The sequence below is a fragment of the Monodon monoceros genome, unplaced genomic scaffold (assembly GCF_005190385.1).
Source record: "Monodon monoceros isolate NGI ecotype Baffin Bay Population unplaced genomic scaffold, NGI_Narwhal_1 Super_Scaffold_15, whole genome shotgun sequence".
NCBI lineage: Eukaryota > Metazoa > Chordata > Mammalia > Artiodactyla > Monodontidae > Monodon > Monodon monoceros.
In genome coordinates, this window is record NW_021703771.1 from 54112845 (window position 1) to 54233085 (window position 120241).

Consider the following 120241-nt stretch of genomic DNA (forward strand, 5'->3'; position numbering starts at 1 on the left):
TTTCAACTAAATACTTCTTCAGAAACCACTGGAAGCTCTTCGACTTGTGCTACTGGAGAAAAGAGGTGGGAAGCTACCACCGACTAATAAGAGCCAGGGTGTACCCCGCTCTGAAGGGCCGGCCCTCGGCCTTCCCACCCCGGGGTGGACCAACGAACCTTATTTTTCGCTGCCAAGGGCCCCTGGACCCTCTCCTCTCCTCCCCAAGCCAGGAAAAATCTTTCCAAATCTCATTCCCAGTCCCCCAGGTGAGAAACCAAATTGCACAAGAGATCTCGAGAAGATTTGAGAGACGGAGAGTGAGAGAGAGAGAGAGCGGCGCTGGGCGAGGGCAAGCAAACTGCGGAGGGAACTGCCTGAGGGGAGGAGGAATCTTCCAGAGCCTCAGCAAAGACTCCGTTTGGGAGAAAGTCTCAGCACAGTTGGATTTCCAAAGGTGTGTGAGCGCACACACCTCTGAGTCCTACCCGCTCCGGGCAGGTAACGGGCGGCCGACCTGACCACCAGTGCCCACTGAGCTTCCCCAGGACCACCCGCCCGGCGCCCAGCTGCAGCTACTTCTACTGAAAGAAAGAAAGGAAAGGAGAAAAGCAACAGAGGAGGGGCTCAAGAAAGCTGGGAAGGAGTCCGCAGCCAGAAACCCTGCAACGATCTGCCAAGGGGGCGAGAAGCGAGTTGCCCTGGGGCAGTGGTTGCGCGCCGGCGCCGGGAGTGGAGGCGCAAGGGAGCCGGGACGCGGGCCCCCGGGAGCGGGGTGCGCCCAGCCTGAGGCGGTTGAGACCGGCCGGAGTCGGGGGCGGGGAGGGGGGCGTCCCGCGGCCGCTGGACCGTCCACCTCCACGGTCCCAGCCCGAGCGCGCCTGCCTCTCCCCGCTACCGCGACCGTTCTGAAGAGGGGCTCTTCTGGGCACGCTGTGCCTCCCCCCACCCCCTCCGGCTCCCGTTCTCCCGCCTTCTTTGCAGTGTCCAGAGATGCTCCGCCGCAGACCCGGGACCCCTTAGGCGCCTCTTCCCGTCCCTCTGCCAAATCGCGACGCCTGTACTTTTCCAGCTCCCTCTTTCCCTCTTGAAATTGAAAGTTATTGAGGTCGCTCAGGGTTGTTGCTCCAGCAGTTTCCTTCCCCGCCCCCGAGCTCCCCCCGCCCCCAGCAGCCATCCCCCTTCCCTCCCCCCTCCCTCGCCCTGTCCCTCCCTCCCTCCCTCCCACCCACCCTCTCGCCCTCCCTCCACCACTGGAGCGGCTCCTGCTCGCGAACAGCAGAAGCAGCTCGGGGTCTCTCCGCCGCCCCTTGGCCATGGCCGCGGTGCTGACGGCGCCCGCTCCCCTCCGCTCCCGGGGCCCCCGCCGCTGCCGCAGCAACCTCTAAGCCCAAGGGGCCGCCACCGTCGCCACCGCCCACCCGGATCCCGCCCGCGGCCGCCGCCGCCGCGCACCATGCTACCTGCGGCCGCCCTGGCGAGGCCGCTCGCTGCTTCTGGAACCCTCACTTGCGGCACTGACAGCCACCGTACAGGAGCCCCCGCAGCTCAGGGCTCGGACAGTTTGAAAGTACAGTAGTTGGTTTCCCTGACCACCCGACCCGCTTCGTTTGCCATCCCAGCTCGCCTATCGGATCTGAGTGGAGGAGTCCGCTGCTTGGATTCTCTCTTGCTCTCCATATACGCCTAACACCTACGTGTATTTCTAAAACATTCAATATTAATTAACAATCAAAAGAAAAAGGAGAAAAGGAAGGGAAATATTACTGGGTTACTATGCACTTGCGACTGATTTCTTGTTTTTTTATCATTTTGAACTTTTTGGAATACATCGGCAGCCAAAACGCCTCCCGGGGAAGGCGCCAGCGAAGAAGTAAGTGCAGGCTTTTTTACGCATTTGCTCCCTCCCGCCGCGTTCACCTGTCGGGTCGCTTTGCCTGTCCTGAGTCGGCTCCCAGAGGCAGCGGTCCTCCCACCCAGCACCCCACGCCTCGAGAGGAGGTAACCGTTTAGGCGCCTGTGTTGGCGTCTTTCACGCCTTCCTCTCCGCGCCCCTCTCTTCCCCCGCATCCTTCTGGGTGCCAGGGTCCGGCGGACCCGGCGCTAAGGTGGCTCCCGCACCCTCATAATTTCAGGTTCGCGGAAAAGTTCGGCCCTTCGTTAGACTAGCTCGAGGGATTTGTGCTTTCCCCCCGAGACGTGGACGGGTGCCTCGAGCCCCCAGGCATCACGGACTCCCGGCCGGCTGGATGCCCCTGACCACTGAGTTCCCGCCGGGGAAGGCGCGGCCGCGGCGCCCGCTCACCTTGCGTCGCCGCCTTGCTTGGGGAGACCTCGCAGGGTCCTCCCGCGGCGCTGGGGTCGCGAGGAACTCTCCCGCCCCTCGGGAAATGGCGAGCGAGCGCCTGCGCGGCCGCTATACCCCCAGCCACGCACGAGTGGAACCGAAGGGCGCGCGGGGCGCTCGGGGTTCGCGTGCCTGCGCGCTTAAGGAGACGCTCTGCGTCCCAGTACGAGGGATGTGAGGGCTGCCGAACCGGCCGCTGGGAGCTGGAGGTGCCAGGTTTCCAGTTACAATCTTGCCTGTCACGCGTGAGCGCTTTTACCGTCTCAGGCCCTTTAAAGTGGGTCCCCTGGGGAAAACACACACTGAGGGTGGGGTTCCCCTAAAGACTCAGGCTCGCCTCCTCGCTGCCCCTTTTCCCGATTCCAGTTACTTGGAAGGTTGGCTTGTGAAGACTTCCTAGGACAGTGCCCTAGCTGGGATGAAACGGGCACCGCCCCCCCACCAGGGCACCCTCAACCCGGGTTGGTCTGTTTCAAGGTGGCATCTTCCATAGATGAGGAGACAGACCCGAGAGAGGCACCTCTCCCTGCCCGTGGGTAGCCCAGCGCGCTGGCCGCTCCGCTCCGGCGTAGGTGCAGGCGTGTGGAGTTCCTTCGCAGATAGAACCGAGGGCGACCCTGGCTCCAGCGTGGGGGGCGCTGGCGGGGACTGGGAGGGAGAAAACTTCCCGGGGCGCAGAGAGCGATGCTATTGCTTTCACCAACTCGGACCTCCGCCGCCCAGGAGCCAATGACGCTTGGCGGCGCCTGGTCCCGTGCGCAGAGCCACCTCGGATCGCTGGCCCGCGAAGCCCCTGGGGGCAAGCTCGGGTACAGCGCAGAGGACACAGCACAGTCTTGTGTGAGATGGAGATTTTAGTAATCGCTTCTCCGCCACTGTTTGTGCCCTGCCTCTGGACGTGAGTGACCGCTGAAAGCTCCCTTTGTGCCGCTTGCCTAGGGCAGACAAGGTTTGATTCACCTGAAAATTGCCTCTAAGAAACGCTGTACCAAAGCGCCAGGGGCTCCCGCCCGGCCTCAGCGCCTCTAGGATTGCGTAGCCGGGGGGCAGGAGGGCCTAATCTAAGCACGTCGGGGCATCCGATTTATTATGCTTGGCCTCTGGATGGTTGTATTCTTCGAAACTCCTCCACTCACCCTTTCACTCGAGACTTGCGGCCGCCTCCCAAAAGAAGTGGCTTGGAGCTCGAGTCTTGCCCTCGTTTCTGGCGGTCCCCAGGTCCCCTTCTCGCAGAGTCCGGCCAGGGGAACTGAATCGCAGGTCGGTGGGGAGAGAGAGGGATGCTGGGCACAAGCGCCAGTGCCCTCTTCCAGCCAGTGCCCACCCGGCGCCCATGGCCCACACCCTCCTTCACCCCACTGAGGACCCCAGGGCCAGGAGCCACACAATCGCAGGGGAGGGACGGGGTCCTGAGTGTCAGAGTGGTCTCCGATTGCAGTTTGGGGGCCCCTGTTTCTGATGGAAGACACCGGAAAGAAAGCTGGCCATCCATTCGTTCTCACTTCCCCCCAGCAAGGACAGCGGTGCAGGAAGCTGCCCAGTGGTGCTGCCCGAAGTCTTCTGGGAGCAGAGGGGGGACGGAGCACCCCTAGGCTCCGATTAGAAAGGATTTACAGAGTCCAAAGGCGAGCTGCTTTTTGATCTGCCTTAATCTTCCCAATGCCAAGTCAAAGGCGCCCTCTTGTTGTGTAGTGGGGATGAGAAAGGGAGTGGGTGGAATTGTGTTGAAATTCCGATTGTTCTGTGGGTGTGGGGCCGGGAGAGAGCTCCCCTAACAGGGGATGCTCCTTGCTCCTTCACACTTGAGTCTGCCTTTGCTCCTGGGGTTTCCTGATGCAATCCTGGAAGAGGGGCGACCCCTTGCGTTCTCCGAGGAGACAGAGGAGACTCTTGGCAGGTGCAGCATGGGGTTTGTTGTTGTTGTTTGTTTGTTAGTTTTTTTTAGAATGGGGAAGGAGTAGAGGGTAAGGTCCAGAAAATCAAGGTCAAATTGCAGGTGTACAAACTCGTTTCTTTGGAAATCTCTGAAAAAAACGTTTTCTCAAATAGGGACTGGGAAAAAGTTGTTTAAATGAAAAATAAGGTAGTAGTCAAAGGTATTCTAGAAAGAAACCGTCTTTCCTATTTTTGCTTCAAGAGACAATTAAGGTATTTAACCTTTTGGCCTATAGTTAAATAGCTTCACTCTCCTAAACTTTTAAATCTTAACTAATGATAGAAATTTGGGGTGTAAGAACTATTTTTCAGAGTTTTTAAAGTGGTCTCTTGAATGTTTTGGTAGAAAAGTTTCTTGCAAAAACACGTTCATTTGCAGTGTTAAATATGATCAATTCTAAGGAACCATGGCTTATCCGCAGATAAAGCAGATAAAGCTATCTATATCAGCAATCTCCTGTTTCCCTAAAGGAACTGCTATATTTATCTCTACTTTGTTGCAAACTAGTGATCCTGTTTCCTCTTATAGAAAAAATAACATTTTAAACAGGAATTTTGTACTTTAAAAAAAATCTATTATGTTATGGATAAATAAATACTCAATAACTTTTTTACCTGCTTGGATTCATATACAGCTCCTAGAGTTGACTAAGTTGAATTTACTCAAGATAAAAATGAAATGCAATCCTTATTCAAAAATCCTGAACCAGAAATGTTTTCAGAGGATGTTAAATAAAGAATCCTGAACGGAGTTTTAAACTCGTTTCCAGCTCAGCCTTTACTGCTTGGTACCGTCAGCTTCTGAATTCTAGCTTATCTGCTAATAAAAGTAAAGGTTATATGTGCCATAATAACCACAGTACCTTACAATTGCACCACACTTTCACTTGAGTTATTCACTTGGATCCCTAAATAGCCACTTGAAGTATAGAGGCAGGTATTAATATCCCCATTTTACAGGGAAAGAACCCAAAAAACAGAGGCTAAGTAACCTATACAAAGCCATACAGCTACTAAATGGAACTTATCTCCTGCTATTTATGCTATATGTTGGCCCATGTCAGAGAGAAGATGTCAGGCGTGTTAAATAATAAATCTGATGGTCTCAAAACCATCATTTATCCTATGTTTGTAGAATAAGCTGTTCTAATTGACTGGAAATTTTTGAACTGGTATTTATATGTATTATACATTAATGACCAATGTCAAAGAGTTAAATACCTGATAATGATAATGAAGCTTGCTAAATATAATATTATTTAGTTATTAAGAAAACATTGTACGATCATATTATGCCAGAAGACTATTGTGAGAAACATCAGATGCCATTGTAGTACCCTTTTAATTTGATGCCATCTATTAATTGGTTTTTAAATGCTTAGATTCCAGATAGATCCAACTTTTGAAAAGCCATTGTAGGCATAATAATTACCAAGCACTCACTGCACAATCTATAAAACTTTTAAAAATCTTTCGTAAAGATGTTTGAAATAAAGGAGTAAGAACATAAGAGAAATCATTTTAATGGTGATAAAATGAAAATCGATTTATTGGAATACAGTGGCCATTGCTCATGATACCGTTTTGGATGTTAAGCCATTCTTTGAGATTCTGATACACTCTTTTTTTTTTTTTAATTATTTTGTTTATTTATTTTTGGTTGCATTGGGTCTTTGCTGCTGTGCGCGGGCTTTCTCTAGTGTGGCGAGCGTGGGCTACTCTTCGTTGTGGTGCGCGGGCTTCTCATCACAGTGGCTTCTCTTGTTGCGGAGCACGGGCTCTAGGCGCGCGGGCTCAGTAGTTGTGGCTTGAGGGCTCTAGAGTGCAGGCTCAGCAGTTGTGGTGCATGGGCTTAGTTGCTCCACGGCATGTGGGATCTTCCCGGAGCAGGGATGGAACCTGTGACCCCTGCATTGGCAGGCGGACTCTCAACCACTGCGCCACCAGGGAAGCCCCTGATACACTCTTACACAGCTAACCTGGAAAATAATAGGTTAACTACAAGACAGAAAAATCTTTCATTCTATTATGCATTTTGTCATATTAATTTTGAATGGAAGTGTCTAGTTTGGATATTGGCTACAACGCATTTTTTCACCTGTCTACTTTTGTCACCAGTCTACCTTGTTTTTGAGTGAAACACTGTTTAATAGATGAAGATATGAGTAAAATTTGCTAGAGTAAGTATATTCTGCAACATATTATGTGATATCTGTATGAATCCAAGCCCCAAATTCAAACTCTTAGGCATTGATGGCAACATCTAAATATAAACAAAAGACATTTATTTTTGTGAATTCTAATTTAATCATCATTGCACTATCAAAATTGTTTCTTAAAATATCTCTTTGTTATACTATTTTAATTCTTTATTACTTCAATAAAAGGATTTTATTAAAAACATTAAGAATGATAATTTTTGAATATTATCTTTTTAGTCCCAAGTTATTCTATGTAAAGTAATTGAGAATATAATAATCATAAAATTGATTTAATGGCATTACTTCAAATTTTTTTTTTTTTTTTGTGGTACACGGGCCTCTCACTGTTGTGGCCTCTCCCGTTGCGGAGCACAGGCTCCGGACTCGCAGGCTCAGCGGCCACGGCTCACGGGCCCAGCCACTCCGCGGCATGTGAGATCTTCCCGGACCGGGGCATGAACCCGTGTCCCCTGCATCGGCAGGCGGACTCTCAACCACTGTGCCACCAGGGAAGCCCTACTTCAATATTTTTAAGCATGAAATATGAACGGTATTTTAACTTGCAAGTAGATAAGTTTTGTTGAATCATTTCTCCATTAAATATTTCCTGGAATTTAATATTCTACAAATTAGGTCCCCAGAAAGTGATGAATGGGAAATTACAGCATGTAGTTAAATTTGATTTTCAAGTTATTATGGGGAAACTCTTGCCACACTACTACAAAACAACTTTATTAGTCATCTGATCATTTTAGTCTATTTTAATCTGGACAGGGATCTCCAGATTGCTACTGAGTATCTCAAATATTTTCTAGTTAAATGGTTAATCTTTTTTTAAAAATGCAATAGTTCTTTTGAATTTTATATATTATTGATAGAATACTGTGTGTTGTCAGAAACCTTTGTAGAGTTAAGACCACATGATCTCTTTGCAATTATAAGAATGAACTATCAAAAAATAAAACTATTCCACATACAGCAATTTTCTAAATCGTCTTTCCCCCCTTTATCTCTATCCAAATGTTTCATTTTGGACGTTGTCCTAACCTCTCTTCCCACTTCCTCACTATTCACTCTCCCCAGCCCCCAAAACATCCTTTTCCAAGCAGTGAATTCTTGAAATGCCATCAGAGTGGGTATTATGTTTCATGAAATGTAAGAATCAACTTTGGTTACCATTAGGAAAACATCATTCAGTTTTGAGACCATGGTAAGGATCATGTAAGACAGTGTGTTGAAATTATATGTTTTACTTGGTTAAGACTATTTCTTCTCTGAACCGTGCATCATACACTGGCAATCTTTTGAGAATGATCATTTGAAAAAGTGTCACATCATAAGTTATATAGATATTTTTTGCCTTGCTTTTGATTTTGAGGAAAAACGTGGGCTGCTTTCTTGATTGTGAATTTTTTCTTAAGGTTTAAAATGATTTGATTATCTTAAAATTTACCATTTGTTGGCCAACCTAGTAAGTTCGAAATGCTTTGCAGTTATACCTTAACAAAACATATAAAGTATAAAATACACATCTGTAAAAGACGTTGCCCATTTTTTCTGTTTGTTTAATTCTGTCCATCAGATCTTTCCATTCAGGACTATTACTAGCATTACGACTAAAGTACTTAACCCAGCAATGATGAAAAGAATGGAATGGTCCATTCTCAAGGATTGTCGGGGTACTGAGGATGCCATTGAGTGCTAAGAAATCCCATTTTCTGCTCCGAAGATGTTTCAACAACATGCAGCTTTTAGGCAAAATACCTGAATTATTTTTACATATAAAAAGTTTGAATAATTTCAAAAACTCATTTAAAAAAATGGCTGCAGGTGCCTCTTCTCTGATAATATTTCTGCCTTATTTATATTCTTGGCGAGGTAACTAGGTAACTGGGTAACCTAGGTAACTAGGTCTAGTTACCATCTGCTGTCACTAAAACTGTTCTGGAAGTTTTTAGGGAAAATTCAATGGTACTGAAGGAGATGATTGCCCAATTAAATACATATTTAATGGCCTTTAACTGCTTTTATGCTTTATGCCTTATGCAAGTATCTAACCCAGTCTTCAAAATACTACCTTATTAGGTTTCCATCTGACCTTTAAGAATTTGATGGATAGCAGCAAACATCATAAATTCATGGTACGGACTGAGACCTAAGAAGTCATTGAAGGAGAATTCCCAGTGTATGTTGAGAAAAGTAGGCTAAGAAGTAGAAGACCTGGGTTCTACGTCTAGCACTGCTAGTAATATCTGAATAACCCAGACAAGCCCCTTTAGCACACTAAGCTGCAGTTCCTCATCTGTGAAATAAGGCGGTTGGTTAAAAATTTAGATCTGAGCAATTCTTATAGGTTCTTCAACTTTTAATCTTTTGGTATAAGAACATGAACCAGGAGCAGCGAGTTAGTTCTTCTAAACTTAGTTGTTTTATTCAACCAAGTTTAGTGGATGAAGATTAAGAATACAAACAGGGACTTCCCTGGTGGTCCAGTGGTGAAGAATCCACCTTCCAATGCAGGGGATGCCAGTTCAATCCCTGGTCGGGGAACTAAGATCCCACATGCCGCAGGGCAACTAAGCCCTCAGTCCGCAGCTAGAGAAGCCCGCGCGCCACAGTGAAGAGCCCGCGTGCAGCAATGAAAGATCCCATGTGCAGCAAATAAGACACGATGCAGCCATGAAAGAAAGAAAGAAAGAAAGAAAGAAAGAAAGAAAGAAAGAAAGAAAGACAGACTCAGAGGAGGAAAGAGGTCATCTTAAAAAAAAAAAGAATACAAATATAAGTATTCACTTATTATAAGTAAATCCATCATATAAAGATTAATAAGTAACTTATCAACATAGAGACTGAATTAATTATGATATTCCTCACCCATCACAATATCTAGTGCCTGAAAACCATAGCCATAGCGTCAATCCACATACTCCATTTTTGGCAAGGCTGTTTTGTCCTTGGGCTTAGAGTCACAGGGAGCTGTTTTGGAATCCCAGCTAGAGAGATGCATCAGAACTCCCCTACCATGACAGGATTTTAGAAGTGGCCCTGTAATGGGATGGAAGCGGCAATTACAAAGGCCCAGGTTTAAGCTTATAAGACCCTGTGCTATGGCAATGACTGATTGAGCACGAGAGGGCATATGAAGGGAAAAGAGGAAGAGAGCCATATTTGGCACTAAACTTTGGCTTATAAGGACTCATGTCTGGGTGAAAAACAATTATCTCTATCTTTTTGATTAGAGATAATCAAAAAGAACAGGAAAGTAAGACAAGCAGATTTGTTAGGAAACTTATTTTCCTTTTGCGCTGCCTTTGAGGGCCAGCAGGGCATTTAGTAACACTGAATCAAAGTTGCAGAGAGATTCCGGAGCTGAAAATAGCATTTTTGAGTCACTCCCATAGAAGGGATAGTTGAATACATGAGATAAAAATCTGGCAGTGTCTTGTTTATTGTTATTAAAATGTTTGCTGTGCTGACATTGAGACTCACTCTTACTGGTAGTATCAAAATAAGATTAATTACATTAAGGTACTTTGTCTATAGAATCGAATATATCATTTTCAACTGTGGTTTCTCATGTTTATAGCCCTTTTTGTGCTACGTAAGAAAATGGTCACTGGTATCAGGAGCGGTAATTTTACGTTGCCAAGTCTTCCACTTGAAGATCATACTTGGAAGTCTCATCACCTGTGGAACGATATTCCTTTGCCACAGGATCTTAGGAGACCTGAAAAACTTTATAGTAAGGAAAGATTAGTTTCCTTAAGGTGTAAAAATGATTTTTTATATCATTCCACTTGGATCTACCATCTACTCATAGCATTCTACTTTCAAGCAGATTTCTCAACAAAGTGTGCTCTCTTAAAATAAGAAATTCTCGGGCTTCCCTGGTGGCACAGTGGTTGAGAGTCCTCCTGCCGATGCAGAGGACGCGGGTTCGTGCCCCGGTCCGGGGGGATCCCACATGCCGCGGAGCAGCTGGGCCCGTGAGCCATGGCCGCTGAGCCTGCGCGTCCGGAGCCTGTGCTCCGCAGCGGGGGAGGCCACAGCAGTGAGAGGCCCACATACCACAAAAAAAAAAAAAAAAAAAAAGAAAGAAATTCTCAGGATGGAATGAAACTTGAAGGAATTCAGTCCATCTATATGATACGTGAACTACTTCTGCAACATCCCCACAGAGTAATTGTCTAGCCTCAGTAACAGCCAGGTTCCACGCCCTCGCTTGCTGCTTCTAGACAAGTTGGGTCTTCCGAATCAGGAAGCAGGTTATATTTTCTAGTGGTCTGTTCTCCTACTTCTCTTCTGAGCACTTGGCTGGGGCATGGGATTACATTTAGTTACCTTAAAACATCTTTCTAAAATGAATACACAATAATTCAATGCACTATATTCACTCCCAAAAATTGTCCTTAGAAAACTAGCTGGTAAGCATATTTATAATTATACCCCAATACAAAGCACATTCCTGAGAGTAAGTGGTAAAGCAGCCCCCATTTTATAACCACATAATACAAACCACCACCACACAATATAAAATAACAGAATTTGTGAAATGCTTATTTTAGAACACTGTTTTCTTAACATATGCTTGATAAGCTGGTAAGAAAAAGTGCCCCTGGTTTCTCATTGTTAGGTACCCTCATACAATGGGACCTCACATATGTGAACACACAGTCATCTCGACCAAAGCTGTCATATAAGAAGAGACAGTATCAGCCACATTTAGATGAAAAGAAAGAGGTACCATAGTTCTCAGAGCCACTGTTATATTCACATACATTCTACCTTAATATGCATTTATATTTATATGTTAAAGTGAGTATTGTGATAATGATTGTTGAAATAGCTGCCGTGTTTTAGTCACCCGTGAGTGCCAGACTCTGTCCTTGATGTTTTTGCAAATATTATCTCAATTAGTCCTCCCACTTACCTTGTAAGGCAGGTGCCAGTAGTCCCATATCAGTGGCCTGAGGTCATTCAACAAAGATATGGTGGACCTGGGATCCCAGCCGAGGACTGACGCCAAAGCCCATATCCTTCCTTGATTTTTTCATGTCACTTCAACTATTGGGATTGGTACTTGAAGCAATCATGGGAGTGTTTTCTCAAACGCTACCCCACTTTTTCTTTCCTTTACTCTCTGCTCATTATCTCTTCCTCCTCATTTAACAAACCACAAGTCTTCTTCAAACATTTACTCTAGAGGTTGCTTCTGGTATTCTAATACTCCTTCCCACATCTCTTTCTTTTCTCTCTCCTTTTTCCTCTTTCCTTAAACCTACCTTATTGATGGTTTTTAAACATAGAAAGTTGCTGATTTTTTTTTCATTAGAAGCAATAGAGTAGCACAGTTTATATGAAATAATCTAAGATTATTCTTCCCATCTGTGGTGCATAATTCCAAGAGAAGACTAACTAAGGCATGAGAATGTGGGCAAAGTCTATAATTTTGCAGTTAAATATCAAAATCCTTCTCTGTAATTTATAACCACAATAGATATTTCACTGGCTAGTTTTTGCTGTCCAGAAAAGTTATCTTTATGGTACTTCATAAAATCTCTTATTTATATAACTTTTACTATGAGCATTAACAGTAACCTCCACTCTGAATTCTTGCTTTATGGGCCTTGGTACAGTGATTTTTCAACCCTGATTTCCAATTAGAATCACCTCGGGATCTTAAAAAAAACAAAGCCAGACTCTATCTTAGACCAAATGAAGCAATCTCTGGGAATGGGGCCTGGACATCTGCATTTTAAAAGTAGTCCTGGTGATTCTAAGGTACAGCCAAGACTGAGAAGTACCATTGGACCCTTAATTCAAGGATAACTCTTACAGCTAAGCAACTGTTGAAAACAATGACAGTTTCATGAGAGTTCGACAAAAAAAATAGACTTGTGTGGAGTATGATAAGAGATGAGATATGTGTCGTTCGAACAGATAGTGGTTTAAAATATGAAGCAGTCTGATAGACCCAGATTGTTTATCAGTTGAGTACTGTTTAACTTGTGGCACTGACTGGTGCAGACAAGACCATCTGATTGAGAACTGTCTCAGCCAGAGGGTCTAAGAAGACATAGCAGAGTGCACACAGTAGAACATGATGGTGAGTTTAACAGCTACTGCTGCTGTTTTCACAGATAAGACCCCTGCTGCTAGGAGAGGTGCGATCAGGAATGAGGGTGCTTGCTGCTGAACTATACCAGGGGTTAGGGAGGCAGTGAATAGAAGATGAGGTATCAGCCATACCCCCAATTTTTTTTCAAAGCTACATAATCATAAACAACTGTTTTCATGTCTTACCAGATGACTGTGCCCTAGAGTCCTCTTTGTTTTCAGGAAAAATGAAATGGTTAGAAAATGGCCTCTAATAAGAAATAAACATCCTTTTCTTTTATGGTTTCTACAATTACTGACTAACTTTATATTGACTACTGGTGATCAGTAAAACTACTATAAATAGCATAGTTGTAACTCTATCTTAATGGGTTAAGTTTTGCAGTAGGTTGTTTATTCTTGAACTTACTGTTCTTACTTCTCTCCTAATGTGCTCTTCTTTAAGTGGTTATCTTCATTAAATCTTGTTTATTATTCTTTTCTAGTCCATGAAGGATGTTCAAACCTTGCCATAAACCAGGGAAAGCTCCATGTAAAAGTGAGGTGGAAGTCTGGGCTTCCTGTCAGACTTAATTCTGTTTGTTAAGGGGGCTCCTTGGGAGAACTTGGGTTCCAGTGAGTCACTAGGCCAAATCCCAATAACCACAATTGCCAAAAGTAATTAGACTGAGGAAAGCCAGGCTTCTGGAGAGGAGGGTCATCACAGCACGCTTGAGCCATTGCTCCGTGGTCAGACCTAGTTAGTTGTCCCTAGGGATTGGGAGCAATCATGAGTTACAGAGAGCAGGAAACCCACCAGAAAACAATGCTTTTCCACCAATTTTTTTTTTCCTCAATGGGTTATTCATCCTAAGCATGCAAGAGATGGGAATGTGCCGCCAGTATACGTGCGCAGTGCAAATCACCGTCATCTTATAAACCACCTTGTCTGCCTGCATGAGGGCAAACGCACACATACAGAACGCCTGCTGTCATCACTGCAAGTTCTCCTCCTCCCTTCCTGAGTAGATAAAAAGAACCCAAGGAATGTAGCCTGAGTCTCTGTGCGAGAGGTGTCTGGTGAGGATGGGAAGGGAAGGGGGAAAGGATCTTTGTAAACATCCTAAGGTCAATTTAGATATAATATTCCTGACGTAACATTTGGAAATAAGAAAATAGTATATTGCACAGGACAGGAGCTCTAAAACCTCCAGATCTAGGAAAAGGCCAAGAGCAAGCTTAGGATTTCTTTTACTGAAGACAATACCATTTTGAAATATGGTGCTGTAAGCAGCTAAATCAAAATTATTACGAACTAAGCGGTGCTTTGATTTTAAGCTTTCGCTATGCTAGAAATTAGAAGATTGTTAAGCCTTTCTATAGGAAAATACTCAAGTAGCACAAATATATCTATGCTTAATAACCTCAGTGAAAGTTCACCTTTGAAACTATTGACACTGCCTCAAATACCCAGTAAGGTTACTCTGTCACCTCCTGTGCTGGATCTTTAATTGAACAAAGTCACAGAGTTCCCGCTGTCCTTAATGTGGTAAGTTTCACATTCTCTTATGATTCAGAATGATGTGAGTATATTTTAGTACTCCTATGACCTTAGACCTTAGACCCCTGTGACCTTAGACTCTCTTTGTTTAAACATGTGGATGGGTGATATTGCTTATTTTAAATCCACAGAAAGGCTCGCAGTCAGATTCTTATTCTGGCCAGCCTTCTGTGGCAACTGGCAATCTCCAGGTAACACTGGGCAAATAAAACCCTGACCTCGTGCCCTGTGTACATCAAAGAGTTATAATGATCTGCTATCAATATGATATTACCAGTTTAGTGGAATCATATATTTGATTTTATTTGGTCTTAAATTTGACCACGAGCTGATTTAAGAATTGAAGAATCTTAACTTTTGGAAATTTAGCAGCAAAACGGTGACCTTGCATTTACTTGTATCACTCACTACCTTTTGATGGCATGTAGTTTCTGCCATGCAATACAGAAGATGTAGACAAGTGCTGCTTGGCCACAAACTAAATGAGCACATACTGAGCTGCTGAAGATTTGTTTCGTACAGAATTCAGTCTTGTTTTCCAATCCATGAGCAATTTGTTGATCTAACAGGACCCTCATTACTGTTTGGTAACAAGAAATAAAGCCCGAAGGCGGTATCCTTAGTGGCCTCAATTCACAGACTCATTTCATGCCACCCTCAAGATGTTAACTCTTAGCCCTCTCCACAAAGACTAGTACAATTTAAAAGGGGAAGTCTCTCCTATAGCATATTTCTAAGACACCCATCCAACATTCCAGTTCTGTCCAGAGCTTGATGTAAATCTAAGCTTTTAACATAGATCAGTGGGATTCCCTTGGAAGCCAATTAGACTTGCAAGATCATGTCGATGCATCCTTGGCCCTAGTACAATCAATAGCATGTGCCATTCTACCTAGCACTGAGCCTCCAGGGCCCAGCCCTGATTCATGTGTGTTTTCAGACTTGTGAGCATTATGTGCCCATACCTCAACGTTTAATTTCTAATAGAATAAGGGAGATTTCCAGCAAGCGTAGGTCCAGACCATTTCAGGCTACTTCTACCATTTTCAGTACCCATGTGGACACCTCATTGACGTTCTAGGAATTCATCATGAACTGTTTGCCTCTGAAATTAATATCTTGCCCATACTATAAATGGAGAGCTTACAAACCCAGAAATCTTTGTGTAATAATTTTTTAACCAAACTACTTAATTCACAGACTTTGGGGCAGAAGTACCATCGTTCATCAGATAAGGACACATTTCAAATGAAAATTGCCAAGATTTTCCAATGCAGGATATTTTCTCCGCCCTTCCTAGCCCAAACGTACTTTCTCATCCACTCCTCAAATTCTAAACCACTACTAAGATGAGTCGAACAGCCTTAATTTTAGGCTCTTCCAAAGAAAAAACAAACACACAGACAGCCGAGTTAATTTATGAAACACTGCTGCATTTATCTTGGCATTTATCTTGGCAAATTTCACTTCTCTCCTGTCTAACTCTTGCATGCTGACTCTCGCGCTCAGCAATTTATGGAAGGGACAAGTCATTTCTATATATTAAGCACCTTGGGCTTCCCTGGTAGTGCAGTGGTTGAGAGTCCGCCTGCCGATGCATGGGACACGGGTTCGTGGCCCGGTCTGGGAAGATCCCACGTGCCGCGGAGCGGCTGGGCCTCTGAGCCATGGCCGCTGAGCCTGCGCATCCGGAGCCTGTGCTCCATAACGGGAGAGGCCACAACAGTGAGAGGTCCGTGCACCGCAAAAATAAATAAATAAATAAAATAAAATAAAATTAAGCACCTTGAGGGCCACTGCACAGAATGATTTCGGTGTTCCTTCACACTTCCTATACAAGTTTCTTTCCTCATATACAATTTATTTGCTGGGTCTCTGAAACCGAATCCATCCCTTTACTTTAAACCTGAAGCAAATGGAGAGCCATTTTTATAAGAGCAATAAATGAAAGTGGCTGTTCAGATACTTTACTTGAATTTGTCTACACACTGAAGTACCTTTTTGTTAATACAAACCCTTCATATTCTAGCAAGCAGCTTCCTGAAAATCTAGGGCTGCTTAAAATTATATGACCAGGAACCAGGAATCTCCCCTTCCCCCGACACCAGCCCCTGTTCCTGGGAGTATGCCAGCAGTTTTGCAGGATTCATTCTGACAACTGTTCTGGTGTAAATATTTAGAGAAATCCTTTCCATTAGAGATGAAACAAAGTGTAAGTAACTGTTCCCAAAAGATATATCTTATTAATGTTTGCAACAACAGGCCTTATGCTATCTGATGCACAGATTCCAATATTGTACACTGGAGAAAAGACTAAGGGAAGAAAGAATCCAGATAGGAAGTAGATTGAACTCTATGTAACCTGAACTGAAAAATATAAGTTATCACCAGAGAGATGAAATGTTTTAATGTGCACAGAAAGTAGGGGAAATGAGTTAAATTAAATTGAAAATAGTAAAAATTGGCTACTAGTGTTTTAATGGTTTAATAAAAAGTGAGGGGCAGTTACAGATTTTTCTATCACCCTGCCAGTTCAGTGTAGTTCTTAGCTATTTCTCCATATTCCCCACAAAATGAAGTAATACATCTGAGATCCTATCTGATGTAAGTTCTGGTTTCTGTGTTGTTATTCAAGAACTATTAAAAGGGATAATAGCTAAGCTCTAATACTTGTATCAAATATCACTTGTTAAAACAGGGTGGTAACCTAGCCTCAAGGGGTGGAAGCGCACCAGTGTTCCACTTCTGCACTTTCCTGTCTGCATGGCATTTTCAAGTGTTTTATATACTAGGGGATTACACAGTTAAGTCATTTAAAACATCAGAAGCTTCACTGACTGAATTTCAAATTAATTCTAGTGTATTGATGATTACTGTGATACTTGACTAGAAAAGGTATACATCCTTTACACTACTTATTGTTTCCTCCTTTGCTTGTTGATTTAAGGCCTACACTAAAATATAAAAAGCCAAGAATTTTAATTCAGTTTCTTTATTGATAAGTCACAATATAAGATTTCTCATTAGTATATGTAATTTTTTCTTCTTTACAGGAGTAGGATTTTTCTTTTTACTTTACATAGAATCTTTTTTCTGCTGAAAAGCATTTTAGAGAAAAGATGCTATATAAATAATGTTGTTAAAATATCTTCAATGGGATTTTATTCCTCCTTGTTTTGCTTCTAACTTATAGTGACAATCATTCACTGCTGAGTCTCCAGTTGGATCCCACTTGAATCCTATATTTGTTGGTGATTTTGCAAAGAAAATAAAAAGAGGTTTAAGGGAGATGACATGGAAACTTCATAAACTTCATTGTAGGAGAGTAACATCTTTCTCATTGCCTTTTTAGAATCTTGATCTTTTTGTGTTTGGACTATAGCTAGAGAAATGCCACATTAGAGGGTAGGTGGGTTGATTTCTAATTAACACTCTGCTGTATAATTTAGACAGATCATTTAGTTTGTGATTCAGTTGCATCCACTATAAAATCTGACTCTTAATCTTTCATTTATTTGAAAGCAAGAGACTGATCTTGAAGTCCCTGCAAGAGTAAGATCAAAGAGCTTTCCCTTTCCTTCTTGAAGCATGCTCTATCCTTAGACAACTATCCGTCAAAACTTCAAGAATGTGGAGTTAGAGCTTGAATTCAAAAGCATGAGATTCTCTTTGTACTTTCATGGAGTTTTTTAGATCATATTTTTAAAAAGCTAACAAATGAAAAAGAAGTTCTGTTGGGGGGGAAAAGTACAGGGAAAATTGAAATTAAACTTAGCCTAAAATAACATAAATTCATTCATTCATTCAACAGCTATTTATTGAACATTTAGTATGTGCCGAGATTGCAAAAGTGAACAAAACACACGTGATTTGTAGCATGTCACAGTGGTTAAGGAAAAAAAATTTAAAAACCATGAAACTAGAATTAAGCAGTATTTGGCCTAAGATAAGTGAGAACTGTTAGGCACTCTTTCTAAGCTGTATAACTTTTCTTTTTGAGTATTGTTTAAATAGAACTGGAAAACAGATTGTTTACAAATAAGCCTAATGAACACCCAGATTTTTCTCTGGAAAACAAGGATACTAGACATCATGTGGGGAAGACACAGGAAGGTAGAGGAAAGATCAACTGAAAACACTGGAATTTATTGGGCCTCCCAGTATTTTCTTGCTTGAAAATTTATGACCGATGAATAGGAGTCATGGCTTAGCATGACGTTTGTGACAATCATAGGAAGTTTGCTATGCAAACTATAAACGTGGTTGGCATTGTTAGGTAAAGCTTGTAATGGAGCAGCATGGTTTAGCTGAGCGAATTTCCTTTTTTGGCACTGAATAATTCCTATAGTTAAACTTTTACACTAGTTCATTAACTGGAATTACTTTTATCAAACAGACAAACATTAAAATATTGTATGTTTAGACATTAGTGCATTTTTGTCCATCTCTCAGAGGCATTTTTCAAACCTTTTATGGTAACCCTTGACCACTACATGGAACATACAATCCGATCTACTTAAAGCTCCAGTTTGGCAAATGCATGTCAACAAGTTATTTGGATTTCTTATGTGATCTTTCCTAACATCAATTGAAAGCTTTAAATGTCAGTTGCCAGAATTCAGAGCCTTGAAAATAATATGATCCAGTTCTTTTCTGTATGTTATTACTAACTTGTGAAGGATTTTGCGTAAGGAGAGGTGACTATCAAGTGTTTTTATATGTGTTATCTCATGTAGCCTTCACACCAATCTCGTGATATATAGTTAACTATTTTAGAAATGAAGAAACTGAGGCTTAAACTAATTAGGAAACGGATCAAAATGACATAGTCAGAAAGGGTAGAATTAAGTGTATACCCAGATCTTACGGCCTAAAGCACAGCTTTCCCCATTACACTTTGCTTTTCATTAAGCCCATTGACGGAGAAGGCCAGAGGAGGTTTAAATGAGGGAAATTCTCTTTCTGCTACTGAGACAGAACTACTGATGCCTCCTTAGACAAGAGAGTAAACTGGGCTAACCGACAGAAGTGGTTAGTTGGGAAGTATAATGAGAAGCCTTTAAACTGTTGTTAAAGCAGGGGCCTGATAAGATCACAACTACTGTTCTTAAAAGTTCACTGTAGTTGCTCAATGGGAGCAGAAGTGGTGGTAGGAAATGGAAAGATGTGAGCTCCGTTCATAGGAAAGGGTGATTGGAGATGAGGGTGGGGAGGGCACCCGGCTGTCTGGCTTTAGCCAATGAATGGTGCTATTTACTGAAATAGAAAATACTGGAGAAAGAGCCATGTGGATTAGGTGTACATTTTTTATTTTATTTTATTTTTTTCTAAATTTATTTATTTATTTTTGGCTGCGTTGGGTCTTCATTGCTGCTCGTGGGCTTTCTCTAGTTACGGCGAGTGGGGGCTACTCTTCATTGCAGTGCGCAGGCTTCTCATTGCAGTGGCTTCTCTCGTTGCGGAGCATGAGCTCTAGGCGCGTGGGCTTCAGTAGTTGTAGCACGTGGGCTCAGCAGTTGTGGCACACGGGCTTAGTTGCTCTGCAGCATGTGGAATCTTCCTGAACCAGGGATCGAACCCATGTCCCCTGCACTGGCAGGCAGATTCTTAACCACAGCGCCACCAGCGAAGTCCTACAGCATGTTTTAAAGGGAATACTGCATGCAGCATAATTCCCTCACGTAACTGAAGAGGAAAAAGAGAGGCCAGAGAAGTGAATTACTTGACTGAAGTCACTTTGCAGTGGAGCCAGGAGAAACAAGTCCTGTGGCCATTCTGTTACACCAGACACCACACGGCAGATGGTTCCAAGGACTGACGTTCCAGAGGAGCGCTCTGTGTATCTTCTGGCAATCTGATTTCTTATTTGTTTAATTAACGGTCGTTTCAAAGAGAATTATTTGTTCACTGGATACTTATTTCACAATCTCTTCATTTTCTTACTCCGTGAGATCTAAACACTAAAAAGTTTCTATAACCTGCTGTCCTAGTGTAGCAAGACTCACAATAGGGCACAATTTTTAAAAAACAAACCAATTATACATACTCTCATCAAATACAGTTGTCAGTTTCCTCATCAAATATATTATTCTATTCCTGGGAATGGTCAAGTTCAGATCTGGCCCTGAGATGGTAAAGTACCATTATGCCCATTATTAACAATAACATATCCATATAATTTTGTACAGCTTATAAACACATGCATATTTGTACGCATATTTGTCTTACAAGTTCATGGCCATTCCTGCATTACCAGAATCCCCATTTATCTCCTGTGACGTTCCTACTATTAGTTTAATTTCTTTGAGTCTGACAATAAAGGCATGTAGATTAGGGGAAATCTTTGTTATGGATGAGATGATTCTTATTGGCTGACAAGGTGAATTGGTGGCTCTTTAAGGTTCTTTCCCATTTAAGTAACCATGTGTGAACTCATCCTGGAAGGTGGGGTGGGGGAAATTCCAAGGGAAAAGGGTACCAAATAAGCTATTTTAAAGACAGAACAGAAATGCTTTTAAATCTAAGAATAAAATTCTAAGCCCGTGGCTCCCCTGATAGTCCTTATAAGCTAAAATAAGTTAAAAATAAAGATTCATAATGATACATTATTTGATAAAATATTAAGGAAAAAAACTTTCCCATTTTGTTATTTCACTATAATCATTTATTTTTGTTATATATCGGGTAATGAATTAGGATCTTGAAATTTGCTCCCTGATTAATATTCTGGTGATACAGTATCCAAAGGAACATGCCTATAAAGGATATGATGGAAGATGAACCAAGTTGGATCTCTTTTTGTTACTAAAGATTTGGCTGTATAGTCTCAATGTAGAGTGATCATTATCATGGACCACAGGAACATTTATTTCATCCAGTGAGGAAGATGGAAAATCAGAGGAATAACAGTCAGGTGTCTCTGCTCCTACTCTATGCAAGATTCATGACTAACTTTCCAGGACCTGTCTCCACAATGACTAATCACGAAGAAATGAACATCAGGGAATGATCTTAAACACTGGAAATGTAATGGGATATCGATGCTGTAAGAAGTCACGCTTAGCTTCATCATTTTAGTTCTCTTTGGTTTTGGAGAACTCTTAGATTCCATACCTAAACTCGTGCACGCTCAGGTGTAATGATTGAACTGCCAGGTTGCAAGCATTCCCCCCAACTTTGTTTTCTGAACTCCTATTATGCGTGAACAACTTTTCCTAAAGTCCCATCACCTTTCAAAACCATGACTTTTCCTTGTTATCGGCACAACCAACTCCTTGGCCTGCTATTCATGCTCTTTATGTTTAGTCATAACTTTCTCAAGCCTCTAATTCTCTCCATAAATTTCACATTCCAGTCAAACACCCCCCCCAAAAAAAAACCCTGAAAAGTGCCACTAATGCTAGGTGATCCTTGTCAAGGCATCAAAACTCCATAAGCCTCAGCTTTTGTTTTTGGGGAGTTTGGGGTTTTTTTAATAAAATGAAGGGGTTTAGGGTTTTATTCTTTATGATGCATTATGAACCTGTTAATGTGCCTTGTCCTGGGCTATGTGTTTGGGATACAGAAGGGAAATAAGACAAGTCCAAGCCCCAGGACCTCAAAATAAAACAATCATTTTCACCTGCTTTTCTCCCTCCCTCAATCACCTATCCTTCTAGTTTGATATCTGAATTCCCTTATCTCAGTTAACCACATCATTTTATGCCTAGTTTCCCAGGTTAGAAACCCCCAACTCAACATTTATTACTCTTTCATTTTCCCACTGAAAATTGATTGTCAAATCCTGTCAATCCTGTCCAATCTTCTTTGAAAATAACTTTAAAATCCATGCTCTCTTTTTGCATCCCATTAATACTATTCTAATTCAGCTAACAGCAATGCCAGGTACAGAACATAACATCCTATTGACTCTCTCAACTTTTAGTCTCTCCTTCTCAGTGATTCTTTTCTCCACTATCAGAGAGGATTTACTTAGAACCAAATTAGATCATGTCACTGATTTGTCCATAAACAGTTCATCTAAATTACGTGTAAGATTAAATTCAAATCCCCACCCAGTTTCTCCTTATTTCTCAATATCCAGCTCAAATGTCAGGTCTCCCAAGTAGGTGTTTCCAGGTGGTTAGGTGTTTCCTTTCTCCCTGGCCTTGTACACAGTGTTTACCATGCTGGCTTGACCTTGTTTATAGTCTCTAGCCATACTTGGAACTCCTAGGTCTTATCCATCTTTTCATCCAAAGCACCAAGCATTGTTTGACAAACTGTCTGAAGGAAAACAGAAAGCATAGTGGGTGTGCTCTATGGTAGTAGAACTTTCTGAAAGACAGATTAATGTTCACTGTGGGGAGATGTTTTAAGATGTTCAATATGAGGGGATGCAGTAAAATAATTATGTTGGCTGCCCCCAAATATCATAAGATTTGTTTTACTAAACATGATTAAATAGACTGTTCTGGGGAAGCTGTTTGAACTAAATCCCTCTAAAGTTCCAAAGGTTTATGATTCTATCAGCTGGAAGCTAATTAACTGTGTGGATGTCAGTGTTCTCACCTGAAACCTAAGATCCCATAAAATTCCACAGTTTTATGTTCACCATTATCCCAAATGTTCTTTATATATTCCTACATAAACATTACTGTTCATAACATTCCCTCTCTTTCCATTTGTCTAAGTTCTTCTCTTCCTTCAAGCGCCATAACTATTCCTAATCGTTCTCTACAGTCTTCAGATACCTCAGCCATCAATAATTGCTCCTACCTTTTGATTTCTGTTGTAAATTTCTAAACTATGTATTTACAGCCCTCGGAATATAAACAGACTATTCTACTAACTGTATTGTAGAATTCTTGAGCCAGGGACCGCGTTTTGTCTCTCAGTCCCTGCTAGAGAATTTCCAGTAATCACTGAATAAATATTTAGTTGTGAGGATGGCCATGATGTGACACTGAGCGTGTGGTATTTGTATCACCTGCATCACATTCACCTGGGGTGCTTCTTATAAATGTAGCTACCTAGGCCCACCTCTTCATTCCCAAATCAAAATCTTTTGGAGTAAAACCTATGCGTCTGCATTATTAACAAGTACTCCAGGTCGTTTTCATATACAGTAAAGTTTGAGAACCACAGGCATAGACCTTCACGTTCTCTATACCATTCTAGTACCATTTCCATGGCATGCCTGACCTCCTTCAGTCTGTTTAAGCAGTTTCTTGTCGTCAGCGTGTTGCTAGAGTCCCAGAGGACTTCTTGCTCAGAATGTTGTTTGAGACCACCATTGATACCCATTAAAAGCTGTGTCTGCAAGTCCTTAAAATGTAGCCCCTCTCTGTGACTGTTCGTGAATCCTGGGTTCCTCGAGGTTCCCCAAATCTGTTAGAAAGAAGCTTCATCATCTGTCCTCTCTCCTGTCTCCTTGCTTGGAGGCTCTTGAGTAGTTATTATGGACTAAAGCTTCCAGCTGCCTTGAATAAGAGTGGAAATAGTACAAGGACGTGTTTGGTACTTCTTGAGTGAAACAAAATGTCTTACGCTTACTGATTTGTAACGAGTGCCTGTAAGAGTGCTAGGTGCTTACACGGGGTCTCGCTTAATCCCCCCAGTGTCTATCAAGTAGATATTTTCGGGTTGCCGATGAGGAAGCTTAGGCTCAAAGAGGTTACGCAACTATTGTCTAAATAAATAATCAGACTCTTATTTGTGAACTCTTCGACACAGATTATTGGTTTTTTTCATCTTTGGATGTTCACCAACTAGCCCAGTGTCTGGATGTTAGAAAACTTAATTGTTTAGATGAAGAGGTACCTTCTGGTTTTTCAGTTAGTAAACGCCAGCACTCTGTTTGAGTCCAAAGCCAGTTCTCCACCGCCCAGTTCCTGTTCTCCTCTAGGAAACATGCAAGGCCCATTTCTGAATGAGGGGGTACCACAGTGAATCATGCACATAAATACAAAAATGAATCATACTCACAAAGGTGCATTTCAGCTCCTTCTGTTCTGTCAGCAATTTTGTGAATCTAGGAGAAAAATCCACTTATTTTTTTCTGCTCAGGACTTTAGATGTCACACATAAAGCTGGATTTATTTAATGGTATACCCACTATTTGTACATCTTGTGCCTGTTAAAATATCACAAGTCCCTTGCCTGCTGTTTGCTTATGCTAAGACTTCAGCCATCAGATATGCTACTTTAGCATGCTATGTGGTGAGAAGATTTAGGTTTATTCAGAATATAACCAAGTGGAGCTTGTTTTTAGCACAAACTGAAGTTTGTTTCATTCAAGAATATGAACTCAGTAGTCATAGAATCATACCCATGCAGATTCATTACCATTAAACTATCACATTTTCTGTTTATGTTGATTTCTAATTAATTCTCTCCTTAAAAAAAATAAAAACAGAATGGCTCTCTCAGCCAGACTGGAGCACATAATGATTCCCACTGTTGGATGAACACTGTTGGATCTGTCTCATGAAAAACGCTGTTATTACCACCCACTAACTCATCAACAGGTCCTGGCTCCCTACAGAATCTGGGTCTCCATTACCCCTGTCCACGGCCTCTTATCCTCTATTCACCTCCACTTGGGAACATGGCCACTTGGAGAAGGGGAAGCTTTCCCCCCCCAATTAGCAACAGCTGGAGATGCTGATTCAGTACCTTACATTTTACGCCCGTAGCAGAGTACTTCATGATAGATTTTCTACTTGTAGTTAGGAAAAATACCCACTATTTTTGGTTCTACAAATGCTTTTTGTTGCAGTTTCAGCAGTAGTGTCAACTATAGCTATCTGGTAGCTCATAGGAAAACTAATATGGTTTTCACTACTTTTGAAGAATCAACTTTGGAATTAGCCCTTAGGTTATTTAAGTCATTTAATGGAAAAAAACCCATAATAGTGAGATTCTAAAAGGAAGGTTATAAGTGAAAACTATAATGCTGTTGCTCTAACTTATTTAGACTGTCAGTAGGCGTCACTAATGGCAAGAATTCAGAAAAATACAAAAGGATTATATTCAAGATTGCAAAATGTTTTACTCTTTTTATTTATTCTTATGACGTCTTACATATTTCATAACTTTCCTGTTTCTTCTCACCACCACCAACGCCCCCTCCCCCTCCACACACCACTCCAGTACAAGAGAATGAAAATTTAAAACCCCAAAACAAACTAAAATTACTGCTAGAGGGAGGTGGGAGGAACAAAAGAGAAATAATATGTTCCCAAGAGCAAAGTACAGGTAGATCAATGTACAGTCTCTTCCAAGATTGCAATCTGAATGTAAATTCCCAATTTATGTCTAGTTAGAACATTATCCTCTAATATAAAAATTAATAGGAAAACATGTTTTTGTGGAATACAACATGCTGGTTCTGTTCCATGACCCATAAAATTAACAAAAATTAAAGTGAATAACTAAATCAGGCAAAAATGTGTTCTTTCCTTTCCCTCTAATATCTGCTTACCAATGCAGAGTCTGAAGGTACTTGGTAGATAATCCCAGCTATTTACTTTGGTCGAAAAGGGTCTGTAGGATCTGGCTTTAACCTCCTTTTCTAACCTCATCTCATACCAGTCACAGCACTGCAGCCTCACTGGTGTCCCTTGTGCTGTTCCTCATGCCCTGGTCCCTCCCACAGTCTGTGCACTGGCTGATGCTGCACCTGGGGTGCTCTCCCTCAGGTTTTCATGGCCGAGTCCTTCTCGCCCTCCAGGTCTCAGCTAAAGGGTAAATTTCTTAAAGGGGCCTTTCTTGGCCAGCATATTTAAAATAACTTCCCAGAGTTATTCTCTGCTTTACCCACCTCTTTATTTCCCGCACAACACTCATCACAATCTTTAATCATTTAATTTTTTGTTTACTTGCTTATTAGCTGATTAACGGCATGAGATCGGGAACCAGATGTCTTATTCATTCCTACAATTTCTGCACCATGTGTTGTGTTGGGCACATAGTAGTTATCAGAAATTTTTGTTAAAAACCTTAATACTAGTCTCCACTATATATATATATATATATATATATATATATACACACACATATATATGTACACACATATATATGTGTATATATGTGTGTATAATATATATAATGTATGTATATTAAATATATATTACATATAATATATATACTATATATAATATTATATATATAATATACATATATATATATATACACACAATGCAACCCACTTTCATCTTTCACTTCTAGCTCTGATGCTATAACCTGTGCATAGAAAAAGCACAGCCATTGTCCACCAACTTGGCATCTAGTTCCAAATATTCATCATATCTTAGATTTCGGGAATTCTATATCTGCCATCATTTGCTAGCCATGTTCTTAATATTTTGAGCTGGCTTGATTTTAGTGGAAAGTCTAGCTAATTGCTACTCAATGTTAGGTCTGTTTTATTGCGTGGTTTTATTTTAAAGTATTTATAGAATATAAATATTAGACTCCCTTCAGGAAATTATCATTCAGTAAGAGAAAAAGAAAGATTTTCCAAGTTTTCAAAGAAACAGTTTCCATTAAAAACAGTGTGTTTCCCACATAATAATGGTGGAGCCCTAACTGGGCTGCATTCAGCAGCTGGTGAATACATTCCTCTCCGAGACTATTAGGAATTTTGTGAACCCATTGGTCTGGGCACAAACTTTCAGAGTATCAGAAGTTGATTCACTGGGACAAAAGATGTGGCAGACTCAATGATTTTAACTGCTTCAGGTCAGTCCATGTCTGTGCTATTGATCTGACAAAAGACCAAATAGAATGTGTGGGTGTCATGTGTCTAATACAGGCACGCACACACACACACACACACACACGTGTGCATACATTTATATATTTAAATAGCGTAGGTGAATTTTAATTCATTTAATGATTAAAACATTGGTATATGAAGACATTAAAATCATCGGATGATACACAGTACTTCAAAAGTAGCAAAATCTATATATGTATATATATAAACATGTTCCTCTTTTAACAAATTATTAGTCAAAAATAATAATCGAGGACTATGATAGACCTCTGTTCATCCAGGTATCATTGTTTAAGAATGTAAAGGAGTATTGTATACCAGTAAGCGATTATATTTATTTAAGCAGCTTTTGATATTTTGCTGTCTATACCTAATACTCCCAAGTTGCCCAGATGGTTCTAGAGATCTTAGCCATTGTCAGTTCTGCCCTAAAAGCTTTAACCTATGAACAAATAAGAAACATTGACTCTCAATATTTTCTGGGGTTGATTCAATAGAATTTGAAAGAGACTGCCAAGTTATTCAAGTTTTTAACATTAGATTTTTCTTAAAGTGAATATTGCCAAACATTCCAAAGGAAACATGAAACATCTCTTTCCATGACCAAAAGATTACATTAAACTTAAAAATGATTTTATAACAATCAAGTCCCAAGATCTGATAGAAATGTGCTGTCCTTACTTAGGCAAGAAAAAAGTTTCCATTTTCACCAGGTGAATGGATAACTGAAGTAAATGGCACCTAGAAAAGCTTTCATTATGTTATTTTGAATGATTTATTTCATAATTAAGCATCCTCAAAATGTATGTGATTTAAACTTGGTTTCTTTACTATGTGTTCATAGATGCAGTTCACTAAAGTCAATTATAGGTACTTTCCGTTAAATATTTACTGCTTTAACATCGTTTTTTTTTTAAAAAACACAAATAAATGGCTTATATTTTATATTTATTGCTTTCATCCATTCAATAATCAAACACTCTTTAATGAAGGGACTTCCCTGGCAGTCCAGTGGTTGAGACTCCACGCTTCCCCTGCACGGGGTGCGGGTTCAATCCCTAGCCGGGGAACTAAGAGCTTGCATGCTGTATGGCCAAAGGGGGGGAAAAAAAAAACACCTCTAATGAGGACCTATTCAGTAAGCAGCTACCCTGTGTAGAAGCTTAGAATTATCCGGAAAATTACGAAGAAATTATCTAGATCGACTATATTTCTGCCTTCGAGAAGCTTCCAGTCAATGCGAACGTCCTTGTAAAAGGAGAGGACATGGATGAAAGGACAGATGTAAAAGTAACTTTGATTATAGAATTTCACCTGTCTCTTCTCCCTACCCTGTCTCCTAAGGCCACTACATGGAGAAGAGCAGACAGTGAATGTTGTAAAGATAAGAATGCTTTAGGGAGAATCTGTATGTTTCATTGGTTAAAAATAAATTTATCAAATTGGTTAATTTATTAACTTTTGATTATCTGAATTATAAAATCAATGTTACCTTCATGTGTTTAGCACTTCCTTTGAACTTAGTCGAACCTATTATAAACCTAAAGTCTGTTAAATTTTGTACTTCTGGAAATTCTCTAGCCACAGATAAATGACTCTCAGAGATAATTGGCAGCATGCAATAATGGATTTCTTCTGCATAGCAATTTACAGTAGATGTTAATATTTGCAGTTGGGCTGTAGAAAGGGATTAAAGTAAGGGAAATCCTTGAAGTTTACACTTAAATTGTTACAGAAACAGAACTTAGATTCCAATGCTGCAGTTGGTTTGGTATATCATAAACATTGAAAATAACAAAGATTGTGTATTTTCCAAATGCTCTAGCACCATTTAAAACTCTATGTTCTGCACCTTTTATCAAAAAAGTTGAATTAACTATCATGACAATAGCCTTTAGGAACAGTTGCCTCAGTTACACATCACAAGATCCAAACAGAAATAGTAGGAAGACTTGCCTAACAGCTAGAGAAATTGAAGTCACTTACACAGGGAGTATCGACAATTCAGACACTGAAAATTGGTTTAAGTTATGCATTAAGGTATACTCTTCACATTTAACTTTCGTATACAAATTAAGAAAAGATACTTTCCTCTTTCCCAATTTTAGGAAAAGATATACAAATTTGACCATGTATTTGAAGCATTTGTAATCAGAAGTTCCCAATTTAAAGTTCCCATGAATTCTGCCCATTTATTCACTTTATATATACCCATGTTACACACCTAGAGTTTACTTATATATAAACAGATTGGTACCAGATATCAAAGATCTAGGTTCTAACCTTTGATCTAAGTTCACTGTTTGTCCAGCAGTTTACAGCATTTCTTTGAGTCCTAGTTTGGGGTTCCAAATTAAATAATTGTGACAGCTTCTACCCTTACTGACAGCAGTTTCCACGGTTAATTTAGCTTTCTATGAGATGCATGCAAAAAGTGGTAAAAATTGAAAGCAAAAGTGGTATAGAAACACGGAGTATTACTAAAATTAGCTGATAATATATATTTTCCTTATTTGGACTACAATTCCTTCTTCTGGCATCTTCGGCACCTCACCCTTTCAAGATCTCTAATTAAAAGACTCTCACGTACATCTCTAGCAACCATCACGAAATTAAGCTCCATCTACTAAGCATCACTTTTTGGACAGTTCACAAAATCTGCAAAATCAGTGATCCCAAACCACGTTTATATTTGTAGACCTTCTTATTCTATGTACCTTGCCACAGCCCTTCAACTGCGGCTTTTATTCAGCCGTCCCTTTCCTTTCTCTTCACTGGCCAGACATAAAACACAAATCCTCTTTCTTATTCAGTCCACATTCTGTTGGTCAGCATATTTGATTGAGTCCACCTCCTAAATATCCTTGGAATATGCATCCCTCTCTCACCACATTGCACTGTCTCTGCTATATTTTAAGCTCTCATCAGTCTTTTTTTTTTTTTTTTTTTTTTTTGCTGTACGCGGGCCTCTCACTGTTGTGGCCTCTCCCGTTGCGGAGCACAGGCTCCGGACGCGCAGGCTCAGCGGCCATGGCTCACGGGCCCAGCCGCTCCGCGGCACGCGGGATCTTCCCGGACCGGGGCACGAACCCGTGTCCCCTGTATCGGCAGGCGGACTCTCAACCACTGCGCCACCAGGGAAGCCCTCATCAGTCTTTTTACCTTGATCCTTACATTAGTCTTCTCCTAGCTTCCATGCCTGCCGTGCTGCCAGGGAAATTGCCTTTCTGATACAGGTGGGATCGTATCACTCACCAGATTGAAGTCCTCCAAATCTACAGAATAATTTCTTTGGCAGAGCCCACAAGGGGTTTCATAATCTAGATCTATCCTGTGCTTCCAATTTTCTTGATGTGCCTCATACCTCCATTCACCACTACTTAAGCATAAGTTGTATGGAACGCGTGCCAGTCTCCTTGATGGGGTAATTGTGGTGTTCCTGCTTCCAGCCCCATCATGGCCACTTACATGCTCATAACTTCAACACATTTTCTAAGATTAAGTTCAAACGTTAGATATTCTGTGAAACCTCCCCACCACCAACCCCTCCAATGCTCATATAAAATAGTAGTACAGAACATTGTTTGCAAAAAAAGTGATTCAGAAATAGAAAATGAAGGTATAACTAGAGTGGGGGAAAAAGAAGTAGCATGACAAAGTAGAATTCTATTTTCTCTCTTAGAATTATAAGATTTTAAGACTGAAAGGGCTGTTACAGTCAATCCAGACCAAAGTTTTCTGTGGTTTCCATATAAAAAGTAAAAACTCTTGCCTTAAGATGAAGTTTGGGAAATTTGTATCTAGTTGTGTCATACCAACTGCATAATTTGAGTGATTCTTGTACAGGGTTCAAGAAAGCAAAATGTCATGCTACTCAACTGTAAAAGAATCTAGAATCATAGAATCTGAGCTTCATAGTCTCAATTTTTCTTACTGCCCACAGCATAACACTTAACCCTTCCAGAAGAAGTAAAGTTCGCCATTATTTGTACGTGCCCATATTCAAAATTCCCTGATTAAAAACAAACAGAAATTTTCTTTGCCAGTTAGGACAATTATATCTTCTTTAATTTTTCCACACTCTGTTTTGTCAAAACTTTTGTCTAAAAAGGCAAAATATGGGGAAAAAAGAGTGATTGTAGTACCATGTGTGAGTTGAATGTGCTACAGTTCATCAGGAAAAGTTTTAAAGAGGGAGTTAAGCAAGATACTTTGGCACATCTCATAATTTGGGGCAAAATTGTTACTAATCCTGGGACCCATACAGAGGTCTCTCTGGCAGAAGTTTCCAGACATTCAAAACCCAAATTTTTAAATAAAATTTATTTCAAGATATATCAGTTTTTGAGGCTCAGAATATGTAAGTCATATTTATTTTCATAACTGATCAATTTAAAGTTATAATTGACAAAAGTTTCAAGGGGCTTAAACTTACAATTGTGTTCCTTTGAGCAATTGCGTTTCAGAGATGAGATAGATTGATGTGGGTCAATCCAGTCCATCTTCATTTAAATTCAGTCACTTACTTTCCTGAGCTTGGAGTGATTTTCTTTCAAACTGAGGTCCCGTTTTCCATCAGTAATTCTTATGAAAAGGTTTTACAGGTTTTGACCTACACCTCTCACTTTTTGAAATGGGTCGATTAGATTCCGAACACATGGAACTCTCTTCACCCCTTTCTTTTTTAGGGTCTTTCCCAGATTAAAATATGTACACATTTTCTGTAAGTCTCCAATGCTGGAGTTCCTGGCATGAAAAATGACCCTGTTCCTTGGAAGGCAGTATTCACTTACAAGTCCCCCAGGTCCTGTAATGTCTAAACCTTCTGTGCCACTTTAGATGTCCGCCCCACCCCGCAGAGGAGCATGTACAGGAAGAGCAGACTTCCCTTCCCCCACACATTTCCTCAGTTTATTTACAAAACGTCTTGGAATGAGAATGAGCTGCTTGTGGTTCCTGTGGCTGATTCAGGGATGGTTTCCTCCAGGCAGAGAATGCTGGTCAACCAAATGACCTTTCTGCAGCTAACCCGTGCGCCCCTGTGGGAAGGCTGATCGGGCTTATGGATACCCCTTCTAACTAAGCCTGGTGGGATTTGTTTTTGCAGTAAAGAACTTAGCAATAATCAGACATCACTGTGAAGATAGACTTAGTCATTGCAAGGTCCCTCCCCGCACCAACAGTAGTCAGAGAAACACGGGGATGCCTTTGCACTCTTGTGCCTCAGCCTTGCTTCTCATAGGGTCAGGATTATTCCCTTCAGAATTCCTGAAGGGACCATAGAGCTATTAATATTGTATATGAATAGAGAATACCTTAGGAGAAGAAATCATCCCAAACACCAGCTACATGAGAGATGTACATCAGTCAGCAATTTTCCATGAGCTCACACATAGGTGTCTATGACCAGTTAATAGTCATAAAAAAAGGTTTAAAGTTGTGAAGATCTCAAGTAAACATGAATCTTCCAAATGTTTGTATTTGTTCAGACTTGCTAATGAATATTCTCACCACACATATGGGTGACTCTTAGAAACCTTGGGATTCTCAGGGATATGTGTAGTAGTAGCCCTTAGAACGGACTGGTCATGTCCTCACCAAATATATATTTCACTTAAGTAAATGAAAGATGAGGGCACAAAAACTATAAGACTTCTCTCCCCAAAGATCAAATATTGAACATAACTTATAGTAAATATTATTATAAATACTTACATATGATCCACGTGGAACTACTGATAAGATAAATCACATTTTCACCATTATATCAATTTGAACTGATAAATATTAAACTCATGTGAGAAGAAATGTTTCAGGAAAGCGTTGGCAGGGAGTGAGGTGCTGAATAGCTACATAGTTGCAGAATCAGTTTGCTTTGAATCAGAGAGTGAAATGGTGTTCTGTAATAGACCAGAGTTGAAAAAGATATCTTAAAAATTAGTGTCATTACTCAGATTAAGCCCCAGTCTATGTTGTCATCCTTATTTGAAGACATTAGAGACATCCACCACATAAATGAAAAGCAAAACTAATACGTGTTGATTTCAATGAGTGAGCACAAAATACCCGTCTCTAATCTGCCAGGGTGCTAGTTCAGTGAGAATACTTCCACTAGGTATATACTATCTATAAATATTTTGGGGCAATATATTCTTATTTTTCAAATGCTCAAATTTTTAGAACTTTGAAATTAAAACAATATATGTATGTATTAAAGGGAAATACCAGATCACAGAAAAGAGGGAAAAATTCCCAACTTATTCACCCATTACCACCAAGTTGAAAGCTAATAAAAGAAAACGTGTATCCTGCCCAGAGAATGTCATTGAACTTCTGTATCTGTGATTTAACTTTCATTTTTGTCTTTCTACGTTTGTCCCCCTAGTGCATCCTAACGTCAGTCAAGGCTGCCAAGGAGGCTGTGCAACATGTTCAGATTACAATGGATGTTTGTCATGTAAGCCCAAACTATTTTTTGTTCTGGAAAGAATTGGCATGAAGCAGATTGGAGTGTGTCTCTCTTCATGTCCAAGTGGATATTATGGAACTCGTTATCCAGATATAAATAAGTGTACAAGTAAGTGTCTACACAAAGTTATGTTTTTATCTCATCCTTGGGGAACTTTCCAAATTTGAAAAGGCCTCTAGCCATATTTGTAATATTCAATGTTAAGTAAATAATAATATTTACCTGACACTTAGGCTAAACCATACTTGAATTCAGCCCTCAGGGCAGGAAGATTTTCACCACTATAAAAAATACTCCAATTTTGAGGGGTGTTTTTTTCATCATAAAAACAAAAACTGAGGACGTGGTTATCATTCATTGAACCTGTAGAAAGGTACCACAAGCACCAGTGCCACCTGAATTCCCACCACCATCACAAAATCCAAGTATTTAATGATTGAAAGAAGTAATTCAGCTATTTTCTCTTCAAGAAGGATTCCAGTACAGCAACTGAAACATTTATTTATCGGTTGGAATTAAATGTTGGAAACACTCTCAGATCACATCTCATCTGGACTGAAAGTTTACTCTCCACACTGTAGACCCAGTAACCTTTCGAAATGTAAATTAGGAAATATCGCTCCTCTAGCATACATCACATGCGGCCCTGCCTTCCTCTGCGTACTCAGCTCCTACGACTGCCCCTCAACCACTTTGCACTAACCTCACCGGCCTTCTTGCAAGATTTTCCCACTTCAAGGCTTTTGAAATGACTGTTGTACGCTCACCGTCCTGGCAGTTTGGAAAACTCTTTGCCCACACCTTTGCTTGGCGGGCTCTCTCCTTTCATTCAAGATTCTGCTCAGATGTCACCTTCTCACAGAGGCACTCCATGACCGTCTTGTCCAAAATAATCAACCTCTTCCCCTCATCAGTCACTTTTTATATCTTTTTCCTACCTTTTGTTTTTGTCGTTATTTTTTCCAGAGCACTTATCACTCTGGAAGTAGACTGCTTAGTTTCAAAGACCACTCTGCTCTGTGGTCCTGAGCTAATTACCTAACCTTTCTGAATCAGTTTCCTTCTCTGTAAAATGAGAATCATAATAGGGCCTACCTCACTGGGTTATTGTAAGGTTTAAATGACAATATTGTAAAATACTTGTAGCAGTGTATGACATACAGTAATCACCATGTAAGGATCAACTATCATTATTGTTTATTGTATCTCCCCTCCTAGAATGTAAACTTTGTGAGGTATGGGCCTTATCTCTCTTTTGTATGCTGCTGTCAATGTACCTAGAATAGGGCTTGGCAGACAGTAGGCAATCAAATACTTGTTAAATTAAAAAATAGACCTCAAGAGCAGCACAAAGGCAATATACTAGTACATTTCATTAAAGTTCTAATGAAACATTTTCACTATCATTTAATATAAATAGACACTTGGTCTTATAAGCAAAATTTTTTTCATAAGGCAATAAATACAATAATTTTGAAATCAATGACTGGTGTACCTCAACTAAATGACTATGGATTTGGTTTGGCAAAATAATTTGGTTTGGCAAAATAATTTTGAGCCTAAGTGTTTGTTTGACATACAAGTTGCATGTGCCTGTGTTGTAAGCATACAGAACTGGACCAACAATAAATAGTTAACTGACGCTAATGGAAGCATATTTCTCTTTTCTTTTTTTGGTTTCAGAATGCAAAGCTGACTGTGATACCTGTTTCAACAAAAATTTCTGCACAAAGTGTAAAAGTGGATTTTACTTACACCTTGGAAAGTGCCTTGACAATTGCCCAGAAGGGTTGGAAGCCAATAACCATACCATGGAGTGCGTCAGTATTGGTGAGGAGGAGCTCTAAGACTTAGGAGGGATGAGAAACACCAGAGATGATAATGTCAGTCTCCATGGAAACGCTGCTCAAAGTGCTCTCTCACAAGAGCCTGAGGGACCACCTCTAAGAGGCTTGCTCCCTCCTTCTTTACAAAGATACCATCCTAATGGGCCTTACTCAGCGTGTATCACAGTAAATTTAACACCCTGTGCGTGCACCGTTATTTCTTAGGGACCATCGATAACTGTTTCAACTATTGTGATCATTACAGATTTATTTTGTATCATTATCTAATGAATTTTTACTTATAGTAATTTATATGTATACATGCACACTTCTATATATATATATATATATATATATATATATATATACACACACACATACACACACACACACAAATTTGATCTTGAACTAAATTTCCACCTTAGGTTAAGAGTTTCCACCTAGATCTAATGTCAACCAATGACCAAACTTATTTTCCAAAAGGAGGAAACATATTCTCTGGATACAGCCCTTTAATACTCAGTAGATGGATCAAAGACTTCGAGAACTGGATCTGATATGGTTAAAAAAAATCTCACTTTTTTCTCTCACACTGCTTTGCTGAAACACCCTGCTTGCACAGGTATTCAGACACAAGGAGAGGATTTTGGACTTAGACTGACAGAAGGACACAGTCCCAGGGCCTGATTAATTGCAGGCTGAGTTTCCTGGAGGAGAGGTTCCTCAGACAAGTTGTTTGCCTAATAACGGATCACTGTCAGGCTATATTTTCCCTGTTTTAAATGGTGTGCAGCTACTACAGCTACGAGCTTGGTGAACAGTTGGGGAGCAGATGCTAAACCAAATGGGGAAACAGCATACTAAATCTCAGAATCCCCTGGGCAAGAGCTTCAAGAACCTTTTGATACTGCAGTGCTGTTGGCAAATGCACACAATTGTCCCCTTGATTCAGTGCAAGATAGTCTCCAGGACACCCCTGGGCTCCCCACAGACAGATCCATTAGAATCTTAAGTACTGGAGAAATAACTCTAAAGTGGTGGTTTAACCATTTCAGGTCCACATGAGACATTTATTTCTAAACAAAGTTTTTGTGAGAAGGAAACAAATGGATGATATTTTAAAGATAATCTCAGAAGCATCTGGAAAACAACTTTCCTGAAACAGCTCATGGCTCAATTTGGTTCAGTCTTATTTTTTCCTCTAGTCAATAAAAACACAGAAAAATAACTTAGAAATAGGGTAAAAGGTACATGAGAAAGCACTTCAAGTTCATCTCTCTGTAGGTCCTGAGGGCTGATGATTAGAGGTGATAACTTCCAAACTGTGGAGAAAATAGGAAACAGTTCTGAAAATATTCAAGGACCGAAATTCAGGATAAGTTGCGGAAAGTCTGTGATATTGCTCTACCCAGGAAAGGGGCGAATGTTTAGATTTTCTTAGTTGTTGAAGGTGTAGCATCAGTCCTTCAAAGTCCATTTATTTAAATGTGTTAATGCTTTCCTATCAGAGAGCATTTAACACCTGGCACTGTTGGATTAGCTATTAAGGCTTCCTGGTAATTTATAATACTATTTAGACAAAGACTGTTTGGTTAACACAATTACGTTTAAGAAATTTATATATTTTAGAATAGGGGTTAGCAATCTAAAAGCCATTTAGTGAATCAGGCTCATTGAACAGATGACCTAGGACATAGGAATAGGCAAATCAACAACTTTAGTTCCCAGCTGGCTCTTGTTGCTTGCTGCGTAAGGGATGTCTCCCATCACGTGGTATCTGGCCTACAAGCACTTGTGTGGATGCCTGTGGGATTGCCTTAGAATTTCACAAAAAATGATGACTTGCTTGATGATCACAGAGGACCATTAAAGGCTGTTCCTTTAACAAATATGAAACCTAGGACCCAGAGAGCTGAAATGGTGATCCCAAGGACACAACGTGAGTTATTGTCAGTGCTATAATTAGTACCTCTACTCTAGCTCTCTACGGCAGAGGTTGAAGAATGTGTCTCTCCCTTTGCTAAAATCTATACTGCATGACTTGTTTCTTACCCAGATTTTAAATTGAGAGAACATGTCATAAACAGAGAAAACACCACCTTCATACAGAGCTAGGGTAAAAGATTTATGTCACAACATACCCACTCCTCATGGTTTGCAAGTCAAATTAAGCAAAAATGTCGACTGAATCCAATTTTATAGGAGAATGTATTTCTTCCACTTTGTGCTCCAGAAATTTGCTTCCTTTCTGCACTGTCATTCTGCCATCCTCATTGCTCTTCTTGGAGTGTTGGTGCTGTTCAACTAGTCACAGAGGGAAGATATCTAGCTCCAAAGAGTGAGTAGCAAAGAACATGGCCTTGCTATGTTCTCTCTGGAACCATGCAGTCAGGCAGCAAGAATGAGAACAAATGAATAATGTTGTAAGACCAATTACTGGTGAAATATCCAATTCAACTTTCCTTCCAGTTCAAGAATCCCTTTTACAGCATTCCAGGCTGACGATCAACCACACCATGACCACTTCCAGGGACAAGGAGCTAACAACATTTTTTGAGACACTTGTTTCATTAGTGAACAGTTAAATGTTCCAATGTTAAGATTGTTCTTAATACAGAGGATAGAAGAAATGCAGTTTCTGTTGAGCAGTTCTGTTTTTTTCTTAATTACCTCTTAACCAAATAGTGCCCCAGATCTATATTGTTCATTTAATGACCTGAATACTACTTAAATCAACCTATTTGTTGTCTTTACATGATCAACAAAGTTTCCATTCTTTCCAAAAATATTTTTTGGATACTAACATTAAAGGTTCATTTGAAAGTATTTAGCTAAGAAAATTTCTTCTCCTCTCAAGGCCTTTTAACTATTCCATCTTATTAGAGCTCTTTATATCTGAACTTGCTAGTTGTGAATATTTTTCCTCCTTCAATGGAATAATCTAAGATTGGCACTAAAATTTCATTTTTAGAACCATTCATCATCTGACTAAAGACTCATAGCTACCTATGTTGTAATTTTTTAAATCTGTTTTTCTTAAGTCTAGGTGTACATTTGCCTAGACCACCTTTGCTTTTATGAAAATCACAAAAGTTTGGGTGATTTCCACATCACGTAATTTTTTTCTAATTTAGTCCATGTAGTTCTGGCATTAAATGAATACTGGACAAAGTTACAGCTCACAAACTTGGATTTTTATTTTTCCATTTGCTTTCTTGGAGGTGTTTTTATTTGTATGTGCAAAGCTCCCCTACTTTTTAATGACTAATATTGGGATCAGAGATATGACCTTAACTGGCAAGAGATTATGATATCATTAAGCGATTTGGTTGCTCTGTTCTTTAACCAACTGAACATGAAGACTCCTTTGAAAGTGGTTCAGTAAAGTTCATTTAAGTTCATAGAAACTTAAATTCACTTATCTAATCATTTCCATTCAACTCTGTGTTGCATTCAGATACCTGAAAGTGACTGAAAAAGCATGTGAAAACAAACGTATTGTGAATGGTTTTAAATTTCTGAAACATTTAGGTTATATTTCTTGAGGTTGTATGAAAAATAGTATTCTGCTCTAAAGTAAGGATTCGTTAAATCAGAAGGCAGCAAGGTTACTGGGAATTTGTTTTTGTGGAAAGAGAGTCATATCATCTGAAAGAGTTACTGTTGCAAACCGTTTCCTTTGTAAGTCAGGAAATTTTATGAACATAAATATAATAATATCATCTTGCAGGTGTTTATTTTTATTAGAAGTGCAAAAATCTGTATAATACCTTGTAAAGCCAAAATTGAAAAGATTGATACACACAGAAAAAGGGAAACATCTACAAAAGAAGTTTTAGAAAAAGTGTATCAGTTCATCCTAAAAGTCAGCCTGTCAGGTGAATTCTAGAAGCAGTTTATCAGCTGAAATTGACCCAGAATTCACTTAAAACAGATACTGCTATGCCTGATCTACACCCATGAATAAATGACAATATTTAAGTACTCAAGAAAAGGCACATGAAGTAGAAAAAGCACTGAGTTGTAGGCCAAGCACCTGAATTCATTTTTTGCTTAATCATTCTCTAGCACAGAAGTTCTCAAAGTGTGTTCTCAGTACCTGCAAATGTGCATCACGTGTATCATTAGAAATGCAAATTCCCAGGCCCCACCGCAGGCAACTGAATTGGAAACTCTGGGTGGGGAGAGGTCCAGCATTCTTTGTTTTAGCAAGTCCTCCCTGCAGGTGATTCTGTTGCACACTAAACTTTGAGAATCAATTCTCGAGTATGTAATAATGACTAACCTATCAAGTTATGGTCAGGATCCATCAATAATTGTAGCAGTGCTCTAGAAATTGTAAAGCATTGGTCAGTTGTGAATAATTATATTCATGCCTGGGTTAATCAAATCTACAGTGAAAAGTAAACCCAATGCAAGAGTGAGTTTACCTGATAATATGAGGACCAAAAAGTGGAAAACATTCTATTCCTGCTTTCACTTTCTCTTTGTTTTATCTTTAAGTCATCTTGCCCAACTTTGTTCTGCAGGATTGCTGCTCAGAATTTGGGCAAGTATTGATGGAAGCATGCCTTCTTGTTTATTTAACAATTGTGAAACTATGTGTGAGCGAACTGAGGCTGTTTCTGGTGTTCTGTTTCAGTGCACTGTGAGGCCAGTGAATGGAGTCCTTGGAGTCCATGCACGAAAAAAGGAAAAACATGTGGCTTCAAAAGAGGGACTGAAACACGGGTCCGAGAAATAATACAGCATCCATCAGCAAAGGGTAACCTGTGTCCCCCCACCAGTGAGACAAGAAAGTGTACAGTGCAGAGAAAGAAGTGTCAGAAGGGAGAACGAGGTACAATCATACTAACATGTGCTTGTCTGAATCTTCATGATTTGATGCAAATTTCACTTTATTTCTTAGGAAACATTTATTATTATCACTCATGTCTGAAAACCCTAAAATGTGTACCAAACAAAGAATATGTTGGCTGTAAATTACAGAATATCGATGTGGTAATTTTTTAAAATGGAGCTTGATATCAGAACTTTAAACTACACAAAAGTGTGCTAATTGAATCTTAGGGAAGGGGGCTGCATTATAAGCATATAATATATGCCTATATCTTCCTTTTGGTCCATTATCTTTCCTATCATCTACCTTCCTAGTACCTGGAAAACTAAGGGAAGCCTCAGAAACACAAGGTCTAATAATAACATTTGGTACATGAACATGGTGAATACCAGCCATCAGCTTACTCCTTTCTTCATTGCCTACAAACCAAAGTAGTGCACTTAGGTGTTAAGCTTTTGTAGCTAAACATATTTTAAAGGTTACATATTTCATAAGTATAATACAAGCATTCGTGACATTTTATCCCCAGATTTTTTTTCATATTACAGTAATTTCATACATCAGATTATAGAACCTACCAAATCAATATTAAATAACTCTGTGTAAGGGCTGTTCTGAAGTCGTATGAGTGCCAAGGAAAAATATATCATTTAATCTGATGCTTTAAGGTGATTAAACTTCCATATAGAAGATCTGCAGTTGTTGACTTTTAAAATATAATTTTTCCATCTTTCTCGCTAATCCTCAGCACCACTGCCTACAAATATGTTATGTAGCTATTGGTGAGTCTATAAATGATCGTGTCAATTAATTGCAGCTTGGCTGACTCTGTAGTTGAAATTCCTTTGTTTATTTCATTCATTCATTCATTCAACATCATTTTATTGAATTTTTATTTTATGGCCACACATAGTGCTAAGCCCTGGGGATTCACAACTGAATAGCGTACCATCCCTATCCTGAAGTTATACTCAGAGTTCAGTGAAAGGTTGAGATGTTTAAGCAGATAATCACAATATCACATAGTAAGGGAGGTTTGGTGTGTGGAAAATTTCGATGGAAACACAGAAGAGGGTGCTGTGAAAACTTGAACTTTGCTCATACAAGAAAGGACTTGGGTCCCCCGTACTTTGCAGTGTCTTTCACTGTACTGAAAGACCAAACTGACCATCATCAGGATGGATACAGCATGTCGTTGCCATTAGTAATCAAGTAGTTAATGTGATAAACTTTTTGAATACATGGATTATTTTAAGGGAACTTCAAGTTTTTGTAAATTTATAAGAGGTTTTGATTAAAATTAGGTTTAAGGAATGAAAGTTGGCTAGTGAAAAAGGTCTTTCTGGCATTTGTTACCAATTAATTTAAAACATCTTAGATTTTAAAGGTTGGATTTGGAAATAAAATATTTCATCACTCTACTTGTTGGTAAGCTCCCATAGCCGTACGTTTACTTATGTTTACTAAATTTTCTTAAAATTTAATGACTTACAGGTGGTCCTTGTTCATATTATTCTTTCCACAAAGATTCTACATTACCAATCAGTATTTAGTATACTTTGCTTTTAAAATATAAGCGAAGAAAATCTCATCCAATAGAAAAAGTAAATTATGATACTAATTACATTTTTTTCTTTTATTTGAGGATGTGGTCTTCTAATATATTTTGCTAGCACTGACTTAAACATTAACATTGAAAATGTTAGTTTTTAAACTAGCAACAACTAAGATAAGTAATGCCATAAGAAGTTTAAAATAGTAACCTGTAACATAAGCTTGACTTAAAAATTTCTTTCTGGTCCTTGTTTCTTCTCCTCTGAGTAGGATACATTGGCATTTTATGTTTACAAAGAAAATGTTACACAACTAGAAAATTTTAGGTGCTTTATTCTTTTTCAAATTTGATAATCCATAGACTACTAAGTAGGAAATGTGGATTACATGTATAATTAAATTCAAGATTTAGTTCCATTTTTATTTAATTTTCATTCATCTTTTTATATGTCTGTCAAAAATAATTTCTCAAGTAGCCTAGAAATTTAAGATAGGAAGGTAACCACTTCTCCCTTCATTCCTTACTTCTCTAACCTATTAGTTTTCTTAACTCCTCTTAATGGTAACTCAAATATCAAAAAAATATCTATTTGAATATGAAGAAACCAAATAGAAAAGTAATTTTGACCCCTGGATATGCCACTGTATCAAATATCACATCAAAATAATAACACTACCCAGAGTCTTCTTGTTTATATTGTATATCTCAGAGCTATACAGTAGTGATAAATATAAACACAATAAAGTGATGAAGACATGATTTCTCCTACCACTAGAATAGCTATTACTTGAACTGCACCTAAATGATTGTAGATTCATAAAATAACATCATTTAGATTCATGGCTGAGCATTTTCAGATGAGAAAGCTAAAAGATAAGGTTTTTTAAAAAAAAATTTAGCCTGAAAATCTTGAATTTAAACTTACATCTATCTTCCCTGCCCAAGAGGTTAACAATAGACAGAAGTAGATAATTCATATTTGGAAAAGGTATGGAGCATGTGTTCAGGAATTTTTCTGCTGTGTTGTAATTGCCAAAGGCAAGGTCTCCAGGGAAGAATGATAAGATCCAGAAATGACTTTCTAAAATGTACACAAAGAAGAAGCTGAATAGGAGGAACTAGTTTTTAGTAACAGAATGGATTATTCTAGTTGTGAGATGCATATTTATATATATGAAATTTTCATATATATATGAAAAATTGGTTGCAAAATCTTACACATACACACATTTTTCTTTACTAATATTCTTCTCATGCTTAGAATAGTTATAGTAAGTTAATCTGAGGAGATAAATGTCATTTCTGTAGCCCCAAATCTAAACTTTTATCTGATGTACTACTTGTTTGCACATTTAGGATTATAGCCCTTTACCTGGCATGCTGCCTTTTAATATCTTAAATTCTCCATCAATTACTAGCTTTAATAAGAAGTTATTACCAATGCAGTAGTTTCTAGCTTGAGCCTATCTCAACTGAGTTATATATCTTAAATGTCAAAGATATATAACGTTTATTTTAAGAGATTATGAAGGCTAACATATATACTAGTATCACATATGCCTTAAAACAATATATTGTAAATAGAAGTAAACAAGGAGAAAATGCACTTTTAATGGCTGCCAATTCATACTTACTAACTCTTTTGATATATTGCTTGTAACCATTTTAGATAAGGGGAAGTGAAACAGAACAGGGGAGCATATATTTGTCCGCCTTTGATGCAAAAGAGTGATTTTTTTTGTTTGGGTCAGAAGGCAGGGTGCAAAGAAAGGAAGATCACCAAAATGTTTCTCATTCATTTGTACATTCCTTTAATTAACTGAAGAGAATTTCCTGTAGGTAATGGGTTTTGAGGCAATTCACAAAGAATGAAAGAAATTTTGTTATTTGGTGAATTGCATGAATAAGATCCTAATTAATTACATGTAGTACATGATCTTGGGATAGAAAGGAGAGAGAAGAACAGAGTCATGGAAGAAATGGGGCAGGGTCTACTTTCTTGGTGTAAAGAAGAAATAGCATCCTTCCTAGCAGAGAAGGAGAAAAAGAATCCATTAAAATATAAATAAATAAAATGTCCAGAGACATTTCCAGGGAAGAAACAAGTGTGGGAATTACTGCATTATTTGAACATACTGAAGGTCACCTTATGTGCCTTCCCAAAATTAAAAGTACAGTTGTAAAATTCTACTAGGTTTTACATAGAAGAAAAGTGTTATATGTTAACTTACAAATTGCTATTAATCATGTTTTCAAATACCAGTATTATAAATATGCATTATATTTATCATGAGCACTATATTTAAAGTTACAGTAAAATTTGTTTTTAAAAAAGGAAACAAATAAAAGATGAGTCCACTTTGTTCCCAGGTTTGCACCTCTGTCTTTTAGCTAACTTCTTAAAATCTTTATAACAACTACTCCAGTGATGAAGAGTTGAGTTTTATACAGGAAGGATTCATATTAAAGCTTCAGTCAAATTCAAAACGAGACATTTAGCCAAGATTTTCAGAACAGTTCTCAAAATCCAAATAGAAGGAGTCATTAGCTCAAATTGTAGGATGCCAACTGGCTTGGAGAATTTTGATGATGGCCTCTCACCACCATCACCTCATGCAGGAGGACCAGCTGGCCTACAGACACTCATCCTGTTTAAGCACTGGAGGATGGGAGCTTTCTGCTCTTTCCCTACACCCAATCAGTACACTAGCCCTTTAACACAGGTCAGAGAAAATTCGACAAAGTACAGAGCTGAGATAAGAGTGGCATTAAAGACTGTGGTTTTCAACCAGGCATGATTTTGCTCCCCAGGGCACACTTCTCATTGTCACACTTGGAGGAGGGGGATGCTACAGGCATCTAGTGGGGAGAGGCTGCTAAATATTTTACAACGCACAGGACAGCCTCGCACATCAAAAATTATCTGCCAGTAGTGCCAAAGATGAGAAACCCTGGTATAAACTCAACAATCTCTCTTTGAGGCCATGTTAGTCCTTACCCAAATGGGTTTTTTGTTTTGATTCTGGGAAGGACCAGTGAAAACCTTTCATTGCCACCAATGGAAGGCTACACATTGTGCAGACCTTTGGTAACAAGAACAATTTGGTGAAACAGAGGGGAAATTTTTGCCCCCCAATCATTACAAAGGTAATAATCAATTTTATTAAAAATTAATATTATTTGAATTTCAAATATTCCAGTACCACACGAAAATATTTAGCTATGTTTAAAACCTCCAAGAAAGGTAGTCTATTGCAAATAAATAATGCCTTTCACTCTGAGCAATGTTCCTTAATACAAATGTATGGACTTTCTCTTAAAGGCTAAGCCCAGTTTTTCATTTAATGTCCCCAATGGAGAGGGCTGTCATTTGTTTAATCACTATTTAGCTCTCTCTCCACTGAGACAAATTATGTGGCTACAGTCATCTCTTGTTTTTTAATACACTCCTATCTACTCGGTTAAACCATATGAAACTGCCATTTTTGTTGATTATAAATGGTCAAATATAAGCAGTTTCATAGGGTTCAACCTAATACTCCAAAATTTTATCTCTCTGAATTTTGTAAATACTAGAACTAGACCTAGAATACCATTGTTACTGATGAAAACATTACAGTTTGTATACGCCACAACTTAATTTAAATATTAGGCTTTTAATATTAATACAGGTATGCTATTGTTTTTGAAGGATGGAGGCACTCCTAACCTCTGAAGATCCTCATAAAAACATGGTTCATCTTTGGGTCCTTTTCAGTTATGCTCACTCATGACCTATGCACTGATTTATTTGATTACATATTTTCTCCTTTGCCATATTACTCAACTCTTACTCTTCTTTGTTTCTTTCCCACCAATTACAGCTTAATCTTTGAAGCATCAAATCAGCTTGCAAATTTCACCGCTATGTGTCCGGATTTATTATCCACATAGTTAAAAGGGTGTTATCACCTCTGTGACAGGCTCCAATTTCTTTCATTGATTCCTCTGACATTGACATTACAGTGGCAGGATCTTTGCAAGCATTCTCTGTTGCCCAGGTTTGTGGGTTGAAGACCACGCTAAGATTGTTTGTATATGCACAGTTTACTTCCCTCTGTAATAATGGAGCTGAAGGATCACATCCAGCACCTAGATAGATTTTGAAAAAAGTAAAATGACAGTTACTAGGTTTCTTGCCTTGAGCACATTTGACAATTACATTGTATGTTCTTAAATTTCTCAGTGTTAATGAAAAAGTTCTGCAGAAAATAAGAAGCCTTTTATTTCATGTTTTGCAATCCCAGGTACTATACTATTTTTTATAATTCAACCAGCAGTTTTTATCTTTTTATAATCAATACCAAGTTCATACCATTCCATTTTCGTAGGCTCTCTAAGATTTTGGGGACATTCATAGTCGTCAAAATTCACGATGGGCTTTATTCACAGTGGGAAAATACTTAAGTGTTGTTATTAGCTTTGTAGTCCCTACCTTGCTTTGGTGATAGAAAAATCATTTTTAGGTTTCTGTGCTGTGTTGGTGTGTATACTGCAGCATCTCTATTCTAAAACAATTTTTATAATAAATTATTCTTGCAAATGCTTATACTTTCTGAGATTTCCTTTTTGTGATTTTTTTTTTTTTTTTTTTGCGGTACACGGGCCTCTCACTGTTGTGGCCTCTCCCATTGTGGAGCACAGGCTCCAGACGCGCAGGCTCAGCGGCCATGGCTCACCGGCCCAGCCGCTCCACGGCATGTGGGATCTTCCCGGACCGGGGCACGAACCTGTGTCCCCTGCATCGGCAGGCGGACTCTCAACCACTGCACGACCAGGGAAGCCCCCTTTTTGTGATTTTTATAAATATCTAATGCTTTTCAACCCATTGGTATGTGTAACATAACACACACTGGTCAGTCTGTTGAATAGAGTAGTAGCTGTAGTAAACAAAGCATTCTTCAGCCCCCAACCAAACAACGATCTTGCCATTGTTTAGCTCCTGTGCATCGGGGTGAAGTTGTTTCAAGTTAGCTTTTGCTGCATAACTAAGAAATTACCCCCAAACATACAGGCTTAAAACAACCACCATTTATTTAACAATAAATGTAGGTGGGTAATATGGGCTGGGATCCACTGTGCAGTTCTGGCTGGCTCCCTAATGTGGTGGACTGGCTGAGGACGGAGGAAACTGCTGTTTCTATCATCCTCAAGGTGGCTAGGGGGTTCTACAAGGTTCTAAGAGGGAGAGAAGAAGCAGTTCCTCTTGAGTTTGGGCTCAGAACTGGCACAATTTTACTCCCACCATGTTCTGTTATTCTATGCAAGTTACAAGGCCAGTCCTGATTCAAAAGTTGAAATAGATTTCACCTCTTGGGGGAGAAGTCCCATAGTTACTTTGCAACTTGGCATGCACATACAGGGATGAGTGGAGAATTGTAACCATTTTCTCCATCTACCAGAGGTCTTTCTCTTGTTTGCAATTAGATGAGTGTGATTGCTGTTTATTCAACATTCTGTTCCTATCTAATGTAGTGTCTCTTCCTTTGTAAAAACACTCAGTGTTTGATGCAGGAGATGGTATATAGGAGATTATTTCTATTGCATTTTCCAGTTTGTAAAGGGCAGAATAGGAAGAATAAATAAAAGGCCAGGCCAGGATACCTTCATACACTCAACACATGTTTATTAAAGCACCAGCTATGTGCTAGGCACTTTTAGGTACTGAAGATATGGCAATGGACAAGAAAGACAAAAGTCCCTGCCATCATGAATCTAGATATTGGTGTCATGGTTTATGTTGGTCCACAAAGTAAAGACAATCGATGATCAGCTCACTTGTAGCATATGCTTGTGTGGACAGTTTTCATCTTTGTGATTTTTTTCTGTCGGTAGCTGCAGTTTCATTAGTTTGCTAACACATTTACAAAGACATTTGTTTATGCTGGCAAAAATGAAATATCTCTGCCTACTTTTTGTTTTGGTCTCAAGGCAAATCTATTTTTCTGTGACCACCATGTTGATATGCTAATGTGTTTTTGTGAGATGGCTAAGTAGGGTTAAAGGTACAGCTTGTGGCTGTGGAACAGAGCTGAGTTAACAGGCCCTTTGGAGAAATGACCCTGAGACCCTGGCTTCATGTGCAGCCTGTTCTAGCCAACTGAGATCCCTGCCAATTAGGAGGGTTCCCTAGAGAGAGCCTCAGAGAGCATCAGCATAAATTTAAATTCTGGACCCCCAAGTATAGTTTCCAAAAGGGCCTTCTTGTCCTTTGCTAATTACAAAGTAAACATTTCTCCACCAAAAAAGACACTTCCTCCTTTCATGCTCCTGTCCTCCTTCCCACCTCCCTAACACAGTCACTCCTTGAAACTGCTGGTGTTGCTGAAACCTCTTTGGCAAAGAAGACACCCCACATTTGAAGGCACAAAAGAATTATTCTTTCCATAGATCATTATCTTATTCTCTTTTTATCTACTCCAGTAACTTCTTCATAGAAGTGTTACAGACTAACTTTGTAGATTGTTACAGCCTGACAGAAAAGACTGGTTACCTCGGCCACAGGCCTCCCAAGAGGTGTGACCAAGCAAATACAGCCAGGTTACAATTAAATTCCCTGACCTCATTGAAACAGAAACATCCTCAAACTTGTTTACATTAAAACCGTATCATTTTTAGCATCAGGAAAGGGAAAGACCACTCTAATGGTTTAATTCTTGTACATTGCTGTCAAAGCAGACCCCAAATAGAATGTGGTATATTTTTGTACTAATGGACAAATCCAAGCATAAAGTTTTCGGCACAGTGGCTGGCATCAGTGTACATTAACATGTACAAAATGGGTGTAAATGAGAAATTCTTCAAAACTTGTTATTCCACTAAGTTTCTGCTCTCTTCCCCAGGTACTTCACTTTCCATTTAATTTTCTATTCAGTTCCCTTTTCCTTTTGGTTAAAGCACCCCATTCCTCATGTCCTAAATTGGAAATGCTTTTCTATCATTTTTCTTACTGTTTTTCAGTTTTTCTAAAAAATTATTTGCAAATGTATGTAATTATTATTTTAACAGAAAAACAATATCTGAGTGTTTATCTTTCATTGACAGTCCTTTTTCACCAAGGTCACTGTTACCTTCTGTGTATTCATCAGGATATTTGAAAAGACAGATTTCAAATTACCCTAAGCAAAAAGTAAACTATTTGCTGAAGACACAGTTTGCTCTAAGTGCTCGAACAATATCATTGGCTCCATCTTCTCTCCTCTCTCTTTCTTGCCATTTCAAGTCATCCTGCCTCTGTGTCTGTTTATTGGCCTTGTTCTCCCCTGCTACAGTGGGTCTGTCTCTACTCGCAGGGAAAGCTGGCTCTGGGAAGCCCTAAATCTATATCCACGCTGCTCTTGGTCCAAAAGGATAGTGCACTCTCTCCTTCAGAGTCCATTCATCCAATCTCGTGGAAGGTGAAAATTGACCCAGCTTGGCTCACATGTCTACCCTTGAACCCATCACCGTGGCAGAGGAAATGGAGTACTGTGATTGGTCTGCCTCAGTCACATGCTCACTATTGAAGCCAAGGGACACGTGAGCCACTTTGAGTAGCAGTTCTGTGTAGAAACGAGTGCTAGGCTGACAAAACAACAGATGCAAATGATCTTCTTCCAAAAAAAAAAGCTCAAAATCTAGAAGCTTGTACTCTTCTATAGGGTAATCCCTGTCCAATACTATTTATGGCAAAAAACATTTAAGTGAGAAAGTGTAACCAAAGTTTTACTCCATCTGTTTTAGACTAGAGAGGCATGTCTAGCATAATGCTAATAATATTTTAACTAATTTTTTTTCTGATTTCTTTTGTTTGCTAGAAAACTTTTTTTGTGAGTAAACTGGCTCTGAAATGAATAGAAAAAGAATCCAGTACTCATATGAAGGCTTTCTGGGATTGATTTGTGCAAGCTTAAGTAAAGACATGTCCATTTCCATTTCTAGCTGCTGAGGTTCTGTGTGAAATGTACCAGTGTGGGTAATGACCTTTTGCTTGATTATACATCAGGCCAGTGAAACTTTAAAATTAACTCAAACCTAATTACTGAACTCTTGTGTTTATACTGTGTATACACCACCCGGTCATAACTCTAGCCTCTGTGAGCCCAAGCTGCCATAATTGAAAAATATATCTTGTAAAGGCTTGTTTTGTTTATTTGTTGTTTCTGCTGGAAAAGCCTGCTTTTCTTATTTTTTGCAAGAGATCAGATTTAGGAAATAGTTTATGAACAGAGTCCAATTACATTTTATATCTCAATGCAAAACATACATTTTAAAATGAGATATCCCTTTTACTTTTGTATGATGTGAAATCTAATGTCTGGAAGCACAATGCAACTTATTTTTCACTGAGTTTTGAATAATATCACATTTTAGGCAAGGAAATATCAACATACTGAACTCATACTTGGAAAATATGAATAATTGCTAATTCCAAAAATGAGTCATAGAAAAATGTATGCATACTCAGGATCAGTAGTTAAAATATCTAATTAATTACAACCTGTGAACAAAAATTATCATCCTAATTTATAGAACGCTAATTAGATAGCTAATTACTTTTTTATGGACCATGGATGTATGAAATAGTGAAATATTCCTCAAAATAATAAGTACAAACTGTTAACATCTGATGTCATGCTCCTCTGGTTTCCAACCAACACCAAAATCATAAAGGAATTTTGTTTTGTTTCAAATTGGTTTGTTTCAATAGCTAACATGCAGTTTACTAAAGTATTTCTTGGGCAAACTTTTGGTGGATTCACGCTTGTCCAGTTTTTCTAATTTTGCTTTGAAATGTGTAGGAGAGGCAGTTTTCCTAGTTAATGTCTCTCCCTCGCCCTTCGGCTTCCTACCATGTTGTGTGCCCTTAGTGCCCCTCCTCCTGCTTTGTTTCCTGCCTTAACACCCTTTCCTTCCATTCCTGCAGGTTTCCTTCATTTTCAAAGGATTATATGTTCACAGAATCATTGTTTCTTCTTGTGTTCACAGTCTTCAAAGTAGTTTAATAGTTGCAGTGCCAGCCTAGTTAAGTAAAAGAGCACTAAACTAGTTTGGAAACCAAAACCATCTCAGTTCAACTCTAGATTTGGTGTTTTTTTTTTCTTTGTTTAATTTTCAAAAAAGCATAATTTTTTTTTTTTTTGCGGTACGCGGGCCTCTCACTGTTGTGGCCTCTCCCGTTGCGGAGCACAGGCTCCGGACGCGCAGGCTCTGCGGCCACGGCTCACGGGCCCAGCCGCTCCGCGGCATGTGGGATCTTCCCGGACCGGGGCACGAACCTGTGTCCCCTGCATCGGCAGGCGGACTCTCAACCACTGCGCCACCAGGGAAGCCCCCCAAAAGCATTATTTTTAACGTCAGTGATGGTATATATGATATGGTACAAATGGATACCATAATGGCATACTACCAATATAACATAATGGTACACATGGATAGCAAAACGTTTTCCCCTTTTTGCTCTTAGTACTACAGTAAAAATCTCTATAATGTTAATGAACTGATGCACTCCCTTTCTATCAGAGGTTAAAGACGTAGTATCGATACATCGTAGTATTTAGAACACAGGCTCTGGAACCAGAGTACCTGTTTTCAAATCTTAATTGTGCTTTTAACTAGCTGTATGACTTTAAGCAAATTACTTAGGCTTTGTGTATCCCATTTTCCTCATCTGTAAAGTGGGGATGATAACAGTAACTACCTCACAGAGTTATAGTGAAGGAGTGATGTAGCAAGGAGTTAATGTGTGTATAAAACTCTTGAGACTTGTGTCTGGCATCTGGTAAGTGCTCAGTAGTTGTGAGATCTAATATAAAATAGAGTCCCAAACACTGGATGGAAAAACCAAAGGATGTGCACATTTTAAAAATTAATGTATTCTACCAGATTACTTTTCAAAAAGGTTGGAACAGTTCACATTTGCAGTGTATCAGAAATGCCTATTTCCTTATAAATAGGAAATGCCTATTTCCTGATGCCCAAACTGGATGTTATCAGTCCTTTGAAGACTTGCCATTCTGATGGATTAACAATGGTGTCCTTTTGTTTTTCTGACTACTAGTAAGGCTGATCATGTACAATGACAGAGCTGCTATGGAAAACATCATGGTGGTTTGGCAAAAAAATTAAAAACAGAATTACCATATGATCCACCGATTCCAAGTATGTAGGTATATACCCAACATAAATGAAAGCAGGGTCTCAAAGAGATATTTGTACATCCATATTCATAGCAGTATTATTCACAATAGCCAAAAGGTGGAAGCAACCCAGATGTCCATCAATAGATGAATAGATAACAAAAAGTGGTATATAGACGTACAATGGAATATTATTCACCTTAGAAAGGAAGGAAATTCTATCACATGCTACAACATGAATGGACCTTAAGAATATAAAGCTAAGTAAAATAATCCTATCACAAAGACAAATACTGTATGATTCCACCTATATGAAGTACCCAGAATCGTCAAATTCATAGAGATAGAAAGTATTGGGTTGGCAAAACAGTTCCTTCGGCTTTTTCCGTAACAGCTTATAAAAAACCTGAACGAACTTTTTGGCCAACCCAATAGAATGGTGGTTTCATGGAGGGGGGAATGGAAATTGCTATTAAATGGATACAGAGTTTCAGTTTTACAAAAGGAAAAGATTTCTGGAGAGTGACGGTAGTGATGGTTGCCCAAAAATGTGAATATACTAAATGCCATTGATCTGTGCACTTAAACATGGTTAAGAAGGTAAGTTTTATGTTATGCACTTTTACCACAAGTTAAAATAATAAAAGAAAATAGCAGTGCTCATATTGAAGTAAGGGCTAACCAACCAGTAGCCCTCTGCTAGGGTATTTTATTTGAAACCGTTAAACAAGATGGTTTATAAGATCTTTTATGTTTTTCAATTAGACTCAGGTAAAACCTGAACTTGACATTTCTATGAACCCTCTGCTACAGTATAGCACAATATTTTTTCTTTGGAAAATTGCTTGAATCTCAGAAAGGAAAAATATGTCAGTGTGCCCCCCAAGGCATTGTGCGGAGGTCATGTCAGATGTCTTAGGGTATATGTTGCTGTAGCTGTAGGATATTTAGGGTGACAAGAAATAAGTAGCTGTGAACGCTAGCTCTCTTGGGAGATACTAATATGCCTGGCTTTGTATTTGTTTGTTTCTTGACTTTCTCACCAAATTTGTATTCTCTTATACTAATTTATAGAAGTGTGGCTTCCATATTTGTCATCTGAAGCAACAAAACTATGGAAAAGGGGCATGACATTTTTACTGTTCCTAACACATACACTGTACACATAACCTTTAGCTTGTAGTAATAGTTAATGAATGGCACCATATCATTTTGAACATCTTTTCTTGTCATTTGTCCCACCTAATCCCCTAGCACAATGCTTTTTTCAGGATTTTTGTCATTTATCATTTTTGTCAGTTTGTCATTTTTCATTGCTAGATGCAGAATCTAAAACACTAGGTTGCAAACCAGCCTTAAATTGGCTAGGAGCTTAGGAGAAGTACTCTGAACACTTTTTGTATAAACTCTAAGGAGGTCAGATTTAGAAAAATCTCAGCTGCTGTACTTGGATCCCATGAGCCACTGACTATTTATAATTAATATTAATAAATGGCAGATGACAGATGTTTATTGCTTAACTAAAAATGTGTGTGCAATACTAAATTTAAAAAAACAAGTTAGTTTGAGACCCAAAGGACTTGAATATATGTATTTAGAATACTGAAAAGAATAAAACTACCAACATGTGATCCAGAATCTTCTAACTGCAAAAACCCAAAGTTCCATAGGAAACATAAAACTATTTTTAATTAATGATATTAAATATTCGATTTGCCATGAAATGCTATTCCTTTAAACTAAAAGGCCTGTTTCACAAGCCTACATTTCTCTGGAAAGGAAGCTTATGAATAATTAAAAAGCCCTTAACTATTGATCTTACTGTGTAAAATCAAGTTGTTTAACATATACAGCTTTTATAGTCAAATTTTTAAAAAATCCAAATTCTGAGTGGGTTTAAATCCTAATATTCCATGGAGCCCCACTAAATAGTACAACAACTAGAAGGGAATTTTCTCACCACTGGACCCTAAGGGGTAAAGCTAGAGTAGTTGTTACCTAGTTATATTATTCCTGGGAACTTGATAAGACGATTAAAATGGAGATGAGACTTCTAATTATTAAAGAAGAAGTAAAAATGGTTTTCCAGGGTAATTATAGTGGACCCCAAATCACCTTACAAAAAGCCAAAGAAAATACTTTGCTTGGGTTGTATATCCTTACTCAAATCCAATAACCATAACCATTGACATAGATTCTTTATGATTGGGCTGTGATTTAACAATATGATTTGTCTAAATCTTGGCAGTTTTGCATAATTATCTTATGTAGTTCTTCAAATATTTTGGGCATGTCTGCATTGTTGTTATCTACTCCATTTTAAAAATGAGGAAATTGAGTGTGAGTAGTTGACTTTAAATCACGCATAGGAAGCAACAGACACAGGACCCAAACCCAGACCTGACTCCAAGTCCAGTGAAATTTCAAGTAACTGAGGCTGAAGAAAGTTTATAACAACCTTAAGAGTGTTAGCTAGTAAACAGATGAATCAGGACTAGAATGTGGACCTTTTGTCTATTAATCCAGTCTTCTTTCTACACTGTCTCTTTCAACACTTTTGCCACATATTCAAGATGACCATTTATTTCTATTTTTCCGACCTTTTAAAATTATACACAGCACACATGTGGTTGGCATTAGCCGTTATTTCTTATTATTGTCATTTTGTTGCTGATAAAATTGAGAACCTTCTATTTCTATCACGAAATCTGCTAAATCTTTCTGTTTTACAATCATTTTGTTGTTCAAAGAACAAACTTGAACTTAATGAGCAAATTGGCCTCTTGCCTCAAATCACACTGCTGTTTTAAAGCCAAATGGTTTTCACAAATTGCTAACATCGTATTCAAATGGAGTAAATGGTTATGTTAGCAGCATCACACTGTCTAAACAAAGACGCTGCCAGTCAGTAGAGTCAGTGACCTTCAGGCTCTAAGTGCCATGTGCAATTTTCACAGGGTTATGTTTAAATATGGGACCTAATAAAGATCCTCATTTGGTTTTTTAAAAGGTTATGAAAATTAATACTCCATCCAACTACTATAAATTAACAATGAAGACGTAAAATGAAATTTACTAAAAAATGTATTTCGGAGGTTCAGATTTTCAACTCAATTTACGAAGTATACATGGTCTCCTAAGTGTCGTGTGAATCAGTGGATATGCCAGACGTGGAGCAAAGTTCCCAGCCCAGGAGGTTTCCAAGCCTGAAGCAAGCTGTAAGAGGACAGAGTTCCAAGAGAGAACACATTGTGCATGTACGAATAAAGCAGATGCAGCATGACTTTTGGTTTGTTCTTTGGGAACTCACGACTATATGGAAAAATCACATGCTGCTCTCAGTTGCTGTAGACATCTGCTGAAGGCACATGAGATTGAGGCTAGGGCGCTGGTGCAAAATTCCTCCTAGAATATAGTAGCTTAACTTTGAAAACAAGGGAAACTGACTGTTAGCAGAATAAGAGTTTCACTATAACGTTATAAATATATAGCATGCTCCTCCAAATAGGCAAAGAGAGGGCAGGAAGCTATTTGTTTGCAAAAAGATGGGAGCATGTATTTCCTCTAGTAGTATTATTAGATAGCTATTTACAGACTTTAGTTTGGGCTGTCAAAGACCAACCCATAAACAGTGTGTGTGTTTATGATACCTTGTTCTTGGCAAAAGCTTAACAATTTAAAGAGGCTTTTAAATATTTTTTAGACATGAAATTGAGCTTACAAAATAAGCTTAATGGCAAGTCAGTCAGAAACACATGGATATGTTTTCTTTAAATTATATACAGATTTTCAGAATTAAGATGTGGTAAAACCTACTAGTGATCTATTAAGCCTTCTAAAGCACTTGAAACATAATTAGAGATTTTCGACTTCAAGGATGGCCTAATGGAAATAAGAACAAATTGGTGGCTGCCATTTTGGCCTTGCCTGTGTGTTTTTACAAACACTTCACTAAATCTCATTTTTGAATAGTGGATATGCTCCCATCAGGAAAAGACCAAGAGGTGTGAAGAGAGCAAAAGAAACATGGGATGTTAAGAAATCGGGGTTACAGATACATTATGAAACTGCTTATATGCTGGATTTTATTTTGTTGCTGCTGTCCTGTGGGAACATGAGGACCATGGCTTTACAAGCTGACCTCACTGACACCATATTCTCTAGAGCCATTAGAATGTAACTAGTCTAACTTCATTCTGCTCAAAATTTAAGTATGTGTGTGCTACATGGTAATTAAAACTAATAACATACGGAGTCAGAGAACTGGGAACATAGTCACCAACACATTTTTCTTTAACAAAGCCCATTTTGTGATCTATTTGTGTTTATTCTCAGCCATACAATAGATTTACATTTGAAGTACTCAGTAAAATTTTCCTAGGCCAGTTTGCAAGGATGTCTGATAGAAATAGTGTTTAGATTTATGGAGACGCTTTCTACCTTTGGGCAGCTTTATCTTAACTCTTTAAACTAGCCATGGAATCATATGAGTGAGTAACTCTTTCATTTGTATTCCTGAATTTAGGTACAAATGCATGAAGATTTATTCAATTTTAAAACTTTATAGTCAATAGATTTTGTAGCACATTTCAATACAAAAAGAAGGACTATCCCAGCTTGTTGAAAACACTCACTCTCCCTCTCTTTATGTTCTATAATTCATTTGTCCTCTAACATATATATTTTCCTAGTATGAGTTATTTATTGATTTGTGGTTTTATCCCTATAATTGACACTTAGCGTCTCTTATCTTGGGTATGCACATTTGTTTTGTTTTGTTCATCTGTCTAACTTAGAAAATTGAGTTCCTTTACTGAAGACAAAGTTCCAAAGCATAGTATTTAATTTTTGTTAGGGTTGGAGGGATGCATCTTGTTTAATATTGAAAATTCAGAAAATCCAAAGGAATAGCTTTGCTAGTGTTTACAGAATATGTTTGAAAAACATGCAATTGTGATACTTTCCTCAATTGCATATGATTAATCTATTGCAGTCAAGTGGAAAATTGGTTAGGTGACTGCTTCAGTTATCAAATAATACTTCCTCGTAACATTGATTTTTTTCATAAATGATATAAAGGGCTGGAAAAGTTTATACTTTTTGATAATTTAAACACCTCTAAAAACAACTGTTGGTTCCAATATTAATTTGCATAACAAATCCTTTTTCTCCCTGAAGGTATTACAAAGGTCAATTTTAGCACATTTATCATAGTCCATTCTAAATCATAGATCCAAATTCATGGACTTGAGCTGATTTTTTTTTTATTACTTTGCCTGATTTCTGTTACCTCCATACTGGTCTCAATCGAAAACTAGTAGGAACAGACCTAGTATTAAACCCTGAATATTCTTAAATACTGTATTAAAACTGGCTCACCAAATTTTCTAATACTGGTGAGTGAAGACACTTCATATTGAATGAGGGTATTGTTAGCTGTATTCTCTCCAAGATTCATCTTAAATTTTTTTGTTATAAGCAGTGTGTATTTATAACCAAGAAACATCACTATTATTTTAAAACACATATAAAGTGCCCATTTGAAAATTATATGCTGTTGGATGCTTCGTAATGTTAAACAGATGCAGACATAAAGACAAAAGCAAATTCCAGAGTATTTTTGCAGCCATGAAACCACCATAAAAAGAGGTTTGTGACCCCAATGTTACCTTAACATTGTCTTCAGCATTTCATATTTAATTATAGTAGATTACTCACCAATATAATAAATATAGATTTATGAGATACTTTAATGTTCTTAAAACAAATGAAAACCACCCAAGAGGAGCCTCACCAACCCTGAGGTTGTCCAGATTGCATTGGCTAAGATTAAGTGGAAGATCATTCATCTCCAAGGGTCATGCAATTAATCTCAGAGTGGGAGTTAAAGCAATGACTAAGCAGAAAAAGAAGCTGAAGTACAAGCCTGTAACAAAAGGAATTGAAGCTCCAGTGTCAGGGAACTTGTTATTTCCTTTTTCTTGGTGAATAGACCTAAATGCTCACTCCTTACTATCAGCTTCTTTGGGTCCTAAAATCCCACTTGTTTTAGGTCAGCCATTTTTCATGACTATTCTTAATATGGTCAAGCAGATGGAAAGAATAAGCCTTTAAAAGAGCACAACGTGGGGCTTCCCTGGTGGCGCAGTGGTTGAGAGTCCGCCTGCCGATGCAGGGGACGCGGGTTCGTGCTCCGGTCTGGGAAGATCCCACATGCCGCGGAGCGGCTGGGCCCGTGAGCCATGGCCGCTGAGCTTGCGCGTCCGGAGCCTGTCCAACGGGAGAGGCTGCAACAGTGAGAGGCCTGCGTACCGCAAAAAAAAAAAGAGTAAAATGTGTTTTAATGTCTAGGAAAGGGGGAAAAAAAGCACTTTATCTTAGGAGTCACCAGAAAGAAATTTAGGTTGAAATTACGATAATCCAGGGTTTGGATAATGAAAAACCTCAAGACACATTTTAAAGAAGAAATGTTTTACTCTAGGGTTTATATATTTATTTAATTTTAAATAAAAGTCAAAGTTCATCTTCATTTAACTCAGGTGACACCCGTTACAAGGTATGAATTCCTTGTAGCTGAATTACTATACTCTTGATAATCCCTGTGATTCTCTGTGGCAGCAAATTTTTATTTCTAATAAACACTACCTGTTTCCACCCCTTCCACTCTACTAAGATTCTCAAACCTTACATTTTAAGCCAAGACTCTTTCTGAACTTGCTCTTTTCCTTCATGGTAGAGTCTTCCTCTAACTGGGGAGAATTCTGACCCAAGGTTGGCCTGCGTTTGGGGTTTTTAATGTGATGTGCCACGGCTGATGGCTCACAAAAGTGACTGCTAAGTCTGCTGCTCATGTCAGTGTTCCCACTGGATATTTTGCTCATTCTTTGGGAATTTAGAAGAATAACAAATAACCAACAAATCATCAAAAACTATAACATGTTACCCAATTCTTGGGAATAAGCCAATGAGACTAAAATCTGCTTAAATGTCACAAATGTGAATTCCCAGCCTTTCAAGCTACCAAATTGTACCAAACACTCACTGATGACAATTCCTTACCTCAGCTGTACAGAAGAGGCACATTCATCTGGTTAGCTGTCAACCATGAGAGTCCGTCTCCTTCTTAAACCCAGCTGGTCATCCAGCAGACAGGACCTGTGTATTTGCCCAGAGACAGCAGAAGATAAGTACCCTGTCAAAAAGAGGACGTGGATACAAATGTAATCTGGGATTCGTTGGAGGTTGGCACCAAATGTTCCATGCCAGTAATAAGTTCTGGTCACAAGAACTTAACTCTATATTCTATTAGAATTTTTGATAAGGTGTGAACATAGTAAGTCAGGAACTATAAAGATGAATAATCAAAGCTAGGTGAAAAACTAAATTGATGAAACAGGAACTGAAAAGAAGTTTTTAAAAATGTAAATTAAAAAGATTTGCATCTACTTTCTCTTTTTTTATAACTTGAGTAAAAGAGATGAAAGACAAAGGGAGAAAGGACTCACAAGAAGCCAAACTTTTTACAAATGTGCTTGTTTTTCCTCAAAAGTCAATTATTTAATGGCTGTCCAGGGAAGGGAGTCAGAGAGAGCCAAGTAGTGGTCTTAAAGTTTTGTTTTTGTTATTGGCGTTTTGCTGGGTTTTTTAATGATAGAATAGAATAATAAATTTTATTTCACTAGTATTAGTCTCAGTCTGTTGGATACAGTCCTTTGACTCATTTCTGAAATAGAAATGAAGTGTGAAATGAAACTGGTATTAATAGAATATTAATAGGTATTTACTTAGCTGCTCTTCTAGGGCTTTACATCCTATGAGAGAGTCTATAGTCATCTTTAATCCAAATATTGAAATGTTAACTAATTCTATTTCACTGTATAGATTTTTAAGCAGTAGATTGTATATTATAGTTAAGTAGTAACATTTTATAGAATTTGGGTTGGACAACAACTTTAAATATTACAAACAACTCCTTGAGATTCTCTAACATATACACACATGCTTTTTACTTACTAAACTCATAACAGAATATATGTCTTAAGGCAGCTTTAATTTGAGTCCTACTTTTTTCACATAATAATAAAAATGAAAGATAAGTAATATGATTAAATTTGGGGCAACTTAAATTTTAGGTACCTCTTCGAGATTTTCCTAAAATGATTGGAAGTCTGATAAATTAAAAATATTCTCCATGCTATAAATATGCTCAATTATAAGTCAAAATAAATAGTAGAGTATCTGTTTACTATAAATTTTCAAAGAAAGACATTCTGGACTAAGGGTCAACATCACCATGATACAACATTTATTGCCTTGTATTACATATTATGTATAATATAATAATATTATATATATAATCTTAGGCATTTCCAAAAGATATTTATCTTTTGTGAGCTTCTATAAATCAATAAAATACATGGATATACAAAATACATGTTGTTCTAGATTTCAACTAGATTTTTTCATATTATACTTCAAAAGTATGAAAATATCACTGAGAAAGGAGCATCTGTGTCTTTTCACATATAACTTTTCTTGATTATTCCTAAGAAAGCAGACTAAACATGCAGTTCTGACAAAATGCAGCATCGCATTTTGATTTCTGGTTAGCTCAGAAGCCTTCACTGGCTGAAAAAAGTCTCTGAAAAGGGCAAAACTTTCTGACCTCAGGAGGTTCTGATAGGAAGAACTGAAGCAATGAACACCATGAGTACAGAAAACATTGGAATAAATTCCCCAAAGTTCTGTAACCACATTGGTGTGGGCACATGGAGGAAGGCATAATTTCATTCTTAAAGAATCTCCCTGTCTTCACATTTTTCTCATTTCTCTTAAAGCTGATCTTGCAGATGATACACTCCAGATGAATTTCTGCTTAATAGGAATCCTTGTTCACAAATTGACACTGAAAATGTATGCACCATATACAAAAAAGTAAGATGGGAAGGACCCATCTTGTTTCACAATTTGTCTTATAATTAATCAGATCATTTTTAGGAAAAGCAAATTTTCGGTTCTCACAAGAATTGGATAAGTATTAGAGGTATGACTTTTTAAAAAATTAGTATTTCTGACACAGCTGCTTTTTGCAGGCTTGGTCACCAGTAAATTCTATTTCTCCAAATTTCGAGGAATAAAGTTGCCAGAAAGAAATCTGTGGTGCTTATGTTCTAACAGTCTGTCTAGACAAGTTAGATGCTATTCAGAGCCAAGATGATCCATTCAGGTTACCTAGAGCATCTGAATAGTAGGATAGTGGTCTTCAAAACCATTTTTGGCATATATTTATGAACTGAAATATGAGAAAACCATTACAAAGTTTGGGCTCATATTAGTTTTCTACTGCTGCCATAAATTACCAAAAATATAGTATCTTCAACAACACAAATGTATCATCTTACAGTTCTATATGTCAGAAGACAAACACATGCCTAATTAGGTTAAAATCAGTGTGTCCACAGGGCAGTGTTTGTTTCTAGTAGCGCTGGGGAAAATTCACTTCCTTGCCTTTTCCAGCCTGTATAGATGGCCCACATTCCTTGGCTCAGGGCCTCTTCCTTCTCCTTCAAAGCTACTAATGGCAGGGTGAGCCCTTTGCACATAGCATCTCTCTGGCCCTCTCTTCTGCCTCTTCTTCCTTGTAAGTTCTTTTAAGGACTCATGAATTAGACTGGGCCTACCTAGATAATCCCAGATATTCTATCCATCTCAAAGTCAGCTGATTAGCAACTTTAATTCCATCTGCAACCTTAATTCCCATCTGCCATGTAAAGTAGCATATTCATAGGTTCCAGCATTAGGACACGGACATCTTTGGGAGGCTATTATTCTGCCTGCCACACGGCTGTTCCAGTAAAGTAGATCATGCTTCTTAGAAATTTGAAGGGCTCCCAATTTACATAATGCTCTCTGAATGGACCCTGGGTAAATAAATGATTACCAAGCCAAGGACCAAACATCAACGAGCATTGCTCCTTTTTATGAAGTGAACATTTACGGTGATGACTTCCTCCATAAGAAATTGTTGACAGATTCGGCTAAGTCTGCCCAGTTCTTTCATTACTCTGCCTGTGTGTCCCCTCTGACTATCTCTCACTGATTTAAAAAGGAAAGTTAATCCTTCTCATAAACAGACTAGAAAATATGACTAAATCCATCATCCCTAACTCATCATGCATGTGTTGTGCATATTAATCAGTGGACAAACCGAAGCTTAGAAAATTGGAAGCTGGATGTGATGGAACCATGAGTAAGCCTTGTATCCTTACTGCTTCCAGCTGGGGTGACGTAATGATGCCATGCCTCATATAGAACAGTTTTATTTACTGGATCACATCATCACCAAAAGCAAAGATTCCTTTACTAAAAAGAATATAAAGAAACTGACAAAGCAATATAATTGTGGCAAAGGCAAACTAAGTCTGATAAATAACTTGATGTCCTACTAGAAAATCTGTTTTTATGAACAGAATTGTCGTTAAACTCTTTTGCTGTTTAAGCCTTGTGGTATCACCGCTTGTCTAGCTCTGTATGATTCTGGCATTGAACACTCTGCCTATTCATCCTTTCTTGTGACTTTATGTGTTGAGTTACTACTGTATGCCAGGAACCATGCTAGATGCAAGAAGTGAAAATGACAAGGAAGATACACAAATCTGTATGAGACTCACTTAAGAGTTCACAATTTCATGTGAGAGTTAGTTGTAAACAAATAATGGCAAAATAGATGGGTACAATGTTCTGGAAACAGAGGAGGTAAAGTGTTATTGGCTCTTGAAAAGCACGTAGAATTCTTCCAGCTAAAGAAGCTTTCCATTAAGGACGAGCATCTAAGGCACAAAAGCAAGAAAGAATGTGATGTGATCAGATATTCATGAGACATGTGGTATAGCTGAAACAAAGGCAAATTAGGGTAAAAAATAACACTACAAAATAGACTAGAGTCAGATTCTGAAGGGCCTTCTAAGCTATGTATTCCCAACTTTGGAAATACAGGCACAGGGGAGATTAAAAAAAACAAGAGACCAACAGGAACAGCAGAGCAGCCCTCCGTGCTATAAGGGGGTAACCTGACAGCAAAGTGGAAAACAGCTGGAAGCAAAAAAAATGCAGTGTCCCTAGTTTTGCAGAATTACACTCTGGAGATGGTAAGAGGCTTGAACTAAATGAGAATGAAGAGACAATAACATGTTTGAGCAATACATAAGGAGTAAGATTTTTAAAATTTTAAAGCAGATGGACTTGAGTGGGTTAAGGACTTCCACCAAAAGTCTTAAAAAATTAAGGTTTTATTTTAGTCAAATTAGGGCTCTTCTGTTTTCAAAGGTGATTTGATTTACTCAACTGTTTTATATCTTCATAGAGACCACCACCACCATCATATCATCATTATTTTAGCGGTTATAATTTTATTATTTTTTCAATTTTCTAAGTAGTTATATATCATTTGTTCCTCACACCTATCCCAAGTAGTGAGAAGAATAGGAATTATCTGTTCGTGTGTATAAATGAGTCAACTGAATCACAGAAAGCGCTTCACTTAAGGTCACATTGCTGCTAAGTAATATAGCCAAGTCTAAAATATACATTTTCTGATACCCATTTCAGATGTTTGACATTTAATTGAATGCCACACATATTTTTAAGCGCATATTTTTTTAAATGAGGTCTTGAGAGTTTAAGCAACATCCCCCAAGGATAGAAAATGACTAAATGGTTTGGCAGAGAATCAGACTCAGATCTTTCTAACTTCAAAGTCCAAGGTCATAGAAGCTATAATTGACTGCATCCCTACTCACCTGCTGGAGAATAACTGGGGAAGGCTTCATGGAGGAAGCAGCCTTTGAAATGTATCTTAAAGGATGTATATAGGCAAGGAGTGATTTTCAAAACATTTAACAACTAGTACAGCAAAATATGTTAATATATTAATCCATGTATGAATCAAAAATGTAAAATATATTAACATACATAAAGAATACAACTGCTTATTATGTGTTGTGAGCAGTAGCAAAAATCATCTATTAGAGCATTCAGTGATCTCTGAAATATTTGCTGATTTTTAGAAATCATGGGTATTGTTTTCTGTTAGGAGAGATTCATCACCCACACCTAGACCTGTTCATACTCAGGGAAGGCTGCCGGGGAGACAGCCTTCTGTGCTTCACTCCTCAAGGCCTGTGCATCTAAAAAGCACCAATAGAGTTTACAGGGCCCCAAAATGTACTTGATTAAGGGTGGCCAAGGTGTAATAGAGAAGAAAGGATTCTTCTTCCCATCCCCTCAACCCCCAGCACAGCAGAGAGATAAATCTGCCAATCTTACTCCTGCCATCCTTAAATATTCTTACTCCTCAGCATTTTTAATCACCTCCTGACTACTACCCTTTTTCCTAAAAGTCCCCTGGAGATAAGGGAAGGGTTTATATCAATCATTGGTCATATATTCCCCTTTCTACCTTCATATGGTCTTCAGGGACACAGGAAGATTGTGCACTTTGCTCAGAAGGTAAAAAACCAAAACATGGGATATTAAAAACTATTTATTCCTTTAGAACATTTTTTTCTATTTCATTTGGCCTTTTTATTTCCAAGAGCATCTTATTTGATTCTTAAATACTCAATTAAACAATAAGGATTCGTTTTTGTGGAGATGGTGTTAAGACAGATTTCATTCCTTCAGAAACTGTTACAGTTTCTTTCATTTTCAGCTCATTTGCTTAAGTCCTTCCTAGACTTTCTCTCGTTAATTGCATTACACGTGCCATTTGCTGCCCTTGCTACACCCTCTTAAATTGACAGTTTCATCATATTACCCAAGGGCCCTTCCTTTTGGTGGAATTCCACCGAACACAAAATTCAATGGATTACAACAAAAGCCACAGTCAGTCAAAACTCAAGGGGAAATCAAGCTTCTGAGACTGTGCAGTACCACTTCAAAAGCCCTAAGATTGGGCCAAGATGAGCCAGGGTCATATTTCATTATTTTAAAAGAAGACAACATTCCCTACTCCACCAAATAAAGCATCATTTGTGCCTGCTATAGAAGATAATTTAAGGAAGAAAAAAGCTATTTCGCCATCTTTCAACTTTTCATAATCATCCAAGTCCCTTCCTTTCCTCCTCCATTTCCCCACTCTCTCCCTGACCACCTCTTATTCTCCAGTCTCAGAAAAATTTTCTTAGGCCACTCTTTCCTAGTTTTGGGCTGAGAGGTTGTCCACATTCCCAGCCTCAGGGAAACCTTAGAGCCTTCAAATCCCTAAAACTGTTCTAGAATTTAAGTTCCTTCTCACAATAGTAGAGAGGATCCTCTGTAACCTCTCTGTCGCAACCTGGACTCCTAAGTTCTCTACTTGATACAGCCTTAGGGATACTCTAGTTATTCGTCATTGGTTTGGTCCCAAAGATGATCTTCTAGAGCATGACAAGTTAAAATTATTTCCCTGCAACCATGATGCAGCTCTCTGGAGTGGATTGTAGTCACTTGAAACCAATATTGTATGGAAGTGGCTAACTGGCAGAGGACTCCATAATAATAAATGTCATTCATTAAGACAAGTTGTTCAAAATACTGGGTAATCACAGCATGCTTGCATATGTGATAATAACACCAAAAGCATCTCTCTCTATGTCTGTCCTTCCCCGTCTCTCCCTCAAATAGAATGACAAGCATTAAATCAAGAAAAGGGAGCATTATTCATCTTTTCATTCAATTTTTTCAACCAATATTTATTGAGTCACTACTGTGTACAGGCTCATGCCAAAGAGAAAGGCAAAGCTGCCACATTCTTTGGAGCAATGGATTCACACGAACAGAGTGAGAGAAAAAGTACTTAAAACAGCTTGTGTTATCTGCTACAGGTGAAATACACCCCTTATTATCTTATTTACATTAATGAAGAAACTTTATTTCTTGCAAATTTTAATATAGTAGAGGCTACATGGGGTACTCTATGTTTTCTAAGCTATTTAAGAAGTCAATAGTTTGGGATAGAATCTGTAACAAAAAAAGAAAGAAAATACTAAAACTAGTATTACTGAAACTAGTATTAATAGTGAAAACATTTGAGAATGTACTGAAGTTGCATTAAAAAAATTAGCTTTACATAAGTAATCAATAAATTGCTGAAAATACTAAATTATAACTATAAAAGAGTGTGACATCTTTACTAAAAATATGGAGTAGCACACACTAGATAAAACGCTTGGTAGTTGTTTTCCCCCCTGTGATGTAATTCCAGATTAGAGTTACATTTTTCCTCCATCAAGCAGTAAAAAGCTTCAAAGGAAAGAAAGAGTGGGATGTGGTAGAATGAGAATTAGACAGCACAGTCAACTAGTGCATAAAATGATAAAAGTGACTAGAATAATATCGACATTTCTTGTATAATCAGTCACTGCCAATGTGTCAGCAAGTATGAGGCCATCTCCTCCTGTCAATACAACCGAGTACACAATTTGGGTAAGGGAGGAAGTACAGCACAGTCAAACATGCCTATCAACACTTCTTTTTTTGTCTCAGAAGAACAAAATTCTGAGACAAGTTCTTGGACCAAATGGAAATTTATCCAAATGAAAGTCAAATGATAAATGCCAAGAGAATATTCTTTCTTTGGAATTCTTTCAGTTCTTCAATTTAACCAGCTGGAATGAATTTTCAAGTAGCATTCTGTTCAGACTTTTGAAATGAAGGACTTTCCTGTTAATTGGAAAACTATATTTCATGAAAGATGAAGACAGTGCTCTTGGCTTAGTGATTCTCTTTAAAAAAAAAAAAAAAAGGCGTTTGGTGGATATTTACCATAAACAGATTCCAGAACCTGTATTTCAAGTATGAAAGACTGAACTGTGAACCTACACACCTAACTGAAGAAAAATGGGAAAATTCAAATACCAGTGTTATTCTGACTAAGCTCTACATGAATACACACTGTCATTGTGTTCTCTCATGAGAGGAATATGTGAGGATGAAAAACAGTTTTAAAATATCAATTGTTAATTTTCAGAATCAAATATTGATATAACTGAGGTTTTTGGTTCTCTAAGGTAAATGAATTGGGTAAGTCAACAAATTTAAGCGTTCTTTATTGTGTTACTTTAGCATGTGTTAGTGGGACTGGGGTAGGATGATTGTCAACTCAGAAAGATTTAGAGCAAGAGAATGAAAATTCACCAAGAAAAGTTCACCAAGAAAAACATTTTTAAGACTCAGATTTTCAAAGCAGTCAACACTTCAGGCAGTACTTTCAACTTATTGTTGACTAGTGGTATATTAAATAAAGTTGTTACATTTAAAATTTAAATTGAGGACTTCCCTGGTGGTCCAGTGGTTAAGACTCTGCATTTCCACTGCAGGGAGCCCAGGTTCGATCCCTGGTCGGGGAACTAAGATCCCACATGCCGCGCAGCTCAGCCAAAAGAAAAAAAAAAAATTTAATGACACAAAAGTAGGAAAAATAATTTATCACAAAAATATGAAATGTTTTTTAAACATTCATTATAGTGAAGTATTAAAGAAATCATTGCCCATACTTCTTAAAGGAATCACTCAAAAGATGGTCTGACAATTGTGTATTCTGCTTTTAAAATAATTTTGTAGGAAATCCTATCCATAATAAACTATCTTACATACTTTAAGTCTGGCAATATGCATATGATAGGAATTTTCAAAGAGGCTATTCCTAGAAAAAAACTGGGTGGTGTTTTTTATATTTAAATTGCTGCAATAAAAATTTTAAAGGATGATATGAAAAAAATTTTGACGTAAACATTCCATAGACTCATACATATTCTCTACCTTGATGTATAAGATGGTAGCCTATAGCAGCAGTCAACATGAGTTGAGGGTGGGCTGTGAGGAGGGAGACAAGGTAGAGAATGAGTGTTACAACAAAGATAAACACATCAATTAATTTCCAAGATACTCATTAATACTTCGAGAAGACTGGTCTCTACTGAAAATTTTGGGAGGACACTCAACAATGCTACTAGGCAGGTTTCAACGGTTTTTGAAATAGCGGTGCCAGCCATATCACTGTCTAATTTCTGAAGATAAGCAATATACACATATCCTCGTAAATTCATAAACAGTATGTGAAACAATCAAAATATCATATGCAGAGTCATTTTTTGTAAAGAGAGCAGTAATAGTCATTTCACAAGCTACTCATGAATTTCATGGCAAAAGTAATGAACAAAATTTGACTGATTTAATAGGTGAAATTTACCAACACGTTCTTTGACAGCAAATGAAAATCAGAATAAGTTTACTTGCTTATCCAATAGATGAAATTGTATAAGACCCAAGCTCTAGTTCAAAACACACTATGCAAACATGCTTAGATCAGGAAATTTTCAGCATGTAAATTGTATGTGATTTAGTTTCCAAGAATTTTGTAATCTAACCTAATATGCTGGGTAGAATTTCAAAGTGAAGTTAAGAAATTTTGCACTGAAAAAAACAACAACACTGAACTTACTAATTTCAAGTGAACTTTCAAACAAAAGGTAGTTGATTCAAAAGAAATTAGCCCACATAAAAGAATACTAAGCTTAAAATAGTTATGTAATGTAAATCGTAATGCACTGTTATATTTTTTAAATATTATAAAATAAAATACAGGATACCCTTTACTTTTATAATGAGTAAATTGTAAATATTGCAAATAGTAAAACATTTTGGGTTTCTTTTTTCTCCTTGCACTTTTAACTGTCCTTTTAATACTGATGACTTACAACAAGAAGGCATCAATAGTATGCAGTATCCAGTATCTCTGACAGCTCCCTTGGCACTCTAGGTAATGTCCCTTTTGAGTGCAAGAAGTCCAGGGTAGCATTCTAGACAGCAGAACCATGAAGATGGACTGGAGTTGCGTTTGGGGGAAAGGCACATGGAAAGTTCTGTTAGGACGTGGAGCGAGAATTCAAAATTTCAGATCTTCAATCTTCAGTAATGAAACTATTTAAGCAACACAGGGGAAAAAATCTGTAAAGGCCTATTGACCACAATCAATTCATAAGGAGAGTATTTGATTTGGCAAAAGCAAGTTGATTATGCTGAAGCATATTATGGAAATATAGATTCTGAAAAGTTGTTATTATTGGTGTTTATGATATCTGCCATAAAATGAAATTATTTATAATGGGACTGCCTTCAAGCTTCGGTAGGATTGTGAAATTTAAATTCATACAGTTTTTCTTTCTCTTTTTCTGATATTAAATGTAACAAAATATAAAAATCTCTGATAATTTTATTAGAATTTCAAAAATGTAATAGTGGTAGTTTTAAAAGTCAAATAAAGTTTCTAAGTTAGATATGAATGATAAGATACATATATGTATGCAATATCCTACCTCTATGTGATTGGGAGACGAGTGGAAATAATGAAAACTAAACAGACTTGTAGCAATAAAACAGAAGAGGGTAGAGCATGAGGTAACTGGATGGTGAAGACACAAAACATCTACTGCAAAGTGCTCTTAGGTTCTGAGGAGCAACTGGCAGCTCAGGAAACTGAAGTTTCAAGAGGTCAAGTAAGTATGTTCTAATATTTACAAAACCTCTATGTTTTCCTGTTAGTCCACACCCACACACTGTCTTTTCTTTTTTGTTTTTTTGTATTCAGTAGTTTAAGTGTGAAATAAAACAAGAATACAAGGATGTCGTGTCACATTGTGCTCTATTGAGACACAGTTGTGGAGGCAGAGGAACACGGCGGTTAAGAAGAGCCCTCGTTTTCCTCATCTTCCCATGGAGGTTATAATAGGGCTTATAGACACAGTGCTCGCTCTTAGAAGTATGCCTGGCACATGGAAGTGTTCATTAATTTTTAGTTATCTGTCATTGCTCTTACTATTTTTAAAAACAGACAGCTCAAGTCATCTTCTCCTTGATTATTGCAACAGGATTACTAATTGGGAGTTTAAGGAGCAAAGAGAGGAGAACCATAAATAATCCAGCTTAAGAGAAAGTTAGAAGAGTGAGGAAGATTTCCCTGAAGGGGTGACATGTGAGTACTTAAGTCTGAGTTAGCGCAAGGGATACTAGAGAATGCATTCTAGGGAAATGAATCAAACATACGGGATCTGTAAACACTGTGAGTGTGGCAGGTGAAGTGCAGAGGTGACTAGGAAGAGAAGGATGAGGTCTTCAAGGTTGCTGACTACATAAGCAGGGGCCAGGTCACAGGACAAGCATCCTGGGCGCCATGGCAAGAAGTTTGGGTTTATCTTCTTTCACGTCAGAAAATTTACACTCAGTGCCTTTCAGTCAGGACAGACTTGTTTCAGAATCCCCAAAAGAATGACACAAATAGATTAACATCTCTTACATTAACCATTTTCAATTGGTGGCAAAATGTTATTTCAGTCTTAATATCTTTGCAAAAATGGGCTCAAGGTAACTCCCCAAATTACAGCACGTAGCAGAGCATGTAATGATACATCAAATTATTTTTCTGCAAATAGTTACTCAGAAGCATCTTGGAAGTTAAATGGAAGTACAATTGAACTAATTCATGTATTAAACTATGGTTGACCCTTAAACAACTTCAGAGGGTTAATCCAAGTATAATTTATTGTCGCCCTCCATATCCATTGTTCCTCTGCATCTGGGGATTTAACCAACCAGAAGCTATAGTACTGTAATATTACTGTTGAAAAATATCCATGTATAAGTGGATCTTCACAGTTCAAACCTGTGTTGTTTAAGGATCACCTGTACAGAGTAGATAAATCACCTGTACAGAGTAGATAAATCAGGTAGCTTAAATTTCCATTTAGAGAAATTGTCGCCTATTTTTTTTTTAAACCTATCATTCTTTCATATTTTCCCTTTATTTGGAATAAATTCCTGAGTTAAAATAATAGCAAAGAAATAAGTGTTTCTATTTTATTAAAACAAAAACAAAACAAAAGGTTTTAATGCATTTCTCATGTCAGTTCTATTTGGTAATAATATAGCTGATAAGGAATTTGGCCTTGCTGACTTTCAGCTCTGTTCTTCACCACTGGGTCAAGCTGTCCTGTCCTGTGCCCACAGTTCAAAGACCCTTAAATATGTATTTACACGATAAATCGTATTTGCTGAAGAGGTTATACTGTAGCAATTTCCCCTCCTTTGTGAAATTTCTTCAGTGATGTCTTAACAAAAAGGAAAAAAGTTGGAATTTTCATCCTCTATACATAAATTTCAGGTCCAACTCTAGATCCAAAATTCATCAGATTAACCCCATTTTCACGCCACTTGTGTTCTTTTGAAGGTATAAAGCCTTGCCTTTCCAGTTGAATTTCCTTCTACACCCAATAAAGAGAAACTACCTAGCAATAAATTTTGTACTTTTGATGGGATATTTATTTAATTGGTTTGAATCATAGATTCAGTCATATTTAGTCCTCAGTTTAGAGTGTAGGATACATTCTCAGCTTTTTGAAAGTCTTGGAAGTGGAGCTACTTAAGCTCAATAGCTCCCCTTAGTGGTATCTTGCAAGAAATTCACCAAGAAGCAGCTTTTATAAAGACTTGGACACAGATATTTCTAAACATCTGGAAAACTGTGAACTGATATTCATAATTTGAATAATTCTCAATAAATAAATTATATTTGTGATTCTAAGGAGAACAACTCTTTTATTTATAACCACATTATATTTAAAAGGGTGATTGAGCATTTTCTGTGGTTTTTATTTTTACTTGGAACTTAAAATATGTTATATGTAATTTAGGAAATATAATTCAGGATCATTTCCTTCTCTCTTTGTTCTTTTTAATATGTTTATTCTTTTCAGTTCATATTTCCTTGATATATTTTAAAAAGACTATCTGCAACTAATTTTTCTTTTGTATCTAGGTGTCTATTCCAAATGTACCTAATCAGAAAACTTGACTTAAAAATTAGTAGCTACAGTAAGTCAAAAAACATATTTGATATCCATGGGAAAAAATATAAGGAAAGAAATGATAAGCCATGTGATATGAAATAAACTTTTTGAGGGTATATGTTTAAGGAAATTGGATCTTCTGTTGATCTACAGCTATGGTTCTTAAATGAAGCTACACATAAGAATAAACTGGGGGTGAACATGTTTTTAACTGTAGGTTCCTGGGCCCATCATGAAAACTACTGAATCATGATCTCCAGGAGTGGCACTAGGAATCTGTATTTTTCAGAGTCATCTGCGCTTGGAAACCTGGTCTGCAGAAGGCCCTAGGAGGCGTTTACATAAATGGCTATATACTACTGTATTAATAGAAAGTAACTTCAGGATCTCAAAAATGTCAATCATCTACTCAATTATGTGACACTGTCTTGCAACAGAATCTTAAATAATACGCGGCTATATGGTCTTCACATAGACTTTAGCTACTCTTTTAAAAGTTAAGGCTCAAAAATAAATACCAGTCATTACCAATACTCACTTTATGGGTTCTTATTACTTATAGAAGTGTTTCTGAAATAGAAAATAAGGTCACATGTTAAACTAGTCACAGAAACACCCAAACTCTGCTTTGCTCTCAGATTCTGATACTTGTCCTTCTCCAGTTTTCAGTACCACTGGTCCTCAGGACAAACTCCCCAAATGGCAATCAAGTCCTGTCTATTATTCCAGCTTCTCTGGGTAATATACTGTATATAAACTCTGATCAAACCAAGGAAGTCTACTTCAGTTCCCCAGATTCACCATGTCCTTGCATGCCTTCATGCCATTGACATATTGTTCTCTGCCTACCGTGCCCTTTTCCCCTCTTCAGCCTGGCAAACTCTCACTAATTCTTTAAAGCTCAGCTCAAACATCACCACATCTGGGGAATCTTTTTCGATCTCCATTGGCAGAGTTCAATGCTTTTCTTGGTCTGCAACCAGTAGATCTTGTGCATGCTTCAAATTTTGCATTAGTGTGTGACTATATTTATTGTGTCTGTCTCTATATCTCACTTGTATCCCCAGGTTTTAGCCCACTCTTTGGCATGGGATAGAGGTTTAATTTGTGTTTGTGTAATGAGTTATTAACATTCGTTTTCATTTCTCCCATGGTTAATGTGTGCCGTGCACTATGCTAAGTGTTTTACAAGCATCTCACGCAATCCTTAAAAAGTTTAGCAAGTAGTAATGATTATCCACATTTTAAATATCAGACAGTTAATCCCGAGAGATACCAACAACTTGCCAAAAGTCACACAAATAGCTGGTGGCAGACCTAGAATTTGAACACCATGTTTTTTTGACTCTAAAGACAGTGTTCTTTTTTTTTATTTTATTTTATTTTTTCTTATACAGCTGGTTCTTATTAGTTATCTGTTTTATACATATTAGTGTATATATGTCAATCCCAATCTCCCAATTCATCCCACCACCACCACCCCTGCCCCCCGCTTTCCCCCCTTGGTGCCCATACATTTGTTCTCTACATATGTAAGACAGTGTTCTTAAACATTACATTTCTATGCAAAGGCTCAGATTGTACTTGATTGCTAATAGCAATTTCTTTTTGATGGTTTCTATGCAAAGTCCGCCCATGAGGGTGGAACATCGAGGGAAGATGAACATTCTTTTAATCATTGGAACACTCTACAACACAATTCTGGTGCGCGTGTGTGTGTGCACACACATAATCAATGAATGACAAAACACAAACATATATATCTAAGATTGTGATAACTGGAATGCTTAGTTTGCATAATTACCCAAAAAAGTATAAAAATAACTATTGACCACATCAATGAAAAGTCACCAGAATAGAAAAAGAAATCCTCTTTAATGAAAACCTTACCAAATTTCCCAAATTGCATGTGATTTTTTAATGGACTAGAGCCACTCTTCTGCATTTTTATTTCTTGGACAAGAGGAAAATATATTACTTACGCAAAAGGGTAGTTAGCATTTCCAACCACTAACACATGGCCTGTAAAAAGTAATAATCACATTTTTCTATTGTGCAATAGCCCTCTGTTGGGCAACAACAATGCACAATGTGCTAGTTTCCTGTTACTTTAGTAGAACCTCCTCTTTCACTCACCACCCAGACTAAATAGTTATTCCTTGGATAATAAAACTATGATACTGGGTTTCAAGCTATTTCCAAGAATGTTTCTGCCCATATTAAGAAATAATCATATCAGTTTGCTAATAAGCAGAAATGCACTGTAAGTTGAGTACATTGTCACATGTAGCTAGAAAACATATAAATCAATCTCTGACCAAGAAAGAAACAATATATTTTTTACATGTCCAAAACTTTATGGTTGGGATCACAGCTGTAAGATGTTGGACCATCATCAAGAGAACAATGTTAAACACTGAACTTTTGGATACTTTCCATAAAAATAACATTTTGTTTGGGGTCAGTAGTTTTTTTGGAACTTTGGAATGATTTTCACTGACAATATTTTTAGAGCTGAGCTTGAACACCTCCAAAATGCTCTTCAGAATGGAAATATTATGTAATCTAACCTTTGCAGCCATGTCCTTCAGAAAATCAAGCACACACCATAAAAACCAGCATTGCTCTCTTTCAGTTCATGCAGATTTGTGAAAACTAAATTATGGTACATATTCAAGAAAGTAAATTAACTCTTCAGTTTTCTCTTTTTAGTTACTAAGTTTATGTCAGCTCTTCAAATGTGTAAAGCCAGCATAAAAAAAAAAACCACCCTGAATTTCTTCTGTAGAAATCTTATCAATCCAGCAATATTCTTTTAAGTGAAAAGAATAATGGAATTGGTGAATCAATATACAACTAGTCAACCCTAGACATATAGTCAACTCTAATATTGTTTGCTCATCTCTACATATCCAAAATAATTTGACTGATATTTATTTTACGTGGTCTGAGTTCTCATTTTTGTTAACTGTCCTTTTAGAGTCCAAAATTTGGAGGTGTGTTATGTTGAGCCCAACAAGGCAAGTTTTCATAAAGTAACTGGAAGGTTTTGTAAATATAGTCTCAGGCAAAGCTAGCTGCGGCATAAAATCCGAGGAGGCTGTGTTGGCCGAGTTTACAAATGCAGTATTAATATTGGTTCCTAGAATTCCATAACCAGAGCTCAAGAAAAGGAAAGCCAAACCACTGAATTCAATATTTGCAGCCTATTTCAGGACGTGAAAATATTTTGGTTCTGTCATGCGAATAATTTATCCAAAATACTTTTGTCCAAAGTGACTTTTTGTAGACCAAAACTAATTTCAGATTTTACATGGCTCAGTGTGTAGGGATACACCCAATCAGAATTTCTCCCACACCAAGGAGTAATTTGTTCCTAGTTTTCATTTACTATATTGATTTGAATCAGTAATTTTTCACTGGGATATGTGTATGAATGGAGGTTACTAAAACCATGCCCTTGAAATTATTTTACACTGTAGGTTGTATGTGTAAAATGTTAACGTGATAATAAAATATCTAGTTAATTCACTAATTTGAAATTTAAAAAAACGATTCATCTAATTTGGTGCCAGACTCATGCATTTTGATCAAATTACTCTCTTCTAAAACTGTTAACAGTTCCGCAAGTCCAATAGAATAAAATCCATTTCTTCACCCTGGCTCCAGTCTTTCTTGCAATATGCTTTTCTGCATCAAAACCTTTAAAGTCGTGTTGATTCCACTTTTCAAAATGTCTAAGAGTGTGAATCTGAATAAATCTGTGCTTCAAACCCAGTTCAAGGTCAAGGTCCTCCATGGAATCCAGTATATTCCAATCAATATCTACTCATTTGGTTGATAGAGACACAAAGTCCCTGCCCTGGTAGCTAATACCATAGGGTTATCGATAAGTTATAGACACAGCTACCCCTGCATGTAGAGAATTTGTGATGGAAATTGATTTCAACATATAAATACTTGCATTAAAATATAGTTATCCTGGTATTCCTCATGAAACTTTATTTCCATATTTTTATGCAAATTAATTCTCTTTTAGTAGATGGCATGTAGATATATCAGCATATTGCAAGTATGTAACTTGGACAATTTTGAAAACAAAATAGTGCCTTATGTAGGAGCCAGATAACGTATAGACATTAATAAATTTCTTAGATGGCAAGAAATCTATTCAATAATTTCTATTAAATATCCATAAATAGCTATCATGTAAAATAATATTCATATCAAACTTATAGCAATAGAACCATCTAGAATTCAGAACTATCATATATTAATTGCTTCATTATATGTTGTATGTGTTTCATGTTTACATTGCTTGAAATATAGCACAGCCTTCATAAAGACTAGTTGAATGAATGATTTAAATAGTAGATATTTGGTATCTGTGGGCATGGTGTGCAACCTAAAAGAAATTCAACTAGTTTTTAAAAACTTAGAATAACCAAATAGAAGATGATTGAATGTTTTTTTAAAGGTGTATCCTTTCATTTCAGGAAAAAAAGGAAGGGAGAGAAAAAGAAAAAAACTTAATAAAGAAGAAAGTAAGGATGCAATACCTGATAACAAAGGTCTGGAGCCCAGCAGAGAAACTCCAGAGCAACGAGAAAACAAAGACAAACAGCAGCAGAAGAAGCGAAAGGTCCAAGATAAACAACAGAAATCGGTATCAGTCAGCACTGTACACTAGAGAGTCCCATGAGATTGTTGTAAACTCGTGATGCTGCTATCTCCACCAGATGCCCAGGACAGGTGCTCTAGCCATTAGGACCACAAATGGACAAAGTGTCAGTTACTGCTCAGTCTAAACAACATTCCAGATAGTTGCTATATTCTTCATACAAGCATAGTTCACAACAAAGAGCCGGAAGTTCAAAGAAGGGATGTTTTTGAATGGTTATCTTACGCGCTTCTGTGCATTTTTAAGAGACAAGAAATTTTGTACATAATCATCAATAGGCTATAAGATGTAACAACATAATGACGACATCTGGAGAAGCAACATCTTTTTCCTATAAAAGTATTTTTTTGAGCTATTTGTTTAAAGAAGCAAATGATAGTTCTGCAAATTCAAAGGTGTGGTATCCCTTCAAAAGAAACAGGAGATCAGAGGAGAGAAACATCTTTCAAAGGACAGTGTTGTTTTGTGCAGGAAATCTAGAGAGTGCTCAGATATTAGGGCCTGGCATTTGGAATCATAGGAATTATCACCACAGAAACAACTGTTATAAGCTTGGTTCTCTTGCCCTCATTTGTCCTTCTGCAAGAAGCATGAGAGTGCACATATTTACAGAATTAAATATACTGTATGGGATTGGCAAAATGTGGAAGAAACCATAGAGTTGGAGATGACTTTTGTGCTTTCCAAAACTGTGAAGGGTTGTGATTACCTGGAACAGGTCTCCAGTCTATGTCAGCACTGTGTGGTTCAGCCTCTGCTACCCCTTGGGTTATGTAAGTCTGTAAACATGTACCTGTAAGTTACTTCCAAAAACAAATCATACTTATTAGAAGAAAATTCTGATTTCATAGAAAATGAAAACTAGAGCAAGGAAAATATAACATGTTTGCAGAGTCATGTGTTTTCTTTCTCTCTCAGTGCAGTGGGGGTGGGGGTGGGGAGCAACCTTATTACCTGCTTAATGGTCCACCTGGAACTGAAAGGGATACTGCTTCCTAACAGAGTGTATCTGATGGGGGGAAAGCCACCACAATAAATATATTTGTTGATAGTTTTTAAAGCTTTGTTCATTTTGTTTTTTTAGAAAATTGTTACTCTTAGAGACTCCTGAATTAGGGAAGAGGATTCTGTATCCTATGTAATTCAGAACATATTACATTTCCCAGTGTTTGCTTTTGGAATCCACTGTTATCTGAGCCATTGGAGATTTACTTACAAGGTATTAGGAGATATTTATTCAATTTTTTTTCTTATTTTGATCAAAAAATTCTAGTTATAGGTGCAGGGGCCTCCCTAAATGATTTCACTACTCCCCCTTCATTGCCTCACAATTAGCATCTTTTCTTGTGTGTCAGCTCCTCCTGCATCTTGAACATTTGGCCTTTTCTTCTCCATATTTTCTAAGTCTGTGGATCTCTTTTAGGGGTTGAAGTCACCCTAGCTGGAGGCCTCACCAGTATTTCAAAGAGGACACAGGCAGCCCAGGGCAGAAGGAGGCATGTGCCACAGAATCTCATGACCCACCATAACCTTCCTGTTGTCATGGAAGGACACACAGCTTGCCTGTCCACCAGGCTTCCTAGCCCTCTAAAGATCAGTGCTTTCTGAAGAGCTGGCAATGAATCTGGTTTCTGGCTGCTTATTTCTGGTCATTCTTTCTCCACCAGCTGTACTGTTCATATGGACTATTTGGCTTAATTCTCTTTTCCTCTTCCAAGATATAAAATTTTTGAATGATGTGTTCCTGTTTCTTACTCTGGTGTTTTCTTTTCTTGTCCACATGAGATGTGTTTCAACTAACTAGATATATTCCCAATGTATAAAAATAATTCTATCTTCACCTATAATTTATGTCACTAAGGAGAAACAAATCTTTTCCTACTGAGCTATATTAGGTGGAAGTATATTCCCATCTTCTAGAACTTTGGGGTGGTCTCTATCACCATCTTTGTCCTCGATCTTACGTAGTCAAGCATACGTGGCCAAATTATTTTTGTGTATTTTCTATGTTTACCACTGTCTTCATTCTTTCAACAAGCAATTACTGGGAAGGTCTACGCCTGCATATGCAGTACTGGGATAAAGGTTAAATAAACTAGGACACAACAGTCGTGGCAAATGACTATCATGTCTTCCCAGGTGTTTTGACTCAAGACTTTTACCCTGTGGTCCCCCAGACAATGGCAGATAATCTAAATCCTTGAAGCAGCATGTAATTACAGGTAGAAATATTACAAAGGAAAAAGAAATGAAAACTAGCATTAATGGTCACACGTTGGGGAAATATAAGTGAAGACAAAGATAACATCAATTTTAACTGCAATTCTCAGTCCACACGTAATAGATCTTTAGGCACATGGAATCATTATCATCTTCAAACTAGCAGCCTGCTCAACTTTGAGCAAAATCTCCTGTTTAACTTCTGGTAAAATTCCTGCACTAGTCACAGAAGGCATTAACGTTCTGCTCTGATTCTGTCTCTAAGATCTGGTAAACTGTTAATGGTAACAGATGGCTGGCAAATTCTTGATACAAAGAAAATCGCGGGAGTGCAGCAATGGAAATCTATGTCTGATCCACACTCCTGTTCTAGTCTCCAGATTCTACTTTATAATAGAGACTATGTCTCTCTTCTATCCAGTCATAGGTGTTAACCACTTACAAGTTACTTAACTGCTCTGGGTCCCCATTTCTTATGTGCAGCATGAAAGAGGTAGACTAGAGATGATCATTGGCAGGGAAGCATGTGACCTTTCTGTTAGTTCAGGGTGCTATCCCTAATGACTCTGCATTAGTGACAGTGTTCTTTGGGTTCCCCAGCCCTGCTTTTCCAAAAAGTGGGAATGTGTAGGCTTTTAGATGAGAATTAAAAGGTTCCCTACTCAATATCATAATTATTCTATATATAAATAAATATCAATAAAAATAATTCCACAAGCCACACACATAAATCAATTTTATCTTAATATATGATAGTATCCATATAGATGCATACATGTAATAATTTCAAGGAATAAGTATATATGTGAGAATCATGGAAATGAAATGAATAATAGGAACCAAAATGTAAATACCAGTTTTGTCTTGGATCTTCTTAAAATTAAAAAATCACCTATTCTTTAAAGTATGCATTTTTTATAAATGGACATAAAGATACTATGTCTTTCTCATAAATATATTTTAATAGAAGAACTGACTAGACTCTATCTCAGTCAGACTGAAACTATTTCTGGGCAAAGTAGTCGGGCACAAGGCCTCTTTCTAAGGCTGATTTGTTACTTCTTGTAACACAGAGTTGGTCTGGAAGCCAATATAAATTTACCCTCCACTGAAAGAGTAAGATTACATAAAGCTGGTGGTTGGATCAAATGAGACTGTTCCTGTTGCAAACAATGACATTTCATCTCACTAACTTAGTAGTATTAACATTTTTGTATTATATTCCTACTTCTAGATTAATTAGAAAAAGAAACAAAACCTAAAAATTGTACCTCCCTTGTGCTAGCCACTTACCCTTTGACTAAGTTACATCATGTAATTATCCCTAAAGCCCTCTGAGCAGGTTATTGATATCTTTGTTTTTAAATTGAGGAAACTGAGGCCCAGCGAAGCACCCAAGTCACAGAACCAGCAACCAGTAAGCCTGGAAGTCACTGCAGCTCATAGCTCTTAAAATCCTATTTATTCTTAGCTCCAAAAATGTCCATGAACACATTATGGGAGTATTTTCTTGTGATCTGAACTAGTATCTCATAAAGAAGCTGAGAAGTCAAATCACAGGGGCCTTAACCCAGGGTAAGACTCAACTCTGAATCTGAACTCAAATGTGACTACATGTGTGAGTGTGAGTGTGAGAGTGTGTGTGTCTGTCAGAGGGCCTGTAGGCTAGCTAGTAGGAGAGTTGATGGGAAAAGGAGAAGTGATAATTATGTTCCATCTGTAAAAGACCAACATTCAGACAAAAAGGGAACAGCAAGTGTGGCTCCTTGGGAAAGTTCTGGATTGCTATAGCTCTTCACGACTGTGGAATGACTCACAATTCAATTCTCTTTCAGTGTAAGCAGAATATTGGTCAGCTCTATCGTCTTTTCCCTGAGTCCTTGTTCAGAGTTAAAATAATACAGGAAGAAACATAAACAGGTCTTTTTCAGTATTGGAATTGCCAAAACAACTTATTCAGATAATGCCTTACTTTCTCCCAGCTACATCAGACATTCAGTATCAATATTTCAATTGTCACATACCTTTTCTTGCCCATCATGTCTCTCAAATGTAGCATGTCCATCATATAAACAGGTTTTAAAAAATGAAGGAAAGAAAGAAGAAATGTATGGAGGAAAGGAAAGGGGGAGGCAAAAAAATAGTAAACACAACTTTATTCATAGTTCTCAAAATATAGTTGTAAGAGAACCTCAACTAATAAGAATATTCCACTAGCTGGAAAATTGGCAACATGATAATTTTAGAAGACAGAATTACATGACCATAAAATAATCTGATATATAAACAGTTTGAGAAAATATCTTACACTTTTATATCTGCATTGATGCAATGAAAAATACTGTTCAAAATGATGTTGAGACAATCCAAGATATTGAATCATCTACTAAAGATTAAGTTTTACTTATAAAAATAGAAAATTAGTAAATACATATTAGAAAAGTTTTTAAAGAAAAGTGAATAATAACTTTAATTACAAAAGATTTCTGGCTAACTGAGGTTTAACTGGTATGCTAGCTTTTATACTATTAATACCAGTTACTATTTTAGTTATCCCTATCAAATTTCCATCACGAATAGATTTTAAGCAAGAGAGAGTTTTGTTCAACCAACTCAACAACCTGCTAAAAATGTTACAGAGGCACCTACTTTTATAATAAAATCTGAAATAATACAGTACATTTATAAGTGCTTTGAAATTATAAAGCACGATAAATATATACACCACTATTGTTGCTAGCTAGTCACTAACTAAAGCAACACATTGCCTTTTCTTTCTCCATTCCTCACACTGTTGATCCCACTGGAGAGTTTATTCTTAGAGGAAATTATCCATATCACTCCCAAGAAGGGATTAATAAAAGCACAAATTCCTGAGTTGACCCCATGTTTGAGAATTCAGCATGCAGTTTTTCCTTCTGGCTTATTTTTCTGTAGCTGCTGTCAGTGGAGCTACATCAAAGGTGGGGCAGGAAACACCAATTCACTTTGTAAATTTTGTGGTAGCCAAATACAATAACATAAGCTACCACTAAATATTGATTTTATACCAGACACATTTTTGAGTCAGTTGATGCTACCATGTGTGCTCTCTGTTCCCGGACTGACCATGCACACTCTTGGTGAGTCCCAACCTCCCAAGAGGTAGAAAGTTCTTTAACTGATCAGTCAACCATCTGGCCATGACAGTCTCAAGGTTTGAAAAAAAGAAAATAAAAGAAAGCTTATGATCCCAAAAGAATGGGGACCCTTAGCTACTCAGTGACAACCATGTACTGCCTCACCCCTCTCTCCCAGAATGCTATACAAAAAAAAAAAAGGCCACATTCCTAGCCTTGGGACATGGATACTGGGGTCTCCATGATGGCAATACCAATCATCCTAGCCAGTAGCCTCTTTCCTTGCTTTGGTCCTGTACTTTGCTTGATTATGATTTTTGGTTGGCTAGTTTGAGAAGGAAAAAATGATTTTTAAATCATTAAGTAGTGATGCTTTAACGACTTGATTTAAAAAATTAATCTCGGAATAAGTTGGAGGAGAAGTAATTTAGTAAGTTCCTCTACTCAATATAAAACTAAGGAAAGACATTATTTTACACTTCTTAAAGAAGTAGTTTAATAAAATCAAAACAAGGAACCCAGAAAAACAAAAATAAAAACACTAGGTATTTAACACCCAAGGGGTTTTCCTCATGTGGTAACTATTTAGAAGCAGATCCTATTTATCACTAAGTTTGCCCCTACTGATCTTTTTCCCATAACTATTAAGAAACGGTTATGACTCATTTTAGGAACACACCAAATACTACAGGAAAATAGATTATAGTTTTATCCAAACCAGCAGTGAGAATAACTTATGAATCCAAAAAGTCATAGACAAGCAGAGTCAGTTTAGGAAAGTGGGTCATTTTCATGCAGATGAGTCCTAACTTTCTTGATTGCCATCTTAGTCTCCTTTTAAATGTTGAAGTTTTTAGGGTGGGAGGGGGGAAAATGAATTATTGTGGTAAACCAATATTTCCGCTTGTTGACTGTGGAATATTTAAAGCATAGCTTAATATGCAACATGTGAAAGGAAGGGTCAAGAGAATAGAGCTTAATTTGTATCCATATGATCCAATCAAATGCGAAATCCTACGATTTATAGAAAGGAAGAGATCATTAGAATGTGCTGCTCCAGGTCTCCAGATTTTTCAAATTTATTATGAAAATTGTCCTTTCCACAATCATCAAAATAGATTGTTTGGTCACAGCCATTCCTGCAGGCGAAAGCAATTTGAAATTCAGGGCCAGTATCAATTTCCTTGCCTCTACCCTTTCCACCACCCCGCGCTTAACAACCAGTCAATTAGATAATAAATAAATTAAGACTAAATTAACAAAGAATAATTAAAAATTAATAAGTTTAAAGAAAAATTACTGTAGAAAAGCATCAATTGTTTCAGGTTTAATATAGTCACTATGGGAGAGTAATATAAAACTAGTCAGTAGATGTATTTCCTGTCTGTCTTAGTCCATTTGGACTGCTATAACAAAATAGCAGAGCCTAGTAGCTTATAGATAACAGTTCTGGAGGCTAGAAGTTCAAGATGAAGGCCCTGGCAGATTTTGTGTCTAGCGAGGGCCCGCTTTGTGGTTAATAGATGGAAACTTCTTGTTGGGTCCTCACATGGTGAATGAAACAAGCTAGGGATCTTTCTGGAGCCTCTTTTACAAGGGCACTAATCCCAATCATGACGGCTACACCCACATGACCTAATAACCCTGTCTCCTAATACCATTACAGCGGGCATTAGGATTTCAAGATATGAATTTGGAGAGGGACACATTCAGACCATAACACCATCCACTAATTAGGTATCATTTAAATGAATAGTCAAATGATAGATTCCACCATCCTTATTGTATTGCTAATTAGCAACAGTGCTTTGAGGGGCCAATAGAGCTACCCAATTAGATTTAGTATTTCCATGTGTATAGGTTACATATTCTCTTAAAATTTTCTGTCAGATCTCCAGGTAGAGGTTAAAGCCTTATATTATTTTGTAATAATTGCTCTACAATCCCTGGCATCTATAGTAAACATTAACGTTTTCCAGCCTGTAAAAATGATAAGAAAACATATTATTGCTTTTGTAGTTATATAACTTTATAAGTTTTGATACAAAAAAAAAGAAAATTTGAAAATAGAGAACTCTAACTTTGCAAAGAAAGTGATTTAATTATGAGTTTGAAGGAAAAGTCTTTATCTATGAAAATAAGACTGAACTACCAAACTAGCTAGCAAAACTAAGCACTATCCAAGCAGTGCTTCAAAAGATTGAAAAAAATAAAATACACCTTTGAGTAGCATTTCAAATGGAGAAGTAGGTGGGTGTAAGATTATTTTGGACCCTTAGAGAAAAGTAGCACATTGTCCTGCTTTTCCTTGTGTCACTTAAAACACTATACAAAACTCAAATATTAAGTTAAAAGTGAATTGAGAAGACAAATTCATTCCCAAATCACTTCTTAAAGCTTGGAAAGAAAAATAATGCTAAAGTAGAAGAAAATAATTAAAAGTGGAATCCCCTGTACATTCTAATTTGCAAGATGAAACTTCAGTTTTACTACAAAGTGCTGCATTATGATTCTAAAGACACCTCACCAGCCCTAATCCATAACTGTCCTCAGTGCTTCCCCAGCCTTCATTGGATACCACATTCCCAGCTTCTTCTTTGGACGGCGTCCAACCTGTACTCCCAGAAACTCAGTGCTAGATTTCCCAATAGAAATTCTAAAGGATTTGCAAAGCAGAGGTAAAGAAAAGCAATCTTTGAAAAAAAATTGCTGTTTTATATTGCAAAACAATTTTTGAAGGAAAAATGCTATTCAATATTAACGAAGTGGCTGTGAAGTAGTCACAATGAGAAAAGTGAGAACTTTGTGGAACTTTCTCACCCCTGTTTTACAGTTTAATATTGTTTTACTTTGCAACACATAAAGGAAAGGAATGACAGCATCGTTCAGCACAGGAAGCCTCCACAACCTTGATCCAGCCCGACTGCACAGTCATAACCACCTACTGCCCACCCTCCTCCACACCTCCCTGGTCCTAAGCCTGGTCTGAGAAGCACCAGTGATGCTATCCAAACACGAGGAACTGTTCTCCATCCTGGGCGCCTTGGGAAAATCTCCAGCTATTCCAGTTTCAACCTGGACAGGAGCCAGATTTGTAAGCAAATGCTCGAAGTCCCAGTCACCCCTTCTGCCTTGTGTTTCTTTCATTTCCTCTGCAGGATAACTGGTCCAGAAGCTCAGCTTTTCCTCCCAGGATGAATCATGTAAAACCTTACAGGACTGGAAAAGATAAGGAAAAGAAAGAAAAAACGGAAAAGAAAATTCCAGGGTCCCCATAATGAAAGAACATGAGAGGAATGAGAGAGAACATACTAGAGGTTACCAGACGCCCCCATTCTTTCTAGTGCTGGGTAGCTTTAACCCACACCCGCGTCAATTGTCTTTACTTCAAGAAGCTCTCTCTCTATAAATAAACTGACCAATGTATCTTTAAAACACAAACGGCTTGGACTGTAAAAATAAACTTTGCAAAATAAATACCAAATAACATCTGGAGGCACAGCTTTGGAGGGGATGGGGTGAGAGAGAGTACTGACTTTTCTTAGTTCTATTACTAAAGTATGGGCTTCACTTTTTAAACTTAGGACATGCTTTCCATTATTAACCAAACACAAACCAAAAATGTACTAATTTTACTTTAAAATCCCAAATAATGTAATACTGTCTGTAATTATGTCTTTGAGCTGATCTTAGTGATATTTTAACTCTCTTGTTTTCTACTATTTGAAACTAAGTGTTCAGTTACTAAGCCACTTCATTTAGATATGAAAATGGTTTGTATTTAGCTCTAATTATTATTGGTGCTGGTAGACAAGAAAAATACCCCCTTTTGCCTTGGGAAACTAAAATCTCCAATGTAATGTACTGGGAAGATGCAACATTTCCATCCTAAAAGAATACAATAGTTATTATTACATTAAATTATTTCTCCTTGCAATGACAAGCAAAAAGACCATGTTCCGTCTGCTTCTCATATGCATTCAACTTGTGGGTAGTGATCCCATTCAGTTAATATTTATAAAGACAGCAACTGGTCAGACGCTCTTCATATGCAAGATAATTAAAAGGAATGCTTGAGTCTCTCCTACTGAATTTAAGGATTATTGTGTGGATACTTGCCCCAGAGTCACTTTGCTTATTTTGTGTAAAGCTCTCATAAAATTTTGTAGGTGACATAGGCATTGTATGTCCAATGCCAAAGAAAAAAAACATTAGAAACTTCTGTAATTTTGTAAGTAAATTGTAAGACCTCCAAAAAATATATATCTTCATGCCTAATTTATAGTGAATAATAATAATCAGCTTAATTATTCCGAACTTATATACCCTCAGTTATTTCTTCTTCCTAGTTCATAAATCTTGATTTTTTTAAAATAATGAAACAAACCTGTTCATTACTAGTGGGATAATAAATATTTCTCATTACTCAAATAAATATGTAAGGATGTTTAATCTCACATAAGAGTTTTTTAAAAGTGCACTCATTTCTCTTTCCATAGGGACTAGAGCTTGGCAGAGGATGTTGCTGAGATATGGCCTGAGATATCATCTCATCTGCTAACAGTCTGCTCCTGATGACACATATTCTATTTTTCACATATGGCCTAAACTATACCAGCAAAATGGGGAACTCAGTTTTCCTATCTAAAAAAAAGACCCCATTTGACTGCATCACGAAACACTCCAAATGCACTTCAGAAGAAACAGCCAAGATGAATAGTTAGAGGGACTCGCTGGAGAACACTGGGCGATAAGTCATCAGACATTTCATTACTTTTTTTTTCTTTCTTTTTCTGATTAACCAAAATGCCAGTTTTAGGCAGGCTGCATAAAGGATGTTTTAAATTCCAGTCTCTTCTATCAGGAACTGTAAATGTTGGCAGTAGGTCAAATTTACCCAGGCTACAAGTTGTAATAAATTTAAAAGACTCTTCCTCAGCTTTGATGATTAACCATTTCCTCTCTTTCAACAAACAAAACTTCAGCAAACAAAAATAAAAAGGTATTCATTCATATTGCAAGTTTCAAAAAGAGCATTTGCTTTTCATTCTACAAGTTTTTAAATGTCACAAAGTAAAACATATTTAAGCAAAAACAAATATCCCATAGCTCCACAGAAGGGAAGAGGAAGTGCAAACATGGGGGGCACAGTGCTGGCCATTTTTCCATCTGTCTACCTCCACTGCCCCTTGACTGCCCTCTTCAGTGACTCCTGGCTCCTGTTTCTCTCCCGATCAATAGACGTCCATTTGTCGGCATCAAGAAACAATCCAAATGTGCTTCAGAAGAAAAAGCCAAGAAGAATAGTTAGATGGAATCATTGGCAAACACTAGGAAATAAGTCTGGGGTTACCTTGTTGAGTGAAAGTTAATGGAAAGGGCACAGTCTTTGGAGAGTGGAAGAGTTATCATTAAATCCCTCCATCACAGACTAACTGTGCAATCCTGGAAAAATAATAATTTAAGTTCTTTCATTCTCATTATCCTCTTGTATAAAATGAATATATTATTCCAGACTATACAGAGTTGTGAGGATTAAAGGAAGCAAAGTATATGGCTTGCAAAATAAATAAATGAATTAAAATAAAGTTTTAAAAATGTATATGACTTGCCAGACACATAGTGGGTACTCAGTAAGTTGTTGCTGTTATCGTAAGATCTTATATATGCTTTGTTTAAAATATTTAGAATTTCCAAATCACTCGAAACGGAAGTTCTTATATATACAGGCATGTTCTATTGCACTTTGCTTCACTGCAGTTCACAGATATTCCGTTTTTGGGGGTTTTTTTGCGGTGGCCTCTCACCGCTGTGGCCTCTCCCGCTGCGGAGCACAGGCTCTGGACGCGCAGGCTCAGCGGCCATGGCTCACGGGCCCAGCCGCTCCGCAGCATGTGGGATCCTCCCGGACCGGGGCATGAACCCGTGTCTCCTGCATCGGCAGGCGGACTCTCAACCACTGCACCACCAGGGAAGCCCAGATATTGCGTTTTTGACAAACAAGGTTTGTGGCAACCCTACTTTGTCAGATGATGGTTAGCATTTTTTAGTAATAAGATATTTTTGTTTTGTAGATATCAGCAATGTATTTCTAAATATTCTTTTATTTTATTTTATTTTTCTATTGAAGTATAGTTGATTTACAATGTGTTAGTTTCAGGGGTACAGCAAAGTGATTCAGTTATATGTATATATATCTATTATTTTTCAGATTTTTTCCTTTATAGGTTATTACAAAATATTGAGTAGAGTTCCCTGTGCTATACAGTAGGTCCTTATTGGCTATCTATTTTATGTGTAGTAGTGTGTATACATTAATCCCAAACTCCTAGTTTATCCCTCCCCCCTTTCCTCTTTGGTAATTGGTAACCATAAGTTTGTTTTCTATGTCTGTGGGTCTATTTCTGTTTTGTATATAAGTTCATTTGTATCTTTTTTTTTTTTTTTTTTTTAGATTCCACATATAAGCGATATCATATGATACCTCTGTCTTGGTATCACAGTGCTTGTGTTCAAGTCACCCTTATTGTACTTAATAACAGCCCCGCAGCACAAGAGTAGTGATGCTGGCAATTCAGATACACCAAAGAGAAGCCGTAAAGTGCTTCCTTTAAGCGAAAAGGTGACAGTTCTCAATAAGGAAAGAAAAAAAATTGTATGCTGAGGCTGCTAACTTCTATGGTAAGAACAAATCTTCTACCTGTGAAATTGTGAAGAAAGAAAAAGAAATTCGTGTTAGTTTTGCTGTCCCACCTCAAACTACAAAAGTTATAGGCACAGTGGGTAATAAGTGCTTAGTTAAGATAAAAAAGGCATTAAGTTTGCACAAGATAAAAAAGGCATTAAGTTTGCACAATAAGACATTCAGAGAGAAAGAGGGAATAATCACATTCATTTAACTTTTATTACAGTATATTGTTACAATTATTTGATTTTATTATGTTATTGCTTTTAATCTCTTACTGTGCCTAATTTGTAGATTAAACTTTATCATAGGTATGCATGTATAGGAAAAAAACATAGTATAACTAGGGTTGGGTACTATCTGCAGTTTCAGGCATCCCCTGTGAATAAGGGGAGACTAATGTAGTTCTTTGCCAGTGAAACAAGGTAGGAGAGAAGTGATGGAGTCACAGGCCATGAGAAGAGTCTGGCATAAAAGAGCATTCATATGCTGTTTGCGGAAATCCAAGTAGCTTTTGTGTTCCCTGGCAAGAGATTTGGTGGGTGTGTGGGCAGGGAACAGGTGACAAATGGCCTTATAAGCTATGTGAAAGACTTAGGACATTATCTTGAAAAGAGTGATGAGTCTGGGAAGGGTTGTAGGAAGGGCAATGGAATGATTCTATTTGGCTTACAAAGATGCCTTTGGTGACAAAGAAAGGATGAACTTTTTAAAAGAATGAACAAAAGAAGACTCAGATGAGCAGCAGTTTTAAGTGTGGGGTATAAAATTATATTACTGAACTCAAAAATAAATAGAGCCTGAATTAATGAAGAGAGAAAGGTGAAGGAGAGTAGGGAATAGATATCAAACATCATTTGAAAGTAGGAGCTACAAAATGCGGTGACCAGTAGGGAGAAGCTGGTGAGTGAAGTGAATCCCATGTTTCTCTCGCTGTGTCTGAGGATAGAGGTGTCACTACCCAGAGAATCGACCACAGGTAAAAGTGGATTGCTTCTTTGCTTTGTTGATTTTGAGATGTGTGAGGCATTCAATAGGGATGAACTCAAGGTAGTCTGAAATACAGGTCTGTCTCATTAAAATGTAGAAATATCGAATTAGGAGTAATTATCAAATAAATAAACAAGAGGGCATGAGTGAGTGGACCTGAGCAGAATACATTAAAAGGAAAGGAAAAAGATTGAACACACTCAGCAATATTTAAAGAGTGAGTAGAGAAAAGGAAAGTTATGAAGGGAACTGTGAAAGTCAGTCTGTGAGGTAAATAAAGAACAAAGAAAGTGACAACACAGAGACATTTAGGGGTGGAAATCAAAAGAAGCTGTGATAATATCAAACGCTGCAACAAAATCAGTTAATCTAAAGGCCCCACGTTGCCAGGGTTTGCAAATCTGGTAATCTTTCCACTTGTTTCCTCAAAGTTGCACGGACAGAATTCAGATTGCAATGTGTTGAGAACAGAATGGGAAGTAGGGAACTGCAGATGTGGAAGCAAAGCAGTGGGGAAGCTCTCCTCTTGGTGGATGAGAAAGGGAACCCAGAGTAGGGCCCACACAGAGTCAAGTTATCTTTTACTTGGGTCTGCTTTCAAAGAAAGAAATTGGACTAGAGCATGTTCACCTGCTAAAGCAAAGGAGAAAAAGGATTTTCCTGGCTTAACAGACAAGGAGTGCAATTATGCTAACCTGTAATAAAAGTAAAAGTGTAACAAAAGATATTGTAATAAGCATGGAGGACAAATAGCAATTTAATCAGTATTTCCATTTTAACATCCTTCTCCCAACACATCTTCCAACTCTCCTCAAATCCCCATATCACTTTGTAATTCTCAGCAAGATCTTTTTTTTTTTTTGTCTTCTCCTTTATTTGTCTCTTTTTCCACAAAAATGCATTCGGTAATGCTATTTCACCTTAACTGATTTTTCTATCCAAAATCAATCTATATCACTGCCCTCTTTAACACCCAGGTCAAGCTTCTCAACTTTTAGACAATATTGCCTACTCAACTTTTTGCCCAAAATTTGTATATGCTATATTAATTTCTATTTTTTTGTATGTTACTTTATAAATGAATTACAAGTAAAATCAAAAAAGGATGAGTCCTTTTAAAAATATAAAAGACTGCAAAACTTAAAGTATAATAATGAAGTATAATATATTGTTAGTATCACTTTAAGGATGCCATATCTCCTCCTCCATCAAATTGTAAGTCAGTGTTTGAATCATGAGTAAAAGTCACTGACAAGAAGGAAAGCTGTCCAAGTCAACTTATCACTACCTAGTAGAAAATTTTTACAAAGAAAAGTTTAAACCTACTAGGTATGATACATAGTCTATGAAGCATAAATTTTTGGCTCTATATTTGCTTTCCTTTTTTCAAATACATGCAGCAGCAGTCCAACGTATGCAATCCTGTTTAATGAAACCAGTTATATTTTGTTGCAGTTTGTAACTCTGTCTTTCACATATTGGCACAGTTTCATCTATTCAATTAAAAATTAGATGTTTTACCCATGTGTTTAGTTGCTGAGAGGAAGCATCTTGTGCTCAGCATATGCAGCAAAAAATCGGGCTAACTTGTCTCCATTAACCTATTTGATGTCTAGAAGCAGAAACCTAATGTAATGCTTATTGTATAGATCCAATGGTAAGTATAGAATTCTAGTTTTCTGCCCGATAGAAACTCAGATAGCCAGTAAAAATCACATATCTTCACAGCTCCTCCTAAATAAAAAAGAGAAAAACTTGCTTTCAAGTCAGATTTTAAGAATTTTCTTAAATCTGTTGTACATTCTTTTGAAAAACAACATCAATTATGTTTTATCACCTCCTCAAAACAGCTCACTTTTAAAAATTACTTTATTTTCAAAACATATTTTCTTTTGCCCAAATAACAGGGCCTGCCCTGAGGAACAAATGTAGATTCTGAAGACTACACCAAAGTCATGCGTTTATATCTAACAAGATTATAAAACTCATGTTAAGCTATTGACTCAGAAGCAAGAAGACCAGACATTACTTTCAGGGGAGACTGTACAGGCCACCGAGGAATTGCCACAGCTCCCAGACATCAGGCTCTGCCTTACAAATCACACTTTTCCTTTCCTGTCATGTTTTATGGTGTAGGAGATTTTGGGGGGTTTTGTTTTGTTTTGTTTTTAGAGTTTATAAAGTAATAAATTAGGGAAATTTCACTGTCTTGAATTTCAACAGAGTTTCTCTGGATATTTTCATGAATAAATTTACAGAAGTGGCTACAATTAGATGGACCCATATCTAGCTGAGCAACGTTATAGAAGGAATATTGGTAAAATTCTCTGTGTCAACCTGCAGCTTCTATGATGGTGCACCAAATCTTTATCCTTCATCCTTTACTGTTATTTCATCTCAATAAGTTGGATGAAGCTGAAGAAATTTGAAAAAAAATATAAGAGAATGCTGGGAGAAATAACTGATGCTTCAGATGAGAAAATAAGAATTGGAAAACAGCCAAATAAACTGCTATGTCAGTCTGGCACCAAAATGATAAAATCAAGAAGAAAAGAAAGCACAGACCTACATTAAACTACAACAAACTAAAAAGGAGCAAGGGAATTAATAGCCATTGGCATGGAAAAAATCAACCCATAGAGGTTCTAGTTGACCACAAGCTCCATAGGGCTAAGAGTTTGATATGGTATGTAAAGGAGCTAATGAAGGATGGTACTGTGGACCAGCCATCCCTCAGGGCTGCTGCTATTTCCACCTCAAGGGCAGGTCCTGGGAATTAGCTAATCTGAGTGTCTGCACACCTGGACTAGAATGTCTTCAGAGACCCACAATAAAATCCCCTTATCAGTTAGCTTAGAATCTTGAAAAGTGACATTTCACTCATGTCCTCAAGCCACTGCCTGTTCAAGTTCACCCCTGAGCTCTATGGGGAAATGGGAGGTCAGCGAATCCCAGAACATAGGTGGGATTTTCTCAGGAGGGGAGAGGATTCAGGTTTGCCTGATTAAATACCAACTCTCTCTCTCTCTCCAGGCCACCCCTGTCTTTGAGAAAATTAGTCAAATTTCAGCTAAAGCAAAGAAATGGAGAGCTCAATTTATGAAGAATTTGGTAACATGTTGCATTCTAAGTATGGGGTTGGGAGAGATGAAAGGGAGGAGTGGATAATTCAGACCTGAAGCAACATAGATTATACAGAGAAAGGATCCAGTTTGGGGGAGGTGACCAAGGATAAGAGGGATGTGCATGAAGGAGAAGAGCCAGAAAAATGAGATTTCCTGTTACTTTTTTTTTTTTTTTGCGGTACGCGGGCCTTTCACTGCTGTGGCCTCTCCCGCCGCGGAGCACAGGCTCTGGACTCGCAGGCTCAGTGGCCATGGCTCACGGGCCCAGCCGCTCCGCGGCATGTGGGATCTTCCCGGACCGGGGCACGAACCCGTGTTCCCTGCATCGGCAGGTGGACTCTCAACCACTGTGCCACCAGGGAAGCCCCCCATCCATTTTTTAAAGTCAGAAATGGCATTCAACCTTCACATTTATCCAATGATTAAGTCCTCTCAATTTTTTTCTTAATGTTCCTTAAAGCCATAACTTTGTTATTATTATCACTCCATGATTACTGTCAAACACTGGCCTTCCATGTGGTTTTCTACAAGATGTTCCTCATCATTTCTGCTGAAACTCACTGGAGCCATATTCAGATAAATATTGCTATTTATCCTTTCTTACTTTTTATAAGTAAGTACTTATGGGCCCCTTTGCCCAGAAGCCTCTGGAGAGTCTCATCGTGTGAGAGACTTCCCTTCTCATGCAACCCTGTCCAAGCACTGCCTAATAAAGCTTGCCCTGTGTTACTGTCTCTCGTGAACATATTTTTTTCCTTGATGAGCGCTAAATTCATTTAACCTGGGCAATGGCCATATTATACTTCTTTCAGGATAAAACCCAATATTTTTAGCAGAGCATATCAGAGAACTCACCATCTGGTCTATTTCTCCAGCCTCACTTCTTGCAGATACTTTTCTTTGTACCTGCTACAATCCAACAGTACCTTATTAATTGCATTTCCTCAAATGGCTGTATTCTGTCTCATGTTGGTTCTATGATAAATTCTTTATTGGGATAATAAAATAATACCCAAATATCAGTAGAAAAATTTAAATCAACCAAGGTTAATAAAAGGTTAGTTAACTGTTTATGCTGTATTCTTCAGAGGCTCAAGTCAACAATCATTCATTTATTCCTTCAACAAATATTTAGTACATACGTACCCTGTGCTTGGCATTCTTCTAGGTACTCAAGGTAGATCAGTGAATAAAATGGACACACACACACCAATACCTGTGAAGCTTCATTCCAGAGGGGTATAGGGTAAGTTGGCAATTTTAAATAGATTTCAGAGATTTCAGGGCGGAGACACGTGAATGAGTTTGGGATTTTACTCTAGGATGAATGGGGAGCCAATGGAGGGAGTGAGCAGAGACGTGCCATGATCTGACCAAAATTTCAACAGAATAACTCTAGCTTCTAGGTTAAGAATAGACTTAGAGGATAAAGAACAAGGGAAGCAGCTGAGAAAAGATGGTGCCCTAGAATAGGGTGATACCAACGGAGCTGGTGATAGAAGGACAGATTCTAGAGTATTTTGAAAACAGAGCTACCAGATTTGCTCATAGGTTATAAGTAGGGTGTGAAAGAAACAAAGGAGTTAAGAATGACTCCAATATGTTTTGGTTTCAGCATCTAGAAACATGGAGTGGCCATTAACTGTGATAGGGAAGACTTTAGGTAAGGTCTTAGCATTTATTCTTTCTCTTCAAGCTTAACCTTTCTCCTCAATGAACAGTAATTGTTATTGTGTACCAAAGCTTTGAAAACATACCTTGATCCCTGGAGAAAAAATAATCCAAACCAAGCATCTCAAATTATACAGTGAAATAATTACAAGTTGGGTGGATCAGTGTGTTCTAGATACTCTGATATTCCATATGGTCTAAAGCACAGTACAATCCAAATTGCATCCATAATAATGAGTCACAAACAGGAACTGTTTAAGACTTGGAAAAAATAAAATATAAATACCAGAGTGGATTTTGAGATTTATTGTGAAAAATCCATTTTTCTTTAGTTTTGTTTTATAACCTTCTTTTTCCTCTTCATCCTTTCTTCTATTGCCTTCTACTTTGTTATTCTTTTCTCCTTTCTAAAATTGCATTTTTTTCTTGGTTTCTCTTTGATCTATTAAATTTTCAAGGCGTTGGTTTTATACTTAAGTTAAAATGTGATTTCTGAAGCATGTGTGGATTAGACTTCATCCAAATCATCATGTTTTATTTTCATCAGCCTCTTTCTGTTAGCGATACAAAAAGACCCAAATCTACTACAAAGCCTAACTGGTAACAGAGGGGCACTGATGATTCTTTTCATTGAGAGTAAGCAGAATAGGTACTTGCTTTATTATTTGCTCGAGCAAAATACACACACTGCTTTAAAAATAGAAAGTCCCAGGATGAGGATAATCAAATATTTATGTCAGTCTGGAAAAAAAAAAGCATAAATTTTAAAGTCAGAAGACTTGGGAACTGCACATTATATCTTGTAAACTAACTTTGGGCAAGTCATTTAACCTCTCTGAGTCATAGCTTCCTCAGCTACAAGGCATCATTCTATAGTTTTTGTCTTTTTTTCCTTCCTGTTTATCTTATTTATTTCTTCCATTCATCTGTACTTTCTTTCACTTCCTCTCTCCACCTCTTCTCTTTCTCTCTCCCTTCCTTCCTTCCTTCTTTCTTTCTTCTTTTCCTGCTTCCTTTCTTCCTATTATACTTCATACTATATAGAATTTGAGAGAGATTTCAATAAAAACATGCCCAATAAAAAATAGAAAAATGAAAATAGGAATAGGAAGCCAAGAGTACAAATAAGTAACCTAAAAAGCACCAACAGAGCTGTAATAGTTGATCTCTAAGCAATTAAAATTGAAAAGATTTAGCTTAGGTTACTATGCTTCGATTAGAATAAAGATATTCAATCAACACTGTCAGCTGGAGAGAAGCAACTACACCACTTTTTGGAGGTGTTTGCAGCCTCAGTTCTCAGTCTCCTCCATCACTTGCACACATGATGCAAGTGTTTGTTTCCATTCCTAATACGGTCTTTCTAAAACTCTCCCTATCCTTCCACACACTTATGAGGTCGGTAAACATTAAGTTGTTTAACCTCTCTGAAATCAGTTTCATTATCTGTAAACACTAAAATAAAAACATAAATCTGGGCATTTCTACAAGAATGAAATAACAGATGTGAAAGTGTTTGTAATAGTTCTCTATTACTATATAACCATACTGCCACAAACCTAGAGGCTTAAAACAACCCAAATTTATTATCTCAAATTCTCCAGGGTGAAGTGTCTGGGCATAGCTTAACTGGATCCACTGCTCAGGGTCTCATAAAACTGTAATCAAGGTGCTGGTCATGATGCTGTTCTCATTTGGAGCTCAGGGTTCTCTTCCAAGCTTAGTCATTGATGAGAGAATTCAGCTCCTTGCAGTTGTAGGACTGAGGTACCCATTTTCTTTCTAGCTATTGGCTGGTAATCAAAAGCCACTTGAAGTTCCTTGCCATGTGGCTCCCATAGTCAGTTCACAGCACAGAAGTTTGCTTTCTTCTAAGTCAGTAGGAGTGTATTTGCTGATGCTTCTTATCTCTTTTATGAGCTCACTCAGTTAGGTCAAGCTCACTGAGGATAATCTCCATTTGAGATTGATCAGTCAACTAGTTAATAACCTTATCATAAGAGTGATACCCCATCATATTCACAGCTTCATCCACACTCATGACCCATGACGATACAAAGTCATGGGTCATTGGGGATTAGCCTAGAACTCTGCCTGTTGTACATAACACCCACTCCCCACATATAAAACAATTAAAACAAGTTTTTATAAAAAGTGCAACTTGGTTTAATCTTTTGGCGCACCAGATCTTGACTGGTTCAGTCTGGGTACCACTATAGAACAATATTACCTTAAGGATTTCTCCAATTCCTGAATTTTTTGCTTTCTTCATTCATCTCTGTCATTCATTTAGCAAATATTTGTTGGCTATCCACTGTATGCTATGCCCAGTGCTAGGCACTGGTGTCATAGTAAAACAGGCATAGTCTCAGCCATCACGGAGCTTATACTTAGTCCTGAAAGAATAAAACAAATAAACAAAACAAACAAACAAATAAGGAAACAAATAGATACAACCTTTGGAAATTATGGTAAGAGCTTTCAGTCATTAAAGGGATTTTAGCAGAAAAGTGACGTTATTCAGATGGCATTTTTAGAAAATGACACTGAACATTATTGAGATTAATGTTTATTGAGATTGACTGGACCCATTCATGAAATGAGAATTTGGGATTATGTACCCCAAATAAACATAAATACGTTGGCCTTAGGGAGAACTCAAGACTCTTGCATAAGCCTACCTTAAATTCTACTCACAATGAAGAACAACTCTAGTCTAATTTTATTCAAGCCTCAGAGCACTGAGCTTGGGCCACAGTCCCAGTAAGGGGATTAAGACGCGTCTGCCCCAGTCTAGTCACTCAAGTCCCTTCTTTAATCTCTGTATATTTTTGCCGGTAAATGTGATCTCAATTAGAATTTTCTCCAACTGCAACGGCTCATCATTTAGGATTAGTTTGGCTGCATATAACATAATAATATTGACTTAAAAAAGAAATACATTTATTTCTATCTTGTTTTAAAAAAAAGCCTGAAGATATGTGTTCCAGGGCTGATATGGAGCTCCATGATATCATAGACCCAGGTTTCATCAACTTCAGCTCATGCCTTCCACCTCATGGTCCAAGGGAATGAGTCAAATTCCCTGGGAACTGGTACAAGGGAACAGCCAGTTGAGAAGGAGGCATGAAGAAGAAATGGGCAAAGAGCACATGCCAGCTGATCGTGAAAGAAGGTTTTTGAGAAGCTGTAAAAACAAAAACAAACCAAGAAACCTTCTGCTTACATACCATTCACCTCAATTGCGTGCCATACCTAGCTTCAGGGAAGATTAGAAAATGGAGCCTTTTTTTCCAGGCAGTAAATAAAATCCAGGGTTTCCATTACAGGAAGAAAAGGGAAATGAAAACTGGAGTAGGCAACTAGCAGTCTCTGCCATGTGGTCTAAGCCAAGACATGAATTTGAGTGGAATAGGCAAAGTCCTCTGCTTTGGGCCAGTTTTATTTTGGGCCACTCAGGCTAACTCAGTCTAGACAAAAGGGGTGCTCTACCTGGGCCAGCCCCATCAACTAGCATTCTCAATATAGAATTTGAAGTTGAAGCCCAACTAGGACTGGTAGAGCAACTTTTTATGTAAAAAAAAATAGAGCAATTGAAAGTCTTGATGTATTAGTCAGGATTCTATCACATATAAGTGACAGAAACCCACCTTGAACTAGCTTAAGCAAAAGGGGAGGTTTTATTGGAAAGATATTTGTCTAATGTTCAGAACTTAGAAAAATACCAAACAACGTAGACTTTGGAAGAATAAGGGTTGAACTTGCCTCAGGAATAAACCAGACACTGGAGGACTCTTCTGTATATGGTAATATTCTCAAGACATTCTCCCTACTTCTCACCTCTATTTCAGGGGGTGGGAATTAGCTTTATTTTCCTGGGTTTCTCATTACGGTCAATATGTAGAATGCCTCCTGAGTATTCAGTCACATCCTACAGTTTCTGACTAGAGAGGAGATAGAAAGAGATTAAATTCCTGGAAAGAGTCTCTGATTTGCCCAGTTTGGGAAATATTCCCATCCATGGACCAATCACTCTCAGCCCCCAAGTGAACCAGGTAGATGAAAACAGGAATGAATGGGTGCTTTACATGAAGAAGGAGGAAAGCAACAGAGCAAATAAACTCAACAAAGGCCTGCTGGACTTGGAGCTGCTATACTACAGTTTTGGAAGTCCTGAACATCAGTTCAGGCAAAAAGAGGCAAAAAGAGAATAGATGTTTCTGTATATAGTTTAGAATTTTAATATTTCTTCAGGAGCAAATCAAGAGTAAGACCTATTTAAGGGACTTTTCATTTCTCTGTGGGAACAAAGGGTGTTCTTGATTGAGAGAAGAGGTTCATTTTGCTTAGTTTTATAGAAAGAAAACAGTTTTCAGACACTTTATATTTCTGGCCTCATATAACTGAGATAAATTAGATAAATTAGGCTTTTATCTGGTGTATGTTGCCTAACTGGTTAGTTCTTCCACCCAGCTGCATAAGAAAAACCAAGGAAGGGATCTTCCTTGAGTTCCTCTCCCAGCCAACCCAAAAAAATGCAGAGGGAGGGAATACAACCAGCTCTGCCCTATGCCTTGGGCCAAACATTTTCTTGGTTTTTGCGCTTTCTTCCTGTTTGTTGCTTGACGGTATGCTTTCCTTGACTCAGAGTGCTGACATTCAGAATTCAGATCTGAACTTTGGAGCAGAAGCAAAGAAAACAAGTAGGTCTTCTGCTGGACTTCGTCACTGAAGACCAATTAACCAAGTCCAAAGAATTAGAGTATGGTCTAGGCTAGCCCAGCCACTGAAGCTCTCCATGGGAGTTTGGAATCAATACCAGATAGCAATAAAGTGTTCCCTTGTTTGTTTGTTTCTGTGCTTGATTTTTCATTTGTTTGTTTGTTTTTGTTTTCGTTTTGTGAGTATGGGTACCTGTTAAGAATAGAATCAAAGCGCTTGGGATGCTCTGTCATGGCTAACCTTATCTCTTTCCATAAAAGTTGCAGTTCACACATACGTATATTATGCACACTCACACACTCATATACCTTTTTACAACTATATGTATGCATACATATGGGATTCTGATATACTAATATAGTAAAGTTCTAAACTAGACGTTTAATTCCTTTTTACTAAGGAGCTTATGAGAGCCCTTTAGCCAGTGTGGATGAGAATATACAGTATATGTACTGCTTCAATCTGGAATCCTCTTATATTCTCTTCTACGGCTGTGATAGTTTTTATCAGGCCACCTACATTGGGATTTGTGTTTTTCTTATTTAAAAGCCCTCATTACTATTTTCAGAGTATCTTTTTTTATATATATCTACATGCTCAAATTTTACTACCAGTTGATTTCTATGGAGAGTTGATTCCTCTAATTTGTTCCATAAAATACTTTCAGCCTGTTTTACTTCTTAACCTTGAAATGCTCCCTCTCTCCCTCCCTCTCTCTCTCTCTCTCTCTGTCTCTTTTTTGGATGGATGAATGGATGGCTCGTGGATGGATAAGAAGAAAGGGAGGAAAGGAGGGAGAGAGAAAGAAAGAAAGAATGAAAGAAAGAAAGAAAGAAAGAGAAAGGAAGGAAGAAAGGAAGATAAAGGAAGGAAGGAAGGGAAGGAAGAAGGAAGGAAGGGAACAAAGACAGTAACAAAGAAAGAGAAAGTTCTCGGAAAGCACTGGTATTATGTTCCAAAGACATTGGTAAGAAGGGTTATCTCCAGATGGATTGATAACAACTTTGATATTGACTAAAACATGAATATCATATATGACATGTCCTATGTCAACACTGACTACAGCATCTGAGCATGTGTCTATTTAACAATTTCATATACAACACCATACAGGTTAGACATAGTTAATACTCAGTTTCCTTCTCTATTGGTTGAGGATAAACACAAAGGTGATAGATTCACAGGAGCCCCAGCGGTGGCAAAAAGAGTCTCTGAAAAAAGAGACTGAGGCTGCTGAGTACAAACTTTACTGCCTCACTACTTGGCCTTTTCAGGACCTTAGGAATGAGTCGGGGAGAGGCTTTGCAGGACCTAGGAGTGAATTTAATGGTCCACTTGGCACCTTTGAAATCAGGGAATCAGTAAGAGATGACATCTCCCTTAACTTCCATTGTTTCATGGTGGCCTGGGTCATGTCAGAAATCCTAACACAGTCAGAACAAGTTAGCTATTGCCCGCTCATTTAGAAGTCTTCTTGACCCGAAAATGTCAATGAGCCTGTGATATGTGTTAACCTTGGAAAGCCTCTTCTCTTTATTACATCATTATTACTTGTGCCAACTTGTAAGTATAATTAGAATGTCAGAAAAATGAGATTGAATTAAGTTGCAGGCAGACAATAGTTACTGTTCTTAAAAAAAATGGACAAACTAGTGTCTAATCTAGTTACATATAAACTGTGTCGTCATGACACAAGAAGTAGAGCAAACAGATGTGGAAAATGCCACCTGCTATCTGTTAAAGCACCAACACCTATGAGGGACTAAAATTTAAATGTAAATTTGAACCAATTCAAATTTTATTCCTAAAATGTTATCACTCCCATTTCCTGCATTTTGATATGTGCAGGGCTGGAGACACTCTCAGTGTTCTGCCCAGAGCACGTTGGATCCCCATTACCTGCCCTCTGCCAGTTTCCTGTCTGTACCTCAACCTCTTTTGGAAACTGCCTAAGGCCAACTGAAGCTGCTTTGCCCACAGACTTGGAGCAAAGGAGCTGAAGGTGCCTGAGAGCTTATGTACCTCTCACAGCCCCAGCCCTTGGCCATTTACTTACCGACACAGAACTGTGAAGGCCTAGCTCTTTCCCCTTCCAGTCAGGACATATGTCGAGGTGAATTTCACCTTCCAGAGAATTTGACATTCCCCCAGATCAGGCTAAGGCCCCTCCCTGGCTTCTTTTGCTTCCCTGTCCTGCTAGCCTGACTCTCTTCCCAGTGTCTCCTGAGCACTTCCTGTACAAATCACACGGCTGGGGCTGCTATCCTTCCGAGAAACCTAGCCTTAGACAATATGCCGTCTTGAATAGAAGAGAAAATGATAAACATGGAGATGGTCTGTCAGAAACTGCACAGGGCTCCAAGTTCACTCACAGAACCGTCCTTCATAGAAATGCCATCTGTTAGACGTGTCACTCCAAAAAAAAGGGTTGAAATCCCTCCACAAATTAAGCCTGGTTGAGGATTCTTTTTATATATTCAGTCTTTGTGCCTCAGAAGAGAGAAAAAAAGTTAGTGTCCATATGAGCTTAAAGATTCTTATATCAATTGAAATTTTGAAGAGAGAGAAATGTATCACAATCTACTTATCTTTTAAAATTATTAATGGGAATGTTGAATTCTATTGATTTATTCTGAAAATAATTAAATTTCCACTTCAGTTACTTTCTAGAGAAAGGTGAAAAACAGAGGAGGAAAAGAGCAGAATACAGGGAATGCAGACAAGGAGACACAGTGAGAAACAAAACTTATAATCCTGCCTATGCTTAGAGAGTGCTTCTTGGGGACCAATTATCATTTGCATATGCACACACATTTGTATGTGTACACAGACACACATATACCTATACATATGTATGTGTGTAGGTACATATTTATCCTCCCAACAATTCTATGATTGGGCACTATTATCATCTTCATACTTCGAATGGGAAAACTGTAACACTGAGATGTGAAGTTATTGGTCCAAGGTCATCGCTCAGTATATGGCAGAGCTGAGGTCTGATCCCAGGCAATCTGGCTCCAATGTCTGTACTTTAATCTGCTCTGCTGTACTACCTGTCCTGGGAGAGAGTGAGAGAAGTAAGTAGAAAGTGGCAGAGACAGAAAAGGAAAAATGGAAAGTTAATTTAACATGTAAAAATTGACCCATACATAAAGGATTGGGCAGAAGGGTATCAACAGAGAGAAACACACACACACATCCCACAGAGGCAATGGGAAATTGATATAAAAAGATTCATACTGTAACACAATCACAGAGAGAGATCCATACACACAAAAAAGGCATGCAGACTTTATAAAGACAGACCAATATACAAACCAAGGTGGGAAAAGGCATACATATAAATAAGCAGGACTCAGGAAGAATGGGATGGACCAGCTACAAGAGACTGGGAACTGGAATTCAGGCAGACAGACCTTTACCTATTGCAGGAATGGCTTTTTTGGCGTGATTTGAAGGGAATCATCCATCTTCCTGGATAGAGAGAGGAGAAGAACTGACATTAACTATCCTAAAAAGGAAAATTAAGTCCAAGATTCAGAATATCCATTATCTACTGCTGTGTTAAAAATGACTGCAACTTAATGGCTTAAACAATAACCACGTTGTTACATGTCATCATTTTGTGAGTCAGGAATTTGCATACACTCAGCTGAGCAATTGTTTTGCTCCACAGGGTGCTGACTCACGGGTTTTCACCTGGTGCTGTGCTGGGCTGTCCTGGGCTGTGCTGGAAGGTCTAAGGTAGCTTCACTGTCACTCTTAACATCTTGCCACAGTCAATGGGAGGGCTGGGCTCAGCTAGACCCATCTGTCCCTCTCCTTGCATTCACAGGCTTTGCCATGTGGTCTCTCCAGCAGTGTAGTCTGACTTCTTATTTTGTGGTCTGGGGCTTCAGGAAACCAAAGCAGAAGCTGCTAGCCTCCTAAAAACAAGGTCTAGAATGGCCATAGTCTCTCACTGAACACTATTAGTCAAAATAACCTCATGCCAGCCCAGATTCAAGAAGAGGGCAAGTAGACCCTATCTCGTGATAGAAGGAGGGTCAAAAATTTTGTGGCTGTCATTCATCTGTCACACCATCCAAGCAGAAACAGGCTAGTAATGCACAGGTGTCGGAGAAACCAGCAAAAGCTGAAGCCTTGGACATTTTGCAGAAGGAGGTGTCATGGGAAGCTAGAGTTTAAGAGCAGAAAATGTCTCTGAGGCAAACTGAGGGTTGGATAATTATGAAAAAAGAAAGAAAGAAAATGACAGACTATGTGGTTACAGTCCCATACTTCATTTAGAACTAACTAAACATGCTGCATTACTTGGCCCAAAAGGTTGTCTTCAGGTCCTAAATCACATGTTTACATTGTGCATATTGGCTTGACTTCCTACATAGCTTTCTCATTCAGACTCTACAGCCATGTTTTTAAGATTGTCAGTTCTGGTATGTTTCATTGTCCTTTGTATTTCTGATACATCTTCATTCTGTAAATATATCTGGGCCCATGCGATTCATTACTAGTACATAGCACCATCACGAGAAGACACACACAAAGCAAGGAGTGGATATGTGCCTGGTAACAGGACTGACCGATAAGTAATTAAATGAGCAGAAATTTCTTCTTCCAAGGCAAAAACAGAATCGTCCGAAATAAAGTAATTGATGTGGGCAAAGTGCTCACTCTGGTGTCAAGTATAAATCTACCACACCATTTGAAAGGTGACTTGTTTATTCCATATTTAATATGACATTAGTACTACTTATTTTCTAGGATTGTTGGGATTATTCAAGAAAATGTATATTATGTGGATAGCACATAATAGTCATTCAACAAATTATAGCAATCATTATGAATATCACCACAATTCTTAATATCATAAAGCAAGTAGAGAACTAGAATAAAAGAATAGGGGCTTCCCTGGTGGCACAGTGGTTGAGAGTCCGCCTGCCGATGCAGGGGACACGAATTCGTGCCCCGGTCCGGGAAGATCCCACATGCCGCGGAGCGGCTGGGCCCGTGAGCCATGGCCGCTGAGCCTGCGCGTCCGGAGCCTGTGCTCCGCAACGGGAAAGACCACAGCAGTGAGAGGCCCGCATACCGCAAAAAGAAAAAAAAAAGAATAAAACTCATAGGTGCAGCCCTAGGATCTGGTTGAACCTCTTTGCCTCTAGAACCTTAATTTCTAAGTATTTTATTTATTTTATGTGTGTAACTCATATAATTACACAGATATTATGTGAATAGTTTATATGTATAACTCATATGATTATGTATTGTATTAAATCAGAAAATATATGTTACATGGTAGTTTTTACCAAAATTTATTTTTAGAAATATCGTTCATTCTACTGTAAATTTGATTTGACCAGTGTCTGAGTTGACTAATTATGTTTGCTTATCCTCTTCATGAACACGAAAATTTAGAAGATATTATTGTTAATGATTTAAAATCTTTAAATCTTTGTAATAGATTTAAAAGTGACTTTTATGACCGCAATGACTGCTTGGTGTTATTTCTTAATTTTTCCTAGTGTATTTAAAAGTAATACACTTGAAAAATGCATGTAGTACTGCAAAAGAAAGTTCCAAATATATTAGTTGTCTTCTAATATAGAAGAGAATTTAAAATAGGTCCCCATATCTATTATATAGGTTCCCTTAGTCTGGCAGCTCCTATTTTCTTTATTAACAGAATCTGGTCATCAGGTCATAACATATTATTTGTTTCCTCCTCTCTGTACCCTCCAGTTAGAATTAATCTCTCCTTCATTCTCCCTTGTTTGTAAGGGGCGTTACGTTGTGTTTTCTTAAGAACTATTTTGACATCTTAATTTGATGCTTTATTTAAAGTTGTTTGTGTTTTTGCCTGCCTTCCCCACTTGCTAATGAATTCATGAAAGATAGAAGACCCTTAACCTATGTTCAAAATACAAACCAAAATACAAATCAAAAGACTTTGTATATAAAAGTTATTCAATAAAAGAGATTAAATTTGCTAACACATACAAATAAACCAATCATGTACTTCATTAACCAGCCAAAACCAGATGATAATATAAAACAATAAATACTGACTTTTTATAGCAACAGAAATATTTTTTTATGATGGACTATTTAAAACACATATCCCTACTAAAGTATTTCTGACTAGTTTTAATCCAAAAATATATCATCTAGTGTCTTGAAACAGAATTGCAACTAGTATAATTTCTAGAGTTTAGATAAGAGTTACTCCAAGTGTAGTCTGAAGACCAGCAATAACATCATGACCTCAGAACTTGTCAGAAATACAAAGTATCTGACTTCACCACAGATCTACTTAATCAGAATCTCTGTATGCAGGAATCAGGAATCTGTGTACAAATTCACTGGGTGATTTTGAGGCATGCTAAAGTATGAGAGATACTGTTCTAAGTACTTATTAAAACAAAACAAACAAACAAAACACCTCTAACCTGGAAGAGAATTAGAGAGTCTTTTAGTCTAGCCCTTTACTTATTTGTTGGATGAGAAATTGAGGCCAAGAAGGGATAAGTTAATTGCCTAAATGGTGGAACCAAGACCACAATCAGAACTTTTGATTCCAGACCAGTGTTTTATTATTTTTTTCACGGTAACCTCCCTAAAAAAAAAATCATTTTCTCTTAAAACAAAACACATAGGCTTTAGGATAATACTACATGGAATTTGAATCAATGCTAGGTAGAATTTGGGATACAAAATATATTCATCATTTGTTACAAATTGAGAAGTTAACCAAAAGTTATTAAATAAAGAGAAGCATGGAAAGGTTGTATTCCTTTTTTACATATATACATCTTTATTGGAGTATAATTGCTTCACAATGCAGTGTTAGTTTCTGTTGTACAACAAAGTGAATCAGCCATATGCATACATATATCCCCATATCCCTCCCTCTTGCATCTCCCCCCCACCCTCCCTATCCCACACCTCTAGGTCATCCATCGCAAAGCACTGAGCTGATCTCCCTGTGCTATGTGGCTGCTTCCCACTAGCTATCTATTTTACATTTGGTAGTGTATATATGTCCATGCCACTCTCTCACTTCATCCCAGCTTCCCCTTTCCCACCACCCGTGTCCTCAAGTCCATTCTCCATGTCTACGTCTTTATTCTTGCCCTGCCACTAGGTTCATCAGTACAGTTTTTTTTTTAGATTCCCTATATATGTGTTAGCATACGGTATTTGTTTTTCTGTTTCTGACTTACTTCACTCTGTATGACAGTCTCCAGGTCCATCCACCTCACTACAAATAATTCAATTTTGTTTCTTTTTATGACTGAGTAATATTCCATTGTATATATTGCCACATCTTCTTTATCCATTCATCTGTTGATGGACATTTAGGTTGGTTCCATGTCCTGGCTATTGTAAATAGTGCTGCAAAGAACATTATGATACATGTCTCTTTTTGAATTATGGTTTTCTCAGGGTATGGAATATGGCAGTATGTGACCTTTCTATTCATTCTATCACTGAGCAATAAACAATTAGGCACTTGCATGTGCTCTCACAGTTATAAATGAGGGAAATTTCACTCCAGATATGCAACTCCGTCATGATGTAGCCCTTCCTCTCAATGATGGATTTAGGAAGAGCCAATATTTATGTCTTGTTTCTGACTTTAGAGGGAAAACATTTGTTCTTTTACCATTAAGTATTATGTCAGCTGTAGGTTTTTATGGATTTCCTTTTCAGGCTCTGGGAGTATGCTTGTGTTATTTCTTTGCTGAGTATTTTTATCAGGAATAGATGTCGAATTTTGTCAAGTGCTTTTTCCATTTGTTGAGATGTTTTCGATATGAGTTTTCTTTTTTATCTTGTAATTTAGTGAATACATTGATTTATTTTCTGTCAAACCAGCTTTATATTCCTGGGGTAAAGCCCACTTGATTATGATGTATTACCCATTTAATATATTTAGGGGCTCAACTTGCTAAAATTTTGTTTGGATTTTTTGTATAGATGCTTATGAGGCATATTGATGAGTGTTTTTTCTTATTTGCTTGTTTTGTTTAGCTTCTTGGAATGCCTTGCCTGGTTTTGGTATCACTTTAATGCACAAGTTGGAAAGTATTCCTTACTCATTAATTTTTGGAATAGTTTGTGTAGCATTAATGTTGTTTTTCCCTCACCAGGTAAGCAGGATGAGGCTGGAATTATCTTTGTGGGAAGTGTTATAACTACAATCTGTCTCTTTAACAGATACAGAGGTATTCAAATTTATTCCTGCTTGAGTGAGCTTTGGTAATTAATGTCTTTCAATTTAAAAATTTCCTCCCTTCTTCATGGCCTGGAAACTGCTCCCCCCAGCCCTTTGGGGTTACTTTGTCCCCAGGCTCAGCCCCCATGTGTCCCTGCATGGCATATGGTGTCCACTCCCAAGCTGTGAGTATACGTGGCCAATAAGCCTCTGCCAATCTCCTCTGTCCATTGTTGAGTGCCATGTGTTTGGCTACCTCATACAATTTAGAGTGAAGGATACTGTTGAACAGTGTCCAAAGCAGCCTTCAGTCTAGGGCTAATGTAGTCCCACTAAGGTGATACTCTTCTGAGAATTCTTTCTGATGAACTCTGGGTTGTATGGTGTTTACATGTTTGTTGATATGAACATGAACAGTTCCCAACCCTGAGTGATTTCTAGGAATTATTCTGCCTACTCCTTCATGGTGGGTCTCTCTATGTTCCTCAGATAGTTTTTCTCTGAGAAGGTCACTTCTCAGCTAAAGACTCCAGAGATCCCTCTGAAAACTTCTGGAACTCTCTTTGCACAGTTTTTTTCTCTTCAGAAATTTCATGAGCAAATTCTAGCCAACTCAGCCCCCCAAACTTTTACTTTTTTTCTCTTCAATTTAGCAAGACACTTAGGCTGTTCAGGTTCCTATAACTGTATTGCAGCATGAAAACTGTCTCTGGGCAATAAGCTGGTAAAAACATAAGTCTTGCACTGCTTATTTCCCTTCTCTCAGGGGTCATAGTCCTGTGCTATTTGCTATCCAATGTCCAAAAACTTACATTTCCTGTGTGTCTCTTTTTGTAGTTGTTTAAGACAATCGATGTGGGTAAAATCTGGTCTCTATTAGTTCATCTTGACTAGAAGAGGAACTTCTAGTTAAAAATTTTAAAGTGTATTTTTAAACAAAAAATTATGTGCTCATAAACTTTTAAAAACATAAATAAAAGCTAATTTCCCCTTTTAAAATTCTGAGAATTTATAGACACATGAAGGACTTAGCTTTTAAACATTTACTTTGAAACTCTGAAAACTGTAATTTTCACAAAGATGTATGTGATATTACATTTGCAAACAAAGCAACTGACAAGGGATCAATCTCCAAATGTACAAACAGCTTATGTAGCTCAATATCAAAAGAAACAAACAACCCAATCAAAAAATGGGTGGAAGATCTAAATAGACATTTTTCCAAAGAAGACATACAGATGGTTAAAAAGCACATGAAAAGATGCTCAACATCACTAATTATTAGAGAAATGTAAGTCAAAACTGCAATGAGGTATCACCTCACACTGGTCAGAATGGCCATCATCAAAAAATCTACTAAGAATAAATAAATGTATGGAGAAAAGGGAACCCTCCTACAGTGTTGGTGGGAATGTAAACTGGTACAGCCACTATGGATAACAGTATGAGGTTCCTTAAAAAACTAAAAATAGAACTACCATATGATCCAGCAATCCCACTCCTTGGCATATATCTGGAGAAAACCATAATTCGAAAAGACACATACATCCCAACGTTCACTACAGCATTATTTACAATAGCCAAGACATGGAAGCAACCTAAATGTCCATCAACAGAGGAATGGAAGAAGATGTGGTACATATATACAATGGAATATTACTCAGCCATAAAAAAAACAAAAATGCCATTTGCAGCAACATGGATGGACCCTAGAGATTGTCATACTGAGTGAAGTAAGTCAGACAGAGAAAGACAAATATCATATGATATCACTTACATGTGGAATCTAAAAAAAGGCTACAAATGAATGTATCTACATAACAGAAATAGAATTGCAGATGTAGAAAATAAACTTATGGTTACCAGGGGGTAAGGCGGGGGAGGGATAAATTGGAAGATTGGGATTGACACATACACACTACTACATATAAAATAGATAACTAATAAGGACCTACCGTATAGCACAGGGAACTCTACTCAATACTTTGTAATGGCCTATATGGGGAAAGAAGCTAAAAAAGATTGGATATATGTATATGTATAACAGATTCACTTTGCTGTACACCTGAAGCTAACACAACATTGTAAATCAACTATACCCTTATAAAATTTCTTTTTAAAAAAGATGTATGTGATATTTCTTGGCAGTGTTTCCTTTTTCTCAATTCTGCCTTGCAGCTCTCTTGTCATCATATACCTCTAGATTAAAAAACAGATACAGAAGAACAGACAAAGAGCAATGCTACAAATGGAAACTAAGAAAATGATATTCAAGACATATACCTCTCCTTAAAAAATTCCTCATAGGGAAATCAAAACTCTTGAGTGTTTTCACAAAATTAGTACAAAATAATGACAAGAAAATAAGGGTCCAACCCAAGAGATTAGAAAAAAGAATATAGTAAATGAAAATAAGATACAGAGGAAAGGAATTAATAAAGATAAAAGTTGGAACTTTTATCTTAGTTAAAAGAAATTCAAGGCAGAATTGGAAGGCAGAATAGCATGAACAAACACGGCAAACTGAGCTGGCACAGATGGCTTCCCTCTGACTATAAAGAAAATTCTGAATGAAATATTTTTTAAATCGCTTAACACAACTCTCAGCTTGAAAGGAAGACAAGAAGACTCCAGGAGCCATAAACATAGAACTAAAGCAATAGTAGAGAGGGAAGTTGAAGCTAGGTCTTTGCCCATGGAGTATTCAACGAGATATATCATAGGGTCTGGGATTCGAAGGCAAAGAGGAAGATTGAAGTGTGACAAAGTGTTTCACAGTGGAAAATTTTAACACCCTCCTCCCAGAAACTGACAGTTAATGCATAGTTACTGATAGTTAATGTTAAAATATTTTTTAAAGTGAGCAACAACATTAATAATTTAGACGACAATTAGGGACTGCACATTCTTTTTAAGCTCTAATAAGACATTTTCAAAGGTTGATTAGGCTTCAGACAACCAAGTATTCTCAACAAATGCCCCCAAAATGAATAACATATACCACATTCCATAACTACTCTGCTACAAAATGAAAAACCAATAATGTATACCCTAAAAAATATACAAACAAATCAAAATCATAGTAGCAAATATCTGGACATTTAAGCGAGCACAATTGTAGATAAGTCATGAGTCAAAGAAGAAATAATAACGGACAGTATTTATTATTAAGTATTAAGTCATGAATTACAACTAGACTCCCATATAGCAAAACTTGTGCAATCAAAACAGTTTTCAGAGGAAAATGTATAGGCTTAAAATGTATATATTACAAAACAAGAAAAACTAAGAATTAATGAGCCTGTCATCCTTCCAAGAACAGAAAAATAATAACAGGATAAGTCCTAGAAATAGATAAGGAGAATAATACAACTAAGATCAAATATCTATTAATATAAGAAACAAAAATACAAACCAGAGAATCAAATAATTCAAAAAATTATTTTTTGATAAAACTAATAAAATAGAAAAATATATAACAAGTTTGATGGAAGACAGAGAGGACAAGAGGGAAAAAGGGAGAGAAGGGAGTGGAGAGAGAAAGAAAGAAAGAGAGAGGGAAGGAGTTATGCTGGTAAATCAGCTCTCTCTGGGGTGGAGGTAGGCGCTAATTTGTAAGATTTCTGATTTCCATAGTTTAAATATTCCCACTATTTCTGATTTTAATCTACAGACATGATGTCACAGTGTACATGTTGGGAAGAGGTGCACATGTTGGGAAGAGTTACACAGAGTTGGCTCTGGGAAGCTGGTACAATCCAGCTCCAGCACACCACTGGAGAGAAGTCACAAACAAATAATATTAGAATTGAAAAACAGAGCACAATGTACTAAAGATTTAAAACATTGTAAGAGAATATCCTGAATAATCCTGTCAACATAAGTGAAAATGTGGACAATTTCTTAGAGAACTATAACTTACCAAATCTACCCAAAAGGAAACTAGACTAGAATTAGGTCATTAAGATACTGAATTAATATTGATAGTTTCAAATGCACCCATTACTTAAGAAAATAAAATGAAACAAACAACTTGGTCCATGAGATTTTATAAATAAATTTTACCAAATATTTAAAGCAGTAGTTTTTAAAGTCTAGCCCTCAGAACATAAGCATCAGCATCACCTGAGAACTTGTTAGAACTGCAAATTCTCAAGTTCCACTTCATACCCACTAAATTAGCAATCCTGGGTATGAGCTGATGAATCTGTACACGATGCATGCTGAAGTTTGAGAATTTTGTTTCAATGAAAAGATCAACCTAAAATTATACAAACTATTTTAGAGGACAGTAAAAACAGAAATTCCTCTCTAGTGATTTCATTTTATAAAGCCAATAATGCCTTCACTCCATAATCAGATATAAACACTACAAGAAAGAAAAATTATAAGCTAATGTCACATGGGATAAAAACTCTCTAAACAAACTATTAACAAATGGAATCCACCAATGTTTGTGTGTGTTTGTTTCTGTGTGTGCCTTGACTAAGTTGAGAATATGAGGAAATCTGTTACTCTATTTGCCACACTGATGAATTAAAGGAGAAAAGTACCATATGATGATCTCTATAGGTACAGAATGTATTTTTGATAAGTTTAAATATCCACTCATGATAATAATAATTAACTCTTAGCAAAGTAAAAGTAGAAAATTTTTAACCTGATAAGAATTATCTATTAAAAATCTTCAATAAACATAATAGTTTGATAAAATTATAGATTTTAAAATATTAGGAACAAGATAAAAATACCTGCTATTGCCACTTCTACTCAGCTTTGTGTTGGAGATCCTATCTATGCAGTAAAATAATAAAAGAAATAAAAGGATATGGATTAGAAAGAAAGAAATAAAGCTCATTCTTTTTAAGTGATGTTGTAAATACAAAAATTCAGGATACTTTATAGACTAATAAAGTTCTACAAGGGTGCTAAATATGAGATCACTATACAAAAATCAATAGGATTCCTCTGCAATAACAAATTTTCTCATTTACAATAACTTAAAGATTTTTAACTCACTTAGGAATAAATCTAACACAATAAGCCAGATATACAACCCTAATGATTTAGTGATATAAACACTAAATAGATGGAGAGGATAGAGTGTTTGTGAAAAGGATGACAATATTTAAAGATATCATTTCTTCCAAAATTAGGTTGCCAGAGTCATCAAATTAAAATAGAAAATAATTAAACTTCAATTTCAAATAAATAATTTAAAAAACTCTTTTGTATAAGTATGTCCCAAATATTGTATGGGATGCACTTGCACCAAAAAAATTATCACATATATATAATAATTATACAAATATATATATTTGTTGATTATCTGAAGTTCAAATTTAACTTGGCATCTTGGATTTTATTGGGTAACCCTATGCTATTGATCCAGTATAATACAAACAACCCCAACAGGTTTTTTATGGAATTCAGAAATAATCCTAAAAATCATATGGAAGTGTAGAACATGTGATATATAAATATGAAAATGGCTTTTCCAAGAATAACGGGTAATATAAAGAAAACCTATATTATCCCTGTGTTTCTCCTTTACTCTCACATTACTATCAGACTCACAATACTTCTGACATCAGCTGTGGGGGGGTTTCCACACACCAAGCAATTCTGTGACACCAGCTGGGCGTCCTACAATTTAACTCAATTCTGACACTACTAAGAGATAGCATCTGACGCCACAGGTTAAAGGCTCAGTCTCACAAGGCTGCCCCCACCCTCAGAGGCCAATAGCAAGTCTAGGGTACAGGTTGTTACCTGTACTTCTGACTGATCAGCTGTAAACTGGAGTTCCCATAACCACCTCCTCAGGTTCAATTAATTTTCTACAGCTGTTCACAGAATTCAGGAAAACAGTTTACTTACTACCAATTTATTATAAAAGAATATGACAAAGAATACAGATGAACAGCCAGATGGAAGAGATGCATAAGGAAAGGTATGTGGGAAGGATTGTGGGGTTTCCAAGCCCTTTCCGGGCACACCACTCTCCCAGCACCTCCACTTTGTTTAACATCCCAGAAGCTCCTTGAACTTGGTACCTTTGGGATTTTTATGGAGGCTTCATCATGCAGACGCGATTATCATCAACTCAATTCCAGCCCCTCTCCCCTTCCTGGAAGATAGAAGGTGAGGCTGAAAATTCTAAACTTCTAATCATGTCTTGGTCTTTCCAGTGACCAGCCCACATTAGGCAGTCCACCAAGAGTCACTGCATTAGAATAAAAGACACTGCTATCACCCAGGAAATTCCAAGGGATTTAGGAACTCTGTGTCAGGAATAGGGTCAAACACCAAATATTAGACAAAAGGACACTCCTAGTTCTTTTAACACTTAGGAAGTTCTAAGAATTTTAGGAGATTTGTGCCAGGAACCCGGGGCAGATATATAGATGTGTGTGTATATATATATATATATATATATATATATATATATATATATATACACACACACACACACACATATATATATATATATATAATTTTTTTCTATTGTCTCACAGGCAGCTTTCTGCTTTAGACCTATGGTTAAAGAGATTAAAGAAATACTTAAAGAGACATTTTTAAGAAGCCTAACACAAAACAAGGGAGTGTCTTTCCCAAAGATAAACTCAACTTTTCACCCAGAACTAATAAACCTCAGCCCTGCATTGGCCTATTCCTTCCTGCCAGGTGGCAAGGACAGGGGAAAGGAGACCCTCCACATCACTGGTCATTACTTTCATTCATTTTCTTCTCTTTTCTTCAGGGACTCAAAGAGTGCATTTGATTTGAGGCAATGAAAAAGCAAAAAAAACTATTATCATTTGAAAATGAGTCATGACAGCTATTTCACCTCAATAACCACATTCCAGGCACGATCTGATCTTAGCCTCATCCTGGGATAGATCCAGCATCTCAAGAGAAAGTAGACCAGATCAGTGAATGGTGTTGGTAAGATCAATGCAGGATTCTATCCTGGTAGATAGATGCAACTGAGTAACAGGAAATGTAGAGAAAAAGCACACTTACATAAAAATGTTATCATGAGTAGAACTTGTATCACTTAGACTTTTAGGTGCAAGAAACAAAAATCAACCCAGCCTAACATGCACAGGGGGATATATTGGAGGAATGAAGAACATGGGACATCTTTACACAACCTGAGTCAGTCTTGGAAAAGTCAAAAGCCAAGGTTTCTATGGGGAAAATGAAAAGGAATGGACAGTCACAGCCAGATGGAGTTGATCCACTCCAACTGCTTTTTCTACCTTTTCCCACATTCCACATGAGCTTCAAATTCCAAGGAGAGGAAAGGATCTGATTGGTATAGCTTGGGTCACATGTCCATCCCTTGGCCAGGGGAAATAGGGACATCTTGATTGATAGTTCCGTGGTTGCATCCAATAGTGAAGGAGTAGTTTTCCCAATGTAAGTTCAGGGTACCATTTCAAAAGACGGGGAAGTGGATTTTTGGCAGCCTTATACAATAGATGTCCAGTGAATGACTGAATAACACAGGTTTTGAGAAACGTACCAATGTAGAACAGCACTGTGATTACAAGTTGAATCTTGGTGCAAGACCATGATTTTTTAGCAAGAGAAAGGATTTTCTCAAGATCAATCATTCTAGGAAGTGGTTAATGCTAGAGGAGGAAATGAGATAGGCCTCTGTCTGGAAGAGGAAGGGTCTTCACTCTCTGGAGCTGCAGGCATCATGCTGATGCCAAGATGTTATCTTAGAACTACTCCTGCCTGTGGTGGCTTCAGGGAATCTCTGTGTGCTATGCGAGGTGCAATAGCAACAATGAAGAAAGATAAGCTACTTTCTGGAGTTTCCTGTACCCGTGACAGTGGTTGTGGAGTCCTTCTGTTTCATGGATGGTACCTCTGAGTGAGTGGTGCATAATTGGTGCATGGTAAAAAACCAAAAAACAAAACAACCCCCCCCCCAAAAAAAACTGCCCTCCCCAACAACAAAACAAAAAAAACCAGTTATTTGGACTGCAGGAGTTTCTTCTTTGCTTAAGATCAGGATGGGGTTTCCTCAATAGTGACCAATAGAGGGTCTGTGGCCAGCAGAGTAACACTCAAGAGAATCAGCAGCGGCAACATAGCATAGAAGCCAGATGAGAATGCTGGAGTGAAAGAAACAGCTTAGTCCAAAGCAAGCATTTAGTGGAAATCCATGTAACCATATCTTGCATAATGAGATTCATATAAAAAGACAAAGAGGAAGCTAGAAACACACACATATATATGTAATACATATAAATGTGTACATTTATGTATGTATAATAAGCACAGTACATATTTCACTTAGGAAATAACTGCTCTAATATTTCCAACAGTTTTCATTCCCCTCTTAATTTATGGTATTTTTGATGTACAGAAACTTGTCATTTTTATGGTATCAGATACCTTCCTTTTCCACTGTAATTTCTTCCATTTCTTTTATGCTTGGAAAGTGCTTTTCTGCAAAATGCCAGTGTTGTGGTATCTATAGTTCACTTTAAAGAACTTGAGCATAGACAGTGTGCTACAATGTATGTGCTACTTAGCTTAAGCTACTTGTTATGTGTAGCTATTTGCCCTAATTAGAATTTCCCATCCAAAGGGTGACCAGCTAGCACTCAGTCAGAAAGGCCACACTCCAAAGAACCCCAATGCTTCAGCTAGCTTGTCTCTAATCACCACCAGAACTTTTGCTAATCGATATACAAATGGTAGAAAAGGATTTTTGTTGGGGAGATGAGTTCTTATAGGTGAAGCTAATGGCATTTGAGATATGTATGTTGGATAAAAAATTTCAGAGACACTTCCAACCCTTTCTTAAATAGTATGTAAGAATTTAGGGAGCCCTATATCCTGTTTGCTTAGGGATGACACCAAAACTTGATCCCTGAGATGTTTTGCCTACTTTCTAATAAAAATTGGATAAATGGCTGCTTGTGGGGAAGAATTTGGTCTGAGACTTGCTTTCTCTATAATCTGATAGAGAGGTTGTGACGAAATAGTTAACCTTCACTTACCTCTAACCCCTGGAGGTTACCATTCTTTAACAAAAATAACCCAAGAGTTAGGCCAACTCACAAGAACCAGTTTAATATCCACCTGTGTTTTCTTTTAATTTATTTCATGGTTTTATCTTTTATATCTAACTCTTGATCCATCCAGAGTTTTTCATCTCAAATGGCTACAGGACTGGAGCCACTCGTCTGAATGCGTGAGGCAAGCTGGCATAAAATGGGAGGCAGGGGATTCCCTGGTGGTGCAGTGGTTGAGAGTCCGCCTGCCTATGCAGGGGACACGGGTTCGTGCCCCGGTGTGGGAAGATCCCACATGCCGCGGAGCGGCTGGGCCCGTGAGCCATGGCTGCTGAGCCTGCGCGTCCGGAGCCTGTGCTCTACAACGGGAGAGGCCACAACAGTGAGAGGCCCACGTACCAAAAAAAAAAAAAAAATTAAAAGAAAAGAAATAAAAATGGGAGGCAGGAAGAACTGTGCCGAATTGCTGAGCACCAGGGGAGCCACCAACCCTCTGCTCCTGCCAACTGCTTCCATCTGGGAATGTGGGTCCAGCACTGCTCTATCTTCCGATTTACTTTTTCTTCCCAAGCTGTTTTTTTTTCAACTTTTATATTTTGATGTAAAATTTTCTGATTTTTAAAATACAATGCAACAGGCAGTATACATTTGTGGCCCAATTATGGTACAAGGGTGGCCAGCTTGCAATCTTTGCTTTACAGTATAAGAGGTAGAGAGTAGATATTTTTTCCTCCAAGTACGCAATTTTTCCCCAAAACTGTTAAAAACACACAGCCTTTCTTGTTAAGATCTTATTCTTCCTTCTTCAAACACTGTACACTTGTTTACTAGCAGCTGTCAATTTTTTCCTGCACATTTGGGTAAATTTAAGACTAACTTGTCCATCTCCAACAACGTCCTTTCAGATTTTGATTTGAAATTTTAATTTCAAAGTAAATCCTTATTAATTTGAAATTTTAAATAATATTAATTAAATAAATAATACTTATTTTACTATTTTAATAAAATATTAATTTTAATAATCTATTTTATATCTAAATATTTGACAAGTTTTTTTCTAGTTCTAAGAATTTTGCAATTTATTCTTTTAGGTTTTCTAAATGTATAACTGAATAAGTGGGCATCATTTTCTGGGCTATCAGACATTTTATATAACATGGAGAGTTTCCATTTATTGAAAGTTTAAAGAGCTCAACATTAAAACTGTCAAGCCTTGGAACTATTTTTTGAAGTAATTCCATGATTATTGGATATATGTTTTGTGATTCTTATCACCTTTTACTTTCCTAAAAAAATATTTTATTTATTTAAGCCTTTTATTGATACCAGCTATGTGCCTCTGTTCTATGAGCTTTGGGCAGTAAAGACATACAAGGCCCCTATTCTCAAGGAACTTACATTCTCAGAAGCAAAAACAGGTAATAAACCAAGAAATAAATTTTTCAAATATCATGTAACAAAAAATGCTTCGGTGAAATTAAGAATGTGATATGATAGAGAATGACAGGCTGAGGGACGGTTGGAGAATTATGAGTAGCCAGAAAAAAACTTCTCTGAGGAAGTGACATTTAAGGCGAAGACATCATTGACAAGAAAGAACCACCAAAGATCCAGGGGAAGAAGTTTGTCGTAGTCCATCTGCGCTGCTATACCAAAATACCACGGATTGGTTAGCTTATAAACAACTGAAACTTACTACTCACAGTTCTGGAGGTTGTAAGTCCAAGATCAGGGTGCCAGCATAATTGGGTGAGAGCTCTCTACCAGGTTGCAGACCTCTCCTTGCAGCCTCACAGGTGGAAGGGCTAGGGAGCTCTGTAGGGTCTCTTTTATAGAACACTAATCCCATTCATGAGGGCTCCACCTAATCTCCTCCCAAAGGCCCCTCCCACTAATATTATCACCTTTATGAATTTAGGATTTCAACATGAGTTTTGGGGAGACACAATTATTCAGACCATAGCAAGATTTTATGTAGAAGGCACAGTTAGTCCAAAGTTCAGGAAAAATTTCTGTGTGTACACAGAAATTAGTGTGTTCCAAGTTATTCATGTCACTGGAATTTTCAAATTTATTAGTATAGTGTTTTCAAGTGATGTTAACTTCTTCCATTATATATGACTGTTTTTCTTTCTTATTCTTAATAATAATGCTTATTTATATTTTACACTTTTCTTAATAAAATTTATCTATTATATTGTGCATTTATTTTTAACTCAAACAAAACTTTTGGATTATTGATTCTACTTTGATTTTTGTATCTAGGATTTTATTTCTCTATTCTTGTGTCCTTTAAAAAATTCTTGGTTTTGTTCTTAATTTTTAGTAATAAAACATTTTAAGTTTATGAAATTTTCTCTGAGGTTAGTTTTGCCCATGTTCAAAAAGTGCTAATACAATGTGTTCTTGTTATTCTTGTTTTAAGATTGTCTCGAATTATAATACTGATTTTATTGTTGGTCCAAGATTTAGAGACTTTACTTGGAACTTTGAAATGAATTTTTTCCCATTTAATACTTTTTTATTAATACCTAATTTAACTACATTGTTTATCAGAAAAATATGGCCCAATAAACTTTTGAGAAATTTATTGAAATATTCTTTGCAGTCTAAGTATATGAGTTTTTTATTTTTCTCTTTCTCTGTTTGGTAATTATTACATGGACATTTGAATATAAGGTATATCTTCTCTTATAGATATAAAGTTTATTGTATATCCATTGATTCAGCCTTAAACTATCATGCAGTTTCTCCTTGTCATTATCTTTTTTTTTACTATGTACTCTGTCGAAGGTTGAAAGATGTATCAGTTGTGCAAAGGTTTTTTTTCACACTTGCCTTATATTTCTAACAGTTTAGAAGGATTGTGAAAGTGTGAGAGCCAGAAATATGAAAGTTTGTAGCTAGACTATAGGATTGTTTGTTGCCAGCACTAGGAAATGAATCATGTATCAGGTTGTTTCTTGTTGCAAATACTACACGAAAAGCTAACTCAAACTGACAAACAATATAGGGGCTGTATATGAGCTCGCATAATTGAGAAGTTCAGAGAAAAGACAGCTTTTCGATGTGCTTCAATGAGGCCTCTGCCATTCTCTAAGTCTTGCTCTCCTCCATCTGTCAGTTTCATCTTCAGCCGGTTTTCCTCAGGGTAACAATATGGATGAGGCAGTTAAAGGTGTGACACCTGCACTTGATGCCATCCAAAGGAGGAGAGGGTCTGTATTCCCAAACTCTCTGTAAAAGTCCCAGAAGTTCACATCCTCCACTTACGAGCATGAAGTAATATTTCCTAGAATCTCATAGATCCCTATGGATATCAGGGACAGTGGGAAGAACAAAAGGGGAAAACTCAGTTCTAGTCAGAGTTCCAGCAAATTCCTTGCCTGTTGATGCCCAGCCTCACATTGGCACTTGTATATTCTGCTTTATATCTAAGGGAGCTGGAAAAGTTATTTTCCAGAATCCACTGACCACTGGTTTCCTGCATGGTTCTTTCAATGGAAGGTACTTATATGAAAATAGAAGGAGGGGGAGGGAGAATGTGATTTTTTTCTTGTTCCTGGCTCTGGCAGTGGTGGGGTTGGTGACTGCTGGTCACCATGAGTTCCTGGATTCCTGTAGGCTCAGTGAGCATATGGGTTCTGGCTTCCTACTGCAGCAATTCATACAGAAGTGCTCTATAGCAGCCTATGGGGGTATGTGAATAGGCTCCTGGGAACATCAATAAACCCTTTGCTCCTTCAACCTTAGGAGAGTTAGTGAGTTTCTGCAGTTACTGATTTCAGGGTATCCTCATCTTCCCTCATTTGGTCCTCTAGTTTCATAATACTTTTAATGCGGTTCACTGCATTAAACTCCCTTTGTTTGAAATACTTAAGGTGGTGTCTGTTTTCCAAACAGGACCCTGATACACCACTGTGAAAAATATTTCAAGTTTCTAGGTTATAGTTGTATTAAACTGATCATTGATAGACATATAATTCCATAATTAATAAATTAAAATTCAAATATGCATGATTATAAAACCATTTAACATTGATTTCCTAACCTAACCATTTGGAGGCAAATGTGGCATTGCAAAACATATTTGCTGCCCGTATGACTGTAAGCTATTTCCTTTATGTAATAGGGCGCACTAAGTGTCAGTTTTACTAAAA

The 120241-nt window shown here is 37.7% G+C and overlaps 1 protein-coding gene and 1 non-coding gene across 2 annotated transcripts; both read left to right on the forward strand.

Moving 5' to 3' along the window:
• The first annotated feature begins 1429 nt into the window (after positions 1-1429).
• RSPO3 (R-spondin 3) lies at positions 1430-77341 on the forward strand. Its single transcript, XM_029223931.1, has 5 exons — positions 1430-1852; positions 33265-33456; positions 35032-35178; positions 39817-40014; positions 76103-77341. The coding sequence occupies exons 1-5, from the start codon at positions 1756-1758 to the stop codon at positions 76294-76296; spliced, it is 828 nt and encodes a 275-aa protein (XP_029079764.1). The 5' UTR covers positions 1430-1755; the 3' UTR covers positions 76297-77341.
• Positions 67040-67112, forward strand: TRNAG-UCC. Its single transcript has one exon. It is a non-coding gene; the product is annotated as a tRNA-Gly (tRNA).
• Positions 77342-120241: the final 42900 nt, after the last annotated feature.

What these genes read in the sequence shown, in the direction of transcription:
- RSPO3 (XM_029223931.1), top strand. Translation starts at nt 1,756, where the DNA reads ATGCACTTGCGACTGATTTCTTGTTTTTTTATCATTTTGAACTTTTTG. An exon ending in AGATATAAATAAGTGTACAA is followed by an intron (nt 33,457 to 35,031) that starts GTAAGTGTCTAC and finishes TTTTGGTTTCAG; the next exon opens with AATGCAAAGCTGACTGTGAT. An exon ending in GTGTCAGAAGGGAGAACGAG is followed by an intron (nt 40,015 to 76,102) that starts GTACAATCATAC and finishes CTTTCATTTCAG; the next exon opens with GAAAAAAAGGAAGGGAGAGA.